This window comes from Oncorhynchus gorbuscha, linkage group LG02 (genome assembly GCF_021184085.1).
Source record: "Oncorhynchus gorbuscha isolate QuinsamMale2020 ecotype Even-year linkage group LG02, OgorEven_v1.0, whole genome shotgun sequence".
NCBI classification, from domain to species: Eukaryota; Metazoa; Chordata; class Actinopteri; order Salmoniformes; family Salmonidae; genus Oncorhynchus; species Oncorhynchus gorbuscha.
The window spans coordinates 61,388,585-61,499,895 of record NC_060174.1 but is presented as its reverse complement, the minus strand read 5'-3'; the positions used below and the strand labels follow the sequence as shown (position 1 = coordinate 61,499,895).

The 111,311-nt window shown below is 43.2% G+C and overlaps 3 protein-coding genes and 1 pseudogene across 9 annotated transcripts; 2 read left to right on the top strand and 2 right to left on the bottom strand.

Annotated features, from left to right (window-relative positions):
* The first annotated feature begins 3,869 nt into the window (after positions 1–3,869).
* LOC124005952 (H(+)/Cl(-) exchange transporter 5) lies at positions 3,870–22,329 on the top strand. 2 transcript variants are annotated; one of them, XM_046315602.1, is made up of 13 exons: positions 3,870–3,927; positions 4,554–4,688; positions 4,846–4,994; positions 14,984–15,083; positions 15,212–15,399; positions 15,504–15,626; positions 15,725–15,931; positions 16,409–16,489; positions 16,636–17,178; positions 17,326–17,512; positions 17,850–18,248; positions 18,947–19,163; positions 20,097–22,329. In XM_046315602.1, exons 1-13 carry the CDS (start codon positions 3,882–3,884, stop codon positions 20,185–20,187), a joined length of 2,466 nt encoding a protein of 821 aa, XP_046171558.1. In that variant the 5' UTR covers positions 3,870–3,881; the 3' UTR covers positions 20,188–22,329. The 2 variants fall into 2 exon arrangements, with proteins under 2 accessions (XP_046171558.1, XP_046171563.1); XM_046315607.1 differs by lacking the exon at positions 3,870–3,927 and adding an exon at positions 4,014–4,151.
* Positions 22,330–24,667: 2,338 nt separating this feature from the next.
* LOC123990470 lies at positions 24,668–39,462 on the bottom strand (annotated as a pseudogene).
* Positions 39,463–60,043: 20,581 nt separating this feature from the next.
* On the top strand, positions 60,044–102,792 carry LOC124005914 (wiskott-Aldrich syndrome protein family member 3-like). Of its 6 annotated transcripts, none has more exons than XM_046315564.1 (9): positions 83,627–83,749; positions 94,656–94,814; positions 95,057–95,191; positions 97,211–97,364; positions 97,571–97,700; positions 99,262–99,434; positions 100,254–100,520; positions 100,722–101,101; positions 101,278–102,792. In XM_046315564.1, exons 2-9 carry the CDS (start codon positions 94,682–94,684, stop codon positions 101,433–101,435), a joined length of 1,530 nt encoding a protein of 509 aa, XP_046171520.1. In that variant the 5' UTR covers positions 83,627–83,749; positions 94,656–94,681; the 3' UTR covers positions 101,436–102,792. The 6 variants fall into 6 exon arrangements, with proteins under 6 accessions (XP_046171535.1, XP_046171528.1, XP_046171548.1 ...); XM_046315558.1 differs by lacking the exon at positions 83,627–83,749 and adding an exon at positions 85,649–87,560; XM_046315579.1 differs by lacking the exons at positions 94,656–94,814; positions 95,057–95,191; positions 97,211–97,364; ... (3 more) ...; positions 100,722–101,101; positions 101,278–102,792 and adding exons at positions 60,044–60,229; positions 65,638–65,842; positions 81,264–81,752; positions 84,291–85,100; positions 86,115–86,398 and having other exon boundaries at positions 83,549–83,749.
* Positions 102,793–103,652: 860 nt separating this feature from the next.
* On the bottom strand, positions 103,653–107,722 carry LOC123993495 (G-protein coupled receptor 12-like). Its single transcript, XM_046295698.1, has 2 exons — positions 107,443–107,722; positions 103,653–106,830 (listed from the first exon to the last, which is right to left on the bottom strand). The coding sequence occupies exons 1-2, from the start codon at positions 107,448–107,450 to the stop codon at positions 105,813–105,815; spliced, it is 1,026 nt and encodes a 341-aa protein (XP_046151654.1). The 5' UTR covers positions 107,451–107,722; the 3' UTR covers positions 103,653–105,812.
* Positions 107,723–111,311: the final 3,589 nt, after the last annotated feature.

Sequence of the window (111,311 nt, the reverse complement as noted above, 5' to 3'; positions counted from 1 at the left end):
CTAAGCATAGCTAATGTATAAACCAAGCCAGTTTAAAAAAAACAATTTTTTTTAACCTTTAACTACGCAAGTCAAGAACAAATTATATTTTACAATGACTGCCTACCCCAGCACTGGGCCAATTGTGCACCACCCTATGGGACTCCCAAATCACGGCCAGTTGTGATACAGCCTGGAATCGAACCAGGGTCTGTAGTGAAGCCTCTAGTGCTGAGATGCAGTGCCTTAGACCACTGCACCACTCATGAGCCCAGTGATGTCTGCAAAAACACAACTTTAAACATATAATTACTACAATATTAAAATGCGCATGTGCCTTGCCCATTCTCCTCCCCTGTATCCCAATTTGTGCCACCCATGTGTGAGAAACCTCAAGTACAGACCATATATTGTGTTCCATTCAGGTCATAGAAGGAGCAGAATCTCTAAGCTATCCGTTTAGACCTCAGCCCTACCTACCTACAGGTTATGGAAAATGTTATATTTTAGTATTTCTCCAGTAGAATTCTGTAAAGAGAAAGCCTTGACTTCTATGTCAAAGATAATAAAACAAAAACACTATAGTAAGTACTACAGTAATGTCCACAAAAACACTGCAGTTAATACTACAGATGTATTTTCATCTATGTGTTGACTTTCTTATCCAGTCTTTGATTTCCATTAGTAGGTTACGATTTACATGCACAGCATTCTTCCTATTACTAAAATTGGGCGTGCAAAATTATTCAGCCCCTTTACTTTCAGTGCAGCAAACTCTCTCCTGTATCTCTGATCAGTCTTCTCCTTGTATGAGCTGAAAGTTTAGAGGGACGGCCAGGTCTTGGTAGATTTGCAGTGGTCTGATACTCCTTCCATTTCAATATTATCGCTTGCACAGTGCTCCTTGGAATGTTTAAAGCTTGGGAAATCTTTTTGTATCCAAATCCGGCTTTAAACTTCTTCACAGCAGTATCTCGGACCTGCCTGGTGTGTTCCTTGTTCTTCATGATGCTCTCTGCGCTTTTAACGGACCTCTGAGACTATCACAGTGCAGGTGCATTTATACGGAGACTTGATTACACACAGGTGGATTGTATTTATCATCATTAGTCATTTAGGTCAACATTGGATCATTCAGAGATCCTCACTGAACTTCTGGAGAGAGTTTGCTGCACTGAAAGTAAAGGGGCTGAATAATTTTGCACGCCCAATTTTTCAGTTTTTGATTGTTAAAAAAGTTTGAGATATCCAATAAATGTCGTTCCACTTCATGATTGTGTCCCACTTGTTGTTGATTCTTCACAAAAAATACAGTTTTATATCTTTATGTTTGAAGCCTGAAATGTGGCAAAAGGTCGCAAAGTTCAAGGGGGCGAATACTTTCGCAAGGCACTGTAAATAAATAAAAACAGTATGGGGATGAGGTAGGTAAATTGGGTGGGCTATTTACCGATGGACTATGCACAGCTGCAGCGATCAGTTAGCTGCTCAGATAGCAGATGTTTAAAGTTGGCGAGGATGTTGATGTGGATTCACTGTCAATGTCTTCATTTTCACTGTTAATCTCTACATTTTCAGACGATGCAAGTCAGAGCAACAATCTTTTGGATCCTTTCAGCTTCTTGTGGATAGCAAAGCAGAGAGACCTATCTGGTGCTAAAGAAGTAGCAGTAGCAGTAGTGTGTTTAAGGTTGAACCGTCATGCTGACAATGAGTCTGTAGATGCTACAAAGTCAGTCTTGGTTTTATTTGAAACCTTACCGTGTGCTTTGAAATATGAGTAGTGTTAAGAATACAATTTCTTTACATTAATTTATGGATAATAAAACATATAAAGTAAATATCTCAAAAGTACCCTTTTTGGTTTTGCTCATTTTTAAACATTGTTTTAAACAATATACTCTACAAGTACATCACATTTCCAGAGTGGGCTCTCTGCTACTTTTGAAGTTATTTTTCATTTTATGAGCACCACCAACAGAGTGAATCAGAAAATGGATTCAAAGGGAACTTCCTCTGCTGGTGGTTGATTAATGACCTATAATGCCAAATGATATGTATATCATGGGTCATATCTTCAAATGTACCAGAGAGCCCACTCTGGAAATTGTATGTACTTATAGAGTATATTGTTAAACACATGTCTAAAAATGAACAACATCAAAAATTGTACTTTTGAGATATTTACATGTATATGGTTAATTATCCCTAAATGTATGTAAAAAGACATTGTATTATTAGTATAAACACTCCTCATATTTCAGAGCACATGGTAAGGTTTCAAATGTCACCCAGACTGGCTTCATCTACAGACTCATCATTGTAGTGTCTTAAAGAAGGTCCGGGTAAAGCCAAAATGTCACACATTTTCCAACTTTAATGAATTATTTCTCCATTTATTTAAAGGACCTTTCTATGTATTTTATTTCAGGAAGATCCAAAACATCATACATATCTTTGGGCCATCCTGGCATGGAATAACCCATGAGTCCAAATCACTTGAGTGTTCCTTTTTCTTTTGGCCCCTAATATGAAAAGTTCAATCAAAGTAGATCTTGCGTCAGCAGAATCATGCATTTAACACAAAAAAAAACAAAAAAATATAAACAGCTACCACATATTGTGTTCCTAAATTTAGCTGTAAATCCCCACTGGGCACAGACGCCAATTCAACGTCTATTCCACATTGGTTCAACGTCATTTCATTGAAATGACGTGGAAACAACGTTGATTCAACCAGTGTGTGCCCAGTGGGACTTCATATAGCTTAATCTTTGGTGGAGCAGTGGCAGGGGAAAGAGAGATTTACGTGTTAAGAACTGGGATTATGAGTTGTGGCATGCAGCTTCCACTCATTATTCAGAATTAGTCATAAATATTCATAATAGCCCCAGGACCAGAAACAATGAAGCCATAGGGAATAAAAATATCCACAGGGTGACTTAGAGGATGTAATTCATGACCTGTGTTGTGACATGTTTGGATGTTTTGTCATACTAATAAAAAACACAATCATTTTGGGAAGTTTTTACGTCTCCATGCACAGACTTTTATACCAGGTTTGATTTATAAAAAAATCAAATAGAATTTAATGGGTCTCCTACATATTTTGCAGATGCTAATGCAAGTGCAGCGAAATGCTTATGTTTCTAGCTCCAACAGTGTAGTAATACCTAACAATACAACACACACAAATCCTAAAAATGTAAATCAATAAATATTATAACAAGCATGTCAGAGTCTGGAGCAGAAACACATACAGGGGGTCGGCTGGTGGTGACTCAATTTTTAACAGTCTGATGGCCTGGTGACAGAAGCTGTTTTTCTGTCTCTTGGTCCCAGCTTTGATGGACCTGTACTGACTCATACCCCAGACTAATTCTGTAGACCAGCCTATATGTCAATTGACAAAATTTCGCTACACTCGCATTAACATCTGCTAACCATGTGTATGTCACCAATAACATTTTATTTGAATTGGCTATCTACCATCTTGCATTCCAGTCATTGATTGTCGTGAAAGTACTGAACTGGTGAAGGTGATTTACTTATCATATTGTTTTCACTTAATCCTATGTCCAAATATTGGTGCAGATGAAGCAGAGATGGCAAGGAAAGGTCACTAGGCTACATATGCACTGTGGACAAAGTCTGATTTATTCAACCGAGGGTACACTAGAATACTAACTCTCACCATTGTCTGTGCTTGGTTTATTTTCTAGAAAACAATGAGGTTGACAGTTTTGAGGAGTCATTGAACCTTCTACAATGCATGCTTGAAGAAATAGTGCTTGATTTCAATAATGAACCTACACCCAAATACTTAATGCTGTTAACTTTGTCATCTGCATACATGCAAATATACAGGTCTGTGTGTGACGCCCAGGAAATCATCATTGGCAATGAGTTTGGGGACTTGGCATAATGTGATCCTTTTTTGCTGTACTGGTGGGTTCAATAGTCAAATAAAATCTACTCTATTTCCATTGTGACGGGTTTCTAGCCAGAATCCTTGGGGAAATAAAGGAATAATACATCAACGATAAACTGATCAGTATTAGCATCTGGGATCCGCTCTCAATGTCTGTTGTGGCAGGAAGTTGTTGGAATTCGGTTAAAATCCGATAGGATAACAATAGAGCGGAGTTATCTGTCGAAATCCATCCAACGAAGTAATAATAACGACTTGTTTTATTTTAATAATATGATGTCAATAGTATGTGCTTGCACAGGAAGCTCTGTGCTTACTATTGCTTTCAAGGTTTATGAGTGTGTGGCTGATGCTACCGCGCTAGTTAACTTAGCTTTAGTTAGCTGTCCAGCCACCTATCTAACGTTAGATAAATAGCTAGCTAGGTTCCATGCCGGTTGATGTCAGTCAGTATTTAGCTAGAAGCTAACCACAACAGCCAGTCGAACACAATAAATTAAAACAGACGGAGCTAACTAGCCAACGTTAGCTAGCTCACGTCTCACCCCCAGATGTAGCTAATTTAGCGAATGTAGTTAGGTGGATGATTCCTTTGAACTCTCTGCTTTTGGACCCTGACCGTATGCTGTGTGTATTCCGTTAGGATTCTCGATGGATAACACCGGATATTGCAACAATAGCAGCACAAGTGACGAGGACATGGTGGAGATAGCAGGGGCGACGTTAGACTTCTCTAATACAGAGGATGTACCACCCTTGGACCGAGACAAATGTTCTGGTAAGACCAACGCCTGTCTGTGTTGTATTGATTTTACACACACATCTTTTGTGCCAAAACAAGTCATGGGTATTGCAAATGTGTTATTTTATTTGTATTATTTCACACCAGAATATGTGACACTTTTAAATCCTCACATCTCTCCCTTCTCGTCCAGGGGATAACCCAGGTATGGAGGAGGTGAACGGGGTGCCTAAACTGATGGACCTGCTGGATGATCCGGTGCCAGGGGTGGGCACCTATGAGGACTTTAACACCATAGACTGGGTGCGGGAGAAGTCCAAAGACCGCGACCGCCACAGAGAGGTGACCTACAACTATTTACTTCCTTGTTCTTTTAACTCTTAACTAGGGTTGTTGCAGTGACTGTCATAATATATATAATAATTACAGCCTTTTACAACGACTTACAGTCATGTGTGCATACATTCTGAGTCATGAAGGCAGTCAAATTCGAAGGCAGTCAAATTCCACGGTCATGGTAATTAGGCTTCTTCATGCTCTGATGCTGCTCATGGTCATTCATTGCCTACCAAACTTGGTCATTCGTAGCCTAACTACCTGGTACTCAGCACTCTATTGTCCCTCTAATCACACTGACATGAATGCAAATGTATTTGAAAATCTAATCAAACACTCCATGAGAGTCCATGAGCTCATGTTGCGCAACATTTCAATAGACTATGCAATTGCGTGAGAAAAGAGAGAGTGATGGCCTCTACTAAAAAGAGGAGGATCAGCTTTCTATAGACTAGGCCTACTATATTTATTTCTCAACGTTCCTAATATTAAGAACTTCGCTTATATTTACTACAGGGGTATAGCTTACCTGGCTGACATGAAAACAAACCACAGGGAAAAGTGTCCTCCATTCGCTATTTAAGTGCATAGATTACATTTTTTCACGCTGCCCCTGTTTCGAAGCAGGTATATTCTAAATCATGGTCCATTCTAAATCGGAAACAAATTTCACAAATATATTATTTATTATATGTAAATAATGTTAAATCAAGACCAGTATAGTGGGGGATAATATTAGCCTATCACTTGTGAATATATTATCACTTGTGAATGATGCCCAGCATAAGAAACAATGTCTTTTTTGTGGGACTTTTTCGAAACATAGTCGCACACCTCATGTAGCCTAGCCCGTAGGCCTATATGTTTTAATAAGGTTTGTATCACAACTAAAGTGGCCAAATAACTTATTAAAATTAAGCACATTAATCCAATTTACAAGGGGTGTAGAGCCTAACTAGCATATTTTTTTTATTTAACCTTTATTTAACCAGGTAGGCTAGTTGAAAACAAGTTTTCCTTTACAACTGCGACCTGGCCAAGATAAAAGCACAGCAGTTCGACACATACAACAACACAGAGTTACACGTGTAGTAAAAAAACATACAGGGAAAATCAATGGTTACACGGGACAGGAGGAGACAAGACAAAAACACATCCGACTGTTACGCCATCTTGGATCAACATTGGTAACATTGATAATCAACATATATAAGCAGCGTGTGAGTTTCAAGTTTGGGGAAGATCATTTTCACCATAAAAATGAGTGCTTTTGCTGTTCGTTAGGCCTACTCGTCTTGTTGGCTGATGAAAAATAAATGTGGACAGTTCTTCCAATATCTTCAATATGCATCTTGGAATTGGATAAGGACGCGTGCAGTTGCATCCCCGACGTGTCTGTCTTCACTTGTAGCCTGTGAGAAAGACCTGATCATGTGATGGAGCTCGCAGCACTCAGGAAGAAGGGCACTAGGGCCACTGGCTGCGAATTGCATGGATTCTTTTAGGGTGAATTAAGGACACACAAAGGGGATGCCGCTGTGAAATTCTAGGCATTATCAAGTGCTTGTCAAATTGTGACTGATGTAGTATGCAGCCTGCGCAAAAAACAAAACAAAGCAGAGCTCATGCCTTTCAAGTGACCTTTTTTCAAATCATCATTAGTCACATTATGCCGTACAATGTATTCAAAATCCAAACATAGCCCAACGTTTGTAGAACAACCAAAGTTACATTAATAACTCTAAATTAAGCATATAGGAATACTTATTTCTTAACACTCAGCACAGACTAGCTGCATGTGCATACTCCCTCAAATTGTTTGGAGAAAATATTCTTTCCATTTTATTCAGCTTTGTTCAATTGTATTCTTCATACTCTAGGTAAAAAGAGCCAGCATAATGAACAAAGTTAATAGGAAACGCCATTTTTGTTAATTTCCAAATAAAACCAGAAGGGGGCAGCAGACCTTCAGGGTGTGTATCTGCTACAGCTAGTGGGAGAGGGCTTCTGCATGGGGGATGTTTGTATAATGACTTTGAACATCCATAGTTATAAGTATATCATTACATTCAACTTGGACATTTTCAAGGGTCTTTAGCACATCAGTGGTGTCGGTATTGAATGCTGGGAGGGAAGGAACCCACTTTTTAATGATTTTTTTTTTGACAAATTGGGATAGGAGTTCTGTGAGACGATCGTTACCAGAGACTATAGGCCTCAGAGGAGGATCAGGTAGTTTCTTGTGGATCTTAGGTAGGCCATAGTAAGCTGAACATACTGGGTGAGAGGTGATGAGGAAATCCCCTCCTTTTCAGTAATCTTAGTCTATAGCACTGTTATTAATGTAGGCATCAATTTCACTCTTTAAAAAAAAATAGGTAGATCAGCTTTAATAGTGCAGTTATATTGTGGCTTCTAACAATGTAATTGTCTGCATCATTTCCAGTCACCCATTTATATATTTTTGTCAATAATATATATATATAATATTAACATTTAAAAAAAATATATATTTTTTCCCCTAACCCTAGCACCCCTCCCATACAACAACACTTTTAATTCCAGCTCATGCATACTATATACATTTTTACCAACTTATCAATTGACTATGACTTCCCAAATCAACCAGCAGTGCTATTTTAAGAGTTAGCTCCAAGTAAATGCACATTTTCAGCCCTTCCTGAACCTGTGACCAACATCAAGCTACATATGGGGAGTACCAAAACAAGTAATCTAATGATTGTCTCTTCGCAGCAAAATCTGCAGAGCTGGGATGGTTGTATCCCCCATTTATATAACATTCTATTGTTTGCAAGAATTTTGTATAATAATTTAAAATGTAAAATAAGTTTTGAATCCAGCGTTGGTTTATGAACTGATACACAAAACATGTGCCATGGAATCGGTACATCAAAAATCTCCCAACTATTTGCGACCTGTAAATTGTTTGGTCCTTAACCTCTTAAATGTAATATAACATGTAGATTTCTGCCAAGATAGACGAGTAACTTCCATTCATATGTAATTTACATGATTCTGACATGCCAAAACTTGGTATATTTGGAAAGAAAACATCTGGAAGATTATGAGGAAACAATCAGAAGAAAGGAGTTGCATAGTTCAGAATACACAAGATCAAGCACACACAAAATAACAATTTAAATATATATATATATATATATATAACATGTGAACAACATCAGGAAAAAAATGGTATTGATAGACATACAGTTGAAGTGGGAAGTTTACATACACTTAGGTTGGAGTCATTAAAACTGGTTTTTCAACTACTCCACACATTTCTTGTTAACAAACTATAGTCAGTCGGTTAGGACATCTACTTTGTGCATGATACAAGTCATTTTTCCAACAATAGTTTACAGACAGATGATTTCACTTATAATTCACTGGATCACAATTCCAGTGGGTCAGAAGTTTACATACACTAAGTTGACTGTGCCTTTAAACAGCTTGGAAAATTCCAGAAAGTGATGTCATGGCTTTTTAAGCTTCCGATCAGCTAATTGACAAAATTTGAGTCAATTGGAGGTGTACCTGTGGGTGTATTTCAAGGCCTACCTTCAAACTCACTGTTTCTTTGCTTGACATCATGGGAAAATCAAAAGAAATCAGCCAAGACCTCAGAAAAAAATGTAGACCTCCACAAGTCTGGTAAGTAAACTTCCCACTTCAATTGTAACAACTACAAATGGGCAGATGTTTTAGTTAGTGGTGTCAAGTGTGGTCACAGGATATTTTTCCAGTGTCCCTAAACCTCTCTAAACTGGCATATGTCTCTAAATTAGATAATTCTAGTTCTATTACATATTTGCAATCCCTAAATGCTATTTGTTCAGTATAAAAACACAATTTCTACCATATCAACCTCACTCAAACATTGTGCTGGTGTTATGGGGTATCCAGGGTACGTTCAAGTGTCCCTTCAACCTGTCCAAAGAGTTTGAATGTGGTAATTGCACTGTTTTTGTACACTGGATGTGCCTAAAAGTTATTGTTCACTATAAAACTCCATTTCTACAACACCACCCTCTCTCAAACATTGTGGTGGTGTCGGGGGACATACATGGGGATATCCAAGTGTTTTTTTCAACCTCTACAAAGTAGCTGAACGTTTAGCCTCGGTATATCCAATGTATTGGCCCCACATACAAATGAACTGTTGACAAAAACAATACAAAAGCAACAGATATACATAAAGTCTTATCAAACTCAAACTTGGTTAGACACGTGTCCTTCACTTAAAAAAAGGTGCAAAAATAGAAATGAGCTGATCTATTTAAAATGGTAATTCTTCTTCGTTTTACATCCCAGGTAAAGATGATGAGGTTTCACTTTCACCGTAGCTTGTGCATGTTGTGATAGCCTTTGAAGCAGTCCCTCACTGCCAGGAAACGCAAAGGGAACTGGCATTTCAGACAGAAAATCTGGCATTTCACCCTTCCCCTCCTGTGTTTTGTGCGATGCTTGCGGTTCTTCCTTTTGTCTTTTGGCATGTGTGTTGGGTAGTGGCGCTCAGCTGCAGACTGTGAATGTGTTGTCTTTCGTTTTGTAGATTTCTTAACCATTTGTAATAGTGATGCACTGATTTTAGCGGCCTTTTAAGCATTCTAGTACAGTTAAATAGTTAACACACACATGGACACAGTGGTCTAAGGCACTGCATCTTAGTGCAAGAGGCATCACTACAGTCCCTGGTTCGAATCCAGGCTGTATCACATCTGGCCGTGATTGGGAGTCCCATAGGCCATCATTGTTAATAAGAATTTGTTCATAACTGACTTGCCTAGTTAAATAAAGGTAAAATGAAAATAAATTAGTTCACCCACGAGAACGGTCGATTGTTAAGGGCAATTAATTCCATTATCATGGCGTTAATGGCCTTCACCTTTGAGTTGTCTCGCTGAAATGTTCTTACTCTTTCAACTGCTCAGTCCACACAGCAGACATTGTGGGCTATGTTAGGAATGCTGTGCTGCACGTGAAGCGCAGCATTTGACGTGGCTATATAGGTGGCTGGATTATATAGGTATGCACATCGCTGTTAAACTAGACATCGGGCCGATGCCGATGTTGGCATTTTTAGCTAATTCCGGCCGATTCAGATATGTTCACAGATTTTATATCATGCATCCCTAATTTGTAATGTATTCAGCTGGCGCTGCTCGTAACTGGTCTATAGAGTGGTAGCCATTTAAATTGCCAACCATTTCAACATGTAGCTATAGACCAGAGAGCATGGAGCTGTAGAGATTTTCTTCTTCTCTGTTGAAAGTTTCCGAGTGTCTAACTATTTTGTACCTTCCAGCTCACGCTGTCGGTCCCGCTGGTCTGATACAGTGGGGAGAACAAGTATTTGATACACTGCCGATTTTGCAGGTTTTCCTACTTACAAAGCATGTAGAGGTCTGTAATTTGTATTATAGGTACACTTCAACTGTGAGAGACAGAATCTAAAACAAAAATCCAGAAAATCACATTGTATGATTTTAAAGTAATTCATTTGACCAGAGAGCTGTGTAAGGACATCAGGATTAAATTGTAGACCTGCACAAGGCTGGGATGGGCTACAGGACAATAGGCAAGCAGCTTGGTGAGAAGGCAACATCTGTTGGCGCAATTATTAGAAAATGGAAGAAGTTCAAGATGACGGCCAATCACCCTTGGTCTGGGGCTCCATGCAAGATCTCACCTCGTGGGGCATCAATGATCATGAGGAAGGTGAGGGATCAGCCCAGAACTACATGGCAGGACCTGGTCAATGACCTGAAGAGAGCTGGGAGCACAGTCTCAAAGAAAACCATTAGTAACGCACTACGCCGTCATGAATTAAAATCCTGCAGCGCACACAAGGTCCCCCTGCTCAAGCCAGCGCATGTCCAGGCCCGTCTGAAGTTTGCCAATGACCATCTGGGTGATCCAAAGGAGGAATGGGAGAAGGTCATGTGGTCTGATGAGACAAAAATAGAGCTTTTTGGTCTAAACTCCACTTGCCGTGTTTGGAGGAAGAAGAAGGATGAGTACAACCCCAAGAACACCATCCCAACCGTCAAGCATGGAGGTGGAAACATCATTCTTTGGGGATGCTTTTCTGCAAAGGGGACAGGACGACTGCACCGTATTGAGGGGAGGATGGATGGGGCCATGTTTCGCGGGATCTTGGCCAACAACCTCCTTCCCTCAGTAAGAGCAGTGAAGATGGGTCGTGGCTGGGTCTTCCAGCATGACAACGACCCGAAACGCACAGCCAGGGCAACTAAGGAGTGGCTCCTTAAGAAGCACCTCAAGGTTCTGGAGTGGCCTAGCCAGTCTCCAGACCTGAACCCAATAGAAAATCTTTGGAGGGAGCTGAAAGTCCATATTGCCCAGCGACAGCCCCGAAACCTGAAGGATCCGGAGAAGGTCTGGCCCACTCTCTGGAGGAGAGGGCCAAAATCCCTGCTGCAGTGTGTGCAAACCTGGTCAAGAACTACAGGAAACGTATGATCTCTGTAATTGCAAACAAAGGTTTCTGTACCAAATATTAAGTTCTGCTTTTCTGATGTATCAAATACTTATGTCATGCAATAAAATGCAAATTAATTACTTAAAAATCATACAATGTGATTTTATGGATTTTTGTTTTAGATTCCGTCTCTCACAGTTGAAGTGTACATATGATAAAAAAATTATAGACCTCCACATGCTTTGTAAGTAGGAAAACCTGCAAAATCGGCAGTGTATCAAATACTTGTTCTCCCCACTGTATGTTAATTCTTCACAAAGGGGTTTTATGCACTCTGGAAAAAGGGGCATTCCATGACGTTTGGCATAATGTCTGTGCTCACGTGGCCTTGCTCACTGACAGGTTAAGACATCATATGAAAAACAATTATCTAATTTAGAAGGCTAACATCACATTACGTCTTCTCACAAATAGTTTCATATTTAATCATCTTAAGTTCCACAACATCTCGATGTGAATCTGATCACTGGGGAATATACACATTCAGAGGTAGTGATGTTGTTCCACTGTCTTTAGTTACATCACAAATTAGTAATGAATTCAACATGATTGTTCTTTAAGGACCCTTCCAACTGTTTGGATTACAGAAATATTCTTTCATTATTCAAACTTTTGATGTTACCGTACTGCAACGTTTCTCTGTGGTAACACAGTGATTTAACTTCCATTTCTGAAAGAGTGGGAGAGAGAGTTTTCCTGCAGGTATTTACAACTGTCATAAAACCGTGGGGGTCCTGAGCTCTCTGGAGCAGGTTTCATCAAGAATCTCTCTGTAAGGAGGCCTACAAACCTGACTCAGTTAAACCAGCTCTGTCAGGAGGAATGGGCCAAAATTCACCCAACTTATTGTGGGAAGCTTGTGGAAGGCTACCCGAAATGTTTGAACCAAGTTAACCAATTTAAAGGCAATGTTACCAAATACTAATTGAGTGTATGTAAACTTCTGACCCACTGGGAATGTGATGAAAGAAATAAAAGCTGAAATAAATCATTCGCTCTACTATTATTCTGAAATGTCACATTCTTAAAATAAAGTGGTGATCCTAACTGACCTAGACAGGGAATTTTTACTCTGATTAAATGTCAGGAATTGTGAAAAACTGAGTTTAAATGTAATTGGCTATGGTATATGTAAACTTCCGACTTCAACTGTATATACAGCAACACTGCCCCCATAAGCATTTCTGTCTCTTCTATAGATGTTATATCCTTTTATTGCTACTTCTGTATAATCAAATGAATTATCTAAGTGAGTCTCAGAAATGGCTAATATATGTATATTATCTGATGTTAGCAAGTTTGTGATTTTATTTACCTTATTTCTAAGGCTACATATACTAATATGGGCTATTTTCAGCCCTTTCCTGGGTGGAATATCAGAGATAGACATAATACAGAAAAGAGCAAACTAAGCAGGCTGATGTAAGTGGGTGTGTGTGCGCTGCAGGGTTGAAAGCTATGAACACGTAGGCTTGGCTCTCTCATCCCTTCCAGGCTTTTGGGACAATGAGCCTGTCATAGCAGATGTAAGTAATGTCCCCATTCACTCTGGCAGCTTTCATGACTGGGATAAGTTCTTTCCTCTTCTGGCGCAGAGCTTCAGGATAGTCCTCGTTAAGGAAGATGTACCTTCCGATCATGTTCTTGGCTCTTTCTAGAACAGCTACCTTGTCCTTGAACCTCAGGAACTTGACCACTCTCGGCCTGGGCCAGTGGTGGGTTTCCTGTGGGCATGCTCCACCTCAATCTTCCTGTGATCCGTCTTTAGATTCCCCCGAGATCAATTCCCTCACTTTGTCCTCCGACTTCGTCCAGATCTCATGTGGAGTTTCCGCAATTCCGTCCGCAACAGTGTTGTTCTGCCTTGATTTTCCCTCGAGAGTCTGATTTCTCTGTCATTGTCATCATGGATTCACATACAGAACTGATGTTCTCTCGCAATGGCTTACAGATTGCTGTCATCTTCCCGTTCTCATGTTTAAACTCATCGAGCTGACCCTGGGAGAACTGCAAATTGTTCTTCAGGTCCTGAACCTCTCTGGTCAGGTCTTCTATTCTTTTATTAGTTGACTCCATCAGTATTTGGCCAAAAACCTGAAGCAATTTTTTTGTTGTAACAACTGCTGGTAGAACTCCTTTCTGTTCATTTGAAATATCCTTCACCTGTGATAGACACCACTATCCTCAGTGGTACTCCTGCTGGCTTGGTCTTTGTCATGGTAGCAATGTAGGTTTAACTGTCACTCCTCGCAGTTCCAGACAGGGCAGGTCACAGGGTAGATTGAACACAACAAGAAACAGCAGTGATCTAACCAGTCACAAGCCCAGGCAAATCCGCAGCCCCAGCCACAATGGCTAACCTCGTTACAGGCTGCGTTCAAGCCCTCAAGAAAACCCTGCTTGCTTGATAGGCAGCTGTCTAGCTAGCTAGCTAGCAACTGGGCTACTTTCTACGCCAAGCAGCTCCTCAGACCCGGCATTGGTCGGTAGGATCACAGGACAGATAGTAGTGGTTTCAGCAACTGATGTCAACCGTGTCACGGGATCCAAACTCAAAAGCTATTAACCAAACTTTTTCAATAGATTTTCAAAACTTTCCAAAACATCAAATAGAGCTCTCCCTCGTTCTGCGTTCAACAGGAAGTGGCGTGAGCACTCTGTAGTAGGGCTCCCGAGTGGCGCAGTCGTCTAAGGCACTGCATCACAGTGCTAGCTTTGCCACTAGAGATTCTGGGTTCTGTGTCGCGACCTGGAGACCCATGGGGAGGCACACAATTGGCCCAGCGTTGTCCAGGTTTGGGCAGGGTTTGGCCGGCAGGAATATCCTTGTCCTATCGCACACTAGCGATTCCTGCTGTTGGCCGGGCGCAGTGCATGCTGACACGGTCGCCAGGTGCACGCTGACATGGTCACCAGTGTTTCCTCCGACACATTGGTGCAGCTGGCTTCCGGGTTAAGTGGGCATTGTGTCAAGAAGTGGTGCGGCTTGGTTGGGTTGTGTTTCGGAGGACGCACGGCTCTCGACCTTCGCCTCTCCCGAGGCCGCGATGAGACAAGACTGTAACTACCAATTGGATACCATGAAATTGGGGAGCAAAAAGGGTTAAAAAAATCACTCTGTAGTAGCACTCTGTCACATTATCTCTATCTCTGCTTTAGTCTTTGCAATGACGAGCAACATGAGAATCTAGAGAGCATTTGTTCAAAATATTGTCCTGTCTCTGCATTAAATGACTGTCTAAGACAAAAGCAGGGAGAATTGTTAATTCTAGGCCCCTGAGAGATACTCCAATAGAATGCAATAATTGTCCAGTCTCTTTCTTTATTCTTCCAATTCTCTGTTTAATTTGTCAATGTCAGTATTGGGTTCGATTGGCTCGATGAGATCTTGGAAGAGTGAATGTGAACAATGGAAAAAGGGAATACCGAATCGCACTTCAGCCCAGCTGAATATTTACGTCTTTCTCTGTAGATTACCAGTAAAAGCAAAGAGTCCACATGGGCGCTGGTGAAGAGTGTCAGTGATGCCTTCTCTGGATGGCTGCTCATGCTGCTGATCGGACTCATGTCAGGTCAGTCTAAACGGATACAAATGTTTATCATTAGACTTTTTCATTTGATTCCTTCTACTAAACCCCTCACAGCAACACCCTGGAAACCATTGATAGTGTTAGTCATTTTACCTTGTGGTCTATTCCAGGTGCTTTGGCAGGTGGGATCGACATATCAGCCCACTGGATGACAGACCTCAAGGAAGGGGTTTGTCTGAACGGGTTCTGGTTCAACCATGAGCACTGCTGTTGGACCTCCAACGAGACCACCTTCCAGGAGAGGGACAAGTGTCCCCAGTGGAAAAGCTGGGCCGAGCTCATCGTTGGCACGACAGAGGTGGGTATTATTATTATTATTATTAAAATTGTATTACTCGAGCCATTGTTTTTGTTTTACGTGATTTATTTTGGTCAGTCTTATTGTGAAATTTCTCTCTGCAGGGTCCCTTTGCGTACATTACGAACTACCTAATGTACGTGTGCTGGGCTCTACTATTCGCCTTTCTGGCTGTGACACTGGTCAGGGCCTTCGCCCCCTATGCCTGTGGCTCTGGAATCCCAGAGGTACGACTACTTTATGCCTCTTGCCTTGTTTGATATGTCTTTTGAAAGAGGACAAATGATGTGGTTCATTTACCCGTGATATTTATTTTCTCTCCCAGATCAAAACCATATTGAGTGGGTTCATCATCCGAGGGTACCTGGGGAAGTGGACGCTGATCATCAAGACCATCACCCTGGTCCTGGCTGTGTCGTCGGGGCTCAGCCTGGGGAAGGAGGGGCCCCTGGTCCACGTGGCCTGCTGCTGTGGCAACATCCTATGCCACCTGTTCACCAAGTACCGTAAGAACGAGGCCAAGCGCAGAGAGGTGAGGAACAATAGCAGTGGGCTATTCACAAACATTTGCACATTTTATATGGATGGACAGGTTAACCTTTGACAATCTTTTTCATGGAGCTGAAACAAATTCCAAAAACTAGGAACACTGATGTTGTTTTGCCTTGACACCGTGTCAAAAGAATTTGAGAGAGCCTCAAGTCAGACTCCGCACGGGAAACCCCCATGAAATTATAAATAGCCTGTAGATGGTCTTGTGGGTTTACGATTTCAATAAACATATACCCCTGGGTGATGCTTGTTCTCCCCTGCCACAGCGAGCTAGTATGAATGGAAGTGCAGTGCCAGCAATTATCGTTCTCAATTCTGTTAGCACTGCGCCTGAGATATTTGCAGTTGATTCACAGCATTATATGAGCTGTTATTCAGCTTTGTTGCCGTGCTGTGTTATAAAGTCTTAGCGTAAGGACACACTGATCACCACCTTCTCCTTGGTTGTTTGTGTCAGGTTCTGTCTGCTGCTGCTGCCGTTGGTGTGTCTGTGGCTTTTGGTGCCCCCATAGGAGGAGTGCTCTTCAGTCTGGAAGAGGTGAGAAATGCCTTAGATTTGCATAAGAAGAAGAAGCCATGTGCTTTCTGATTCAAGTTGAACTACTCTTCAAGTTAAATTGAACATTCAATTCAAATGTTGACATTTGTCTATGGTAACTGTCCTACTCCTCATGATCCTTTCAGGTGAGCTACTACTTCCCTCTGAAGACCCTGTGGCGGTCGTTCTTCGCGGCCCTGGTGGCAGCCTTCACCCTGCGCTCCATCAACCCGTTTGGCAACAGCCGCCTGGTGCTGTTCTACGTGGAGTTCCACACCCCCTGGCACCTCCTGGAGCTCATACCCTTCGTCCTCCTTGGCATCTTCGGCGGCATCTGGGGCGCCTTCTTCATCCGAGCCAACATTGCGTGGTGTCGGCGGCGTAAGACCACGTGGCTGGGCCACTACCCGGTCCTGGAGGTGCTGGTTGTCACCGCAGTCACGGCGGTGGTGGCTTTCCCTAACAGCTACACCCGCACCAGCACCAGCGAGCTCATCTCTGAGCTCTTCAACGACTGTGGCCTGCTGGACTCCTCCAAGCTGTGTAACTATGACAACGCCAACGTCACCAAGAGCAGCAACGAGCTGCCGGACCGTCCAGCTGGAGATGACGTCTACACGGCCATGTGGCAGCTGTCCCTGGCCCTTGTCTTTAAGATGCTCATCACCGTGGTTACCTTCGGCATGAAGGTATGAGAGGACCTTGTTCCTTCTACCGTAGCCTGTCTGTATGGCACATCTGTCTAGAGATGTCACCGCTTACTTGTATGATTTCAATGCGAGCTCTTCCATGGGATTTGAGTCTTTTCTATAAATCATGTCTTTCCGTTCCTCCAGGTTCCTTCCGGGCTGTTCATTCCTAGTATGGCGGTGGGGGCGATTGCAGGCAGGCTGCTGGGTATAGGCATGGAGCAGTTGGCCTACTACCACCATGACTGGGCGATCTTCAGGGGCTGGTGTTCTCCTGGTGCTGACTGCATCACCCCAGGCCTCTACGCCATGGTGGGGGCTGCTGCTTGCTTAGGTAAGGCCTGCTGCTTGCTTAGGTAAGGCCTGCTGCTTGCTTAGGTAAGGCCTGCTGCTTGCTTAGGTAAGGCCTGCTGCTTGCTTAGGTAAGGCCTGCTGCTTGCTTAGGTAAAGCCTGCTGCTTGCTTAGGTAAGGCCTGCTGATTGCTTAGGTAAGGCCTGCTGATTGCTTAGGTAAGGCCTGCAAGAGTGCTGTATGTTGGCACCTTGCATGTCTACGAGTGGTTTCTTCACTTGGTTTTGTCTTTACTCTGAACTCCTTTGTTCCTGGTTAAATGTCGACATGAGGCATAGCCTCGAGACTTCTGCCTCCAGCCTTCTCTCTGTGCCCACAGGTGGGGTGACCCGCATGACCGTATCCCTGGTGGTCATCATGTTCGAGCTGACCGGAGGGCTGGAGTACATCGTGCCCCTGATGGCCACGGCCATGACCAGCAAGTGGGTGGCGGACGCCATCGGGCGCGAGGGAATCTACGAGGCACACATCCGCCTCAACGGTTACCCCTTCCTGGAGGCCAAGGAGGAGTTTGGCCATAAGACCCTCGCCATGGACGTGATGCGGCCGCGTCGCAGTGACCCGCCGCTCTCCGTACTGACCCAGGACGGCATGACGGTAGAGGACGTGGAGACCATGATCACAGAGACCACCTACAGCGGTTTCCCCGTGGTGGTCTCCCATGAGTCCCAGCGCCTGGTGGGCTTCGTGCTGCGCAGGGACCTCACCATCTCCATAGGTATGGATGATGGGTCATCGTCCTGTGTCGTGCTTGGTGCTGGCTTTTGACCAACACGTTCATTGTCATCATAACTGAGTGTGGTTACATGGACACAATAAGGCAATTATCGTGGATAGTCAGGTGAATGTGATGGTTTGATTCAAACGTTTACGTGCTTTGCAAGAAGAACGATTTCCCTAATTGTCTTGTTTTCACGGACACATTCTGAAATCAGGCTACCTGGTGGCACTGATCAATGCCGAAAATGGGCAAATCAAAATAAACTTTTGTTTCCACAGCGGGCTTGTTATTTTTGGAACGCATATTTGAGTCGGGGCTTACAAACTTTGTATGTTCAAACTATTTCTAAGATGCGTACATTCAGTTGTTCTGAGCTCAACTACACTCGCACTAGAGAGGGAGGCTGGCTCAGCTGGTGCTGGCACATCCGTAGATCAAATATAACGCTGGAACACTGATTAAGGTGTTTACATGTCCTAATATTTCAAAAGATTTGAAAAAAAGAAAAGAAAAACGGGTGTTTTAATTTTAAGATAAGCGGAGTAAGGTGTTAACATGACTAATGTAATCTGCCTTCTGCCGTAATCAGTTTAATATCTAATTATTACTAATTATTATGTAAATGTTCTCAATGTCATTAGCAGTGTATTTGTCTCTGCCACTCCTCTGTAAAAACCCTCTCTCCCCTCTCTCAGATAACGCCAGACAGCGTCAGGATGGGATAGTGAGCACCTCGAGGATCTTCTTCACGGAGTACACGCCCCCTCAGCCCCCCAGCAGCCCCCCTCCTCTGAAGCTTCGGGGCATCATGGACCTTAGTCCCTTCACTGTCACAGACCACACCGCCATGGACATTGTGGTGGACATCTTCAGGAAGCTGGGCCTGCGCCAATGCCTCATCACACACAATGGGTGAAGTTGCTACTGAGAACTAGCTATGTAGCTAGGAACCACTACTATACACTGCCGTTCAAAAGTTTGGGATCACTTAGAAATGTCCTTGTTTTTGAAAGAAAAGCACATTTTCTGGTCCTTTAAAATAACATCAAATTGATCAGAAATACAGTGCAGACATTGTTAATGTTGTAAATGACTATTGTAGCTGGAAACGGCTGCTTTTTAATGGAATATCTACATAGACGTACAGAGGCCCATGATCACTCCTGTGTTCCAATGGTACGTTGTGTCAGCTAATCCAAGTTTATCATTTTAAAAGACTAACTGATCATTAGAAAACCCTTTTGCAATTATGTTAGCACAGCTGAAAACTGTTGTCCTGATTAAAGAAGCAATAAAACTGGAGGTCTTTAGACTAGTTGAGTATCTGGGGAATCAGCATTTGTGGGTTCGATTACAGGCTCAAAATGGCCAGAAACAAATGACTTTCTTCTGAAACTCTTCAGTCTATTCTTGTTCTGAGAAATGAAGGCTTTTGCGTGCGAGAAATTGCAAAGAAACTGAATATCTCGTACAACGCTATGTACTACTCATTACCCATTATGCTGATAATGGGCCTCTGTACGCCTATGTAGATATTCCATTAAAAATCAGCCGTTTCCAACTACAATAGTCATTTACAACCTTAACAATGTCTACACTGTTTTTCTGATCAATTTTATGTTATTTTAATGGTACTTTTTTTGTGCTTTTCTTCAAAAACAAGGACATTTCTATGTGACCCCAGACTTTTGAATGGTAGTGTACATTCATGAGTAGAACTGAACAGAAACCCCAAGAAACAGACAAAAACCCCAAGAAAAAAGTGACAGAACTTATTTATGTAAAAGAGTTTGTATATGGTAAGAAGTCCAGACCTCTGACATTTTGTCCCTGTCTATCTTGCAGTCGGTTGCTGGGGATTATCACAAAGAAGGACATTCTGAAGCACGTGGCCCAGATAGCCAACCGGGACCCAGACTCGATCCTCTTCAACTGATGCTTCAGTACCAGCTGCAGAACCTTTGGCCAGACACCACTGTGGAACCACAGCTTTTACCCAGGCCGGTCTCCAGGCCAACTCCATTGCACTATGTTCATGTCTAACTAGTGGATTTCCTCCCACTTTTGAAAGCATTACAGTGACAACTGACCGCTTCATTAGAACTATAGAGGCAGAGAATTCATTGCACTTCAACAGCAAGCTGGCTTTCCAGGATTGACCCAAACGATGAACTGGATTTAGGAAAAAGTCTATGGCTTATTAAATGACCGTCAGTAACTGGGAGAAACATTTTTTTCCCCTTGGCCGTGTAGGCAGGAGTGGTCTTCCTCGTCAGCTGTTCAGGTATAGCATGTGTCTCCTAGAGCTACCAAGGATCCTAAAGGAGCTGAGACCAAGTCTGGAATCCTGAGGTACAAGCCAAACCACTGCCATTTGAAAACTTAACCGCCATACAATCACTAAGCTAGGAGTGGAAATAATCAGCTTCAACCTATCAATCACAGTTGAAAGTGTGAAGTTACTGTCTGCCTGACATATTTATGTCGGTGTTTAAGTCTTTTTCCCGGTTGTAATAGCTAAACACTTTAGCTCCAAAGAAATGTATGTTTCTTTGGCATTGTCTTTTTGTTGTTGTCATGTAATGGGTGGTGGTTTTGAAAACAGACCAGGAGATGACAGACACACTATTACAGACTAAAATAACCTTCCTCGGAAACATGCGTGCTGTGGTTATCCTCTTTGACCACAGGGAGGCACTACTGTGCGCTAACCAGCACTAACCGGCTCAGTCTCTCCAGAATTCTGCTATCGATTCTTCTTTTTTTGCTAAGTCAATTTGGCATATTATGCGATGGCTTGCACATTTGACCAATCACCGCACAATTTCCACGTGAAACAGTCTAATTATTGCGTTAAACTGACCCATCACCGCAGGGCAAACAGTGAATTTCAGCCAATCACTGCACATTTACCGTGTAATGTGGTTCAATCAAGCCACACGTCAACAAAATGCTTCCCTCATCAGCACATGCAAAATGTCAGAATTGCCGCAGCGAAGTCAATTTTTTTTGTCCTGCAAATATCACCAAAAGGCCCGGTGCAATCCAGGAATGACTGATTACTAAACTTGATCAACTGATCAGTAACGCTCAAAAGTGCAACCATGAAAATATGCATTACTCATTTTGAAGACGCACCCCTATATTTCTGAGCTTCATGACTAGTATTTATTGCGCCCATATACTTGCATCACAAGTACACCGATCACTTTATCCAGCACACTACACATTCATCAAGTCAGTGATGATCAGTCTTAACAGGCAGTCTGAGGTCATGGACAAGATCAGTGTTGGTGTATTATGGAGTGATCGAGAGGAGGAAGAGGTCTCCAGTATGTCACACCTCATATCGTCTTCCTGTTATCTCCTCGTCTGTCCATGGTCTGAGAGGGGCACACGTGTTCTTGTTGCGCTCACTTCCTTGTCTTCTTGCTAAAGCCCCAGGCAAGGGCTGACCGATCTAGAGAGAGGACTGGCCTGTCAACACGAGTGAAGAACTCTGGATCTCTTTCTTTCTCCCTCTTAACTCATTCTCTTACCGTCTCACGAGACCCTCGTTGTCGTACGACGTCAAAGTCCACACTAAGAATGAGCGACTGAAGTGTAGCGTACGCTCTTAAACGCGAACCGAGCTGAGGAACCTGCCCTGCGAGGAATGCTCAAATCTCACTTTTACCTTGAGCAGGTTGATGGTGGCCAGCTAGGTTTATGGATTCGTTGACACCCTGTTTTATCCAGAAGTGTGTCTCCATTGTTGTATTACTTGTATACCGTAGTTAATTTTAAATGTAGGGTCTCATATTTAATTTTTAATGCACTTTATTTACAAATAAAGTACTTATCAGGTTTTTTGTTCGGGGGGGGGTGTAGCTAGAGTTACATTATTAAACTGTGTGTCTGTATGTATTAGTATTTATGCTATCTGCAATGGTTTTGTATCACTACCATCTGCAATGGTTTTGTATCACTACCATCTCATGTAAAGAGGTGCAACTGAGATTCAAAAATGTGAAAGATGATTAATTTATTCCCCCTGTCATTTCCACTTTGCTATGAATTAAAACCATGTTAACTTTCACATGAATAGATATGTGCTCTATTCATGTACAAGTACAGTACACGAGTTTGGAGTCATTCTCACTCCCAACATCATGAACCCGTTAAGTCTATCCCTGAGGGTCTAACCAGAGTATGACTCACTGCTGTCGGTGAACGGCCTGGGTGGCCTTCCATGCCCATCATGAGAAAGTGAAGAAGTCTTGACAGAAAATCTTGTTTATTGTTTCAAGCAATAGTCAGATACACAGTCAAGAAAAGTCACTTTTTTTAAACATTGCCGTCAACACATTTTAGGATATGAGTCTACAGAGTGCTTAACAGGAAGTTCAAACTTGTCTCAGACTATACTTAGTGTTCTACTGTCCAGCTCGGGATTCTTTGTATGACTAAAGAATAGTACAACTATGGTTAACCGCGGTAATCCGTAATACCTCCACCCACAGTGAAGAGCAACACAAAAGTTGTTACTGACCCCCCCCCACCTCAGTAATTACTGCAGTTAATTTCTAAGCAGAAGAAATAGCAGAATTCTCAGTATAATGAAGGTCTCCCAAGAGGGCCATTACCAAAATCCCTTGTAGCCTTACTGACACCCCTTAAAGATTTTGTTCAAATTAAAAGATAAGGGCAGGATCAACAAGAAGTTAATTGTTCCTTGTTTTTACCCCTCGAGCCCATTGTTTGTTTCTTATCCATAATTAACTACAGTTATGAAACCACATCCACCACAGAAGCTTGTAATGATATTGTCAATAGGTACATTCAACACTAAAAGAACCCTCCTGCTGAATGAGTTCTTGTTTATCAGAAAGGAAGAGTGGTTCCTTATGGACACCAGGGCTTTAGTTGCCTCTGGTAGCTGGTAGTGCTGTATACCTCTACATTACAGTGTTTGGGGAGAATTCACACATCCTTTGTCTTTCTAATGGGCTCTTCCCTCAGTGCTGGTGATACTTATTAGTGATTGTGCTTCAGTACCAAAGTGTGATGCCAATTCGCCCACACCCCTCCATTCTAATGTAGAGTTGTTGATGCCAAGCCACCTGTGAGCCAGTTGTATAAATGGCCTGTGCACTAAATCAACCATGGGATGATTTAAAGTCTGTCCACAGACTTGTCAGGAAAATGTGTAATCTATACTGAACAAAAATATAAATGTAACATGCAACAATTTCAAAGATTTCACTGAGTTACAGCTCATATAGGGAAATCAGTCAACTGAAATAAATTCATTAGGTCGTAATCTATAGATTTCACATGACTAGGAATACAGATATGCATCTGTTGGTCACAGATACCTTCGAAAAAAGGTAGGGGCGTTAATTGGAAAACCAGTCAGTATCTGGTGTGACCACCATTTGCTTCATACAGTGCAACACATCTCCTTCACATAGAGTTGATCAGGCTGTTGATTGTGACCTGTTGAATATAGTTACACTCCTCTTCAATGGCTGTGTGAAGTTGCTGGATATCGGCGGGAACTGGAACACACTGTCGTATACGACGATCCAGAGCATCCCAAACTGTTCAATGGGTGACATGTCTGGTGAGTATTCAGGCCTTGGAAGAACTGGGACATGTTCAGCTTCCAGGAATTGTGTACAGATCCTTGCGACATGGGGCCGTGCATTATCTTGCTGAAACATGAGGTGATGGCGGGGGATGAATGGCACGACAATGGGCCTCAGGATCTCATCACGGTATCTCTGTGCATTCAAATTGCCATCAATAAAATGCAATTGTGTTCATTGTCCGTGGCTTATGCCTACCCATACCATAACCCCACTGCCGCCATGGGGCACTCAGTTCACAACGTTGACATCAGCAAACCGCTAGCCCACATGTTCTGCGGTTGTGAGGCTGGTTGGACGTACTGCCAAATTCTCTAAAACAATGTTGGAGGAGGCTTATGATAGAGAAATGAGCATTCAATTCTCTAGCAACAGCTTTAATGGACATTCCTGCAGTAAGCATGCCATTTGCACGCTCCCTAAAAACTCGAGACATCTGTGGCATTGTGTTGCATTTAGATCACAGTTTTATTATCCCCAGCACAAGGTGAACCTGTGTAATGATCATGCTGTTTAATCAGCTTCTTGATATGCCACACCTGTCAGGTGGATGGATTATCTTGGCAAAGGAGAAGTGCTCAATAACAGGGTTGTAAACAAGTTTGTGTGAGAAATCTGAGATAAATCATATTTTTGTGCCTATGGAACAGTTATGATGTTTTATTTCAACTCATTAAACATGGGACCTACGCTTTACATGTTGCCTTTATATTTTTGTTCAGTCTATGTCCATGCTTAGTGTTCTCTTGTGTGATATAACTTTTTCCCCATCCTTAACCTCCATGGTCATTGGTCAAACCGGAACGCCCCAAAATAGCTGGATTAGTCCTCTGTGTGCACAGCTGTAGGTGACAACACAGAGACAAAGATCTCATCTCCGGCGTGCAGCTCAAAACAGGCCTCCCTGGTAGACAGAGTGGAGGACATACTCAGTGTCAGGCGCCCGGCACTTGGTGCCCACCCCCTTCAGAAGCTGAATGGGCCTGGCGTATGATGTCTTGTAAACACACTGGACCAGCTGGTAGCTGGAGGTGCACCCTTGGTGGTCACCCCCTTCGTGGGTGAGGTGAGGGGTAGCGGAAGTAAACCTGGGCATACAGGTAATAGCGACCAGACTGGGGGATACGGAGGCGTCCGTGAGACAGGGTCATGTTGTAGAGATGGGTGCGGAAGCTCTGGTTTCCCCAGGACCGGACCGGGTGGAAGCAGGTTTTCCTCTAACTTTTTATCTGGGCTTTGCTCCTTCAATATTTCTATTTACTCCTCAGTCCCTGCCGGTGAGAAGCATACCCACAACATGATGTTGTGTTGTATTGGATGTGACCCCAGCCTGTAGTTTTTTTATTTAGGCCAAAAAGTTCATTCATTTGCCCTGGTTGTTTTGCAGTATTGCTTAACAGCCTTATTGCAAACAGAATGGAGGATTTGGAGCAGATTTTTCAAAAACACAGGCTTCATTCTTTTGACTTGGTCATACAGGCCTGTACTGTAGAGTGAAAGCAATGTTGTCGATCCTCTGTATTTTCAAGTATTGTCATGTTATGGGTATGCTTGCAACCGGCAGGGATTGGAGTGCCAGGATAAATAGAAATATGAAAGGAGCAAAGCCCAGGTAAAATGTTAGAGGGAACCCTGCCTCAGTCTTCTGAATACCAAACCCTGGGATAGAGTTTTGTTTTTCAGTGGGACAATTATACACATTTTAATGCCAAATATACACCATATTGTCACAGTTAGGACAACTTAGGACACTAAAAAGACACTAAAGAGGCCTTTCTACTGACTCTGAAAAACACAAAGAAAGATGCCCAGAGTCCCTGCTCATCTGTGTGAACGTGCCTTAGGCATGTTGCAAGGAGGCATGAGGACTGCAGATGTGGCCAGGGCAATAAATTGCAATGTCCGTACTGTGAGATGCCTAAGACAGTGCTACAGGGAGACAGGACGGACAGCTGATCGTCCTCGCAGTGGCAGACCACGTGTAACAACACCTACACAGGATTGGGACATCTGAACATCACACCTGCGGGACAGGTACAGGATGACAACAACAACTACCCGAGTTACACCAGGAACGCACAATCCCTCCATCAGTGCTCAGACTGTCCGCAATAGGCTGAGAGAGGCTGGACTGAGGGCTTGTAGGCCTGTTGTAAGGCAGGTCCTTACCAGACATCACCGGCAACAACATCACCTATGGGCACAAAACCACCGTTGCTGGACCAGACATGACTGGTAAAAAGTGCTCTTCACTAACGAGTCGCAGTTTTATCTCACCAGGGGTGATGGTCAGATTCACGTTTATCGTCGAAGGAAGGAGCTTTACACCGAGGCTTGTACTCTGGAGAGGGATCGATTTGGAGGTGGAGTGTAATTCGTGGTCTGGGGCGGTGTGTCAAAGCATCATCGGACTGAGCTTGTTGTCATTGCAGGCAATCTCAACGCTGTGCGTTACAGGGAAGACATCCTCCTCCTTCATATGGTACCCTTCCTGCAGGCTCATCCTGACATGACCCTCCAGCATGACAATGCCACCAGCCATACTGCTCGTTCTGTGAGTGATTTCCTGCAAGACAGTAATGTCAGTGTTCTGCCATGGCCAGCGAAGAGCCCGGATCTCAATCCCATTGAGCACGTCTGGGACCTGTTGGATCGGAGGGTGAGGGCTAGGGCCATTCCCCCCCAGAAATGTCCGGGAACTTCCAGGTGCCTTTGTGGAAGAGTGGTTGTAATATCTCACAGCAAGAACTGGCAAATCTGGTGCTGTCCACGAGGAGGAGATGCACTGCAGTACTTAATGCAGCTGGTGGCCACACCAGATATTTACTGTTACTTTTGATTTTGACCCCCCCTCCTCCCATTTGTTCAGGGACACATTATTCAATTTCTGTTAGTCACATGTCTGTGGAACTTTTTCAGTTTATGATTTTATGTCTCAGTTGTTATGCTCATACAAATACTTACACATGTTAAGTTTGATGAAAATAAACACAGTTGACTGTGAGAGGATGTTTCTTTTTTTGCTGAGTTTATATACAAAAGTATGTGGACACCCCTTCAAATGAGTGGATTCAGCTATTTCAGCCACACCCATTTCTGACAGGTGTATAAAATCTAGCACATTGCCATGCAGTTTCCATAGACATACAATGCATTCGGAAAGTATTCAGACCGTTTGACTTTTTCCACATTTTGTTACATTACAGCCTTATTCTAAAATTGATAATTGTTAAAAAATAAAAATCAATCAATCTACACACAATACCCCATAATGACAAAGCAAAAACAGGTTTTTAGAAATGTTTCCAAATTTACAAAATATAAAAAACTGAAATATCACATTTACATAAGTATTCAGACCCTTTACTCAGTACTTTGAAGCACCTTTGGCAGCGAATACAGCCTCGAGTCTTCTTGGGTATGACGCTACAAGCTTGGCACACCTGTATTTGGGGGTCTCTCCAAGAGATGTTTGATCGGGTTCAAGTCAGGGCTCTAGCTGGGCCACTTAAGGACATTCAGAGACTTGTCCCCAAAGCCAATCCTGCATTGTGTTGGCTGTGTGCTTACTGTAGGGTCGCTGTCCTGTTGGAAGGCGAACCTTCGCCCCTGTCAGAGGTCCTGAGCGCTCTGGAGAAGGTTTTCATCAATGATCTCTCCATATTTTCATCTGTTCATCTTTTCCTTGATCCTGACCAGTCTCCCAGTCCCTGCCTCTGAAAAACATCCCTACGGCATGATGCTGCCACCACCATGCTTCACTGTAGGGATGGTGCCAGGTTTCCTCCATACGTGACACTTGGAATTCAGGCCAAAGAGTTCAATCTTGTTTCATCAGACCAGAGGATCTTGTTTTCTCATGGTCTGAGTCCTTTAGGTGCCCTTTGGCAAACTCCAAGTGGGCTGTTATGTGCCTTTTATTGAGGAGTGGCTTCTGTCTGCCCACTCTACCGTAAAGGTCTGATTGGTGGAGGGCTGCAGAGATGGTTGTCCTTCTGGAAGGTTCTCCCATCTCCACAGAGGAACTCTGGAGCTCTCTCAGAGTGACCATTGGGTTGTTGGTCACTGACCAAGGCCCTTGTCCCCTGATTGCTCAGTTTGGCTGGGCGTCCATCTTCAGGAAGAGTCTTGGTGGTTCGAAACTTCTTCCATTTAAGAATGATGGTGGCCACTGTGTTCTTGGGGACATTCAATGCTGCAGAAACGTTTTGGTACCCTTCCCCAGATCTGTGCCTCGACACAATCCTGTCTCGGAGGTCTATGGACGATTCCTTCGACCTCATGGCTTGCTTTTTGCTCTGACATGCACTTTCAACTGTGGGACCTTATATAGACAGGTATGTGCCTCTCCAAATCAACTCCAATCAATTAAATTTACCACCGGTGGACTCCAAGTTGTAGAAACATCTCAAGGATGATCAATGGAAACAGGATGCACCTGAGCTCAATTTCGAGTCTTATAGTGAAGGGTCTGAATACTTATGTAAATAAGGTATTTATGTTTTATTTATATTTAATACATTTGCAAAAATCTCTAAAAAACAGTTTTTGCTTTGTCATATGGGGTATTGTGTGTAGGTTGATGAAAATGAATTTCAATCCAATTTAGAATAGGGGTGTAATGTAACAATATGTGAAAAAAATTCAAGGGGTCTGAGTACTTTCCGAATGCACTGTACATTGGCAGTAAAATTCCCTTACTGAAGAGCTCAGGGACTTTCAACGTGGCACCGTCATAGGATGCCATCTTTCCAACAAGTCAGCTTGTCAAATTCATGCCTTGCTAGAGCAGTTCCGGTCAACTGTAAGTGCTGTTATTGTGAAGTGGAAACATCGTGGGGCAACAACGGCTCATCCGCGAAGTGGTAGACCACACAAGCTCACAGAATGGGTTTGTCGAGATTGGTGTGGGAGAACTTCACGGGACTGCACAAAGCCCTGACCTCAACCCAATCGAACACCTTTGGCATGAATTGGGACGCCGAGTGCGAGCCAGGCCTAATCACCCAACATCAGTGCACAACCTCACTTATGCTCTTGTGGCTGAATGGAAGCAAATCCTCACAGCCATGTTGCATAATCTAGTGGGAAGCCTTCCCAGAAGAGGGGAATCTGTTATAGTAGCGAAGGGGGGACCAACTCCATTTAATGCCCATGTCTGTGGAATGAGATGTTCGACGAGCAGGCGTCCATATACTTCTGGTCATGTAGTGGATGTTGCCCTAAGAGTTGTTCAAAGTTGGTAGAATCTTATTCATGATGTTTCACAGCTGTAATGGCTGCCCAATGTGCTTCCACTAAATATTCACTCTGGGCTGTAAAGACATATGCAATCAAGACATCTGCGTATTACATGTTTTATTCATTTGGAATTTTTTGTATAATTTTTCTTTCACTTTGGAAATGTGGAGATAATTGAGTACATCAGTGTGAAATAAAAAAAATTCTATACATTTTTTAAATTTAATTTTAAGGCAACAAAATGTGAAGACTGCAAGGGGTGTGGAGACTTTTACTAGCCACTGCTACATACAGTATGGTTAGATTCCTTTAACAATAGTTCCTTTAACTTTGGCTAAATGAGTGCAGCAGGGAAAGAGCAGTAAGGAGGATTGGATGGGAGAAAGAGGCAAGCAAAACTTCCAGGAAAGAAGCAAATCAGTGTCAGCTGTTCTGACGTATTCATTCACAGTGATATCAGTGCGTTCTTGGCTGTATGATCAGACAGATCGCAGGTGGTGATATATGAAAACGGCGCCTCTTGTCTTTGAGGTCTGAGGTTTATGGGAGATCATGCCGCTGTTTGAGAGAATTTGATATGGAGATAGATGAGCGATGCCACACCTTTATTTGCTCAGATGGTCTTTGTAGACGCTTAATTTTGCCAGGGTTTGGGGAGTAACGGGTTACATGTAATCCGTTAGATGTAAGGGATTACAAACAAAAAAACTGCAACTGTAATCCGTTACGTTACGAGCACAATATATTGTAATCAGATTACAGATACTTTTGAAAATCTAGATTACTTCGAGGATTACTTTTAAATTCAGAAAGGATGTTTGCAAAAAACAATCTTTGACACTTCGCTGTTTTCTCAATGACATTCAAATCAGCATTGAAAACGCTGCAAGTTTAAATTTGTCCAACGTGAGCGAGTCTGACCATAAATCAGAGACCACTATGATGACACACCAAATGTGTTTGATGGATCGTGGGAAAATAGCAGAAACTGTCTTATGTAGGCAACTGTTCAATGTATGTCTTCCAATGGTGTGACTGCTATCGGCCTCCAAAGATTATTCAACTTGAATAAACGCTTGGCGGTAAGGATGACAGCAGTGGTGTAGTCTACGGCAATACGGATATCACTCATTATTGATATCTACGTAGCGCATTGATGTGAATCACACTGCAGCTCTCTCATTTAGCTATTTGCGCCTTACGGATTGTGGTTGTTGTGGATGGCTGTTCACAAATCTAAATGTGCATTTGAACCCAATAAATGGTTGAATTCAAGAAGTTTAAGCTGCCTATCAATCATTGTTTTTGAAACCAGTCGACAGCCAGTGAAAAAATGGGCTCTTGCAACAGCTGCATAGTGCGGATCCCAGCCTATGGAATAAAAGTGGGGCTTTTATTGCTCAATCTAATTTATGCTGATAAAAAAAATCTATAGGCCTAATGGACACAAACTCGCACACTTTCGACCGACAACTTTTTGAACTTGTAAATTATATACAGATGAAGTCAGAAAGTTTACATACACCTTAGCCAAATACATTAAAACTCAGTTTTTCACAATTCCTGACATTTAATCCTAGTAAAAATTCCCTGTTTTAGGTCAGTTAGGATCTCATTTTATATTTTTATTTCTCATCTCATTTTTTATTTTATGTGAAATTTCAGAAAAATAGTAGAGAAAATTATTTATTTCAGCTTTAATTTCTTTCATCACATTCCCAGTGGGTCAGAAGTTCACATACACTCAATTAGTATTTGGTAGCATTGCCTTTAAATGGTTTAACTTGGGTCAAACGTTTTGGTTTATTAAAAAAAACAGAAATATAATAATAGTGAGTGATGTGTAAAACACAAGAACTTGTCAAACAACCTGACAGTGCAGTCTAACAGGCTGCGTATGAATGAGGAAGTTGACTGTGTGTTTTGCAAATCATCCTTCATGAACTTTCAGTTACAGGTGGTATTTGTACTGTGTGTGTGCGTGCTACAAGCTTCCCACAATAAGTTGGGTGAATTTTGGCCCATTCCTCCTGGCAGAGTTGGTGTAACTGAGTCAGGTTTGTAGGCCTCCTTGCTCGCACACGCTTTTTCTGTTCTGCCCACAAATTTTCTATAGGATTGAGGTCAGGGCTTTGTGATGACCCTCTTTTGTGAAGTACACCAGTCCCTCCTGCAGCAAAGCACCCCCACAACATGATGCTGCCACCACCGTGCTTCACGGTTGGGATGGTGTTCTTCGGCTTGCAAGCCTCCCCCTTTTTCCCTAAAAATCCTACAATGTGATTTTCTGGATTTTTTTCCCTCATTTTGTCTGTCATAGTTGAAGTGTACCTATGATGAAAATTACAGGCCTCTCTCATCTTTTTAAGTGCGAGAACTTGCACAATTGTGGGCTGACTAAATACTTTTTTGCCCCATTGTATAAGTGAAATAATCTGTCTGTAAACAATTTTTGGAAAAAAAAGTAGATGTCCTTACCGACTTGCCAAAACTATAGTTTGTTATCAAGAAATTTGTTGAGTGGTTGAAAAACGAGTTTTTAATGACTCCAACTTAAGTGTATGTAAACCTCCGACTTCAACTGTATATTTATCCATTGATTCTTGAAGAATATAGCTTATAAATGCCTCATGAGCTTAGTTCAACTGTCACACTCCATGAGAACCCAAAATATAAGCTTGTTTTTCTGGAATGTTTACATTGTCAATGTAAACAAACACTATATAGCCTCATAACATGGTTAAAACAATACATTTTATATCAATAATGGTCAGTCCTTGCATCCATAGATCTTTCTGTTAATCTGAGAGTGGTTACATTTCTCCAGGCCCATCCCTCAGCTTTTGACCAAAACAGAGGCGGTGCAGCCGTTTTGTGTTGTTTCAACTATGGATTTGCCCTTTAAACAGCTGCATATTATCAAGATATCAAAGTGTACCCAACAAAAAGGTAAATAATAGGCCTCTAGCAATTGCAGCACATGGCATTCATTTTTCACATGTAAATAGCACTTTCAGTAGTGCTCAAAGCATGCCATTCCATGAGTGCAGCATTTATTTCTCAACTCGAATCAATGAGTGCAATCAGTCCTCCATAACAACAAAATCCTAAACAACAGAGTAGGGCTGGCTAATAAGTCCTTCGTTTGGGGTTTATGCTCAGGTAAAACAATTTGGCTAATCTATACTTCAATATCTCCAAATTCTATTCTTGAAGATCAAGGGGTATAACATGTATTGGATTGACTGGAATTCTGATATTGTTTTTAATGTAAAGATATAATTTCATCGTATTATTGTCACGTTGGTCGTATACATAACGGGCGGAACAAGGCGCAGCGTGAGTTGAGTTCCACATATGAATTAAAGTGAACCTTCAAAAAAACAACAAAGAATAATCAAACGTGCAGTTCGTAGCGCACATTGCACTAAACCAAAACAAAACAATATCCCACATACGCAGGTGGGAAAGCACCATACTAAGTATGATCCCCAATTGAAGGCAACGATCATCAGCTGCCTCCAATTGGGAACCATACTCACACCAACATAGAAATTAAAGACTAGAACACACCCTAGTCACGCTCTGACCTATTGCACCATAGAGAACCCCGAGGGCTCTCCATGGTCAGGGCATGACAATTATTATATGTATTAGAAAGCGATTGGTTAGACGAAGCCTACATAACCAAGCCATAAAGTAAAATTTAACATCCATTATGGCCAGCTATGTAAACTTTCACATTGATTTATCCTGCAATGGATGTCGTTCCATTGGTAACATACATTTTTGTCTTCTTCTAATGCCTCTTAACACCACCCATATTGGATTTCTATTTGCCATATATTTTTCAACTGTGCTGTGATGTTTCACAAAAGTTCTGAACCTTTCTACTGTCATTGTTTCTACAGATTGTAATTTGAAAGTACATTTTTTTTGTTGCTAAAAGTATTATTCTGTTATTTATCGATTGACTATAACTTTTCAAATCACCTAGTAGTGTTATCTGCTAAGTTCACTCCAGGTAAATATTGCAATTCTTCAGCTATTTCTCGACCTGTGACCAAAAACAAGCTACATATGGACAGTACCAAAACAAATGATCTTATGAGTCTGCCTGTAATCTGAATAAAGGGGAAAAGGCTTTTCTTGAACATAAGGTGAGATATTCTTACAAATTTGCTAGAGAACCAGTTCGGATTTAAGTATAACTTTTGTATGACTGAAGCCTTTTGTGAGAGGTCTAATGCTTTCATATTTAATCATTTCTGCCCTCCCAATTCATTCATTATATAAATAGGCCTGTTTAATTTTGTCTGGCTTGCCATTCCAAATAAAATATAATATTTATTTCTCAAATAATTTTAAAAAATGTTCGCTCGGTGTAGGCAAGACCATAAGCAAATAGGTAAACCGGGATATGACTAAAGAGTTAATCACGGTGATTTTTCCACAAATATAAAGGTATTTACCTTTCCATGGTAGCAAGTTCTTATCTATTTTTGCTAACTTTCTATAAAAATGTTTTGAAGTGAGATAATTTAGAAGTTTTTCATGTTGTCTGTCTAATTGTGTAATAACTAGGTGCTGTCTATCTTGGCCAGGATGCTCTTGAAAAAGTATCAAGGCACAAGGCGAGACCGAAATGCAGACACAGGAGGCAGATGGTTGGAGTCTTACAATGTTTATTAATCCAAAAAGGAGTAATAAACAAGAGAATGGTCGTGGACAGGCAAAAAGGTCAAAGCAGATCAGAGTCCAGGAGGTACAGAGTGGCAGACAGGCTCGTGGTCAAGGCAGACAGAATGGTCAGGCAGGCAGGCTCGTGGTCAAGGCAGACAGAATGGTCAGGCAGGCAGGCTCGTGGTCAAGGCAGACAGAATGGTCAGGCAGGCAGGCTCGTGGTCAAGGCAGACAGAATGGTCAGGCAGACAGGAACAAAGTCCAGAAACAGGCAAGGGTCCAAACCAGGAGGACTAGAAAAAGGAGAATAGCAAAAAGCAGGAGAACCAGGGAAAACACTGGTTGACTTGGAAACATACAAGACGAACTGGCACGGAGAGACAGGAAACACAGGGATAAATACACTAGGGAAAATGATCGACACCTGGAGGGGGTGGAGACAATCACAAGGACAGGTGAAACAGATCAGGGCATGACAAAAAAGAGATTGCAATGAGCCTTCCTGGTTAATTTTTTTTTTCTTTTTTGTCCCTTCGGGATATGTATACCGAGTATATCCACATCACCATCACACCATTTTATTGGTAAACTACATGGTAAAGTAAAAGTAGTATTTTTTAGGGATCCAATACGTAATATAATATGGGAGACCAGATGCTGTTGGAAGTGGTGTTGGAGGTCCAAAGGGATGCACTCTTTCCTCTGGTCTAAAAAATATCCCAATGCCCCCAGGCAGTGATTGGGGTCATTGCCCTGTGTAGGGTGCCTTTGTAACGTCTGCTTCCAGCTCACACTCTCAAACACCTAGAAAACCTGAACGCAGCTCACTTTCTAGATCCCAATCAACTGAATTATAATCACCTGTTCAGACAACTGTATTTCATTATCACACACTATTTAGTTCAGTTCTTTGCATCCCATCACTGTGAGTTATTGTTTGTTTTGTGACACACGTCTGTCAGAGCTCTGTTTGTCCCGTGATTTACTCCTCCCGTGTATTGCCTGCCTCACTAACGATGCTTTTTGCCTATTCCCTGCCTGTACATTAGCCTATTGGATTTCCTGTTATCTACCTATTGCCTAATCTCCCAGACTATGTTACAAGCCTTTCCCTGCCTGTACTGTTGCCCTTTCGGGACCCCGGTGTATGACCTTCTGCCTGTCCCTGGACCCAGCTACCCGCCTCCTCCTGTGGTCCTTTGCAATAGATACCTGCTGCGCCCTGCACTTGAAACCAGCTCTCTGTCTCACCTCGTGTTCATTACAGCCGTCTTCGAATGAGACATTAAACAGGTGTTCTGACTCTCTGTGGTCACTAAAGATCCCACGGCACTTATTGTAAGAGTAGGGTTGTTAACCCTGGTGTCCTGTTTAAATTCCCAATCTGGAACTCATACTATCATGGTCACTTAATCATCCCCAGCTTACAATTGGCTCATTCCTCTCCCATGTAACTGTTCCCCAGGTCGTTACCTGATACAAATGAGGCTGTGGAGGGATCCAAGTCGTGTATTCAAAAGAAAACATGAATCATGTTTACAATGACACCTTTGTTTTTAAGCCCTGTATTTCTAATCCCTTGCTATTATTGTTGCATCTGATTTTAATAGCTAACATTTCGATGGCCCTAATAAATAGATATGTAAATAGTGGACAACCTTGTTTTACTCCTCTTGACAGTTTAAAACATTCTGAGAAGTAGCCATTATTTATTATTTTACACCTAGGGTTACTATACATGGTTTTAACCCATTTTATAAGAGATTCTCCAAAATTGAAATCTTCCAGGCATTTATATATAAACTCCAGTTGAACTTTATCAAAAGCCTTTTCAGTCTGCTATGAACAGCAGGGCAGGTTTCCCAGATTTTTCATCGTGTTGTATTGTGTCAACGGTGGGTGTAGCTGGTGCATGGAAGCCAGGCGCAGGAGAGCAGAGTTGAGTGAACATGAAGCACTTTACTGGGGCAAATAGTAAGACCAGAATGCAACAGCATCACCAAAACCAAATGCCCAAAACAAGTAAGGCAGCACAAAGTACCACAAACAAAGTACAAAGTACAGGCTGCCACAAAACACAGGTAATACATAAAACCAGCCAGAAGCGTGCCAAACTTGACAAATAAACAATAGCCCACACAGACATGGAGGGAACAGAGGGCTAAATACACATAATAATTATGAGGAGAAATAAACCAGGTGTGCAGGGAAACAAGACAAAACAAATGGAAAATGAAAGGTGGAGTGGAGATGGCTTGAAGACCGGTGATGTCGACTCCCGAACGCCGCCCGAACAAGGAGAGGGGTGGGACATATTGTTTACAGTACTTGCCTTATATTATCTCCAATGAATCGTCCATGTAAAAAAAAAATCTTATAAGAATGAATAATGTCTGACAATAACTTTTTAATTCTATGCGCTATACATTTTGCCAGCATGTTTGCATCACAATACTGAAGTGTAAGGGGCCTCCAATTTTTTTAATGGACTGGATCTTTACATTTCCCACGTGTATCATGTTTCAGTAATAATGAAATCAGACCTTCTTGTTGAGTGTCTGATAATCTACCGTTTACATAGGTGTGGTTAGAACATGCTAATAACGATCCTCTGAGTATATCAAAAAAGGATTGGAATACTTCCACTGGTATGCCATCCAGCCCTGGAATTTTCCCGGACTTAAAGGCTTTAATTGCACCAAGAAGTTCCTCCTCGCAATTTCACCTTCACAATGAGTCTTTCTGTATGGCTGTTTATTTTATATTATTAATAGAAAAAAATCCATACAATTTGACTCAGTTAGAGGAGATGGAGAAGACTGAAACAAAAACATATGCTTAAAGTACTTTGCTTCCTCTTTCAAAATATAATTTGGTGAATCATTGGTGACTCCTTCGTTTGTAACATTTTTCAGTAAATTATTTTTGGTAGTATTTTTACGTTGAAGATTAATAAATCATTTGGAGCATTTTTACCCATATTCCATTCAGTTTGCTTTATTATTATAATATATTACACTTAATCTTTGTTGAATAAGTTCCTCCATTTCTTTTTGTTTTTCCTCTAACTTATTCTGAGCCTCTATGGTACAGTTTTTTGGCTGCTAATCTGTACTGTTAGTCCTTCTTTGTTCCTTTGTTAGTATGGACATGTCTTCTGTCAGTCATACTGCTGGAGTTGCACTTTTTCCAACATGATAAACGGAAAAATTGCAAATATTCCCAGAAACATGTTTTTGCTTTGATTATGTCACGATGTGCGCAACTGGTTGAAGGTAAGTCAGGTGCAGGAAAGTCCTTCTCGAACGCCGCCCACTCCCCCGGCCAGTCCTGGCAATAAGACCACAGAAACTTACTCATATCCTGGTTCATTCTCTCCACCTGCCCATTACTCTCGGGGTAAAACCCGAGGTAAGGCTGATCGAGACCCCCAGACGTTCCATGAACGCCTTCCAGACCATCGAAGTGAACTAGGGACCCCGATCAGACACTATATCCTCAGGCACCGGTAGTGCCAGAAGACGTGTGTAAACAAGGACTCCGCAGTCTGTAGGGCCTTAGCGAGACCGGGCAGAGGAAGGAGACGGCAGGACTTGGAAAAACGGTCCACAACGACCAGGATTGTGGTGTTACCCTGTGAGGGAGGAAGATCGGTGAGGAAATCGACCGACAGGTGCAACCAAGGCCATTGTGGAACGGGTAAGGGGTGTAACTTACCTCTGGGCAGGTGCCTAGGAGCCTTACACTGGGCGCACACCGAGCAGGAGGAAAGACAAACCCTCACGTCCTTAGCCAAGGTGGGCCACGAGTACTTCCCACTCAGACAGCGCACCGTCCAACCGATGCCTGGATGACCATAGGAGGGTGACGTGTGGGCCCAATAGATCATCCGGTCACGGACAGCAGATGGAAAATACAGACGCCCAGCGGGACACTGGAGGGGAACGGGCTTTGCACGTAACACCCGCTCAATTTCCACGTCCAGCTTGAATACTACCAGTGCCACCAGGCAGGAGGCCGGGAGTATGGGGGTAGGATCCACTCCTCTGTGTCATACAGCTGGGACACTGCGTCTGCCTTAACATTCTGGGAACCTGGTCTGAAAGAAAGGGTGAAAACAAAACGGGTAAAAAACATGGCCCACCTTGCCTGACGAGGATTCAGTCTCCTCGCTGCCCGGATGTACTCCAGGTTGCGGTGGTCAGTCCAGATGAGAAAAGGGTGTTGAGCCCCCTCAGGCCAATGTCTCCACGCCTTCAATGCCTTGACCACAGCCAACAGCTCCCGGTCCCCCACATCATGGTTTCGTTCCGCCGGGCTGAGCTTCTTTGAGAAGAAGGCACAGGAGGGGAGATTTGGTGCGTTCCTGAGCGCTGAGAGAGCACGGCTACTTTCCCAGCCTCGGACACATCCACCTCTACCATGAACGCCAAAGAAGGATCCGGGTGCGCCAGCATGGGAGCCGAGGTAAACAGAGCCCGTAGGTGACCAAAAGCCCTGATCGCCTCAGCCGACCAAATGCAATGGGGCCCCCTTCAGCAGTGAGGTAATGGGAGTCGCTACCTGACCAAAACCCCAGATAAACCTCTGGTAGTAATGGGCAAACCCTAAAGAATGCTGCACCTCCTTTACCGTGGTGGGAGTCGGCCAATTACACACGGCTGAAATGCGGTCACTCTCCATCTCCACCCCTGAGGTGGAAATGCGGTATCCTAAGAAAGAGTTGGACTGCTGGAAGAACAGGCATTTCTCAGCCTTGACATACAGGTCATGCTCCAACAGTCGACCAAGCACCTTGCGCACCAAGGCAGGTGAAGTGGAGGACCGAATGTACCCCTGACGCAGAGATTTTGGAGACACATGTATCCATAGCCGCCGTCTCCGCCTGTGACGGGATACACATGACTCCTGGGAAGTGCAGCGTCTACCTGGAGGTTTATCGCACAATCCCCTTGACGATGGGGTGGTAATTGAGTCGCCTTCTTCTTGGAGAAGGCGAGAGCCAATGCGGAATATTCGGCGGGAAAATGCACGGTGGAGACCTGGTCTAGACTTTCCACCATAGTAGCACTAACGGAAACCCCTAAACACCTCCCCTAGCACTCTCATGACCACCCCGTGAGAGCTCTCCATTGCCACGAAACAGTGGGGTCATAACAGGCTAACCAGGGTAGGCCTAGCACCACGGGAAACGCAGGAGAGTCAGTGAGGAAGAGACTGATTCTCTCCCTGTGACCCCCCTGCGTCACCATGCCCAGGAGAGCAGTTGCCTCCCTAATTAACCCTGACCCTATTAGTCGACTGTCTAAGGTGTGAACTGGGAAGGGCTTAGCCACTGGAACAATGGGGATCCCTAAACTATGGGCAAATGATCTGTCTATGAAATTCCCAGCCGCGCCTGAATTGATGAGCGCCTTATGTTGGGAATGCGGGGAACACTCAGGAAAGTTAACTTGCAAAAACAGGTGGGCAACAGAGGGCCCTGGATGAGAATGGTGCAGGCTCACCTGGGGTGATGCCAGAGTGCCCTGCCTGCTGCCTCGACCCCCAGAGGAACCAATCCGACACTGACCGGCAGTGTGCCCTCTGCGGCCACAGATGATGCACGTGAAGGACCCTCCTCCAGCCTCCCTGAGCGCAGTACCTCCCAGCTCCATATGCACCGGAGAGGTGGTGCTAGTAGATGGAACCGACAGAACTACGTCTAAAAGGTCCGCGGGTGGCAAGCAGGTTGTCCAGCCGGATGGACAGGTCCACCAGCTGATCAAACGTGAGGATTGTGCCCCTGCAGGCCAACTCCCGATGGACATCCTCACGCAGGCTGCAGTGATAGTTGTCGATCAGGGCCCTGTCGTTCCATCCCGCTCCTGCGGCCAGGGTCCGAAAGTCCAAGGCGAAGTCCTGGGTGCTCCTCATCCCCTGCCTCAGATGGAAAAGACGTTCACCCGCCGCTCTACTCTCGGGCGGGTGGTCGAAGACTGCCGCATCTCCTTCTACCCACACAGCGTTGGCCCACTCCAGGGCTTTCCCCGAGAGGCACGAGACAAGGGCGGACACCCTCTCACGTCTTGAAGGAGCCGGGTAGACAGTAGTCAGATACAGTTCCAGCTGCAGCAGGAACCCCTGGCAGAGTGTTTTGCCGTCCCATCAAACTCCCCGGGAAGGGCGAGACGAATCCCACGGGGACCGGGTACAGGAGAGGCGAGTAGTGGAGACCCCTGTTGTGCTGGGGAGGGCGCTGGAGGGACTCCCTGTCTCTCCCAGTAGGCCATTGTTTGGACGACGCAGTCCATGATGGCGCCCAAAGTACACAAACAGTACAATAAACAAAACACACAGGTAAAACACATATCCGGCGCAAACCAGCCTGATGCGAACCACACGTATCAAACAAACAATTCCACACACAGACATGGGGGAACAGAGGGTAAAATATGTTTAGTCAGATGAGGGAATGTGAACCAGGTGTGCGGAAAACCAAGACAAAATAAATGGAAAATGAATGGTGGAGCGGCGATAGCTAGAAGACCGGCGATGTCGACCGCCGAACATCGCCAGAGCAAGGAGAAGGACCGACTTCGGAGGAAGTTGTGACAGATTAGTAGTGAATTACAAGCTCAGTTGTGTAAATGATTAGGCCGTTCTCCATGGGTGCAATCGAAACAACAACACACCATTCCCTGCCCCCTTGCCGACACCTCCTCACATAACCTTGCTGACTCTAAACTTGTCAGCTTTCGTAACTTTGTACAATTGTTAGACAGGCCTAGTTTTATTAGTCTTGAGTTGCAGTGGCCTACAAATCCAACTTTCCATCTCAACTAGTATTTGCCTGGTGAGTGGTGATTCATAGAATAAGTAAAAGACTCAATCACTGCTACCCATTACCAGTTTCATTGTCATGACCAATGTCTGTGGTTAACTTCAAGTTTCAAGTTTTAATGTCACGTGCACAAGTACAGTGAAATGCCTTTCATGCAAGACCTAACAGTTCAGTAATCAATATCAACGTAATAGAATGTATTTCTCAGGGATGTTGTTAGTTTCTTTGACCGTATGGTCGTATTTGTGACTCACAGGGTCTTTGCTAACAGGCTTTGTAGTCATTGTAACAAACCCGGGACTGGAGCCAAACCATGGGATCCCATGCCAGACTACAGAGAGAAAAGAATCTGACCAATGACACTGATCAAACCTGACAGCCTTAGTCTACTTTGATTATCACAGTCATTCATCTCCATGCAGTAACAAAGTCTTCAGTGTATGCTGATACTTTATGCAGGCATAATTCACGTTTAATCAGCAGGTAAAATCTAAATGGTTATTAAGTCAATTGGAGAAGTATGCTGCAAATTATATTTCTGATCAAGGGGTGAAGAATAATGTAAGACTTTGTATTCAGGACATACATTTCATTTTTTGCACCGATATTCCATATCTGCTTTTAATTTTAATTGAAAAAAATATGTTTTTGTTGTTGTTGCCATTAGAAATAGGTGCCCTTAATTGTGAGGCATTGGAAAACCTCCCTGGTCTTTGTGTTTGAATCTGTGTTTGAAATTCACTGTTGGACCAAGGGAACTTACATCTGTAAGTTAATCTGTAAAATAATTTTATGTGGGGTACAGAGATGAGGTAGTTGTTCAAAAATCATGTTAAACACTATGATTGCAAACAAAGTGAGTTCATGCTGACTCTATGGGGGAGGGTCCGGGTGGGCATATAGCCTCGGTGGTGGCTCTGGTTGGGGACGTAGACCCCGCTCCACTCGCGGATCGCTCCGCTCGCGGATCCCTCCGCTTCCGTGGAACCGGACCGTAGATCGTCGCCGGAGGCTCTGGACCGTGGACCATCGCCGGAGGTACCGGACCGTAGATCGTCGCCAGGGGACTCCGGACCATGGAACGCCTCTAGAGGCTCCGGGCCATGGATCATCACTGGTGGCTTCGGGCCATGGATCATCCCTGGAGGCTTCGGGCCATGGATCATCACTGGATATACTGGACCGTGGAGGCGCACTAGAGGTCTGGAGCGTAGAGCTGGCACAACGCTTCCTGGACAAAGGACCACCTTCACATGGCAAGTGCGGGGAGCTGACACAGGACGCACTGGGCTGTGAATGTGCACCGGAGATACAGCGAGTAGACCGGCGCAGGATATCCTGGACCGAGGAGGCGCACTGGAGACCAGGCACGCTGAGCCGTCACTACCGTCCTGGACAGATGCCCACTTTCGCACGGCAAGTGCGGGGAGCTGGCACAGCACGCACCGGGCTGTGGATGCGCACGTATCACCGCAAAACATGGTGTCTGCCCGGTCACATGCTCACGGTGAGTACGGGGTGTTAGCTCTGGTTCAAACCCTGACTCCACCAACCACCCCGTGTGCCCTCCTAAAAAATGTTTTGGGTCTGCCTCTCGGGCTTCCGTTGTGGTCGCGAACCCCGGTATCGTCGTTGTTCCTCCCTTGCTGCCTCCGTCTGCTCCCATGGAAGGCGATCCTTTCCGGCCAGGATCTCCTCCCACGTCCAGGATCCCTTACCGTCCAAGATGTCCTCCCTTGTCCAGGATGTCTGCTCCTCCTGGCCACGCTGCTTGGTCTGTTTGTGGTGGGATCTTTTGTTATGTTCGTTGAAAGATGGATTGGACCAAGGTGCAGCGTGGTAGGTGTACATTTTACTTTTATTAAAATGACACCGAAAAAACAACAAAATATAAAAACTAATGTAAAGCTACATGCAGTGCAGAAAGCAACTACACACAAACAAGATCCCACCAACTACAGGTGGGAAAAGCGGCCTAAGTATGATCCCCAATCAGATACAATGGTAGCCAGCTGCCTCTGATTGGGAACCATACCCGGCCAACAAAGAAATAGAAAACATAGATTGCCCACCCTAGTCACACCCTGACCTAACCAAAATAGAGAATAAAAGGGCTCTCTAAGGTCAGGGTGGGGCAGTGACACAAAATCGGAATTGAATTAATTTTAAATTCAGGCTGTAACTCAACAGAATGTGGAAAAAGTCAAGGGGTGTGAATACTTCCTTTAGGCACTGTAGTTCATATATTGTTAATTATTGGATAATATGTCATTTGTAAATCAGTAGACTAATAAACTGTTCTTCACTCACTTCCAATGTATCAGCTCAAAAGACTGTAGGATACCTCATACATCATGAAAGTTTTTTACCTGAGCAACCGACATGTTCAAGAAGACGAGGAGTCCAGTTATCGAAGCTACAGTACCCCGCAGTACGACCACAACAATAACGATCATTGTGACCCATACGTCGTGTCGGCTGTTTGATACAGCCATGAGGAATGTCTTTGTTCAATGAAAGGTCTAAATTGATCTGAGTTGCTTTCCATAAAAGCCCAAAATAATGAGTGGAAGAGAAGGGTGAACACGACCCCGTCATCCATAACATTGTAAATACTTTCTCACTGGGAGTCTTTCAGTTGGAGGGCTTGCGGGAGCTAAACTGTCAAAATTCAACAATGCCCCCTAATTGATGGCGCACACGGAGGCTCGCTTTTTTCCTGAGCTCTTTTTTGTAACCTACAGCCTACTACAAGTGTTCCGTTTGGAAAACTTGAACAGTCACCTCACTGTTTAATTTTGCTCTAATGCTATATGTTTGGATCTTCTTTTTGCAAATACATAAGTATGCCTACATGGTTGGCTTATTGATCCTTGCTTTTTGTATTAGGTGTAAAAATATCCAATATGTTCAGTAGGTTATTGATATTAAGCCTGACTTTACTCAAAGGCTCCCATTCCTGCATTATACAGATGTGTCTCAGAGTTAACAGAGTGAACAGAAGACACAGAAGCTTCAATTGTGTCTGGCCACAAGCCAAACTGGTGGCCCCCAATTCCCTTATGCCTCCAAAAGGTACAGTATGTCACAGCTGACATGTGGGGTTGAAATGGCTTAACCTTAATCACAGCTTTGTGTACCTAGACATGATATAGACCTACTCAATCGTTGAACTTGTGCTGGCTGTTGAATGGGGACTTTACAACATTATACACTGCATTCAGAAAGTATTCAGACCTATTCCCTTTTCCCACATTTTGTTACATTACAGCCTTATTCTAAAATTGATACAGTTATTGTTTTTCCACATCAATCTACACACCTGATAGAGGAAAATATAGTTTAGATGGTCAATTATGTATACATTAATGATTAGAAACATTCATGCTAATACTATTATATTATGATTTGAAAAGTATGGGTTCTTAATTGTACTGTTACTGAAAATGTAAGCAGAAAGGAATTGTGTCTGTGTCTCCTGGGAAAGTTTTAAAGCAGAGATAAGATAGTACTTCAAACAGATAAGAAAGTTTTGGTTGGATTCCATTAGCAGAGAGAAGTATATCCTTTAGGCAGGTTGGAATGTAGTTTATGAGGGGAGTGAAACTATCTCCAGGACCGAATACTACGCCATTGTAAGACTGGGAGAGGGGGTGTAACTGATGACGTCATTTTATGTCTTCTTCAGATTTAAAATGTAATGTTCTTTGTATTTTGGGTCAGTACTCATCAAGAATAAATGCTGAACTTGTTTTTTAAGACTGGTCTCTTGCTAATTCATGCAAATGATAAACTTACAACTTATCATGAATTAGAAATGAGTGCGAATTTAATTGGTTTTGGCAATAAAACATAAGGGAATTTAAAATTCCTCTATCAACACCCCATATTGACAAAGCGAAAACAGGTTTTTAGAAATGTTTGCAAATGTACTCAAAATAAAAAAAACGCAAATACCTTATTCAGATCGTTTGCTATGAGACTTGAAATTGAGCTCAGCTGCATCCTGTTTCCATTGATCATCCTTGAGATGGTTCGACAACTTGATTGTAGTCCACCTGTTGTAAATTCAATTGATTGGACATGATTTGGAAAGGCACACACCTGTCTATATAAGGTCCCTTAGTTGACAGTGCATGTCAGAGCAAAAAGCAAGCTACGAGACAGGATTGTAATCGAGGCACAGATCTGGGGAATGGTACCAAAAATATTCTGCAGCATTGAAGGTCCCCAAGAACACAGTGGCCTCCATCATTCTTAAATGGAAGAAGTTTGGAACCACCAAGACTCTTCCTATAACTGGCCGCCCGGCCAAACTGAGCAAACTAGGGAGAAGGGCCTTAGTCAGGGAGTTCTTCTGTGGAGATTGCAGAACCTTCCAGAAGGACAACCATCTCTGCAGTACTCCACCAATCAGGCCTTTATGGTGGAGTGGCCAGACAGAAGCCACTCCTCAGTAAAAGGCCCATGACAGCCTGCTTGGAGTTTGCCAAAAGGCACCTAAAGGACCCTCAGACCATGAGAAACCAGATTTTCTGATCTGATGAAACCAAGATTGAATTATTTGGACTGAATGCCAAGCGTCACGTCTGGAGGACACCTGGCACCATTCCTGCGGTGAAGCATGGTGGTGGCAGCATCATGCTGTGGAGATGTTTTTCAGTGACAGGGACTGGGAGACTAGTCAGGATCTAGGGAAAGATGAACGGAGCAAAATACAGCGAGATCCTTGATGAAAACCTACTCCGGAGCGCTAGGGCCTCAGACTGGGGCCGAAGGTTCACCTTCCAACAGGACAATGACCGTAAGTACACAGCAAAGACAATGCAGGAGAGGCTTCGGGACAAGTCTCTGAATGTCCTTGAGTGGCGCAGCCAGAGCCCGGACTTGAACCAAATCTAACATCTCTGGAGAGACCTGAAAATAGCTGTGCAGCGATGCTCCCCATCAAAGCTGATAGAGCTTGAGAGAATCTGCAGAGAAGAATGGGAGAAACTGCCCAAATACAGGTGTGCCAAGCTTGTAGCGTCATACCCAAGAAGACCCAAGGCTGTAATCGCTGTCAAAGGTGCTTCAACAAAGTAAAGGGTCTGAATACTTATGTAAATGTGGTACAATATTGCTGTTTATTTACAATACATTTGCAAAAATGTCTAATAAACCTGTTGCTTTGTCGTTATGGGACATGCGTACCATGTGTAGATTGATGAGGGAAAAAAACAATTGAATCCATTTTAGAATAAGGCTGAAACGTAACAACATTTAGAGGGATCTGAATGCTTTCCGAATGCACTGCATGCATTTTCACTCCATTCTCAGTCCCCCGCTGTGTCTTGACTGCTTTCCTTGGCACTGCCTATCCCATTCCATCACAGCTGGATCTTGTATATGCAGAGGCCTTATGGACCTTGCATCTGTGCTCCAGACTACAAATTTAACACACATTCTACATTCCTGATGTTTTATGATTCCAGGGATTCAGGCCTATTTGTTCCAGATATAATGTCTCAAGCAGTCTTCTATTCCGTGACATTTTCATTGTTCTCTCTATCCAATGGCATGGACTAATTCGGCACATTCCAGGCTACTTAACAGCTGAAGCAGCAGTCAATGGCATGATGATTCAAATGCACATAGTGCCCTCTACTGTCAGAAACTGCCATTACATAACCTACTACAACAACACTATGTTGCTGCTGGCTGGGGTGTTGGTTACCAGGGATAGTATGATGTAGAACAATAGCTGGCGCTAGATTGATTTTGGGTTCCAAAAGTCAGCATTTCTAAGCACCTTCACAGGGCTTATATAAACGCTTCACAAATAATTTATAAGTCGAGTTATGAAACATTTGGCAAAGCATAGGTGAATTAATGGTTGTACAGGCCTAGGTAATGTCACAGTACCAGAACCATAGAAATCGAATCTCAATCTAGTTCTGTGACCAGCACTCTGGGCCATCATTTTGGTGAAGCATAATGTTGTTGTCGTGGCAACACAACTCGACAATCCAGCTGTTGCACAAAATGTGTATTTCATTTCTTAGCCGCTTCTACTGACTATTTGGAGAAGAGCAAAACACTAATCTATCAGCAACCTATTGGCCAGAGTGACACCTCAGTCTATATACTCAGCTGGAAATTGATAGACGTAATTTCTTGTCTTCATTTCAGATATATACTTTTTCCCCCACAGACCTTAAAATCCAAAGAGGACAACAAACAACATCCTTGTGCTCTGAGTATGCCCTTATCTATCATCTGAGTATGCCCTGATCTATCATCTGAGTATGCCCTGATCGATCATCTGAGTATGCCCTTATCTATCATCTGAGTATGCCCTGATCGATCATCTGAGTATGCCCTGATCTATCATCTGAGTATGCCCTGATCGATCATCTGAGTATGCCCTGATCGATCATCTGAGTATGCCCTGATCGATCATCTGATGCCCTGATCGATCATCTGAGTATGCCCTGATCGATCATCTGAGTATGCCCTGATCGATCATCTGAGTATGCCCTGATCGATCATCTGAGTATGCCCTGATCTATCATCTGAGTATGCCCTGATCGATCATCTGAGTATGCCCTGATCGATCATCTGAGTATGCCCTGATCGATCATCTGAGTATGCCCTGATCGATCATCTGAGTATGCCCTGATCGATCATCTGAGTATGCCCTGATCGATCATCTGAGTATGCCCTGATCGATCATCTGAGTATGCCCTGATCTATCATCTCAGTATGCCCTGATCTATCATCTGAGTATGCCCTGATCTATCATCTGAGTATGCCCTGATCGATCATCTGAGTATGCCCTGATCTATCATCTGAGTATGCCCTGATCGATCATCTGAGTATGCCCTGATCGATCATCTGAGTATGCCCTGATCTATCATCTGAGTATGCCCTGATCGATCATCTGAGTATGCCCTGATCGATCATCTGAGTATGCCCTGATCGATCATCTGAGTATGCCCTGATCGATCATCTGAGTATGCCCTGATCGATCATCTGAGTATGCCCTGATCGATCGTCTGAGTATGCCCTGATCTATCATCTGAGTATGCCCTGATCGATCGTCTGAGTATGCCCTGATCGATCGTCTGAGTATGCCCTGATTGATCGTCTGAGTATGCCCTGATCGATCGTCTGAGTATGCCCTGATCGATCGTCTGAGTATGCCCTGATCGATCGTCTGAGTATGCCCTGATCGATCGTCTGAGTATGCCCTGATCGATCATCTGAGTATGCCCTGATCGATCGTCTGAGTATGCCCTGATCGATCGTCTGAGTATGACCTGATCGATCATCTGAGTATGTCCTGATCGATCATCTGAGTATGTCCTGATCGATCATCTGAGTATGCCCTGATCGATCATCTGAGTATGCCCTGATCGATCATCTGTAGCCTAATCAAGTAGCCTATTTGGTTGGCTATTTTCTTAAACAATCTATCTAACTGTACTAATGTATTATCATGTCCCCTCTGTTACTAAATGTGATTAAATATGATTTTTTCTGTTTTACTGTATATCAATAATGGGGCTAGACGAGACTGGACTGGACTAGACTGGACTAGACTAGACTGGACTGAATATAATAGAAACCAGGTTTCCCTTTGTAATCCATGTTAGTTTGCAAGCCCTGCCACATCCGACGAGCGTCAGTGCTGGTGTAGTAGGATTTGATTTTCGACCTGTATTGATGCTTTGCCTGTTTGATGGTTCATCGGAGGGAGTAGCAGGATTTCTTATAAGCTTCAGGGTTAGCTCCTTGAAAGCAGCAGCTCTAGCCTTTCTTTAGCTCAGTGAGGATGTTGCCTGGTTGGAATATGTATGTACGGTCACTGTGGGGACGATGCACTTATTATTGAAGCCGGTACTGATGTGGTAAACTCCTCAATGCCATTGGATGAGTCTCGGAACATATTCCAGTCTGTGCTAGCGAAACAGTTCTGTAATTTAGCATCCATTTCATTGGACCACTTCTGTATTGTGCACGTCACTGGTACTTCCTGTTTGAGTTTTTTCTTGTAAGGAGGAATCCGGAGGATAGAGTTGTGGTCAGATTTGTCAAATGGCGGGTGAGGAAGAGCCTTGTATGTGTCCCTCTGGGTGGAGTAAAGGTGGTCTAGAGTTTTGTTGCCTGTAGTTAGTTGACACGATGGTAGAAATGAGGTAAAACCGATTTCAGTTTTCCTGCAATAAAATCACTGGCCACTGGGAGAACCTGTTGGACGTGAGACTGAACAAAGAAAGGACAAGAGACGCCCTCATGAGATGAAGATCAGAGCAGCGGTGGATGAGAGGAAATAGTAAAATCGCTAGACTTATCAAGACTTATCAAGTTGTTGAAAAGACAGGTACAGATACTTCACTCATACCTTCTCGTAATGTTTCCTTACCTTGACGGTAATCTGAGACTGAGATCCACACCCTGGTTTGTATACCGAATAGAAATATAAGCTACAATAGTGCAAATAGCCTAGAGGCATAGGAATATGACAATAATATTAAACAGGTACAGCCACGTTTCGCTAACATTAGCTTGTATATTGCCAGAGCCACTATTCAGTTGAGATTGAATGGACCACACGTAGCATATTCTTATTTGTAGCCTATGCATAAACTAGCTCAAAATAGTGATGCTGTAACTGTAGAAATTACTTAACTGTTTCTTTCACTTTCAGATTCCTAGACTGGACAGCTACAAGGATTATTACATCCCCAACCTCATCAAAAGGGAATAGGATGAAGAGAGGAACACACACACACACGCACGCACGCACGCACGCACACGCACACACATATACACACGATAATCCATCCATGTGATTGATGTGGCATATCAAGAAGATGATTAAGCAGCATGATCATTACACAAGTACAGCTTGTGCTGGGGACGATAAAAGGCACATCGATGGCAATTTGAATGCACAGAGATACTGGGATGAGATCCCGAGGTCCATTGTCATGCCGTTCATCCACCCCCATCCACATCATGTTTCAGCATGATAATGCACAGCCCCATGTTGCAAGGGTCTGTACACAATTCCTGGAAGCTGAAAATGTCCTAGTTCTTCCATTGCCTGCATACTCACCAGAAATGCCACCCATTGAGCATGTTTGGGATGCTCTGGATCGACGTGTAGGACAGCGTGTTCAGCCAATATCCAGCAACTTTGCACAGCCATTGAAGATGAGTGGGACTATATTCAACAGGTCACAATCAACAGCCTGATCAACTCTATGTGAAGGAGATGTGTTGCACTGTATGAAGCAAATGGTGGTCACACCAGATACTGACTGGTTTTCTGATCCACGTCCCTACCTTTTTTAAAGGGATATATCTGTGACCAACAGATGCATATCTGTATTGCCAGTTATGTGAAATCAATAGACTTCAAATCCATAGGCTTCAATCCTTATATGAACTGTAACTCAGTAAAATCTTTGAAATTGTTGCATGTTGCGTTCATATTTTTTCTCAGAAACTGCCTTTTCACGCACGATAGTGTCTAGGTTTTAACGAGAATGGTGCGACAAACAAAAACCATCCAGTCAGCAGCAGTCCTGTGGTAAAAAAAACAGCTTGTTGATGAGAGAGGTTGAAGGAGGATGGTAAGAATTGTGCAAGCTGCAGGCACGTCACAAACAGACAAATACCAGCGCACACAACAGTGGTGTGCAGAACAGCATCTCGGAACGCACTACTCGTCGATCCTTGTCATGGATGGGTTATTGCAGCAGACGACCACACCACACAATCATTTTCAGGTTTTGACATAGATTTTCAAGAAGATTTTATTCAAAGCTGTAACTTGGCCACTCGGGACTTATTAGGACATTTCAGCTTTTCATTTTGTAGTAATTTGTAAAAATGTCTAAAATTATAATTCCACTTTGACATTAATTTCACTTTTGACATTAATCTACACTACCGGCCAAAGGTTTTTCATTCAAGGGTTTTTCTTTATTTTGACTATTTTATACATTGTAGAATAATAGTGAATACATCAGAACTATGAAATAACACATATGGAATCATGTAGTAACCAAAAAAGTGTTAAACAAATAAAAATATATTTTATATTTGAGATTCTTCAAATTGCCAGCCTTTGCCTTGATGACAGCTTTGCACACTCTTGGCATTCTCTCAACCAGCTTCATGAGGTAGTCACTTGGAATACATTTCAATTAACAGATGATCTCATATGTATTTCCCACCGTAAAGCATGGAGGAGGAGGTGTTATGGTGTGGGGGTGCTTTGCTGGTGACACTGTCCTTGATTTATTTAGAATGTATTTATTTATTTTTAATTTTACCCCCTTTTCTCCCCAATTGTTGTTAGTAATTACTATCTTGTCTCATTGCTACAACTCCCGTATGGGCTCGGGAGAGACGAAGGTCGAAAGCCATGCGTCCTCCGAAACACAACCCAACCAAGCCGCACCGGCCAACCCTCCCTAACCCAGACGACGCTAGGCCAATTGTGCGTAGCCCCATGGACCTCGAGAACACGAGAAAGTAAGAAGCTACATTCAGGGTCAGTTCCAATACCATATTTACAGTGTGCAGGGATACTGGAGTGATAGAAGTAGGTATGTATAGTGGTAAAGTGACTAGGCTATACATTGAGTGTACAAAACATTAAGAAGACCTTCCTAATATTGAGTTGAATCCTGCCTCTTTTGTCCTTAGGACAACCTCAATTTGTCAGGCCATGGACTCTACAAGGTGTTGAAAGCTTTCCATAGGGATGCTGGCCCATGTTGACTCCAATGCTTCCCACAATTGTGTCAAGTTGGCTGGATGTCCTTTGGGTGGTGGACTAGTCTTGATACACCCGGGAAACTATTGAGTGTGAAAACCCAGCTGCATTGCAGTTCTTGACACAAACCGGTTCGCTGGCACCTACTACCATACCCCATTGAAAGGCACTTCCGCACTTCAATATTTTGTCTTGCCCATTTGTCTTGCCCATTACACCACTGATTCAGGGTTCACTCAAACATAATTTTAAGCTTCGTTTTACTATTGACAATTACAGCTGATTTCGGGAATGTGTATATCGATTCGCTCTCCTTAAATATGTCATCAGAATATGTCATCGAGTAAAGTCATACCAGGTCAATGGGATGGAAACACATTGAACTTTAGATTTTTATTCAGACTTAAACCAAAACGTTTATGTTTTAATAGTCCCATGGACATCTGTCGCCAATTGGATGGAAACCTTACTAGTCTCTGAATTGTTTAATCAAACTGTTCGCCACCATCTCCTGACATCAGGGCATAAAAACTAAAATTTGTGTCCCGAATTAGCCTAGTGTGCATGTGCGCCCAGAAGGCCTAAACTAGCTTACTAAGGTTTTCTATGTTTCTAAACACGTCTACGTTCATGTGGATGTTACTATGATTATGGATAATCCTGAATGAATTGTGATAATGATGAGTGAGAAAGTTCCAGACGCACAAATATCATACCCCCAGGACATACCGTTACAATAGCAGGGGAGGTTAGCATTTTTGTGCGTCTGTAACTTTCTCACTCATCATTATTATTTAGTTTAAGAGTTTAATGTACATGCTACAATATCATACTGGAACTATTCTGTTAACATAACTAACCAAAATGTATTTTTAGAGGGTGATGGTGCTTGATGCTGCTGTGAACCACCACAAGTATATCTTTGTTGATGAAAAGGGCTTCAAACTGGCCAAGACTCTGCGCCGTGGACGGAAACTCATCGGCCATAAACTCATCGGCCATAGGGCGACAGTCCAAGTGCCTGGACAATGTGGGGAAAATGTCTCCATGTGCGCAGCTATCTCTGAAGATTGTGTGGTAGTACATTTGATTATTTTTTTTGTTTGTTGCGTGAATGATTGTAGAGGATGTCTTCATTGATTACACATTGGATATATATTACACGGACACACACACATGTAAATAGTGCCGTGCATGCACTCAAACATATTCATTTGGCCTTGCTGTTATGATTGTTGTTGTCCTTGATGTCTTTTGTTTTTTGCCATGTTGTTTTCTGTTTCCCCTCCCTATTCTCATTTTTGTCTTTTATTCATCTTGTCGGTTGCTGGGGCATTGGGGAGGGGGGGTCTTGGGGTGGGGAATGGAATTATTTTATTTATTTTTCCCGGGGGGGGGGGGGGGGGGCTGGTTGATTATGTGTGTTGAGGCTGTTAGATGATGTAGTTGTTGAGCAGCTTCCCTGCAAGTATATTGTATGTTTTAAATATTACAAAAGAAATAGTTGTGAAAATGTACCACATCACTGTGAAGCTACAGTAGAACCAAAGTAATCCTTTTTTTTACTGACTTAGACAACCAGGTGAGGGGAGTTCCTTACTAATTAGTGACCTTAATTCATAACTCTAGTACAAGCGTGGAGCGAATGTCACGTTCTGACCTTTATTGCCTTTGTTTTGTCGTTATTTAGTATGGTCAGGGCGTGAGTTGGGGTGGGCAGTCTATGTTTGTTTTTCAATGATTTTGGGATTTCTATGTTTCGGCCTAGTATGGTTCTCAATCAGAGGCAGGTGTCGTTAGTTGTCTCTGATTGAGAAACATACTTAGGTAGCCTGGGTTTCACTGTTTGTTTGTGGCTGTTTGTTTCCGTGTCTGTGTTTGTCGCCACACGTTTTGGTATTCATAGTGGTCAGATTATGTTTTTAAATAAACAACCATGGACACTTACCACGCCGCATCTCGGTCCGATCCCTGCTACACCTTCAGACGAAGAGGAGGAAAACCCTTACAGCAAAAACCAGCAGACCCTCTGTGGAATGAGTTTGACATGCCTTAGACCCACTACTGTTTGCATACTGCCCCAAACAGATCCACGGACGACGCAATCGCACTGCAAACTGCCCTATCCCACCTGGATAAGAGGAATACCTATGTACGAACGCTGTTCATCGACTACAGCTCAGCCTTCAACACCGTAGTGCCATCCAAGCTCATCACTAAGCTGGGTCCTGTACTTCCTGACGGCCGACCCCCTAATTTGGACAATATCCCTTATTTATTGGTGGAGCTGGCTGCGTGGGTGGACTCCCTAATAGGTTACACACCCAGTGCATATGGATGGCTTGTACATTTTTCAAATGTCCGATCAATTTTTATCTTCCCACTAAATTTTCCTAACGGCTAAAAGTAAAAGGACAGTCCTTCAACTTAGTGGATTTGGCTATTTCAGCCAAACCCGTTGCTGAGAGGGTTATAAAATCAAGAACACAGCCATGCAATCTCCATAGACAAACATTGGTAGTAGAAGAGTGTACTGAAGAGCTCAGTGACTTTCAACGTGGCACCATCAAGCACAAGTCAGTTCGTAAAAATGTCTGCCCTGCCAGAGCTGCCCCGGTGAACTGTAAGTGCTGTTATTGTGAAGTGGAAACGTCTAAGAGCAACAATGGCTTAGCCGCGAAGTGGTAGGCCACACATGCTCACAGAACACGAGTGCTGAAGCATGTAGTGCGTACAAATCGCTTATCGTCTGTTGCAACACTCACTACCAAGATCCAAACTGCCACTGGAAGCAAGGTCAGCACAAAAACTGGGAGCTTCATAACCTGTCAGCCAACAACAACATGTCTAGGACTGCTAGCGGAACCCCTCGCCAACAGCCAATGAAATTGCAGGGCGCCAAATACAAATCAACAGAAATCTCATAAATCAAATTTCTCAAACATACAAGTATTAGGCACCATTTTAAAGATACAATTCTCTTTAATCCAGCCACAGTGTCTGATTTCAAAAATGCTTTACAGCAAAAGCTCCACAAACGATTGTTAGGTCACCACCAACCCACAGAAAAACCCAGCCATTTTTCCAGCCAAAGAGAGGAGTCACAAAAAGCACAAATAGAGATAAAATTCATCACTAACCTTTGATGATCCTCATCTGATGACACTCATAGGACTTCATGTTACACAATACATGTATGTTTTGTTCGGTAAGGTTCATATTTATATCCAAAAATCTCGTTTTACATTGGCGTGTTATGTTCAGTAGTTCCAAGACATGCAGTGATATTGCAGAGAGTCACATGAATTCACAGAAATACTCATTATAAATGTTGAATTCAAGTGTTATGCATGGAACTTTAGATACACTTCTCCTTAATGCAACCGCTGTGTTAGATTTTTAAAAAAACTTTACAGAAAAAGCATAATCTGAGAACGGCGCTCAGAGCCCAAACCAGCCAAAATAAATATCCGCCATTTTGCGCAGTCAACATTAGTCATAAATAGCATTATAAATATTCACTTACCTTTGATGATCTTCAAAAGAATGCAGTTCCACATTAAATGTTTGTTTTGTTCGATAATGTCCATCATTTATGTCCATTCATGTTCAAATAGCTTCTTCTGTTAGGGCGTCAGGTAAACAAATCCAAAAGCGCGTTCTGGTCCAGCCAGAACAAAAGTTCAAAAAGTTATATTACAGGTCGAAGAAACTTGACAAACTAAGTATAGAATCAATCTTTAAGATGTTTTTATCATAAATGTTCAATAATGTTCCAACCGGAGAATTCCATTGTCTGAAGAAAAGCAATGGAACGAGAGATACCTCTCATGTGAAATGCGCGTGACTGAGAACGAGGCTTCTGGCAGACCCCTTAGTCAAACAGCTCTCATCTGGTCCCCCTTCACACAAGCAGCCTGAAACAACGTTCTAAAGACCGTTGACATCTAGTGGAAGCCTTAGGAAGTGCAAAATATCCCATATCCCACTGTGAATTCGATAGGGGCTGAGTTCAAAAACTCCAAACCTCTGATTTCCCACTTCCTGTTTGGATTTTTTCTCAGGTTTTTGCCTGCCGGAGTTCTGTTATACTCACAGACATCATTCAAACAGTTTTAGAAACTTCAGAGTGTTTTATATCCAATAATAATAATAATATGCTTATATTAGCATCTGGGACTGAATAGGAGGCAGTTCACTCTGGGAACGCTATTCATCCAAAAGTGCAAATGCTGCCCCCTATCCCAAAGAAGATAAAATGGCTTTCCGTGGCCGAGCAAGCCTAAGATCACCATGCGCAATGCCAAGTATCGGCTGGAGTTGTGTAAAGCTCGCCACCATTGGACTCTGGAGCAGTGGAAACAAATTCTTTGGAGTGATGAATCACACTTTACCATCTGGCAGTCTGACGGACAAATCTGGTTTTGGCGGATGCCAGGAGAACTCTATCTGACTGATTGCATAGTACCAACTGTAAAGTTTGGTGGAGGAGGAATAATAGTCTGGGGCTGTTTTTCATCGTTCGGACTAGGCCCCTTAGTTCTAGTGAAGGGAAATCTTAACATACAGCGTACAATGAAGAATAACTTGACTGGCCTGCACAGTGCCCTGACCTGAATTGGAATGCCGACTTCGAGCCAGGCCTAATCGCTCTTGTGGCTGAATGAAAGCAATCCCCGCAGCAATGTTCCAACATCTAGTGGAAAGCCTTCCCAGAAGAGTGGAGGCTGTTATAGCAGCAAAGGGGAGACCAACTCCATTTAAATGCCCATGATTTTGGAATGAGATGTTCGACAAGCCGGTGTCCACATACTTTTGTCTGTATAGTATACGGTACAGTATGGTACAAAATAAACTTTCCAGGGTCACTGATTCACCCAATGATGAAGATGAAGCATAGACTACTCACCAGTGATGGCCGATGCGGCTCGTGCCAGTATCTGAAGCTCAGAACGGCTCAAAAGTTGTTGAGAGGCGAATGAACAGCTGCAATCAACCATAGAAATATAATCCATAAATGGCAGTTCCCATTCAAATCAGGACTGGCAGCTGTCCTCTGTAGTTAAAGGATGCCCTCTATTAGTAGTAGTATTTTGTAGTAGTAGTAGTATTATGAATTAGTATTTAGTAGTAGTATTTTGAATGATTTTATGTATGTGTGTTCAGACAGGAGTAATATCATTTTGGGGAGAATAATTATTTATAGCCTGATTTTGTCCAAATTATTTCAATTTATCAGGGGGTGCTGCAGCATCCCCAGCACGCCTACTTTCCGCGGCTATGGACGTTTACACTTATCCTTTTTTTAAACTGACTATTGTATTTCTTCATTAAATCTGACTTTTAAAAAAACAATGATTAATCCAGGAATGTCACATGTCCGTAGACACTAGATAAATCGTTGAAATTTTGCTCAATTACTTCCGAACCCTCGTGTCCACAGAGCTCCTCTTAACCACTCTATTGTCTCTCTGTCATTTCAAATCCTGAGTCCAGACATGTCCGGGCCGTGCTGTTTGGGGATATATATGAGGTATTATTGAAAATTGGGTGGCACGGAGAGAATGGAGGAGAGAAACAGGGAGGTAGGCAGGGTGGAGACACAGCTGCAGCCTTGCTTCTCTTCTCTTTTTCTCATTAGATGAGTTGCTTCTGTCAGAGGTCATCTTGGTCTGTATGGTCCACCTAGTTTAGTAGCACCAACACTTCCACCCTGGTCAGTGTCACTGAAGTCATGCAGAGACATATCTCTGGTGGGCTGTTACCAATACAGTGTTCGTAGGTGAATATTCAAACCGTGGAGTGTTTCAGGTGCACATTTACAGACTCATATTTTTTTTATCCGGAGAGTAGGCCAAATAGACTTCCTGTTAGGATGTTCATGATTAGAACATAGGGTTGATAGTCGAAATATAGCTAGATCTGTTGTCAAACTGCTTCAAGTGTGGTCAGGGGAATGCTAAGTAGCATGTGGGAGGCAACGTGGTCTCGATAATGTGTCTTGACAGATAAGTAACACAAAGGGGTTTGATTGCGTCACCAAAAAAGGGAAGTGCAGAAGTGAAAGGCATGCAGGGTGAGATATGTGGCTGTACAAGGGAGTTGACCAGTTTTGGTCTATTTCTGGGAAACTGCATTTCCTTGATAAGATTAGTCCCGTCTCGAATAAACATATTTTGTAGGAGGTACGCACTCAAAAAATAAAATGTAAAAATGATTTATGCTATTTTATCATTGTGTCTCATCTCTAACCTAGCGGGTGCAGGTAGTAACCTGAGTGTTTCCCAGTGTCTCCAGCTGATTCTGGTCTCTGTCATGTCCCTACAGTGTTTGCTGAGATGTCCATGGGCTGACCATTGGGCCATATGTCAGACAGAGGGCCCTCATGATAAAGCAAAGTACCTCCTCTCCGTCCTGGATGTGTCATACCTCGTTATTCCCCCCTGGTCTGAGGGCCAAAAACATGGGCAGAAAATACAGATCTTTTTCTCTGCTTTGGCCATGTTGCTGAGCCATCAGCCATGTCAAGACTCTTTAGTGCCAACTGAGTGGCACAATGACGGCCTCCATCTACAGTAGCCCTCGGCTATACCTGTGAAGGGAAACAACACAGCGTTTATTCATAGCCTACGTTGAAATGAGGACAGTTGGAAAATATTAAAAACACCATTGAGGGGGTTAGGGACATGAGTGCAAGACATAAAACATATATATTTTTACAATGTTATTGTTGGTATTGACAGTACAATGTGGTAGGCTGTTTAGAACGTTTAGCAGTAGCCTATAAGTTATTTCACAAATTGTGCAAGAAATTCACATTCAGTTGAAGAAAGAGAACCCTATCTAATAAAACACAATGTATTTTGCAAGAGGAAGGAAGCTTTCAAACAGACTACATTTGAAATCTTCTCTGAAGATGATGTGGAGTTCTGCCTGGTTGAATACATGTTGTTGTCCAATTGAACCAACGTGGAACAGACTTTGAATTGACATCTGTGCCGTGGGCGTGGGTATTTCCCAGTGAGCAAAATGACGTTGAAAATAAGTATTTTCCAGATGTTGAAATTAGGTTCATTTTCAGTTGTGAATGAAAGTTAAAAAGAGGTATTTTCTGGGAATTTGAAAAGACGTCATTTACGGACAAATTTCATTCACTTATACGTTCACTTATATCTACATAATGAAAGATCACAATATGTAATATGTATTATTCCTCCCATCTGTCATATGCATTTATGTTAGCTTTTTCAATAATTAAAAAAAATGTTGTTCCCTGCTCGGGGAGCTGGGCCGTCACCGACGCTCGTTTAATGTGAACGGTTCAGAGACGTCTTTGAGCAGTCCCAGACATCCTAATATTTCCAAACATGTTTGATTTTAAAGGCACAAAATCTGCAATGCTCTTGTAGTTTGAGATGTGCAAGGACAAGTTTTGAGAACAGTGATCAGCAATAGCCAATGAGAGCTCGCCAGAGAAGAAGCCAGTGAGATGATGACTTCTTATCACATTACCCAGAATGTGTAGACTCTCGAACAGGAGCGATGACTACTACTAGCCTACTAGTATGCATTTGTGTTTGCCTTTAACCAAAGCCGAAGTGTTAAATCATTACAGCTCTGAAGTTCGCAAGCAATGTTATGCAATTCAAAATGAATTGGCAGTAGTTTAAGGTAGTACTTAAGTAAAAATACTTGAAAGTACTACTTAAGTCGTTTTTGGGGTATCTGTACTTTACTTTACTATTTCTATTTTTGACAACTTTTACTTTTATTTCACTACATTCCTAAAGAAAATTATGTACTTTTTACTCCATACATTTTTCCTGACACCCAAAAGTGCTTGGTACATTTTGAATGTTTAGCAGGACAGGAAATGGTCCAATTCACACACTTATCAAGAGAACATCCCTGGTCATCCCTACTACCTCTGATCTGGCGGACTCACTAAACACATGCTTCGTTTGTAAATTATATCTGAGTGTGTCCCTGGCTCTCCGTAAATTTAAAAAACAAGAAATGGTGCCATCTGGTTTGCTTAATATAAGGAATTTGAAATGATTTATTTACTTTTGATACTTAAGTATATTTTAGCAATACCATTTACTTTTAATAGTTAAGTATATTTAAAACCAAATACTTTTAGACGTCTCTCAAGTCGAGTCATTTTCTATGAAGGTGTTTTCACTTTTACTTAAGTACGACAATTGGATACTTTTTCCACCACTGTGAATAAGCTAGATCAGTGGTATTTAAACTATTTCTGCGATGACCATATTTTTGCTGCAAGCATTTCTGGGATCCTATTTCGCAAGAATTTGTCTGAAAAGCAATCCATTTCGATTTTTACTTCAACAAATAACATTAAAATCATTACAATTAATCTCTTATCAAAATGAAAAGAAACCATTAAATACATTTGTATATTGTCCCACACTTTGAATAACACTGAGCTAGATATTACAGTACACTTGTTAAACATAGACATCTATGATGGGTTCAGTTTGGTCCAGTCCGGATGTATCTGTACATTGAAATCAAATCTGAGCCAATAGACGTCTATTATTGGTTCAGATATGGTTCAGTCCAAGGCCAAATGTCAATGTATTTTCAATGTCGAATGAACGTCGGCGCCGGACAGTGCTCACTGGGTGGGTTTGTTCTCGAGTTGAAGTCAGATGATACACGTTTTCAACTGTAATTGACGCAGATTATACACCGACAGTTCTCATGAAAGGAAGCTGAAAAACATGGGGTTATGATGGAAAACACGTTTTTGAGGAAGTGAAAACGAAAAGGGTGCGCAGAACATCCGACAGTATCATCGGCGGTATGTAACTTCTCGCTTTGAAATACAGTAGATGGGTTATCCTATGTAAAGACATACAAGCGCTCTCCAAACACATAGGCTACATGTTTTTTTTTGTTAACTGTGAATTCATTTGCATCACTTTGCTCTTATACAGACAGAGTTTTAGGATTCTCAGTTCTAAATAGCCACTCTAAATAGCCACATTTTTATAAAGCCACAATCCTTAATTCGTGTTCAAATGAAAGCCCTGGACATTTGAATTTGATTAGCTATAGCCTAAAGCTGAGGGATGGGCTGAAAAAATGTAAACACTCAAATTCATAGATAGAGCTCAGGATGCAAGGACGGAGACAGTGCATGAGATCAACATGAGTTTGTTTTATCAGGGAGTCATACTGAGACCAAGGTATCTTACAGATGAGCGCATCACTAGTCACTCAATTAGCCCATGTCAGCAAAACTAGGTTACATTTTCTTTACAGACAAATCGATATTGTTCATGGAAAAAGTACAGGACCCAGAATCTGTTTGTACGCCTTCCACACTTTGGGGATAGTGACAGATATACTAGTCAGGTAAAAAATATTGGTCAATGATTCAGCAATCCCCAGTAGATTTTTTTTGTTGTTACATCAATATTTTTTATTTAATTTAATTAGACAAGTCAGTTAAAAATAAATTATTAATTACAATAACTGCCTACCAGGGAACAGTGTGTTAACTGCCTTGTTCAGGGGCAGAATGACAGATGTTTACCTTGTCAGCTCAGGGATTCAAACCAGCAATCTTTCAGTTTCTGGCCCAACGCTCTAACCACTAGGCTACCTGCCACCCCTTAAGCAAAGCATCTAGCACATCACAGATAGCAAATTGTTGAGATGAAAACAAAGATTCACTTGAAGTTGATGGGTTAACCGTCAAGTCAGCTAGAGGCTGGCAGAGGGAAGTGCAGTCAATTCACTAACCAGGGTCAATTAAACCACTATCTCTCAATTAAAAAGTCTACCGAGATAAAATGATGATTCAAATAATCACTTATTCCATTCTTAGTTAAGATGCCAGACAGAACTTGCTTAGGCAGGGAAGAAAATGAATTTGTACACTTCAGTGTGTTTACTGATCACCTGCCGAGTCAGAGATTTAAAAAGTAGCTTTGATTTAGCTTTCTTAAATCGAGATAATACATCTGTTTCTCAATTGTCTGAAAGATTGCCAGTCCACTACAGTCAATTTGCCTTGCTTTGGCCCAGGCCTGATTTCTCATCTGAATGAGCTCAGATAGCTCAGAAGTGTTAGATTTATCTTTGACTCTGAATTGTTTATCTGCCCAGAGGAATACATACGGAGGATACATTTTCTAGAGCCAGCTCAGGGTCAGTAATTACAGGAGATCGTAGCTAAATCAGAGTAGAACATGTCATGAAATAAACCCTTTGAGGAAACTTTTTCAAATTAAACGAGGATTAGTATTTTGCTGTTTCGTAACTGTAATATATACTATGGGACAATGATACCTGTGATCATTTGCAAATACTCCAATAGACACATATTTCAATCAAATGAGGAGTAAACAGGGTTTTTCACATTTAGCAGTGTGGGTTTTGAGATCAATGGAGTCATATTCAAACCAATCCATATACTCTTAAATTGATCTGAGGCCGGATATAGCCAGTCTAAATTAAAATCCCAAAAATAATCAACTCCGAGGAGAGAAAAGGTGTTGAAGGTTGTTAAACACTCAGAGGTAGCACCAATAGCATCCGCCATGGCAGCAGGGGGGCGGTAAATCACAGCAACAAATATATGTGTCTTCTGGTTTATGGACACATCTACAACCATGAGCTCAAATGTCATTATAATAATATACTTCGCTGTCTTTATCAGACACAGAACCATGTTTCCGAGAGACCCAGAATGTCAGGACACGAGTCCTGTCCTCAAATGTAAATTGTGTAATTAAAAAAAAAAATCATACTTCGCACACTTATTAGCATTAGCCCAGCCCGCTACGATATTTAAAGTCAGAGGGGGTATTCAGCTCATTCCCATATGTGCCAACAGGCATAGGGTCATCTGCAGCTATTTGTTGAGAGAGCTGAGACTTTGCCAAGGTCCCTGGCCAATCACGTGAGAGCAGAACAGACTGAGCATTTGACAGACCTCCCTCAAGTCGGCTGGATGCAGAGCTGGAACTGGGAAAGCAGCGTTGCCAGATCTCAGTCGACACGGATGAAGGTCCCACCTAAAGAATTGAGCTGCTGCAGAGGACCGGAGTGGCTGCCAATGCTCCATTCTGGGTGTGCACAGGAGGTCTTGGTATTTGTATGTATTAAGGATCCCCATTAGATGCTGCCAAGGCATCAGCTACTCTTCCTGGGGTCCGGCAAAATTAAGTCAGTTATACATTTAAAAAAAACATTACAATACATTAATAACAGATTTCACAACATATTAAGTGTGTGCCCTCAGGCCTCTACTCTACTACCACATATATATAAACACAAAATCCATGTGTACATGTGTGTATAGTGCGTATGTTATCGTGTGTTTGTATGCATGTGTCTATGTTTGTGTTCAAGTCAAATCAAATTTTATTGGTCGCATACACGTGATTAGCAGATGTCATTGCGGGAGTGGCGAAATGCTTGTACTTCTACACGTAGCTCAGACAGTGCAGTAATATCTAATATCTTACAAATTACACAACATATACCCAATACACACAAATCTAAGTAGGAATGAATTAAGACTATATACATATGGACGAGCAATGTCAGAGCAGTATAGAATACATTATATACATATGAGATGAGTAATGCAAGATATGTAAACATTAAGTGACTAAGATACCATATAATAGTATAGAATTCAGGTTGTTTTCCAGGCACCACACTCCCAAAGCCCACACGTCCTCTCTGTAGGCTGTCTCGTTATCATTGGTAATCAAGCCTACTACTGTTGTGTCGTCTGCAAGCTATCCCCTCAGAATACCATGACCTCCTGGAAGTGTTCAGTAAGGCACGTGCTACTTCCCTTCCCCCGCACCGTCCTTATGATTGTGCCATTGATCTTCACCCAGGCACTACACCACCTCGGGGTCTGTTGTATTCTCTGTCTGGACCAGAGACCAAAGCTATGGAGGATTACATAGAGGATTCTCTGGCCACTGGGGCCGCCCGTCCGTCTGCATCTCCTGCCGACGCAGGGTTTTTCTTTGTGGAAGAAGGACAACACCCTGCATCCGTGCATTGACTACCGGGGATTTAATGACGTTACTGTCAAGAACCGTTACCCCCTACCTCTCCTCAGCGTTTGAACCTCTCCAGTGGGCCACCATATATTCCAAGTTGGACCTTCGAAATGTCTACCACCTGGTTTGGAGACGCGAGGGGGGATGAGTGGACGACAGCCTTCAACACAGCCAGTGGACATTTTGAGTTCCAGGTCATGCTATTTGAACTCACCAACGCCAATGTTTTCTAGTCTTTGGTCAATGATGTGCTTCGGGACCTGCTAAACCGGTATGTGTTCGTGTACCTTGATGACATCATGGTTTTTTTCGCTATCTGCACAAGATCATGTTCTTCATGTCAGACAGGTCCTTCAGCGCCTCCTGGAGAACCAATTGTTTGTGAAAGCCGAGAAGTGTGAGTTCCACCGCTCTTCTATCACCTTTCTGGGATATGTTATTACTATGGGCAATGTTCAGATGGATCCTGGAAAGGTGAAAGCAGTGGTGGATTGGCCTCAACCAACGTCCAGGGTGCAGTTGCAATGGTTTCTTGGTTTTGCAAACTTCTACCACCATTTCATTCCGGATTACAGCACCCTGGTGGCCCCCCCCTCTCTGCACTCACCTCTCCAAAGGTACCGTTCAAATGGTCTCCAGCTGTCAACAAAGCCTTTGTGGACCTGAAGCATCGGTTCACAACAGCACCCATCCTCATCATCCGGACCCCTCTCGTCAATTTGTGGTGGAAGTGGATGCTTCAGATGTTGGAGTGGGGGCCATCCTGTCCCAGCGATCTGCCCAGGACCAGAAGCTTCATCCCTGTGCCTTCCTGTCCCATCGTCTCAATCCTGCAGAGAGGAACTACAATGTTGGCAACTGTGTTCTCCTGGCAGTGAAGATGGCATTGGAATAGTGGAGACACTGACTGGAAGGAGCAGAACAGCCATTCCTGGACTGGACCGACCATAAAAACCTGGAAGATCTCCGTACATTCAAGCGCCTCAACTCCATGCAGGCCCTGTGGGCCCTCCTGTTCACCAGATTTAACTTCAAAGAATGTGAAGCCTGACGCTGTCTTCCGCCTATACAGTTCCTCTGCCACACCCTCGACCCCTGAAACTATTCTCCCATGCCTTGCTTCCACTGGATTGGGTTATTGAGAACCTGGTCCACGAGGCACAATGCTCCCAGACTGGACCTGAAGGGGGCCCAGCTAACCGGCTGTTTGTCCCTAATCTAGTCTGGTCCCAGGTCCTGGAATGGGCTCATTTATCCAGGCTGACCTGTCATCCAGGGCCCCGTCGTACACTAGCCTTCCTTCCACAACGTTTCTTGTGGCCCACAATGGTCCCTGACGTTTCTGCCTTCGTCACCTCATGCACTGCGTGTGCTCAAAACAAGACTCCACAGCAAGCTCCTTCTGGCCTCCTGCAGCCACTACCGGTTCCTCATTGTCCCTGGTCTCATATCTCTGGACTTTGTCACTGGGCTCCCTCCGTCTGATGGCAACACTGTCATTCTGATGGTACTCGACCGGTTCTCCAAGGCTGCCCATTTCATCCCTCTCCCCAAACTACCCCAGACGACCCAGCTTATGGTGCAGCATGTCTTCCGGATCCATGGACTCCTGGTAGACATGGTCTCCAATCGGGGTTCTCGTCTCAGTTCTGGAAGGCATTCTGCACCCTTGTTGGGTGCAGAGCCATCCACTGGTCTGGAGCCATCCACTGGTCTGGGTGGAGTATGCCCGGAACACTTTTCCCAGTTCTGCCACGAGACACTCCCCTTTCGAGTGCTACATGGGGTATCAGCCTCCACTCTTCCCGGCACAAGAACAGGAGGTCATCGTACCCTCAGCCCAGTTGTTTGTCCGCCGCTGACGACGTACCTGGAGAAGAGCCAGGGTGGCTATTCTCAAGACCAACTCCAGGTATCGTTGACGAGCTGACTGTCGCCGGACCCCAGCTCCCCGCTACTGCATTGGTCAGAGGGTATGGCTGTCCACACGGGACCTGCCCCTTCAGGTAGAGTTCTGCAAACTGTCCCCTCATTTCATTGGTCCTTTTCACATCTCCAGAGTCCTGAGTTCCACTGCTGTCTGTCTTGTGTTACCCCGTACCCTCCGTATTCACCCTACCTTCCATGTGTCTAAGATTAAGTCCTTGTCTCACTGTTCTTTGTCTTCTGTCTCCAGGCCCACCCCCCCTCCCCATGTTATTGATGGCCATCCAGCCTACACGGTAAAACGTCACCTGGATGTTCGACCATGGGGCAGGGGTTTCCAGTACCTGGTTGACTGGGAGGGTTACGGCCCGGAGGAGTGCTGGGTTGCCGCTAGAGAAAACCTGGACATCCTGGAGACATCACCGACTTCCACTGCCGACACCTTGGTCAGCCAGGTATGCGCCCAGGTAGGACACCAGGTGGCATTCCTAGAGGGGGGGGTACTGTCACACCCTGATCAGTTTCACCTGTCCTCGTTGTTGTCTCCACCTCCTCCAGGTGTCGCTTGTTTTCCCCAGTGTATTTATCCCTGTGTTTCCTGTCTCTCTGTGCCAGTTCGTCTTGTATGTTTAGTCAAGTCAACCAGCGCGTATTTCCTGTACTCCTTTTTCTATTCTCTTTTTGATAGTCCTCCCGGTTTTGACCCCTGCCTGACTCTGGACTACTTTCCCACCTGCCTGATCATCCTGCCCGGCCTGACCTTAATTCTGCCTGCCCTTCGGTACCTTTTGAACTCTGAACTGGTTTTGACCCTTTTGCCTGTCCTCGACCATTCTCTTGCCGTCCCCTATTGGATTAATAAATATTGTCAGACTCCAACCATCTGCTTCCTGTCTCTGCATCTGGGTCTCGCCTTGTGTCATGATACCTTCCCTGTTAGCGTCCTGGAAGTCTGTCAATTTGTTCACTGTAAAATAGCGTTGTATCTGGTCAAACACAATTTTTTCCAAATGTTTACTAAAGGTTGGTAACAGGCTGATTGGTCAGCTATTTGAGCCAGATAAAGGGGCTTTACTATTCTTAGGTAAAGGAATAACTTTTGCTTCCCTCCAGGCCTGAGGGCACACACTTTCTAGTTGGCTTAAATTGAAGATGTGGCAATATCGTCCGCTATTATCCTCAGTCATTTTCCATCCAAGTTTTCAGGCCTCGGTGGCTTTTCATTGTTGATAGACAATAACAAAAAATCCACCTCTTCCACACTTACTTTACGTAATTCAAAATTACAATGCTTGTCTTTCGTAGTTTGGTCAGATATACTTGGTTGTGTACAGTAGTGTCAGCATGTGTTGCTGGCATGTCATGCCTAAATTTGATAATTTTGCCAATGAAAAAATCGTTAAAGTAGTTGGCAATATCAGTGGGTTTTTGATGAATGTGCCATCTGATTCCATGAATGATGGGGTTTGCCTTTTTGCCCAAAATGTCATTTAAGGTGCTGCAAAGCTTTTTCTATCATTCTTTGTCATTTATCTTTGTTTCATAGTGTAGTTTCTTCTTTTTTATTCAGTTTAGTGTCATGATTTCTCAATTTGAAGTATGTTTACCAACCGGTTGTACATCCAGACCTATTTGCCATCTCTTTAGCCTCATCCCTCTCAACCATACATTTTTCAATTCCTCATCAATCCACAGGGATTTATCAGTTTAGTAGTTTTCTTAATGGGTGCATGCTCATTAGTAACTGTGATAAGCAATTTCACATGTGTCGAGTGCAACGTCTGGTTGCTCGTCATTACACACCACAGACCAACAAATCAACAACATAGGAATCACTACACAACTTATTGTATGTCCTCCTAAACACAATATTAGGCCCAGCCTTTGGAACTTTGGTTTTCCTATATATGGCTACTATATTGTGATCACTACATCCGATGGCTTTGAATACTGCTTTCAAACAAATTTCTGCAACATTCATAAAGATATGATCAATACATGTTCACTTAATTCCTGTACTGTTTGTAACTAACCTGGCAGATTGATAACCTGAACCAGGTTACAGGCACTAGTTACAGTTTGAAGCTTTAGCCAGTCAATATTTAAATCACCCAGAAAGTATACCTCTCTATTGATACGACATACATTATCAAGCATTTCACACATGTTATCCAGATACTGACTGGTAGCACTTGATGGTCTATAGCAGCTTCCCACCAGAAGGGGATTTCGGTGAGGCAGATGAACCTGTAGCCACATTACTTCAACAGTATTTAACATGAGATTCTCTCAAAGCTTTACAGAAATTAGGTTCTTAATATAGACCGCAATACTGCCCCCATCTGCATTTTATTTTCTGTAGATCTTATAACCATGTATTGCTACCACTGTATCATCAAAGGTATTATCTAAGTGAGTGTCAGAGATTGTCAGAATATGAATGTCATCTGTTTCTAGCAAATTATTGATTGCATGAACCTTATTTCTTAAGCTACATATGTTAACATGGGCAATTTTTGACACTTTTCTGGGATTTTTTTATGATTTTTCTTGATTTACTGGGAAGCTTAGCAGAGGTAGACATGCTCAGGTTATTTATATAAATATATATATATTGGTAAATTAGTCTAGCAAGCTATCTACAGTTGTAGTAGGCCTAATCGTGGCCGAATTACCGACCAGGCATGAAGGGTACGTGCCCAGGGCCCTGACCTCCAGTTGTGAAATCACAACATTTTCTCTCTTTCTGCTTTTAGACTAGCTACACAGTGTTGGTTAACATTTACAATGTTTACAGACATTGGAGTGAAACAAGTGTAGATTTTGGGTTTTGATGGGGTGCAACAGTTGAACTAAGCTTATGAGGAATTATTTTCATTCAAGAATCAATGGGTGTGTATATATATATATATAGTCTGTATATACACTCCCCTCCATATGTAGCATTTAGTTGTTTATTAGCATCCCCATTAGCCAGTGCTAAAGCACCAGCTCCTCTTCCCGGGGTCCACAGCAAACATAAATCATGACATAATTCGGAACATTGATAGACAAGAATATCACAAGGACAGAACTATATATATTTAAAATGAGTATACACGCTTTCATACATTTACCGTATGCACTCATATTCATGTGATTCATAGATGCTACTGAATGCATGTTCACATTTCAAATGGAAATTGGAAATGCAATAACAAGGAGGGGGGTTGCAAAAATATGTATTTTGACAGTGAAGCAACATTTTAAAATGTGCTTCTACTCCAGCGTTTTGGATTTGAAATGTTTAATATTAGGCAGTATTTTCATATACTGGGGTGCTAAATTATTGACACCCTTGATAAAGACGAGCAATAATGACTGTTTAAAATAAATACTTCAAATACTGAGCTACATTGTATGCTCCAAAAAAATGTGGAATTAGATTATTTTATACTGTTACAATTGCTCAGAGAAATATTTTTTTTTAACAAATAATAGTTATTTTCTCAAAAAGTTAGGGGTCAAAATTATTGATACCCCTAAAGATTCTAATAACTAAAGTTGTTACCCTGGGGTGGCAGGGTAGCCTAGTGGTTAGAGCGTTGGACTAGTAACTGAAAGGTTGCAAGTTTGAATCCCCGAGCTGACAAGGTACAAATCTGTCATTCTGCCCCCGAACAAGGCAGTTAACCCACAGTTCCTAGACTGTCATTGAAAATAAGAATTTTTCTTAACTGACTTGCCTAGTTGAAAAAAAATATAAAAAATCCTAGCAAGCAATGACTGCATCAAACTTGTTGCTCTACAAACTTGTTGGATGCAGTTTGTTTTGGTTGTGTTAAAGATCATTTTGTGCCCAATAGAAATGATTGGTAAATAATGTATTGTGTCATTTTGGAATCACTTTTATTGTGAATAAGAATAGAATTTGTTTCTGAACACTTCTACATTCATGTGGATGCTACCATGATTACGGATAATCCTGAAGGAATAATGACAAATGATGAGTGAGAAAGTAACAGAGGGTACCCTACAAGCAGACATGCTAACCTCACCATTAAAAGGTTAGCATGTCTGCTTGCAGAGTCACTGTAGACTTTGTAGGGTCACTATATATGGGACAAAATACTAAACTTTTGACTACTTTAATACACTATAAGTGAATTTATACAAATACTTCTGGTAGTTTACAGGTAAACGTCGAAAGTTTCCGGTAATATACCATCCCTTTTACTACCCTACCTGGACCACCTATTGAGATGCGCCTTTTGTTAAGTAAATCAGGAGATAAATTAGGTGAAAAGGAGACTGGAGTGGGGCCTGGTTTCCATAGGTTTGATACCATTCCCTTCACTCCATTCCAGCCATTATTATGAGCCGTCCTCCCCTCAGCAGCCTCCCGTGCTTTACATTAACCTGGGTTGAACATGCCAGACATCAGTGTTGGCGCTGCAAGTCTTCCCCTGGGATGAAGGTCATGTTGTTTTTGAATCACTTCTGACTGTGGAACTGGACTGAGGACCTATTTGCCTACACAACAGAGGAGGCCTGAAAGTAGTTTTATTTTGTCTTCAGCACACTGTTCCCATATGAGCGCCAGACAAGTCAAATGCATGAACAGCACTACATAGACCATTTAGAAGGGGATATTCTGTAAGGCTTCCAGCATGTGGTTTTTCATCTACGGTCTAAGTTCCAGCACAAATATGATTTTAAATGCATCCTCATAGTATAGGAACATCATTGCTTATGTCTGCAACATGTGAGCCCACCCAAGATGAATAAAAGTCATGTTAAAAAAGAAGCAACGGTATCATGAAACATGCATCTTAAGTGGGCTGTTTACGAAGACCAAATCATATACTTTATTCTTATCGTCGTAGTCTTGGTTACCCCAGAACTGAAATCTCACAGAATTTGGTCAGCTGCTCATGAGAGATTACCATTATCGTATGTGTTCCGTTTTCTGTACAGCAGCTGGAAACACCGAATATAGTGTGTTTATATTATTGCCTTTGAGTTCAAGGGAGGTTCAATGTGAGGGACACATGTTGCGTCTTCAGTATTATACTGTACAGTAAATGCATGTTTCAGACAAATGCATTTCCCATAATGTTCCCAAAGGGACACATTAACAGTCCAATCCCATGTGTTTGTTCTTATAATTGCCTGTGCAAACCGGGCACATCTCTGAAAGTTTATGTCAGAGATGTTAACGAAAAATGGATCTCAGGAAACCAACAGGGTCGTTCTTGAATTGTTTTTGTTCATATTGAACTGTTAATCCATGATAAAACATAATGCAAGGCATTTCTACTGCAAAATGTTATGTTTACACATTGTTTAAAGTACTAAGATTAAGCAAATTAGCTTGTCCCAGTAGTGACCCAGTAGAGTTGTGGTGATATGTTTTGGGGATTTGGAGATATTTATCTATTATTTGGAATACTAGAAAGTATTTAACTAAAGTATTTCATATATTCCATGGATTAATAACAACAGAGAAGGCTACTAAAATACCTGTTGATTTGACAAATATACTGTGTGTCCCTTAGATGTATGTCATTGGTGTTATTACCTTAAAAATCACTCATTACAAATATATACTGTACAAGGACCTTGAGCATTCCCTCCAGTGACAAACTGTTATCGGGTGAGTGGTCTACATTAAAGAAAATGTGACCGATCTGCTCAAATCAGTCTTATCTAGCAAAATTAGAATTGGTGTTTTTTACATTGGATAAGGGTAAAGACTCAGAGCTACAAAATGGTATATAATACACTACAGTTGCGGAACAATGGGAAAGTAATTTTGCTTTGAAAGTTAATAAACTTGTAAACTCACTTTTGCAGTCTTACTACGCGATACATTTAAAAAGAAAGCTGTGTTAGAGAGGATTACCTAGACATACTGACTCAATATATTCAACTGTATTTTACCCCCCAAATATGAAATGCTAATTAGCTGCTAATGTGGCTATCATAAAGAACTACAAATGCCATGACGATCTGGACAAGACTGCCTAATCGAGGCAAAGGTAAGAATCTCTGGATTAACTATCTAACGTTAGCTGAAATGTAGTAATTCATTAATTGGCTACATTTGTTTAAATGGACAATTCTGTGAAAAGTCTTGTGCAACTTTTAAATTGACAAAATGACTGTTAGCAAAGGTGTCAGATAGAGATGAAGCGCAGGAGCTTGCAGGAATTTGTAGTTTTGCATGATGTCGACCTTAAAAGCTAATTGGCATTTTCGAATCTGAGAGTAAATAGAGCCTAATATTTAAAAAAGAAGTCACCTTGCCTGGGAGAGATGTACATATTTTTGTATTTAACTAGGCAAGACAGTTAAGAACAAATTCTTATTTACAATGATGCCCTAGGAACAGTGGGTTATCTGCCTTGTTCAGGTGCAGAACGACAGCTTTTTACTTTGTCCGCTCAGGGATTCAATCTAGAAACATTTCGGTTACTGGCCCAACACTCTAACCACTAGGCTACCTGGTTATCAAAATGTCATGCCAGGGTAAGCCTACGCGAATCACAGCCCTTATTTTAAATGTTTCTAAAATCTCCAATGGGAAAAATTTGGGGTTGTAAAACAATTGGAAACATTTACCAATTTGACCGCTAGGTTTTATGGGTATTATGACACCTCCAATGTGGGGCTCTATTGTGTCAACAATGGAGGATTGGTTGATTTCCAGTCTTTAAGTATACATTTTTCAAGATGACTGAAGAGAAAAGTATCATCCAACCCATTGGGTATCTCACTGCACCCTCATATGTCATGTCTTGAAATGTTCATACACATTAAAAGTACATTTACATTGTAATACATCTAACAGCCAACTTTCTAACTTTGCCCATAACTTTTTGACTTTATAGAATTCCCAGAAGGCATGGATTATTGAGTCATTGTTAGTTTTACGCTTAAGACATTACTCTGCCATTGTGCTGTAGAATTTGTGAATTCTATATATTAGTTTATACTGGATTAAGTGTACATTTTCATGAACTGTCATTTTGTTAGTTATGTTCAAATTCCCTCCATCTTGTGCCAATATCAGTTCTTTTTCATTCTTGGTTCCAATAGTTTATAAAACAAATTATACAAGATTGTCAGTTGGATAGGCTCTCTGCAAGGTTTTGCATATCTTTGCTATCATATGAACATCCTTTTCTGACTCAGAAGAGGACTCCCTCAAGATTGCCCTGCTGTCCAAAGGATTTCAAATCTACATTTCTTGATATGAAACTTTTAAGTTGCATGTATTTGAAAATATCTACATTTGTCAGTCCAAAATTGCCTTTTACTTAATGGAAATAAATTGATTTCCTATTACCAAGACATGCACAGTTTCTATGCCTTTAGTTTTCCATGTGGACCAATTTATCTGTGAATTCTGAAAAGCTATACAAGGATTGTTCCATAGAGTTGTGTTTTTAGGGAGTGGTATTGGTTCTTGTAGAATACGTTTAATTTTCTTCCATATTGTTATCGTGTTTTTAACTAAGAAGTTGTTCACATTCTTAGCTTTACCCTTTGAAAATAGACACGTGAAAATATTCTGGGGAGGAGCGTGCGCATCTTCAATGTTTACCTATTGTTCCTCTTTAGTGCATTTAAGTAGTAAGAAAAAACCATGGGTGGCGAGTTGATACAATTCCAAATCTGGAAGGTTAAAACCACCCTCATACTTAGAAAGATGTAAAACGTTCCTTTTTATTCGATGTGTTTTATTTGCCCATATAAAGTTGATTATGACCGAGTATACTTTTTAAAATAATGTCTTGGTTGGGGTAATTAGTATTAAATACTTTGGGAGCCATGCCATTCTGAAGAGGTTTATTCTACCTGTAAGGTTTATGGGAAGATTGTTCAATTTAATTAGATCTGATTTCATATTGTTAAAGGGAAGTCAGGAACCAATACACGCAGTCAGTCAGGAAAGCAAAGGACAGCTTCTTCAGGCAGAAATTTGCATCCTGTAGCTCTAACTCCAAAAAGTTCTGGGACACTGTAAAGTCCATGGAGAACAAGAGCACCTCCTCCCAGCTGCCCACTGCACTGAGGCTAGGTAACACGGTCACCACCGATAAATCCATGATTATTACGCCGCCAAACTTACCCTAGTAAAACTGACTATCCTACCGATCCTCGACTTCGGCGATGTCATCTACAAAATAGCTTCCAATACTCTACTCAGCAAACTGGATACAGTTTATCACAGTGCCATCCGTTTTGTTACTAAAGCACCTTATACCACCCACCACTGCGACCTGTATGCTCTAGTCGGCTGGCCTTCGCTACATATTCGTCGCCAGACCCACTGGCTCCAGGTCATCTACAAGTCCATGCTAGGTAAAGTTTCGCCTTATCTCAGTTCACTGGTCACGATGGCAAAACCCACCTGTAGCACGCGCTCCAGCAGGTGTATCTCACTGATCATCCCTAAAGCCAACACCTCATTTGGCCGCCTTTCGTTCCAGTTCTCTGCTGCCTGTGACTGGAACGAATTGCAAAAATCGTTGGAGACTTTTGACGTTAAAATTTGGAGACTTTTATCTCCCTCACCAACTTCAAACATCTGCTATCTGAGCAGCTAACCGATCGCTGCAGCTGTACATAGTCTATCTGTAAATAGCCCACCCATTTTTACCTACCTCATCCCCATACTGTTTATATTTATTTACTTTTCTGCTCTTTTGCACACCAGTATCTCTACCTGTACATGACCATCTGATCATGTATCATTCCAGTGTTAATCTGCAAAATTGTAATTATTCGCCTACCTCCTCTTGTCTTTTGCACACAATGTATATAGACTCTCTTTTTTTCTACTGTGTTATTGACTTGTTAATTGTGTAACTCTGTGTTGTCTGTTCACACTGCTATGCTTTATCTTGGCCAGGTCGCAGTTGTAAATGAGAACTTGTTCTCAACTAGCCTACCTGGTTAAATAAAGGTGAAATATAAAAAAATAAAAATGGGATAACGTTATCTTTATATATTTGTTGTCACTTATTAAGCGTCCTAAGTATTTTATGTTTTTTTTGTGGTCCACTTAACAGATTGCTGTAGATCATTATAAAAAAAGAATCCACACAAATGTTATGCACTGAGAATATTCTGTAAATATTTTTAGCAAAGGGGCATTGAGTTTTCAATATTGGTCAGGTATATCAGGAGATCATCTGCAAATAATTTACCAATACTGATACATGTTACGTTTGGGACCTGTCTACAAGCGTTTAATTGCTGGTGCAAACAGGAGGGGGGAGAGAGGACATCCCTGTCTTGTGGCCCTTTCTAAGACATTTTCATCAGATAAATGTATTATGTGTGTATATTTTTGCTTTAGGACATTTATAAAATATTTGAATTAAATGTATTATTTCAGATGAAAAGTTGAAAGCTTCTAAAGTTTTGAATGGAAAAGGCCGTTCAAGACGGTCAAAAGCCTTTTGCGCATCAACAGCCATTATTGATGGATCTATATATATATTTTTCTTTTCGGTATTGTATTAAACTGAAACTTTCTTGTATTTGTTATTAAGTGTCTATTTTTAATAAACCCTGTTTGATTGATATGTGTCAAGTCACCATGCTGTGATTAAGTGCTTCGCCTGTCCTGTCGTGTTTTTGCTGTGAGTGTGTATCTGTCCTGTCTTGTCATCCTGGTAAGACTTTTGCCCTTCTATTTATTATGAGTTTGTTATTATTTTATTGTCACAATTGATTATCCTTTGGGTCTGTAATCAGTCATGTTTGTCATTTATTATCATGTCTTGGGAACTCTGCTGGTCAGATTTTCCTGCTTTTAATATAACTCAGAAAAATTTAGGTTTGACTCATGGAACTCATCAGATGCTGCGTGGAAGCACTGAATTGAGTGGCAGTTATTCCCCTCTACAGACTGTGTTGTCATTTGTGTAAATATGACAGGAACTCTCCAGTGCTTTTAATATAACAGAAAAAAAGGTTTTTGTCCATGTGTGTTGTCAAAATGCTACTTTGTCCCAAAATGTTAAATAATATTCTATGGGAAAGCCATCCAATCGTGGTGCTTTTCTCTGTGTGAATGTTTTAACAGTAGCTGATATTTAGTTTTGGGTGATTTCTGTTTTTACTGATTATTTTTGGTCTGCTGTTAATTGCATCAGGGTTGTTGAGTCTTTTTTGGAACACTATTCTTTTGAGATTTACTGTCAGGGCCCAGGTCTGGCAGAATCTGTGCAGAATATCTAGGTGCTGCTGTAGGCCCTCCTCGGTTGGTGACAGAAGCACCAGATCATCAGCAAACAGTAGACATTTGACTTCAGATTATAGTAGCGTGAGGCCTGGTGCTGCAGACCTTTCTAGTGCCCGCACCAATTCGTAGGATATATATGTTGAAGAGGATGGGGCTTAAGCTGCATCCCTGTCTCACCCCACGGCCCTGTGGGAAGAAATGTGTGTTTTTTGCCAATTTTAACCGCACACTTGTTGTTTGTGTACATGGATTTTATAATGTCATATGTTTTACCCCCAACACCACTTTCCATCAATTTGTATAGCAGACACTCATGCCAAATTCAGTCGAATGCTTTTTGGAAATCAACAAAGCATGAGAAGACTGTGCCTTTGTTTTGGTTTGTTTGGTTGTCAATTAGGGTGTGCAGGGTGAATACATGGTCTGTTGTACGGTAATTTGGTACAAAGCCCATTTGACATTTGCTCAGTACATTGTTTTCATTGAGGAAATGTACAAGTCTGCTGTTAATGATAATGCAGAGGATTTTCCCAAGGTTGCTGTTGACGCATACCCCACGGTAGTTATTGGGGTCAAATTTGTCTCCACGTTTGTGGATTGAGGTGATCAGTCCTTGGTTCCAAATATTTTGGAAGATGCCAGAGCTAAGGATGATGTTGAAGCATTTTAGTATAGCCAATTGTATTTGATCCTGTATATGTTTTTGCTCTTTATTCTTTGTTATAGAGCCAAAACGATTGGAGAAGTGGTTTACCCATACCCATCTCCATTTTGGATAGATAAATCTTTGTGTTGTTGTTTGTGATTCTCTCTCTCTCAGTGAAGTGAGTCAACAGAATCCGCTACGGGTTCCTACTGTGTGAGACGCTTATTCTGTCACCTTGGACAGGGACATCAAATCAAATGTATTTGTCACATACACATGGTTAGCAGAAGTTAATGCGAGTGTAACGAAATGCTTGTGCTTCTAGTTCCAACAATGCAGTAATAACCAACGAGTAATCTAACCTAACAATTCCAAAACTACTACCTTATACACACAAATGTAAAGGGATAAAGAACATGTACATAAAGATATGAATGAGTGATGGTACAGAACGGCATAGGCAAGATGCAGTAGATGGTATCGAGTACAGTATGTACATATGAGATGAGTAATGTAGGGTATGTAAACAAGGTGGCATAGTTTAAAGTGGCTAGTGATACATGTATTACATAAAGATGCAGTAGATGATATAAGAGTACAGTATATACATATACATATGAGATGAATAATGTAGGGTATGTAAACATTATATCAAGTAGCATTGTTTAAAGTGGCTAGTGATATATTTTACATCAATTTCCATCAATTCCCATTATTAAAGTGGCTGGAGTTGAGTCAGTGTGTTGGCAGCAGCAACTCAATGTTAGCGGTGGCTGTTTAACAGTCTGATGGCCTTGAGATAGAAGCTGGTTTTCAGTCTCTCGGTCCCTGCTTTGATGCACCTGTACTGACCTCGCCTTCTGGATGATAACGGGGTGAACAGGCAGTGGCTCGGGTGGATGTTGTCCTTGATGATCTTTATGGCCTTCCTGTAACATCGGGTGGTGTAGGTGTCCTGGAGGGCCAGTAGTTTGCCCCCGGTGATGCGTTGTGCAGACCTCACTACCCTCTGGAGAGCCTTATGGCAGTTGCCGTACCAGGCGGTGATACAGCCCGACAGGATGCTCTCGATTGTGCATATGTAGATGTTTGTGAGGGCTTTTAGTGACAAGCCTAATTTCTTCAGGCTCCTGAGGTTGAAGAGGCGCTGCTGCGCCTTCTTCACGATGATGTCTGTGTGGGTGGACCAATTCAGTTTGTCTGTGATGTGTACGCCGAGGAACTTAAAACTTACTACCCTCTCCCTACTGTCCCATCGATGTGGATAGGTGGGTGCTCCCTCTGCTGTTTCCTGAAGTCCACAATCATCTCCTTAGTTTTGTTGACGTTGAGTGTGATGTTATTTTCCTGACATTTCTCTGTGTCCTGCCAGCTCTAGATGTCAAGTTAATTACGGTCTCTTCAGAACCACTGTAAGTGAGCAGTCTCACAGTAGCTTTTCCTCTCCTGGGAGGCCAGTCATAGCATCACCCTCTAGGACATTGTCCCGCCTATGGCTCTTCCCAGGCCCTCAGTCAAGGTTCTGTCTGTCAGTACTGTAATGTTTGTCTGATGACGCTTGATTATGGTAGGCCTAACTGAAGTGGAATGAATTCTTGAGTTACAAACATAGGGCTATTATTATATAGCCAGATTTGTTAGTGTATTAGCTAACGCCTTTATCATGCGTTATCATACCATACTTGGCATTACAAAAGTCAGAGGAGTTAGAGAAAGCTTGGAACAGATTTGGATATATTATCAACACACTTAAGACTTTTATAACACCGAATGATATAACACAGGTTATGTACATGGAGTAACACATGCAGATGTAGGATCTTAATTTGATCACTCTTTTGTTGCTGAGTATTTTCCTGCATGGCAGGAAATGCAAACTTGTGGTGTATTTGAGTTTTAAAAAGGCTTCTTAAGTTTGCAATTTCTAAGTTGAAATGTCAGACTTGATTTGTCCTCATGAAAAATGTTGCAACCACTAGAGAAATGTCCATTCGTTATGAACTACATAATAATTCAAATTTACTTACAAATTTACGGAGGAATGAAGACAGCCAGGTACTAAAATCAACTCAGACTATCTCTAATTTGTCTCCCTCTTGAATCTTTTTATGTTAAATTACTGGTGTAACAACTCAATTTGGTTCATTTACCACTGCCACAGCATTCACTATTCATTTTGCCCCTTTGAAGGATAATGCATTGACAATGTTTGGGATTATAGCACGGCATGGTGTGACATACGCATGTTCTCACGGTGGTAGCGCCTTGTAGTCTGGCTATCATACTGTAGACACAGCATAGACTCCCGGTGTGGCACATAGACAGACGTGGTACACATCAGCACTAGGCTGTTCTAACAGAAGAACAGCATGCAATACCATCTGGGGTCTTCTTCAATAGCCAAGTGCTGTATCAAGTCTATGATTTTTTGGGTTTGTTGCAGATTTGAGTCATCTTCTCTGCATAAACTGACTTATCCTGCTGTTTATTCTCAAACTGTTGCATGTTTAATTAAATGAGGCGTCCAATGCTTTATTTATCTATTCCATTCTACTTTATTCACAGAGACAGACATGTCAGGGCCACCCGAATGAGGGTTGCCCTCATTGCTGTTCTTAGTCAGACTGCATCAATCAATCAAATGTATTCATAAAGCCCTTTTTACATCAGCAGATGTCACAGAGTGCTATACAGTTACCCAGTTTAAAACCCCAAACAGCAAGCAATGCAGATGTAGAAACCCGGTGGCTAGGAAAAACTCCCTAGAAAGGCCGAAACCTAGGAAGAAACCTAGAGAGGAACCAGGCTCTGAGGGGTGGCCAGTCCTCTTCTGGCTGTGCCGGGTGGAGATTGTAAGAGTACACGGCCATTTAAAGCCCGATTGTTCAAGGTCTTCAAGGTGTTCAAACGTTCATAGATGACCAGCAGGGTCAAATAATAACCCGTGGTTGTAGAGGGTGCAACAGGTCAGTACCTCAAAAGTAATTGTCAGTTGGCTTTTCATAGCCGAGCATTCAGACATTGAGACAGCAGGTGCGGTAGAGAGAAAGAGAGAGAGTCGAAAACAGCAGGTCCTGGACAAGGTAGCATGTCCGGTGAACAGGTCAGGGTTCCCTAGCCGCAGGCAGAACAGTTGAAACTGGAGCAGCAGCCCGACCAGTTGGACCGGGGACAGCAAGGAGTAATCAGGCCAGGTGGTCCTGAGGCATGATCCTAGGGCTCAGGTCCTGAGGGAGGGTTGGGAGAGAGGGATAGAGAGAGAATTAGAGGGAGCATACTTAAATTCACACAGGACACCAGATAAGAAGGAGAATTACACCAGATATAACAGACTGACCCTAGCCCCCCCGGCACATAGACTATTTCAGCATATATACTGGAGACTGAGACAGAGGTGGGTCGGGGGACCTTGTGGCCAACCAGGCAGGATACAACCCACCCACTTTGCCAAAGCACAGCCCCCACTGTTGATATCCCACTATAGGGATATAAACAGACCACCAACTTACTATCCTGAGACAAGTGCTGACTATAGCCCATGAAGATATCCTCCACCGCACGAGCCCGAGGGGGCGCAAAACCAGACAGGAAGATCACGTCCGTGACTCAACCCACTCAAGTCACGCACCCCTCCTAGGGACGGCATGGAAGAGCACCAGTAAGTCAGTGACTCAGCCCCCGTAATAGGGTTAGAGGCAGAGAATCCCAGTGGAGAGAGGGGAGCCGACCAGGCAGAGACAGCAAGGGAGGTTCGTCGCTCCAGTGCCTTTCTGTTCACCGTCACACCCCTGGGCCAGACTACATACACTCAATCATAGGACCCACTGAATAAATGGGTCTTCAGTAAAGACTTAAAGGTCGAGGCCGAGTCTGCGTCTCTCACCTGAATAACCAGACCATTCCATAAAAATAGAGCTCAATAGGAGAAACCCTGCCTCCAGCTGTTTGCTTAGAAATTCAAGGCATAATTTCTGTAGCGGTCCTGCTGTTCCTTGACTCGGTGGATCAGAACCGGATCCATGTCCCATGGTCACTCCCTGCACATCCTCTTTGGCACCAGTAGATAGCCCAGAGCATCCAGCCCATCTGTCAGGAACAGTGGATTTAAACCATAGCAATTAGAGAATCACCCCTATTGCTGTCCCCTCTAAAGCTGTCCTCTGTATGATATGCACATGCAAATAGCACTTCATTTCTAGTAACACGTCATTTCAAGAAATAAAATAACTAGTATTGCCCTGGGGGGAAAAATGTGAAATGTGTTGACAGAAATGATAAAGGAATTTATATGTTTAAAGTAATGACTAAATAATTCCACCCTGAAACATATTTAACGGTGTGAATTGTATTATAATAATAAGACTATAATTCAATATTAGAAAATAAGACTATATTCCAATAATGTGTGTGTGGGACAAGTTACAGTAAGAGGGAGAAATGTGTGGTTGAGAAAACAGAGGTTGTTAGACTACACATGACCTGGTTATAACTCTGATAAAGCTGACAATGGGAGAGGGCCCTTCCAAGGCCTCTCTAATCTTGGGAGGAGAGGAATGGCGAGAAACTGGCTGGTAGAAATGTGATAAAACTGTGTGTGTGTGTGTGTGTGTGTGTGTGTGTGTGTGTGTGTGTGTGTGTGTGTGTGTGTGTGTGTGTGTGTGTGTGTGTGTGTGTGTGTGTGTGTGTGTGTGTGTGTGTGTGTGTGTGTGTGTGTGTGTGTGTGTGTGTGTGTGTGTGTGTGTGTGTGTGTGTGTGTGTGTGTAGAAGTTATAAAATGACTGTGTTTGCATTTTTGACTTCATAACGTTCTCTGAATAAAGAACTAACCTATTGCAGACTGGGGGCTTTGTCTAATTCTTCATTAATCAGGGTCTTACAAACTTCTGGGATTTGGTCCAAGCTATAGTGATAGTTGAGTTCAACCATTGGGATAAAAATTCTCGTGACAAGAAATGGGACTAACTCAGAAATGTTTTGGTTTCTTTTGCAGGTTTGGTATAAAAGAATCATAATAAACAACCGGAACATCCAAGGACACGAAGAACTTAACCTCCGGTCTGCCATTGACATCGCATAAATATTTGTTGGGCTCCCTAGTGGTGCCTTGGAACACAGGTGATGGCTGAGCACAGCAGCAACCCTGCTTGGAGGGTCCAGGCTGGCTCCACCCTAGCCTCGCTCAGTGACAGGATGACTCTGCCAGAGAGCACTACCATTCTCTTTAATCTGAGTTTCCCCATGGAATGGAATCAGTCTGACTCCAGACCAGAGACACCTGACAAGGAGAAGAACTGGCCTGCTCTGCTCATTTTGCTGGTCATCTTCTTCACTGTGGCGGGCAACATCCTGCTCATCCTGGCTGTGTCTCTGGAGAGGAAGCTGCAGAATGCCACTAGCTTCATCCTGCGCTCCCTGGCTGTGGCAGACATGCTCGTGGGCTTTCTCGTCATGCCGGTCTCACTGATTAACATTCTCTATGGTAGGTGGTAGGTTGAACTCTTTTAGAATTGCAAAGCAGTGTTTGTTTGCCCTCTGGATAATGATCTCTTGAAAGCAGCAAGGGATAAAAGGCTTTACTGTGAGGCAGGGGCGTCAATTGGGTATGGCAGGGTATGGCCCTAGCTCAACACCTTCAATTTAGAAATAGGCTACTAAAATGATTCCAATCCCGTTTCAATGGCAAATGCAGTTTAGCGGTACTCAGGCTGACCATGCGGATGCCTGGGAGCGGGATGGAACGCTGTGTGTATGGCTGGCTGGTTTTATGGAGAGCACATCAACGCAGCTGCTGAGTTTGACGAATATTAAGTCCCCTATTGACTGACCTGAATGAACCTACGGCAACAAGGTGATAATGGCTAGATTCAATTTGGCTTGTTTTTGCTGTGCTCTAAATTGCATTTATAAAAACATTTTTGCATAGAAATGCAGTAAATGAGCTTCAATTTGATAAAAAATTCCCATCCAGGGACCGACTTTGCTTAACTTCAGAGACAAACCCGCAGTGGGATGCAGAGTGCAACTAGACAGAAGGCAGTGAAATTGAAGGCCAATGTAACATAAACAAATATGGGGAAAAATGCAGGAAATATGGAGGTGTTTTATTTAATTGTGTATCGTAATAAATGTTTTGCTGAAAACTATTTTTTTGCATCCATTTACAATTGATTTGCTCTTGCATTTATCAATTATTTCCAATATTTTGTTTTACTATCAATACTTTTGGGTTTATGTTTTTTGCTTTCAATATCATTATTTTTGTTTGCAATACTAAGAATTGTATTCTCGACTTCAGAAGTTTTGCTTGATATTAATGTCACAAAGGTAATTCACACACTAGAGGATTGCATCATATTAGAACATCATTACTCTGTTAAATGTGTTCTAAGCGGGAATTGAAATGTTTACAATTAAAATAGTACACCCCGCCACATTTTCTGTAAAAAGCTGAGGAATGAGGCTGGAGAAAAGCAACCACTTTCAAATCCATAGACTACGCTATGGATGCAAGGACTGACCATCTATGTTATCCCAATTATAGCATTAACCATGGTTTTAGGCGAACCGGTGTTTGTTTAAATTCAGTTTGTTTACAAATATTGGAGTAAATGTGGACTTTTCTGACATGTGAAAGTACAAATGAGATTTTCACTTTCACATGTGGCATTGCAAGTTCACGCATGACAAAAAAATGCAGTTCTACATGTGAAAAACTTTCACAATCTGGAAATGCACATTAGATTTTTTACATGCGATAGTTTTTCTTTTACATGTGAAATTGCAAATGTGATTTTCACATGTGACTGTTTTTTCACATTTAAAAATGCAATTCAGCATGTGAAAGTTTTTAACGTAGTAACCGCGAATGTCATATATTGTACGCAAAATAGTACGCAGTCACATTGTACGCAGCATCATTGTACGCAGCATCATCTGGATATGTACGCAACAAAAGTTCAACATTCATCTTCTGCAGTTTCTGTCAAGACATCTACGCGTACAGTTTGACGAATACGTTCGGTAAATCCAACGTATGCACCACCCCGAATGCACTGCAACTGCAACTGCCTCTGCAAGGCAACGCTGCAAGGCAAACGCAGCGTTTCGTTGGAAATGAATGTAATTCTGGTGTACCAAAATGCTGTCTATTTGATGATATACTGAATGAGAATGAAAAATGACTTTGGATTTGTTTGCATGGTCACAAAGCAGGTGTTCCTATTTGATAATGAAATGTCAGTAATTCTTGGTGAACTGTGCCTGTCCATTCTTCAGACTACCTGTGGCCCTTCCCCAGACCCCTTTGTCCCATCTGGATCTACCTAGACGTGCTGTTCTCCACAGCATCCATCATGCACCTGTGTACCATTTCACTGGACCGCTATGTGGGCATCTGTAACCCCATCAAGCACAGCCGCTCCAACTCCCTCTCCAAGGCCAAGGCTAAGATCGCCCTCGTCTGGAGCATCTCCATAGGTGAGTTCCGGCTGACATAGCTACTGGAAATAGAACAACAACAAAAACAGCAGGTCTAAATCATTTGCTCCCACGGTGTTGTCTGCGTGCGAGAGATAGTGAGTTACTTTTGAAACCTTATTTTTCTTTCTCTACTGTCTGTCAAGAAGGAATGCTTTTCTCTCACCTCTCCTGGGGCTCTCAAGGGGAGCCTCATGGCATCTTCACCCTGAGTGATGCTCTAAATGGTTGCCGACGGGACAGGCTATCATGGTCTCGACGGCTCAAGGCTTTTTGGTTTTGCGGAAATCGGATAGCCAGTCAACCTGTGAGCCTGTCGACTTCATCTAAAAAAAACAACTCAATTTTCTATTTTCTCCGCCCTCGTGTCCTTTTTTGAAAGCCTCTGGTGGTCAATATGAATCACTATGATCCCCCCCCCTTTAATTTAATAATATATAATAATAACGTTTTGAGATAGATGTAGCTGTGTTTGTGCATTGGTTTAAATGTGATATTCATTGTCCATTCCTGCCCATCTCTCTCTCTCTCTCTCTGACAGTGATCTCCATGCCCATCCCTGTGATTGGCCTGTATGATGAGGGGAAGGTGTTTGTCAATGGGATCTGTGTACTGAACGAGCACAGCTTCGTCCTGATTGGCTCCTTCGTAGCCTTCTTCGTCCCTCTGGTCATCATGGTGGTCAGCTACTGTTTGACCGTGCGCGTGCTGCAGTGCCAAGCCTCTGATTACCTGCATGGAGGCATGGCTTCGATCGGCCGGCCTACCTTACTCGGGATCACCCCAAGGCTCCCCGCAGGGGACAGTCTTAGCCTCCTCAAACAGGACCCGAGTCCCGAGATCTTGCCAGCTGTTGCAGCCTCCAATATTTCCGTCTCTCAAGCCTCCTCGCAACCCGTCTCTCCAGCAGGGAGGCAGGAGCCAGGGGGACCTGGTGGGAAACCTGGCGTGGCTCAATCAATCAAAAATGAGAGGAGAGCCTCCAAGGTCCTGGGTGTGGTGTTTTTCCTCTTCCTGGTGATGTGGTGTCCGTTCTTCATCACCAATGTGCTGAGCGTGTTGTGTGAGGACTCGATAATAAGCCTGTGCAATAAGCCCGTGTTGGCAGTGCTCCTAAATGTCTTCGTTTGGGTGGGATATGCCTCCTCTGGTGTCAACCCACTGGTCTACACTCTATTCAACAGGACCTACAGACAGGCCTTCCACCGCTACCTACGGTGTATCTACCACAGCCCGCCAGCCAAGAGCACCCCAGCCTACCCTGTCTTTTCTGTTTACACCACCACCCCTATTCTCTGCGGGAAAGATGCCAACCGTCTGTAAATGTAGCAGACACAATGGGAATAATGGGGTGCGTTAATGGCAGAATGAGGTTGGAGAGAGTGCAAAAAAAAAGTTCTGGGACGTCAGAGAAGTTGGTCAGCGTCCGTCCCACCCCCCGCTGAGCACGTCAGCTGTGTCTGAACTAGCTAGCTCTCTCTCTCTCTCTCTCTCTCTCTCTCTCTCTCTCTCTCTCTCTCTCTCTCTCTCTCTCTCTCTCTCTCTCTCTCTCTCTCTCTCTCTCTCTCTCTCGCTCTCGCTCTCGCTCTCTCTCTCTCTCTCTCTCTCTCTCTCTCGCTCTCTCTCGCTCTCTCTCTCTCGCTCTCTCTCTCTCTCTCTCTCTCTCGCTCTCTCTCTCTCTCTCTCTCTCTCTCTCGCTCTCTCTCTCTCTCTCTCTCTCTCGCTCTCTCGCTCTCTCTCTCTCTCTCTCTCTCTCTCTCTCTCTCTCTCTCTCTCTCTCTCTCTCTCTCTCTCTCGCTCTCTCTCTCTCGCTCTCTCTCTCTCTCTCGCTCTCTCTCTCTCGCTCTCTCTCTCTCTCTCTCTCTCTCTCTCTCTCTCTCTCTCTCTCTCTCTCTCTCTCTCTCTCTCTCTCTCTCTCTCTACATCCAAAACAGTGTGGTGACAAAGCTATTGCTTCATGTCACTGCTTGGATTCCCCCCCCCCCCTCCACTCCCTGTTCGAACACAGGAGATGTACTCAATGTCTCCCTGCCCAAACGAGTAAATATAAGATATGTATTAGTCTACAAGGCTGCACAATGTGACTGAAGACATTTGATACTTGAATATTTGCATTACATTTAGTGAGTAATAAGCGCATACTCAGTGTGGTGATCGTGGTGAAATGTCCGTTAACTGCGCTGCTGTTGCTGTTTGCATCTCTCATTGACAGGGCTGTGAGAGGTCACGGGTGGCATGACAGGGGAAACCACCTGATGTATCTCTCCAATCATAGAGTCACAGTGCCACCATGTGGGAACATAGAATGCAGCACACAAGCGTTTCACTTCTAACTTGGTCTCTTCTTTTTCTGCCTGTCTGATAGCTGCAAGTGGCCGTTGAAGAGGAAGCGTATGTCCCATTGGACACAGATATGTTTCCCTCCTCATTCCCAGAGGACCGTTGCTATTTCGGTACATTTTTCCTGACAGATGAATAGGATATGATCTGTGTCGTCTTCTTCCGCAGTTTTAACATGCAATATACATAACGGCGCTACTGCTGCAGGATTCTCGAAGATCACCAATCGCCAACCTCTCCGAGGGTCGGGATGGGCCCGTGTTCTTTTCTTATTTTGTAATCATGTTCTGATCAGACGATTGTCCGCCACCGACTCAATGTGAATGATCATGCGCATGCTATTGTTGTGGAGGATTTCAGATGTACAATATTTGAATCGGTATTGTCATCCAACTTCCATCATTAGTCTTGGGTATATGGTTGGTTTGCCCTTTACTAGAAACCATTTTATGTGTGCAGCAACAAGGACGCAAAACATTTCAAAGGTCACCTCATTAGCATTAGATATCAAGAATAAACCATGTTGAAATGCCCCTATCCTTTCAACACAATACTTTTGCTTAAAGATTGAATGGTCCACATTTGCTTTCAGCCTCTTAGATACGGTGTATTGCAATACCAAGTATCACCCTATTGCCAATATAAAGAACTGTATAGACACAACTACAAGAGCCATTGTTGATCTACATATATATATTTATGACTTTTGACTCTTTTGCATTGTCATTAGTGGGTGAGATGTAGAGTGAATGCAAGAGAAAGAATGAATGTTCACCCAAGCTTCTGGTTAATTCCGCACTCAGCTATGAATGAATGAATTCTTTCCACTTTAATAGGCTGTACTACACAAACAAACACAAAGACACTCAACACAGGCACTTCTCACCCTGGACAATAAGAGTCCCTTGTATTCCCCTTTCCCACAGATTCCACAGCATAGCACACTAGTACTGCCCCCCACCCTGATGCATGGAACATGCGATTATCACATAACCTGGCCTGCATATTGGATGAAGCCATTTTGTCACAGCTACAGTATGCCATTATATTATGCGTCTGCTCTTTGTTGTTTGACAGATAAAGCATGTATGTTATTTTGCCTATTAAATTGTTTTTTTTTCTCGGTTCTGTGGGGTCTGGGCATCTTTGAAACACAGGGTGGTGGTCCGTATGAGCCCATGTACGCATGCGTCGTGGTTTCGCTGCTGCAGAGCGTTCGCGTTCCACGGTCGCGGAGGAAAGCGGACGCTGCCAAGGAAACACACATGCAGACATAAGGGAATCCAGATTTCAGCATCGTCGTCCATTCCCTTGACTTCGATAATTCACCGGTAGTGATGGTAGCGCGCAGTAACGCATTTGACCTATAGATCTATTCCACGCGCGATGTCTAAATAGCTGCCAAATAATACAGGCAACGAGAGGAGGTAAAATAAATAAAATAAAAAGTAAAGGGAAAGACAAACCAGCGGTAAGTAGATTTAGGTACCATTTCACCCTTCTTAGATCGCTAGGATAGACATCATTATTATACATTGCACAATAAGTATGTCCAATTATATAATGTGTTTGTGTTTGGGGGCGGGGGGGGGGTCTAAACAAGAAGAGAGGGGATGCGGGTGACACCGGTTCTATTTATTATAATCTTACAATATAAGAAACGCTTGCATGAGAAAGAAAAGTATATGTTTGTGTGACATATATTGTGCCTTGGAATTATGGACATAGATTGACGCTCTCACCACTCGAGACACCCGTCTCCTGGCCAATTCTAATCAATATATTGGTTTTCCTCTTCACATTCACGAATATACCATTTCCAGCTGTACTTGAACAATGGTTAACTGCTGTAGCCCTATGGTCGAACACCTGTTCTGTTCCCTTTGCGTTACAAATCACATGCTTGTGCAGAAGCAGCAATGCTTGGATGTATGACGTGATCATCAGTCCAACTGCAGGAACTCACTGATGTCATTCTTTTTAATCAGTCAGATGTCGAATGAAGGATGACTACTAATCAAGTCAAATGGATATTTTTGGGGAGGGAAAAGCAATCTGTACCTGCACGAGGCTACAGGTGCAGTCACATATCTGCTCATCTATTACTATGAAGTTACAAAGAAATTAGGCTTACTGAACTAGGTTACTGTGAAACAACGTGAATACTACAGTAAGGAATTGCTACAGAACATGATTCAGCCCCCCAAAAAATGTCAACCTGCTAATTACACAGGTGCAACTGATGCACAAGTGTTACTCAAATGCACTATTTAAATAAAGCATACTGAATATCCTATGAGATGAGAAGTCCAGGTGTTCTGAGATTATCGGTCTCCTTTGTAGCTCAGTTGGTAGACTATGGTGCTTGTTATTGCCAGGTTAGTGGGTTCAAATCCTGGGACCACCCATATGTAAAATGTATGTGTGCATGACTGTATGTTGTGTTGGATAAAAGTGTCTGCTAAATGGCATTCTTCTTAAAAGAGGCACATTTCTGCAAGAGCGCTAAGAACCTTGGCGTGATCCTGGACAACAAACTGTCGTTCTCAACTAACATCAAGGCGGTGGCCCGTTCCTGTAGGTTCATGCTCTACAACATCCGCAGAGTACGACCCTGCCTCACACAGGAAGCGGCGCAGGTCCTAATCCAGGCACTTGTCATCTCCCGTCTGGATTACTGCAACTCGCTGTTGGCTGGGCTCCCTGCCTGTGCCATTAAACCCCTACAACTCATCCAGAACGCCGCAGCCCGACTAGTGTTCAACCTTCCCAAGTTCTCTCACGTCACCCCGCTCCTCCGCTCTCTCCACTGGCTTCCAGTTGAAGCTCGCATCTGCTACAAGACCATGGTGCTTGCCTACGGAGCTGTGAGGGGAACGGCACCTCAGTACCTCCAGGCTCTGATCAGGCCCTACACCCAAATAAGGGCACTGCGTTCATCCACCTCTGGCCTGCTCGCCTCCCTACCACTGAGGAAGTACAGTTCCCGCTCAGCTCAGTCAAAACTGTTCGCTGCTCTGGCTCCCCAATGGTGGAACAAACTCCCTCATGACGCCAGGACAGCGGAGTCAATCACCACCTTCCGGAGACACCTGAAACCCCACCTCTTTAAGGAATACCTAGGATAGGATAAAGTAATCCTTCTCACCCCCCCCCCCCTTAAAATATTTAGATGCACTATTGTAAAGTGGTTGTTCCACTGGATGTCATAAGGTGAATGCACCAATTTGTAAGTCGCTCTGGATAAGAGCGTCTGCTAAATGACTTAAATGTAATGTAATGTAATGCAACCAAGACCTCAAACAGATTGTAGGAAAGAAATAGGAGGGGGGCCTCAGAGTTTATATGGAACACATTTTGGTTGGCCTTGAAAGTCTATGACCTTGTATGATTGACAAAAAATTATTGTTTGTCTTGTTTTATTTGTCAACTCAAATGGTAGTTTGGCAAATCTTGATTGATTTGAGATGACAAAGGGTAGGCCATAAAATGTGGTCTTAATTGCGGTGACAGTTTGCATCCTGTAATTTTTTTAAGCAATGGAGGAAGCTTATGGTGTCATGACTTCGGCAGTTTTCGGCAGGTGTCATGACTTCGGCAGTTTTCGGCAGGTGTCATGACTTCGGCAGTTTTCGGCAGGTGTCATGACTTCGGCAGTTTTCGGCAGGTGTCATGACTTCGGCAGTTTTCGGCAGGTGTCATGACTTCGGCAGTTTTCGGCAGGTGTCATGACTTCGGCAGTTTTCGGCAGGTGTCATGACTTCGATGGACTCCATACAGTTATTTGAGGATTCACTTCATTTCAGCAACAGGAGAAGCCTGTCAAGTTGGGTGTTGTGCTTGTATATTTGACTCAAATGCTTGTATATTTGTGCTGATCTTTACATATTCTAATTGCTCTTACCTAGTTTGAATAGATTCACCCACTGACTATGGTTGAACTGCTAGGTCTACGATGGGAGGAATGCAGTAGATCATTGAGTTTCTACTGTCTTGTTCTGAACATAGATTATGTAAAAGGGAGCCTGGAGCCAGTGTCATGCTAGCAGCACTGTGGAAGTGTTGCTATGGTTTCCACTCATGAATCAGTTTTCTTCCCATGACTGTTGAGGCTGTGGCGGCATGCTATACTGGCTCCAGTAGAGGAGACAAGAATGAGAGATGAGAGAAAAGACACACAACTTGACGTTCCGGAATCAATGGTAGCATTTAGCCAGATTCTGAGAGCCACTCTTAGTTTGAATAGTGAGAAACTCCAACAAGAAAGGGGCATTGTGAGCGATGGAAAGGATGACTAAAAATGCAGAAGAGGGTAATGCTTAGCAGATGCCAGCTACAGACTGGAGGCCAATAGATTTTTGAGGGGACAGCAGTGTTTGGGTGTGAAAGTAATCATTCATGAAGAATTAACACACAAAGGAGAACGGAAAGTTCACTCATTCATATTTGAACAATAAGCTATGTCAGTAAATAAATAAGCATTTGGAAGGTGGCGTCTCAGCGGCCTCAGCAATGGAAGCGAGTCATGTATACATGATCCAAGTGATAGTTCACCCAGATAGTAAACGTACAGTTGAAGTCGGAAGTTTACTTTCACTTAGGTTGGTGTCATTAAAACTTGTTTTTCAACCACTCCACAAATTTCTTGTTAACACACTATAGTTTTGTCAAGTCGGTTAGGACATCTACTTTGTGCATGACACAAGTCATTTTTCCAACAATAGTTTACAGACAGATTATTTAACTTATGATTCACTGTATCACAATTCCAGTGGGTAAGAAGTTTACATACACTAAGTTGACTGCCTTTAAACAGCTTGGAAAATTCCAGAAAATTATGTAATGGCTTTAGAAGCTTCTGATAGGCTAGTTGACATCATTTGAGTCAATTGGAGGTGTACCTGTGGATGTATTTCAAGGCCTACCTTCAAACTCAGTGCCTCTTTGCTTGACATCATGGGAAAATCAAAGGAAATCAGCCAAGACCCCATAATTAATGTTTTTTCCCTCCACAAGTCTGGTTCACCCTTGGGAGCAATTTCCAAACGCCTGAAGGTACCACATTAATCCGTACAAACAATAGTGTGCAAGTATAAACACCATGGAACCATGCAGCCGTCATACCGCTCAGGAAGGAGACGCGTTCTGTCTCCTAGAGATGAACGTACTTTGGTGCGAAAGTGCAAATCAATCCCAGAACAACAGCAAATGACCTTGTGAAGATTCTGGAGGAAATAGGTACAAAAGTATCTATATCCTCAGTAAAACGAGTTCTATATCGACATAACCTGAAAGGCCGCTCAGCAAGGAAGAAGCCACTGCTCCAAAACCACCATAAAAAAACCAGACTACGGTTTGCAACTGCACATGGGGACAAAGATCGTACTTTTTGGAGTAATGTCCTCTGGTCTGATGAAACAAAAATGAAACTGTTTGGCCATAATGACCATCATTATGTTTCGAGGAAAAAGGGGGCGGCTTGCAAACTGAAGAACACCATCCCAACCATGAAGCATGGGGGTGGCTGCATCATGTTGTGGGGGTGCTTTGCTGCAGGAGGGACTGGTGCACTTCACTAAATAGATGGCATCATGAGGAAGCAAAATAATGTGGATATATTGAAGCAAAATCTCAAGACATCAGTCAGGAAGTTAAAACTTGGTCACAAGTGGGTCTTCCAAATGGACATTGACCCCAAGCATACTTCCAAAGTTGTAGCAAAATGGCTTAAGGACAACAAAGTCAAGGTATTGGAGTGGCCATCACAAAGCCCTGAACACAATCCTATAGAAAATTTGTGGGCAGAACTAAAAAAGCGCATGCGAGCAAGGAGGCCTACAAACCTGACTCAGTTACTCCAGCTCTGTCAGGAGGAATGGGCTGAAATTCACCCAACTTATTGTGGGAAGCTTGTGGAAGGCTACCCAAAATGTTTGACCCAAGTTAAACATTTTAAAGGCAATACTACCGAATACTAATTGAGTGTATGTAAACGTCTGACCCACTGGGAATGTGATGAAAGAAATAAAAGCTCAAATAAATAATTCTCTCTACTATTATTCTGACATTTCACATTCTTAAAATAAAGTGGTGATCCTAACTGACCTAAAACAGCAAATTTTTACCCGGATGAAATGTCAGGAATTGTGAAAAACTGAGTTTAAGTGTACTTGGCTAAGGTGTATGTAAACCTCCGACTTCAACCGTACATATACACATAACCCAGGAGCTGCAGAGCAGACATTCTAAAAGGCCCTACTCCCAACCTCCAGAGAGTATCATGAACCCGTCTCTCTGTGATAGTCTCCGTGCATGAGGTTGCATTTCCCTACTAGAGGTTCCCCTTGAGGATGTTTACGCATGTTTAGCTATTTTACCATGCCAATTTATTGCAATTTTTGACAGCTGCAAAAAGGACTCTGTAGCCTTGGGGAACATCTCGGCCTATTTATTTGAAATAGGAGACATATAATTAAAGCCTGACATTCCAAGATGATATGCTGATGTAGGAAAACTAATAATGTTCTTTGTCTTTCTGGTCCTACATATGTTTTGTATATTCTGTCCTTTTTCATTTTGTCTGGTCCAATGCATCTATTTGCAGTGTACTACAGTATGTGTATGATTGCTTCGTTCTATTTCTCTCAAATGTACTTCTTCTCATCACATTGCAATGGGCAACAGAGCATAAGGGAAGGTCCTTGGAGGTTGCCATGGTGATGGCCCCAGACTGTAGCTCTGATATAGTAGAGCCCCTTGCTGTTTGCATGCACACTACTCACAACCCCCCCCCAACCACACACCCAATGCAATACACTTTGTTGTACACGATCACAGAATAGACAAGATTTTGAAGCCCATAATTAGTCATCCATTGACATGAACATTCGATAAGGTACATTAGTACTATCTCACGAGCAAAATTTGTAAGCTTTCTGTAGGTAAGTCTGTTTTTAGACTTGATATGCCCAAATGCCAAATGAAGATGAAAGTCCATTGGATTGAAATCTCATTGGATCCAATCTCTTTGTCATTGGATATGCTTATTGGGTTATTTTTGTTCTGCTATTTTAAAAATATTTTTAGACCAGTGCTTGAAAGAGACACGACATGTAAAGGCCTATAAATACAGTGATTGAGAGAGATAGGAGGTAGAACACTTGTGAAAGAGGGACGTAAGCCAGAGGAAGAGAGGTCTCCTCCATTGTCTCCACTATAGGGACATGCTGACCAGTAGGCAGTGGATCGTGTAAATGAATGCCAGGCGGTTGTGTAAATGAATGCCAGGTGGTTGTGTAAATGAATGCCAGGCGGTTGTGTAAAGGCATGCCAGGCGGTTGTGTAAATGAATGCCAGGTGGTTGTGTAAATGAATGCCAGGCGGTTGTGTAAATGAATGCCAGGCAGTTGTGTAAAGGCATGCCAGGCGGTTGTGTAAAGGCATGCAAGGCGGTTGTGTAAAGGCATGCCAGGCGGTTGTGTAAAGGCATGCCAGGCGGTGGTAAATGAATGCCAGGTGGTTGTGTAAATGGCAGGTTAGTTGTGTAAATGAATGCCCAGCATGCAGGTGGTTGTGTAAATGGCATGCCAGGCGGTTGTGTAAAGGCATGCCAGGCATGCGGTTGTGTAAATGAATGCCAGGCGGATGTGTAAATGAATGCCAGGCATGCCAGCCTGCATTAGGGCTGTAAAGGCATGCCAGGCGGTTGGGAAGAGTAAATTCAGGCTAGATGGCCACTAAAGGCCCATTAGCCTGATGGGCATGCCAGGCACATGCCAGGCGGTTGTGTAAAGGCATGCAAGGCGGATGTGTAAAGGCATGCCAGCCTGCATCAGGGCTGTGTGGGGAGAGATTCAGGCTAGATGGCCACTACCCATTAGCCTGATGGGCTGAGCACAGAGTTCGTACACACACACACACACACACACACACACACACACACACACACACACACACACACACACACACACACACACACACACACACACACACACACACACACACACACACACACACACACACACACACTCACTGTCAATCACACACTATCCATGATGCAATAGGCCGTGATACTGTCCTAATATTTCATTGGTTCTTTAGTCTGTGCCCCCCGACCTTTGAATCCTAATTTCTAGGCTTCCTTTGATTGCCCTTGCCTACCTTTCAAACATAGTAAGTACTACTATAATCACAGTGTCATACTAATGAAGTTATGACCTTTCATAAATGCTTACTCTCAACCTCTTTTCTTTGACAATACTAGGTCTTTGTCCGGCACACCTTTCATTATTAGTCCATATGATTGCACCATTGCTGTAGATGTTGTGATTTCCCTCTGTTGGTTAAATTACATGGTTTCTATCGGGTTCTCTCCGTTCTCTCTCCCCCGCCTATTGACTCTTTCTTTATTCAGTGCCTCTGATTGAGATGTCACACAACATGGCGTTCAATATAGACTGCTCCACTGAAGACTGAGTTCTATTGTTCTATAGCCGCAATGAATGTGCTAATTGGAGTGTTTTTTGTGTGTGTTTTTTTAAACCCTTTCCTCCCTGGCTCTCTGTAGGTGAGTGTGTGTAGGGCGCAGCCGCCATGCCGCTGGTGAAGAGATGCATCGAGCCCAGGCACCTGTGCCGTGGAGCCGTGCCGGATGGGGTCACCAGCGAGCTGGAGTGTGTCACTAACAGCACCCTGGCAGCCATCATCAAACAGTTGGGGGGCCTGAGTAAGTCTACACACCTGACTGACTGTCTGTCTGCTGACTGACTGACTGTCTGTCTGCTGACTGACTGACACCGACTGACTGAATGCTGAATGGAAATGAACTCTTAACCAAACTATTTCAGGCAGTATTTTTTATTTTCTTCAAACATGTAACGTATGGTTTATTTTAAAGGTACATTCTCATAGCCCTACTCTGACCCTGACCTCTGTTAATGCATGTTGTGTGTGTTTTTGTGAACGCAGGTCGACATGCAGAGGACATCTTCGGGGAGCTGTTCAACGAGGCCAACAGCTTCTACATGAGAATGAACAGCCTCCAGGAGAGAGTGGACCTGCTGGCTGTCAAAGTCACCCAGCTGGACTCCACTGTGGAGGAGGGTGGGTGGAGGCGGCGCGTGACAGGGGTTATGAGGGGCGGGGGGCAGAATCTGCTGAGGAAAGGGGAGTGGTCACATAATACTGTACATGCTATAGCATGATGATACTCAGTCAAAGTTGCAGCCCAGCATTTGGTATGAGAGCGTGAATAAGCATCTAATTAAGCGCACCGTGCTAATTAGCGAAGTAAAACATACCGTTGCATAATGCAAGGGCTTCACCAGGGCTTCGTGCCCCACAGCTGAGCCACAGACTCACTGCTGCTGCAATCACCAATACATTGATTTCCATTATACAGCCTGGGATACGCTGAATACTGTATACAGTGCAGTCGGAAAGTATTCAGACCCCTTGACTTTTTCCACATTCTGTTATGTTACAGACTTATTCCAAAATGGATTAAATTGTATTTTTTTCATACACACACCATCCCATATTGAAAAAACAAACACTGTTTTTTAGAATTTTTGCACTGAAATATCACATTTACATAAGTACTTCAGTACTTACTGAGTAAAGACTCAGTACTTTGTTGAAGCACCTTTGGTGGTGATTACAGAATCGAGTCTTGAGTATGACGCTGCAAGCTTGGCTCACCTGTATTTGGGGAGTTTCTCACATTCAACTCTGCAGATCCTCTCAAGCTTTGTCAGGTTGAATGGGGAGCGTCGCTGCACAGTTATTTTCAGGTCTCTCCAGAGATGTTAGATCGGATTCAAGTCCGGGCTCCAGCTGGGCCACTCAATGACATTCTTGTGTTGTCTTGGCTGTGTGCTGAGGGTCGTTGTCCTGTTGGAAGGACAACCTGAGTGCTCCAGGTTTTCTCTGTTCATATTTCCCTCGATCCTGACAAGTCTCCCAGTCACTGTTGCTGAAAAACATCCCCACAGCATGATGTTGCCACCACCATGCTTCACCGAATGGATGGTGCCAGGTTTTCTCCAGACGTGACGCTTGGCATTCAGGCCAAAGAGTTAAATCTTGGTTTTATCCGACCAGAGAATTTTGTTTCTCATGGTCTGAGAGTCCTTTAGGTGCCTTTTGGCAAACTCCAAGCAGGCTGTCATGTGCCTTTTACTGAGGAGTGGCTTCCGTCTGGCCACTCTACCATAAAGGCCTGATTGGTGGAGTGCTGCAGAGATGGTTGTTCTTCTGGAAGGTTCTCCCATCTCCACAGGGGAACTCTGAAGCTCTGTCAGAGTGACCATAGGGTTCTTGGTCCCCCGATTGCTCAGTTTGGCCAGACAGCCAGTTATAGGAAGAGTCTTGGTGGTTCCAAACTTCTTCCATTTAAGCATGATGGAGGCCACTGTGTTCTTGAGGACTTAAATGCTGCAGAAATGTTTTGGTACCCTTCCCCAGATCTCTGCCTCGACACAATCCTGTCTCAGAGCTCTATGGACAATTCCTTCAACCTCATGGCTTGGTTTTTGCTCTGACATGCACTGTCAATTGTGGCACCTTATATAGACAGGTGTGTGCCTTTCCAAATCATGTCCAATCAATTGAATTTATCACAGGTGGACTCCAATGAAGTTGTAGAAACATCTCAAGGATGATCAATTGAAACAGGATGTACCTGAGATCAATTTCGAGTGTCATAGCAAAGTGTCTCTTATGTAAATCAGGGATTTCTAAAAACCTGGTTACCTTTGTCATTATGGGGTATTGTGTGTAGATTGATGAGGGCATTTTCTTTTTATTCATCCATTTCAGAATAAGCCTCTAACGTAACAAAATGTGGAAAAAGTCAAGGGGTCTGATTACTTTCCGAATGCACTGTATGTATCCCATTTAGCATCTCTGCTTACCTTAATCATGATTCATGAGCCTCTGTTTGCGGTCCTATTAAACTGTGTTGAAGCATTGATCCACCACTAATGAATGTGGTTGGTTTTCATGTTATTGAACTTCTAAACGTCCTCATGCAAACTGGGTTCCCGTGGCCATTCATAGCTGATAATGAGTCAGTGTTCGAGGGTTCATTCATTGTGTTCGTTCTTGGCATTCTGGTCCCAGTTTCGCTGCAGGACATCAACATGCGGAAGGCTTTCAAGAGCTCCACCATCCAGGACCAGCAGGTGGTGTCCAGGAACTCCATCCTCAACCCCGTCATGGAGATGTACCATCGCTGTGACAAACCTCCACCCCTCAACATCCTCAGCCCCTACAGGTCAACCCTCATCCAAACACATAACAACTTACTGAACTCCACTTTAGTCTTTGCGTTTTTCCTTGGGTACAGGATACAGAATTAAGCAATGGGGATGTGCAAATAAAGTGCATTACAACATAGTTATATAATGTATCATATATAAAGTGTAGGTGTCAATTGCATTGCCGAAGCACAGTCTCAGGTCAGGCTGTGTTGTCATACAGGGATGACAAAAAGGACGGCCTGAAGTTCTACACAGACCCATCCTACTTCTTTAACCTGTGGAAGGAGAAGATGATCCAAGCAACAGAAAACAAGCGGAAGGAGAAGAGGAAGCAGAAGGCGGGTGACAAGGTGTGTGACTTTGTTTGTGTGTCTTATGTGCGTCGATGATGAATCATTATTCTCACTTGTCGCTACATTCCGCTGCAAGCTCTTTGCTGGCTCTTGGTATTTTGTGGGGGGGGTATTTTATTAGGACACTCTTCCTGGGGGTCCGCACCGAACATGAAACATGACATAATTACATGACATTAATAGACGAGAACAGCTCTCTCTTATCCTCTATACTCTCATGACTGTTGGCTGTTTTTTCCCCCCTCTCAGACCTGCTCTCCTTCCCTCCGACATTGAACATCAGGCCCGTCAGGATTAGCTCGTTGCTCCTTTTAGGCTGTCTGCGCACAAGCGTCCTAAGCCTGGCGATGTGGACGTGTGTTTAGACCGAGATAGAGGACGGGAAGGAAAGGAAAGAGAGAGAGAGGGGGAGCGAGGGCTTAAGGGGCGAGGGAGGGAGCAAGAGAAAAGACAGCGACATGGTTAGTAAATAGCCTTGTCATGTGTGTTTAGCAAGATGAGACACCTCTTACAAACACTACTAAGCTGTATAGCTAGAATTGACTTAATTAGAGGAGGCGTGCTCATTTATTTACTAAGAACTAAGACTAAGAAGGTCCACCACTAGTGTAAGGAACCGTAGCGGAATTGAAATGCATTTTATACATAATAAATGAGCATTTACATGTCCTGTTTATGGTTTATGTTTGTCCCATAATGATGATAGTCGATGATAGTTTTTTCCCATATGTAGGATTTATAACGCATAAGGGAATCTAATATCAAGGCGGTGGCCCGTTCCTGTAGGTTCATGCTCTACAACATCCGCAGAGTACGACCCTGCCTCACACAGGAAGCGGCGCAGGTCCTAATCCAGGCACTTGTCATCTCCCGTCTGGATTACTGCAACTCGCTGTTGGCTGGGCTCCCTGCCTGTGCCATTAAACCCCTACAACTCATCCAGAACGCCGCAGCCCGTCTAGTGTTCAACCTTCCCAAGTTCTCTCACGTCACCCCGCTCCTCCGCTCTCTCCACTGGCTTCCAGTTGAAGCTCGCATCCGCTACAAGACCATGGTGCTTGCCTACGGAGCTGTGAGGGGAACGGCACCTCAGTACCTCCAGGCTCTGATCAGGCCCTACACCCAAATAAGGGCACTGCGTTCATCCACCTCTGGCCTGCTCGCCTCCCTACCACTGAGGAAGTACAGTTCCCGCTCAGCTCAGTCAAAACTGTTCGCTGCTCTGGCTCCCCAATGGTGGAACAAACTCCCTCACGACGCCAGGACAGCGGAGTCAATCACCACCTTCCGGAGACACCTGAAACCCCACCTCTTTAAGGAATACCTAGGATAGGATAAAGTAATCCTTCTCACCCCCCCCCCCTTAAAATATTTAGATGCACTATTGTAAAGTGGTTGTTCCACTGGATGTCATAAGGTGAATGCACCAATTTGTAAGTCGCTCTGGATAAGAGCGTCTGCTAAATGACTTAAATGTAAATGTAATGTAAAATGGAATCCTCTGGCGCAGTCCATATCCCTGTATTTCGGCTGTAGTCACCGTCCTTGTCATTTTCAGGAGCAGAAACAGGTGGAGGACCCCAGCCGGGAGGTGAAGAAGGTGAGGAAGGCCCGGAACCGCCGTCAGGAGTGGAACATGATGGCCTACGACAAGGAGTTCCGTCCAGACACCCGCCTCACGCCTTCACCCTACCATGGCATGTCCTCTGAGGGATCCCTCTCTCCAGACAGGTCAGTAGGGATGCACTGAATCAATCAATCAAGGAACAATTATTATATATTACTGTATATATTATTATAGATATTATGTGAAATATGGGGAAATGCTCATCACAAAATGTAAATGTACAAAATCTGCTTTGATCTACCTAAATGTTCGAACGCCTCCATGTTCCTTAGAGGGATGCTGCGAGATTTAGAGATTTAGGTATAGAGATGTATAGAGAGCTCAACGTTGTATGTTTCTCAATGGCGCTGCCCGTCCGCTCACAGACGCCATAATGGAACAGAGACAACGTTGTGACCTCTATACCTCTCTATGCGACAGCTGGTCAGAGTGAGGATGTGAATAGAATCTTGTTTCTTATGATTATCAGTTAAATAAGCACATTTAGAAAATATCGATTACTATGTATAGCTTTGTAAGACTTTAAATGACCAACCACCAAGCTTTGGAGTATTTAGAAGATCTGTTTCCTTGCTTTTGAGAGGAGCTGGCTACTGTACCAGCAGACTTTCAGCAATTGTGCTAAGCTAACAATATGCTAACTTTAATAAAACTGCACGCAGAGACATAAAAATGGTATCATGAGTTATTCTGACTCCGGGTAAGTAGATAAATCACCTAAATCTCGATCTATCCCTTTAACATGTATTATTCTACATTGTACTCGCAGTATAATGTTTGACTACCGAGTTACTAGGGTTGTCTTAGATGGCAAATAAAGAAACGTGGATGTCCATTGACATGAGACTATGTGTACACTGAACGTCTTGGAAGATATCCCTTTTGCTCCTCATCAACCTCTGTCTGTGGATGAAATGTTCCAGGTCTGGTATGTCTGATGAACAGTCCTACCCTGCCAGCCCTAACCACCCACCCCAGGAGGGAGTTGTGTTGGGTCCTGATGGGAAGGAGCACCTAACAGGCCCCAACCAGACCCAGTCCCTGGACCGGGCCTACCGCCCCCCTGCTGCTGCTACCACTGCAGCTCAAGGCCGCCAGCATTCCCTGGGCCGCATGCAGCCCCACCACGGACCCACACCTGCAGACCCATCCCTGAACGGACCCCGGCCCGCAGCGTCCAAAGAGGCCAGGTGTGTTAGCCAGCTAGCCCTCTTGTCCCGCCTTCTGTGCACATTTTTGCTTTTTTATCTAAGCTGAATTCAAGTCTGAAAGCCTTTTCTATCTACAGTAAATGTCACTGGTATTTATCTCATCCAACATGAATGATGTAGTGCTGGAATGGTGAGAAAGACTATGTCTGACTTGGTTGGTTTCCTGTCATTGGTCCACAGCGGTCACCAGATGCCAGAGCACTTTATCCCTCCGGCCCCGCCCCCACCTCCTCCCCTCATCCCCTCAGCCCAGACGGCCTTTGACAGCAAAACAGGGCCTCCCACCCTGGCCCCTGGCACAGTGGCCACCCTGTCCCGCCCCTACAGCCCCTCACCACCTCCGCCCCCACCCGCTGGCTATGTCCCCTCTCCATCTCACCCTGTCACTGGAGGACCTCCTGTTGCCCCTCCTCCACCCCCACCTGGTGGCCCCCCAACATTCGCTCCCTCTCCAGCCCATGCCATACACCCCTCTGGGGGAACACTGCCAAGGAAGGGCAAGGTGCTAGGCATCCCGATAAGTGACGCACGCAGCGACCTGCTGTCAGCCATCCGCAGAGGTGAGACCCTCTGGTTCTAGGTGGAACGGCCAGGATTACACTACATGATCTGTCTGCATTACTGTACATGAAAGCTACTATTCTAGTAAACATATTTACTGTATGGGAAACGTATTTTGACAGTTTGTAGTACGTATCATCTGTACAGTAGATGACCGTTGTGTTGTGTTCCTTAGGCATCCAGCTGAGGAAGGTGCAGGAGCAGCGTGAGCAGGAAGCCAAGAAGGAGCCAGTGGGGAACGACGTGGCCACCATCCTGTCCCGACGCATCGCAGTGGAGTACAGCGAATCAGATGAGGACTCGGAGCCTGAGGAGAACGAGTGGTCAGACTGAGACGGAGCAGAGGGCTTAGGCTTACTTTACTTACCTACAGAGTGCTGCTATTCCAATAACAGGAAACACACACACACCACACACACACACACACACACACACAGTCATCGCACACTACGTCTCGATAGACCTCTTGTTAGAGGAAGTAGATGAGAAAGTAGATGAGGAGACGCTTACACAGTATGACAGTATCCATTATCTAGTCAGATATGGGCTGGGAGGAAACCACAGTGGATCTGGAGCTGGGGGGGTGGGGGGGGGGTCTGTTGAAAGCAGGCACAGAAAGCTTATACTTATATATATATAATATGATATAGTATAATATATTACTTATGGTCCAGTATAAAAGTGTTTCTTTCATGAGTCCTGATATTGTAGTTTGAATATTATTTGTGGTTTCAGTTGCATTTAGATGTTCAATACATCTCCTCCACCTGTAAATGAGCCACACCAACACCACAGATGTTGTTTTCTAGGTGAAGGTGCTATGGCATTCTTTCAACTCATCTAACTTGATGCACTTAAATATTTGTTCATTGAAAAGTATTATTTAGAGTCATCTTCTATTCTGGCTGTGCTGTTTGTGATAACTGTGCATATGAAGATGATGTCACATCAAGTGTTAAATCAGGTGGGTGGATACTTTTGGACATATGATGCTGTAGCCGTAACCGTATTGTCAACACAGCTTTTTTTTTTATCTGAGGGATGTCCCTTTAAATTTGTCACTTTGTTCAATTGTTTACAGTGTTGTGGTTGAGTATTGATACCCTATCTGGCAGTGTTTAACATCAGTTGTCGTTTTTGGTTTACATAATTTGCTAAAGATTTGCTGGTTGACTAATGACCACTGTGTAAGACAGACCCTAACATGGAAATTATTTTGGGGGGTTTATTTTCTCTATGGTACTTTGTGCGTGCGTGGTGTGCGTGGTGTGCGTGGTGTGCGTGCGTGGTGTGCGTGTCAGCGAAAGGGAATATCTCAATGCCTTGCCGTTTCCTTCTTTTCTGACTCACTTCTTTTATGTTGAAGGCCTGGAGAGATAGTATCTGATTGCTGGTGGGCTTGTCGTCCATTTTGACTAACGTTCTACTGGAAGAGATGGAGAGAGGGTTCATAGCAGTGTTTCGAACATACTGACCCTGTGTTCTATTAAGTCATGTGTTTGTACAACTACTGTGTTTTACAATTCATTGTTGTATAGATTTTTTTTGTTGTAACACTGCTTGTAAAAATGAATTTGGGTATCTAGATATGAAATGACTATCACACTGATCGAACCTGGAAATGATAAGGGCATGTGTGAGGGGGTAATAAAATGAAATAAGTGTTACGAGGCCTTACTTTTGTATTGGATCCTCTTGTGGCTGTTTTTTTGCAAATCGCTGGTCTATTCCATTGACATAACTTCCCTATTGTACCGTATCACTCGAATGTGAACAACCAATGTATGCACTAGTTCTGAGAGACATTTGCATGTCGTTATTTTTTGCATGTACAGTGTGACCACCACCCACCACGTCAGGCCATCTGGCCATCTGCGACGGCAGGAAGGGCATAGGGACAAATGAACTCATAAGATCCACAACATGAGAGGGGACAGCTCATTCGGAGCCCAGGGAGAACACAGTATTTCTTGCCCAGCTGTATAGCCACACCCTAAGGATGGTATTTTAAGTACAGGTAAATCCCCACTAGATGTGGTACTGTACAAATAGAATTATAAGGACCTTGTGAGTATGAATATCTCATGTTTCACACAATTACACGAATCCATAGAGAGCTCTGTTTTGTATGTTTTGGGGGTGTAGTTCTTTCCAAAATTCCAGAACCTTCCAGTGCTAGTGTTTTGGAATTAACTCTCTGTGTCTCTTTCTGAGTTCAGTGGAGTTTTTCCACACCAGACAGATACGGATAGCTGTTGTTGGATCCTGTTTGTCTTCAGAGGCAGTGGCGTCACACACGGCAGCGGTCACTGTGCCTCCATCTGTCCCAGAGTGCTTCAAGCCAGGACCTAACTGAGTGACCCAAAACAGACGAGCGGTTAACAAACATTTATTGACCTTTCCCACAGACACCTAGTTGGATATCTCGGTGCTACAGATTTGGTTGATTGCCTTTGTTACGAAAACCTCAACTTAAACCCTGTCTTGGTGACAATATGGTGAAGTGTTTTGAACAGAAGTCACCAATGCAACACAACGAGTAGTCCAGGATCTTGAGGAAGCAAACAAATTTGACAGTAGTGTTGCAATCGTTTGGCATCGTTTATGACAACAATCATTCCTTGAAAACATTGAACGGGACACATTGAAGTTGTTTCCTAAAGACAAAATGAATCATTTCTGATTTAAAAAACAACAACTAGATTAACAAACTACATACATTTTTTCAATAAATATATAAAAATATAGCTTTATACCAATACAATAAGACCTTATGGGTTTCTAAACCCTGTGAGAATACTAAATAGCTGAATCAATCATGCCGACTGTGGTGGATGAGCGACAGTGAATCTTCTGAATCGGACACAAGCATTCAATACAGTACTTCCACAAGCAGAGCTTGGCCGCACACACAAGATCGTCTTCAATTCAATAGTGATGACACTGGTTGCAGAGTTCCCACCAATGTTGACTGGAATCATAGGGGCTTCCAATGATTGTGGGTTGCTTATATAGCAGCTCTTTGGCTGCACAACCAGAGAATAGGCAGTAGATAAGCCTACATAATGTAAGGGGTCTCCACACACATCTCAAACAACAGACGTTGCATTATCATTCAAGCGCTGTACACTACACATTATTGACGTCATAGAGCTGCTCATACTGTACCATACAGTCATAAACTGGCAAATGGCTATTTGTTAAGTATAGTGATCCCTTTCTATTGTGAACCAACATATACATGTCATTCAGTTTATCACTTTAAACAAGTTATACATTATTGCCAGTGAGACATAGTAAGGCAAAACAATTAAGACATTCTGCAGAAAATTGGTGTTTACCGACTATTGGAACGAGTGACATAACAGAGAACAAAACTGTACCGTTTGCATAATTTAGATGCACTGCACCTATTATGTACAACTACCCTACAGACAAATCTTCTAGGTGTGACAAATATTGATTCGCTGTGGAAACATGAGCAATGTTATAACCAATAAAGCAATATATTATGACTTCTGTCCGCAATCAGATGTCGATATGTTAGGTCTACGGAGGATGTGTAGGCTATGGGCGTACAGATATTGCACGTGGACAATTGTAATTATAAGCAAGTAGTGTTGTGCGCGTGGCGAATGTAAGGAGTTTACCACTTTAAACATTTAGAGTGCCCTGTCATACTGGGAATATATGATACGGTCTGGGCGCGTTCATTTGGAAAACTTTGGCTGACACTATGTTGCTGTTTTTGTCTTCAATTCAATATGCACACAAGTGAGGCTTACTCTCTGCTGCTGTATTATTTATGGAAGATGACGCCACAGAGCTCGCATAACCAGGCATACGCGTGCGTTATTGAGTGGGTGATAGCTCACGTTTCACTGTCCATGGTGCTGAAAAGGCCGGCGCTGAATTGAGCTGTCCACTCATTCCGGCCTTTCTCCCTCGCAATAAAACGTTAATCACAAAATCAGCTCAATTTGACTTGCCCCAACATTTAACAGACGGAGGGGACAGTTTCAGCATAGTTTTGAGGGTGCAGAGGCGCAGCAAGTCAGTAGCCTACCACGTTTCAGCGTCATTCGGAAGAACATTCAACAACCTTTGATAAAAAAACATTATTCCCAATGAATTGAATCAGTACTGGGACATTAGAAGTAGTTTGTTTCCTTCCCCCTGTTGTACTGACACAGAACAGGTATTTGCCTATTGAGTCAGGGCGCTAGGCTCCTCTGAATGCTTTATGAGCAACACCGAGCCACTGCACAATACATGTCCCAATGGGCGCACACTAGTTGAATCAACGTGGAAACAACGTGGAATAAAATGGACTTGAGTTGAATTGACGTCTGTGCCCAGTGGGTTACACTTATAAAGGCATCTATTATATATAATAAAAACAAGGTGTAACATGAGACCTTTACTATACAGTGAAGGCTACTACCTCCACATTAAAGGTGCAAGTAGCTCTGGCACAATACACTTTTAGAGAGATGAACGACTTTGTTTCGCGAAGAGAAGGGCCTTATCCCAATGCTATCACCAGTAAAAGATGCAACAAGAGGACAGTTATTCAATACAAATAAAATGCACACAACAACAACAACAACAACAACAACAACAAAAACACTTACAAAGCTTTTCGGCATAGTCAGTAAGATTGCGATGTGCTTGTAACTACTCGATAGGCTATGACGTTCAAACGTTTGCCTAGACATCACTTGGTGTCCTTGGTCGCAGAGAAAAGTTGGAAGACACACATCCACAACAACAAGCGATTCTCATAGATTTCTGTATGTCAGGATTTCTGAAAGCATAAATGATGGGGTTTATCATAGAGTGACAAATGGCCGGCAGAGCGGTGACGTAGGTATAGACGGGGGGATATCCGATGTCAGCCACCAGAGAGTACATGGCGAAGGGGATCCAGCACAATGCAAAGGTGCCAAGGATAACGGAGAGGGTGGAGACCCCTTTAGTGGTGGTGGAGGAGGAGTGGGGGCTCGTCATGAACTTCTGCTGCACGGCGATTTGCTGCGCGTGCCGAAAAGCAATCTTGCAAATCTGGAGGTATAGCTGCAAAATAAGTGCAAACACAAAAAGAAAAGTCACCGCCAGTGCAGCGGCGTGATTTTTATCAATGGGGGCGCAAATGCTGCAAGTCGTCTCATCCTCAAGGCAGTTCCATCCCATGATCGGTAACGCGCCCAGAGTGATGCTCGTCACCCAAATGAGCACCAGTGTGACGAAGGTAAACATCACCGTTCGTTCCGTGTGGTAAGTCAGTGCGTTGTAAAGGGAGAGGTATCTATCCACCGTGATTGCCAGGATATTGAGAACGGAGGCCGAAAAAGCAGTGATGAGCAGTCCAGCTGATAGCAGCGTCACGAATCCCGTATCAAAAATGTAGGTGATGGTGAAATTCACTATCAAACCAAGCCCGGCCAATAAGTCCGCAAAAGCCAAGCTCCCTATCAACACAAACATGGGCGCTTTCAGGGTGGGCGTGTAAATAATTAAGGCAAGGACAATTGCATTTTCGCAGGACATTAGGGTTCCCGTGACACACAGGACTATATCCCAGGGGTTGACGCTTATGACCACCGGTTCCATCTCGAACTGGAATGATGGAGGTGGTGTGGAATTCCCTCCTTCTTGAACATCCCAGGTTGAGGAAGAGGTGTTTTTGAATTGGTTACTCATTGCTGCGGCAGAGAGTGAATCATCACTGAGAAAGACAGAGAAGGGGAGGGGGCGCGAGATAGAGACAATTTCAGAGTGATCACCGGAGGAAATGTACAGTGTAAAGGCATTTGCGTTCAAGAGTGTATCTTACGTATTTCCAAATAAAACATGTGACTCATTAGACTGCCGCACGCCAAATTGCGAAGTGGCTAAAACGCCACATTTGACTACTTTTGATTCCCTCCGTTGACTCAACATTTAGAGCAAAGAGTTCAATTGAAATGAGAGCCCCTCTGTAGGGAGTATTCACATCACACATTGGCTGTTTAAGCAGGACTTGAATGAAAGGATAAACATGGAAATGAATGGGTTGTCTTTGATCTAATTTGAGATCTATGTCATTTCGATTAGTAATAGGATGCCCCAAAAAAATAGATATGGGTTGTTTCACTTTGGGCTTGTCGTCAATATTATTAATCCACACATGTAGGCTATTGTACCCCCACGCCTGATTATAAAGGCCTTCTACGGTAAAACAAAAACAAACAAAAAACATATGACATTTCTGTGAGAAAGTGGTTTTCTAGTCAATAATTTCTCTGTAGTCTAAACCTGAACATCACATAATATGTAGATATATAACCTGATCACTAACCAGAGCATCCATGCGTGTCACTATCAGTCAGTCAAGTGATGTTGCGATGGCTTGTTGAGGTCTACCCGGGCGCATTCCTTAACAGGGAAGATGGAGACGTTGAGCGCCCAGGTGGAGACTATCACCAGTAACCGCTGGCGCCGTTTCACCCCTTTTTTCTTTTGCCGTTATTGTAACAAATCTTGTGTACATCGATTTCTCACAGGAGGACGTTAAGACTTGGATGACACACTGCTAGTGATGTTGGCAATTCGCTGGCATTGACTCTTGCTTGTTTCAATGCTATTGGTCCTTTGGATTATTCTCCAAATGACGTCAAGTGCTCCCTCTCCATTCTTTACCGATGTGTTATTCAGAGCATCCCCCCTGCTCTCACATTAGCATACCAGTATAAATAGACAACTGTTTGTAAACCTGGAACCTGTAGGTGGCAGCATATTACTTTAAAGGCTCTGCTTGCCAAAGAAACATCCAGATTTCGCTATGTCTATAATTTAGTTAGCTGACCAAATTCAACTCCATCAGAAACTTCCTTCACCATGGAGCTGTCCATTTGGCAAATCTGACCATAACTGATTCCTGCTTACACGCAAAAATTAAAGCAGGAAGCACCAGTGACTCGGTCTATTAAAAAAGTGGTCAGATGATGCAGATGCTAAGCTACAGGACTGTTTTGCTAGCACAGACTGGAATATGTTCTGGGATTCTTCCGATGGCATTGAGGAGTACACCTCATCAGTCACTGGCTTTATCAATAAGTGCATCGAGGACATCGTCCCCACAGTGACTGTACGTACATACCCCAACCAGAAGCCATGGATTACAGGCAAACTTCGCACTGAGCTAAAGAGTAGAGCTGACGCTTTCAAGGAGTGGGACTAACACAGAAGCTTATAAGAAATCTCACTATACCCTGCGACGAACCATCAAACAGGCAAAGTGTCAATATAGAACTAAGATTGAATCGCACTACACTGGCTTCGACGCTCGTCGGATGTGGCAGTGCTTTCAAACTATTAAAGACTGCAAAGGAAATCACAGCCGAGAGCTCCCCAGTGACAAGAGCCTACCAGATGAGCTAAATAACTTCTATGCTCGCTTCGAGGCAAGTAACACTGAAACATGCATGAGAGCGTCAGCTGTTCCAGATGACTGTGTGATCACGCTCTCCGCAGCCAATGTGAGTAAAACCTTTAAACAGGTCAACATTCACAAGACCGCTGGGCCAGATGGATTACCAGCACATGTACTGCGAACATGCGCTGACCAACTGGCAAGTGTCTTCGCTGACATTTTCAACCTCTACCGGTCTGAGTCTGTAATACCAACATGTTTCATGCAGACCCCCATAGTCGCTGTGCCCAAGAACACTAAGGTAACCTGCCTAAATGACCACCGACCCGTAGCACTTACGTCTGTAGCTATGAAATGCTTTGAAAGGCTGGTAGTGGCTCACATCAACACCATTATCCCATAAACCCTAGACCCACTCCAATTTGCATACCACACCAACAGATCCACAGATGACACAATCTTTATTGCACTCCACACTTCCCTTTCCCACCCGGACAAAAGGAACACCTATGTGAGAATGCTATTCATTGACTACAGTTCAACACCATAATGCCCTCAAAGCTCATCACTAAGCTAAGGACCCTGGAACTAAATATCTCCTTCTGCAACTGACGGGCCGCCCCCAGGTGGTAAGGGTAGGTAACAACACATCCGCCACGCTGATCCTCAACACGAGGGCCCCTCAGTGAGGAGGCCTGAGACCTGACCGTGTGGTGCAAGGACAACAATCTCTCCCTCAACGTGATCAAAAAAAAGGAGATGATTGTGGACCACAGGAAAAATTGGACTGAGCATGCCCCTATGCTCATCGACGGGGCTGTCCACATCACCAACAAACTAACATGGTCCAAGCACACCAATACAGTCATGAAGAGGGCACGACAAAACCTATTCCCCCTCAGGAGACTGAAAAGATTTGGCATGGGTCCACAGAAAAGGTTTTATAGCTGCTCCATCGAGAGCATCCTGACGGGTTGCATCACTCCCTGGTGTATGGCAACTGCTCGGCCTTTGACCACAAGGCGCTACAGAGGGCAGTGCGTACGGCCCAGTACATCACCGGGGCCAAGCTTCCTGCCACCCAGGACCTCTATACCAGGCGGTGTCAGAGGAAGGCCCTAAAAATTGTCAAAGACTCCAGCCACCCTAGTCATAGACTTTTCTCTCTGCTACCGTATGGCAAGCGGTACCGGAGAGCCACGTCTAGGTCCAAGAGGCTTCTAAACAACTTCATAAGACTACAGAACAGCTAATCAAATGGCTACCCAGACTATTTGCATTGCCGCCCCCCGCCCCCACACTGCTGCTACTCTCTCTTATTATTTATGCATAGCCACTTTAATAACTCTACCTACATGTACATAATTACCTCAATTACCTCGACAACGGTGCCACCGCACATTGACCCATTGACTCTGTACCGGTACCCCTGTATATAGCGTCGCTCCCCACTATTGTTATTTACTGCTGCTCTTCAATTATTTGCTAGCTAATTTCTCTTACAATCCCTTAACCTGCCCCCCCCCCAAAAAAAAGTAAGTAAGCATTTCACTTTAAGGTCTACACCTGTTGTATTCGGCGCATGTGACAAATAAAAATGTATTTGATTTAGTCAGCTATAATTGAGTGAAACCACTGTCAAGCTTTAGCCTCAATATGGAACTGAAATGAAATAGCTGTAAAAATAGTGATTCTTAAGGCAGCTGAAATCTTTTGACCCTGAAAAGTTTGACCCCAACACTCGTGATTACAGAGTAACTCGTTACCTGGTTAAAAAGGACTGTCAAAAACAAATTGACCCTAAATTTTTTTTGTACTTGTATTTTATGAAGACCAATTAACCAGCAATGTTCCCTCTAAGGGTGCGTGCATGCGAGGGCAAGAAGCTCACCAAGACTGCCTCAACAGAAGAAATATGAGCCAGCGCAGAGTAACACGAGATTGAATTGCAATCGACTTTCTACAGTTTTCCCCTTCAATTAACACAACATACATTTCCCCCTTACATTGGGAATTGTGATCGAATCAACCCAAAATTGGCCACTTTCAATGCAATATACTGAAACAAAACAAACTATGCAAGATTTAGTATGCCAAAACTAAATGTGAAAGAGATCGTATTGTAGGCAGAGCACATTGGAGTAGAATTCTATTACGTTGGTAGGCACGACTCAGGCCTGTACTCTACACAGGCAGGTGCGCCACAACCAATCAGACCTGCAGTAGGCCTATATGCAAAGAGCCATTGCCATTTATGGATCTGTGCTATTTACTTTGAACTGGACTGTGTTCTGGCTACAGCGGTCACGAGTAGATGCACTTGTTTTGAGATCAAAGTGAGAGCTGCAATGCAGCCACATGTGCAACATTTTGTTCACATTCTTTGCTAGTTAGTGAGTTATTAGCCCAGTTATAGCTCATTTCTAGTTAACAATGGGGGAGTGGTTGTTTCCTACAAGAGCACAAAATGTGTGCATTTCTATCCATCTTTAAAAGGGCAAGTCAGGTAAAGAGCTTTTTTTTATGTCTTAAAGGGGAAGCGTTGTATTTTGAGATTGTCTTGAATAGCTAAGTAGCCAATAGGCATAATTTGTCCGATTTTTTTTTTTTTGTCAAGTGGTTTCTTGCATCAAACACAACATTTTCAGACACCTCCTTGTCTGAAGAACAAGTGGATAAGCAGGTTCATGTCAAGCACTGCATCTTTATTTTAAAAAGTCTCAAGGAATGTAGGCATTGTAACCCCCACACATTGGCTGCTACTGTAGGCTAAATTATATAACAGCTATTTCCCT

Excerpts from the sequence above, each read along its gene's own strand:
- LOC124005914 (XM_046315564.1), top strand. The coding sequence starts at position 94,682 with ATGCCGCTGGTGAAGAGATGCATCGAGCCCAGGCACCTGTGCCGTGGA. Across the intron at positions 95,192-97,210 it reads GGACTCCACTGTGGAGGAGG|TTTCGCTGCAGGACATCAAC; the intron begins GTGGGTGGAGGC and ends TTCTGGTCCCAG. Across the intron at positions 99,435-100,253 it reads GGATCCCTCTCTCCAGACAG|GTCTGGTATGTCTGATGAAC; the intron begins GTCAGTAGGGAT and ends GAAATGTTCCAG.
- LOC124005952 (XM_046315602.1), top strand. The coding sequence starts at position 3,882 with ATGAGTTTGGGGACTTGGCATAATGTGATCCTTTTTTGCTGTACTG. Across the intron at positions 4,689-4,845 it reads GGACCGAGACAAATGTTCTG|GGGATAACCCAGGTATGGAG; the intron begins GTAAGACCAACG and ends CTTCTCGTCCAG. Across the intron at positions 16,490-16,635 it reads TGCTCTTCAGTCTGGAAGAG|GTGAGCTACTACTTCCCTCT; the intron begins GTGAGAAATGCC and ends TGATCCTTTCAG.